Source organism: Salmo trutta, chromosome 25 (assembly GCF_901001165.1).
Source record: "Salmo trutta chromosome 25, fSalTru1.1, whole genome shotgun sequence".
Taxonomy (NCBI): domain Eukaryota; kingdom Metazoa; phylum Chordata; class Actinopteri; order Salmoniformes; family Salmonidae; genus Salmo; species Salmo trutta.
Genome location: NC_042981.1, coordinates 47,736,784 through 47,880,962, shown reverse-complemented (window position 1 = coordinate 47,880,962; position 144,179 = coordinate 47,736,784). Strand labels below are relative to the sequence as shown.

The 144,179-nt window shown below is 42.7% G+C and overlaps 1 pseudogene; it reads right to left on the bottom strand.

Moving 5' to 3' along the window:
- Window positions 1–26,592: 26,592 nt before the first annotated feature.
- On the bottom strand, window positions 26,593–138,361 carry LOC115162688 (isovaleryl-CoA dehydrogenase, mitochondrial-like; annotated as a pseudogene).
- Window positions 138,362–144,179: the final 5,818 nt, after the last annotated feature.

Sequence of the window (144,179 nt, the reverse complement as noted above, 5' to 3'; positions counted from 1 at the left end):
CTCCTGGACAGCATTCCAGGTCTCCTTTGAGCGCTGGACCCATTCCTCCACGGCAGGAGCCTCTGTCTGGCTCTGTTGCCATGGCACCAGGACCGGCTGATAACCTAACACAACCTGGAAGGGTGACAGGTTAGTAGAGGAGTGGTGCTGAGAGTTCTGGGCCATCTCGGCCCATGGCACGAACCGCGCCCACTCCCCTGGCCGGTCCTGGCAATACGACCGCAGAAACCTGCCTACATCCTGGTTAATGCGCTTTACCTGCCCATTACTCTCGGGGTGGAAACCCGAGGTCAGGCTGACCGAGACCCCCAGCCTCTCCATAAACGACCTCCACACCCTGGACGTGAACTGGGGACCCCGATCAGATACGATGTCCTCGGGCACCCCGTAGTGCCGGAAGACATGGGTGAATAGGGCCTCCGCGGTCTGTAGGGCCGTAGGAAGACCGGGGTAAGGGAGCAGACAGCAGGACTTCGAGAACCGATCCACAACAACCAGGATCGTGGTGTTCCCCTGAGATGGCGGGAGATCTGTGAGGAAATCCACCGAGAGGTGAGACCAAGGTCGTTGTGGAACGGGGAGGGACTGTAGTTTCCCTCGCGGCAGGTGCCTAGGAGCCTTGCACTGGGCGCACACCGAACAGGAAGAGACATAATGACGAACATCCTCAACCAAGGTGGGCCACCAGTACCTCCCCTTCAGGCCGCGCACTGTCCGTTCCACCCCAGGATGACCCGAGGAGGGTAAAGTGTGGGACCATCGGATCAGGCGATCGCGAACACCAAGCGGAACGTATTTCAGACCCACGGGACATTGAGGTGGAGTGGGTTCTGACTGGCCCGCCCGCTCGATGTCCGCATCCACCTCCCATACCACCGGTGCCACCAGACAGGAGGCGGGGAGTATGGGAGTAGGATCGATGGTCCGCTTCTCGGTGTCGTAGAGACGGGACAGTGCGTCAGCCTTCAGGTTCCGGGAACCTGGAATGTACGAGAGGGTAAATTGAAACCTCGTAAAGAACATGGCCCACCTGGCTTGACGAGGATTAAGTCTCTTGAGAAAAGGGTGACGTGCCCCCTCAAGCCAATGTCTCCACACCGTCAAAGCCTTGACCACGGCTAACAGCTCCCGGTCCCCCACATCATAGTTGCGCTCCGCCGGGCTCAGCTTCTTAGAAAAGAATGCACAAGGGCGGAGCTTCGGAGGAGCGCCCGAACGCTGCGACAGCACTGCTCCTACCCCAGCCTCGGACGCGTCCACCTCCACTATGAATGGCAAAGAGGGGTCCGGATGTGCCAGCACAGGAGCGTTGGTAAACAGAACCTTCAGACGATGGAAGGCTCTGTCCGCCTCTGCCGACCACCGTAGCCGCACCGGACCCCCCTTCATCAGGGAGGTAATGGGAGCTGCCACCTGGCCAAAACCCCGGATAAACCTCCGGTAATAATTGGTGAACCCCAAGAACCGCTGCACCTCCTTCACAGTGGTTGGGGTTGGCCAATTACGCACTGCCGTAACGCGGTCACATTCCATCACCACCCCCGAGGTGGAAATGCGATATCCCAGAAAAGAGATGGCTCGTTTGGAGAACTCACATTTCTCAGCCTTGACGTATAGGTTATGCTCCAGCAGCCGCCCAAGCACTTTACGCACAAGAGACACATGCTCGGCGCGTGTGGTGGAGTAGATAAGGATGTCATCGATGTACACCACCACACCCTGCCCGAGCATGTCCCTAAGGACCTCGTCCACAAAGGATTGGAAGACGGCGGGAGCATTTTTCAACCCATACGGCATGACGAGGTACTCATGATGGCCCAATGTGGTACTAAATGCGGTTTTACACTCGTCTCCATCTCAGATACGCACCAGGTTATACGCGCTCCTGAGTTCTAATTTTGTGAAGAAGCGCGCCCCGTGAAATGACTCCACTGCCGTAGCAATGAGAGGTGGCGGGTAACTGAAACCCACTGTGATAGCATTTAGACCTCTATAGTCAATGCACGGGCGCAGACCTCCCTCCTTTTTCTTCACAAAAAAGAAGCTTGAGGAGACGGGTGACTTAGATGGCCGAATGTATCCCTGTCTCAAGGACTCAGCGACGTATGTCTCCATAGCCGCTGTCTCCTCTTGAGACAGAGGATACACGTGACTCCTAGGAAGGGCCGCGTCGGCCTGGAGGTTTATCGCACAATCCCCTCGTCAATGGGGGGGTAATTGAGTCGCCTTCGTCTTAATGAAGGCGATAGCAAAATCGGCATATTGTGAGGGAATGCGCACGGTGGAGACTTGGTCTGGACTTTCCACCGTGGTTGCACCGATGGAAACTCCTATGCACCTACCTGAGCACTCCCTCGACCACCCCTTAAGAGCCCTCTGCCTCCACGAAATCTGAGGGTTGTGAGTGGCTAGCCAGGGGATTCCCAGTACCACCGGAAATGCCGGGGAGTCAATGAGGAATGAGCTGATACGTTCCTCATGGCCCCCCCACGTCAGCATAACCAGTGGCACAGTGACCTCCCCCACTTGGCCGGACCCTAGCGGTCGACTATCTAGGGCGTGCACAGGGAAGGGGTGGTCCAGCTGAACCAGGGGAATCCCTAACTTCTTAGCTAACCCACGGTCTATAAAACTCCCAGCTGCACCTGAATCGACTAGTGCCTTATTTATTTTTATTTATTTATTTCACCTTTATTTACCCAGGTAGGCAAGTTGAGAACAAGTTCTCATTTACAATTGCGACCTGGCCATTATACTGGAAGTGAGGGGAAAAATACTTATACTGGAAGTGAGGGGAAAAATCAGGAAAACAAACTGAGGTGTACATGTGGTCGACAGGGGGCTCTGGGTGTGGCTGGTGCTGACTCACCTGGGGGGTCGATGTAGTGCTCTGCCTACCCTCCGACCTCCCGGGTGGACCACTCCAGCACCGGTCCACAGTGTTTCCTCTGTGCCCACAGTGGGTGCAGGAGAGGCCCCCCCCTCCGGTCCTCCTCGACGCAGCTCCCCCTATCTCCATGGGCTATGGAGCAGGAGGGCTGGGAGGCGGAACGAACAGGCCCCGACTGGAACGTCCCCGGGCAGCCAGTAGGTTGTCCAGTCTGATGGACAAATCCACCAGCTGGTCTAGGGTGGTGGTGTTGTCCCTACAAGCCAGCTCCCGGCGGACGTCCTCACGAAGACTGCACCTATAGTGATCTATCAGGGCCCGCTCATTCCACCCCAATCCAGCGGCGAGAGTCCGGAATTCCAGGGTGAAATCCTGAGCACTCCTCGTCTCCTGTCTCAAGTGGAATAGCCGCTCACTCTGGGTAGTCGCCCCGAGCCGAGTCTGGGCCATCCCAGACCGCGTTGGCCCATTCCAGGGCTCGACCCGTGAGACACGAGACGAGGACGCTCACTTTCTCTTCGTCAGAGGGAGGGGGTCGGACGGTCGCCAGGTACAGTTCTATCTGGAGCAAAAACCCCTTACATCCAGCGGCCGTCCCATCGAATTCCCTGGGAGGTGTAATTTGGATACCGCCGGAGCCCGCTTCAGTGTGTGTTGGTGGGGGCGCAGGATGAGGACCCGGAGCTGGTCTGGCTGGGGAAGCACCTCTTTCCCAGCTCTCCAACCGGGCTAACACCTGGTCCATGGCCGAGCCCAGGCGGTGGAGAAGGCTGGCGTGTTGCGACACCTGCTCAGCCACGGACGGCGCTTCTGCTCCTGCTGACTCCATCGGTGGCGCGGGATTCTGTCACGATTACCAGGATCAGTAGAGAGGCAGAGTCAGGTGCAGGAGACAGAGGTCCGGAGTAATAGTGGGTTTTAATAGAAAATCCGGGAACAACACAAGAAGCCGAAAGGCACAGGGCGCACATAAATTCAACTCAGGAAAACACGTTCCCAGCCCGGTAAATATAATTAGCAACGAGCGCAGCACTCACTCACAACTGTCCAGAGTTGACATCAAACAATCCCGCACGAAATCCTGAACTGAAAAGACACACTAAATAACCTAACTAATGACAGACAAGAAACAGGTGCGGATCAGACAGACAAAACCAAAAGACACAGAAACATAGATCGGTGGCAGCTAGTAGGCCGGCGACGACGACCGCCGAGCGCCGCCCGACCGAGGAGGGGAGCCACCTTCTGTGGATACTGTGACAACAGCAGACCTCCAGGGCCAGGATTTAGCTGCCCATCAGCTATGGGATTGCCTAAATAGGTATCTCCCTTGACGTGAGCATGCCTTTAATATGGACTCCTTCTGTCGCACAGTATTACATATAAGGCATCAAGACCTTATGAAAGTTTTACAGCATACCCTTAATCTTGTAATACATCTCATCTAATAATTTTACATTTCTGCCATCCATTGTGGCATTGTGGGATGATAACCAACCTTCCAATTAATGGCAATGCATTTCTTAGCTGCTATAAATGCTAGGTTACACAGTTTCTTCTGATAACAGTCTCCAGTATCAATATTTCCAAGCAAACAAAAACAGGGAATTGGGAGGATATGTAGACATGCTGTGATAAAAGAACATACTCTTTGCCAGAATTATGCCAGCCTTCACAAGAGCATAAAATATTGAAATACTGTATGTCCCCTTTTGTGTTTTACACCTCCAGCAGAGGAATTACATTTCTGAGTGCATGATATTCAGTTTCACTGCCATATAGTACATTCTATGGATGGTCTTAAACTGCAGTAATTTATGTCTGAGATTATTATGAACATGATTGGGCATTCTAACGTACCTGTATCCATTCATCATCATCAGTAGTGTCTCCCAAGTCTTCCTCACATTTTTGTTTTACATGTTTTGTGTCATCGGGAAAAACCGCTATCAACCCTTGACACAGTTTGGAAATCAACTTGAGGTTTGTCAGACTGACTTAAAATAGTTTCAATCTTTGAAGCTTCTGGCTTGTCCAGTGTTTGCATCTGCAAAAGTTCACCTCAGTGCCGTCACAGACTGGTCTTACCTGGTTGCCTGACCCTGCTGAGACCCCTGTCATGATCTGATTATGCTCAGATGAGGCGTGACAAAGAATTACCTTGGTGTACATTTATACATTATATTATCCTAGAATAGAATCAATGGTTCAAAGATGGCGCCGACAGAGAGGGCTGCCTCGCTTCTAGTCCTTAGGAAACTTTGCAGTATTTCGTTTTTTTATGTATTATTTCTTATATTGTTAGCCCAGAAAATCTTAAGTGTTATTACATACAGCCGGGAAGAACTATTGGATATCAGAGCGACATCAACTTACCAGCACTACAACCAGGAATACGACTTTCCCGAAGCTAATCCTTTGTCCGAACCACCCAGGTCATTTGAACTGATTCCAGACGCTGACCCAAAACATTGCCGCCGGAGAAGATGTAAACCGAGCGGTCTTCTGGTCAGACTTCAGAGGCGTGCACACCACCCACCGCTTCCGAGTATATTACTCGCTAATGTCCAGTCTCTAGATAACATAGTAGACGAAATTAGGGCAAGGGTTGCTTTCCAGAGAGACATCAAGGATTGTAACATACTCTGTTTCATGGAAACATGGTTCTCTCGGGATATGCTGTCGGAGTCGATACAGCCACCTGTATTCTTTGTGCGTCACGCCGACAGAAGTAAACATCTCTCCAGGAAGAAGAAGGGCGAGGGTGTATGTTTCATGATTAACGACTTATGGTGCAATCGTAACAACATAAAGGAACCTCTAGGACCTGTGGGACGAATTCGTCCCACCTACGTAAAGCCAGTTGAATCCTGTGGCGCGATTTTCAAAACCTTTGAAATGCTATTACTTCAATTTCTCAAACATATGACTATTTTACAGCTATTTAAAGACAAGACTCTCGTTAATCTAACCACACTGTCCGATTTCAAAAAGGCTTTACAACGAAAGCAAAACATTAGATTATGTCAGCAGAGTACCCAGCCAGAAATAATCAGACACCCATTTTTCAAGCTAGCATATAATGTCACAAAAACCCAGAAGACAGCTAAATGCAGCACTAACCTTTGATGATGTTCATCAGATGACACACCTAGGACATTATGTTTGACAATGCATTCATGTTTTGTTCAATCAAGTTCATATTTATATCAAAAACCAGCTTTTTACATTAGCATGTGACGTTCAGAACTAGCATACCCCCCGCAAACTTCCGGGGAATTTACTAACAATTTACTAAATTACTCACGATAAACATTCACAAAAAGCATAACAATTATTTTAAGAATTATAGATACATTACTCCTCTATGCACTCGATATGTCCGATTTTAAAATAGGTTTTCGGATGAAGCACATTTTGCAATATTCTGAGTAGATAGCCCGGCATCACAGGGCTAGCTATTTAGACACCCGGCAAGTTTAGCCTTCACCAAACTCACATTTACTATAAGAAAAATGGTCTTACCTTTCCTGTTCTTCGTCAGAATGCACTCCCAGGACTTCTACTTCAATAACAAATGTAGGTTTGGTCCAAAATAATCCATAGTTATGTTCCAACAGCGACGTTTTGTTCGTGCGTTCTAGACACTATCCCAATGGTAAATAACGGTCATGCGCACGGCACATTTCGTGACAAAAGATTTCTAAATATTTCATTACCGTACTTCGAAGCATGTCAACCGCTGTTTAAAATAAATTTTTATGCCATTATTCTCGTAAAAAAGCAATAATATTCCGACCGGGAATCTGCAATTAGCTAAACAGCCGAAGGAAAATACTGCACGGGGTCGAATCGGGCACGCGCCTAATTCCATTGTCCTCTGATGGGCCATTTGGAAAAGGCGATAATGTGTTTCAGCCTGAGGCTGCCTCGTCATCGTTCAGGTTTTTCCCGGGCTCTGAGAGCCTATTGGAGCCGTAGGAAGTGTCACGTTACAGCTAAGATCCTGTCTCTTCAATAAACAGAAGCAAGAACAACAACACCTTGTCAGACAGGCCACTTCCTGCATGAAATCTTCTCAGGTTTTTGCCTGCCATAGGAGTTCTGTTATACTCACAGACACCATTCAAACAGTTTTAGAAACTTTAGGGTGTTTTCTATCCAAAGCCAATAATTATATGCATATTCTAGTTACTGGGCAGGAGTCGTAACCAGATTAAATCGGGTACGTTTTTTTATCTTGATGTGAAAATACTGCCCCCTAGCCCAAAGAAGTTAAGTCCTTTTGTTCCCCTGACCTAGAATTCCTCACAATGAAATGCCGGCCGTATTATCTCCAAAGAGAATTCTCCTCGGTTATTGTCACAGCCGTGTATATCCCCCCTCAAGCCGATACCATGACGGACCTCAAGGAACTTCACTGGACTTTATGCAAACTGGAAACCATATATCTTGAGGCTGCATTTATTTTAGCTGGGGATTTTAAGAAAGCACATTTGAGAACAAGGCTACCTAAATTCTATCAGCATATTGACTGTAGCACTTGCGCTGGAAAAACACTGGATCACTGCTACTCTAACTTCCGCAATACATACAAGGCCCTCCCGTGCCCTCCTTTTGGCAAATTTGACCACAACTCCATTTTGCTCCTCCCTTCCTATAGGCAGAAACTCAAACAGGATGTAACCGTGCGAAGGACTATTGAACGCTGGTCTGACCAATCGGAATCCATGCTTCAAGATTGTTTTGATCACACGGACTGGGACATGTTCCGGGTAGCCTCAGAGAATAACTATAGTTTGCCAAAACTATAGTTTGTTAACAAGAATTGTGTGGAGTGGTTGAAAAACGAGTTTGAATACTTTCGCAAGCCACTGTACATACTATTTAGTTTTTGTTGACGACCTTTGAGTTGACGAATTTACGAATTCTCAAAACCCTTTGAATACGACCGGTGTCAGTTAAGGGCAAAAAAGCGTAATAACATTTTTGCCAGCAGCACAGTTACAGTCACCAACTGGATAACATGAACACAGCTTTACCAGGTCTGCCAGGGTGAGTAAAATGGTCAGAGTGAGGGGTTCTCTCATTTGTATCTGGAAGTAGTTAGCAAGCCAGCCAACGTTAGCCAGTTAGCTTGGGTGCTTGACTGCCATTGTGAGGTTAGAACTCTCGGATCAACCAGAGCGTCCAGTGTGCGCTCTGAACGTTCCAAGAGTGAAACGCAATTTACAAACACACAGTTGGGTCGTTAGTTAGACAGCATATAGTTAATATACTGGCAAGTTTGATGTACTAGTAGTCAACTAACGTTGTGGAGCTAGCTAACATACTGGTACATACTGCTGCAATGATATGCTATGCGGTTCGTAAGGATAGCGTAGCTAACAAATTGTCAATCAACATAACGTATAACTTATTTGAAAAGTCATTACTTTATTACATCGCTCAACATTTTTTTAACATTTGTCATAATCAGTTAAAGCAATGAATTTGAATCTGGTCTCGTCGGAATATGGCTGCATATTTTCCGCCATTTTCTTCAAATCTGAAAACGTTGCCAAGCCACGCCCATTTTCTGAAGAATTGCATGACAGGCCCTAAAAGCACTGAAATAGTGTCCACTGCTTGTATACTTCCTATTTTGGCGAATGTAGTACGACATCCGGGAACTTTTGGCATACTAACTATATCCATACTATGACCAATAAGCATACTACATCCTCATGGCATGGCAATCGTATATGCAGCAGCTGTTCTAAGGGTTTGAGTACTTTTCCCATTTTGTGAGCATACAATATAGCTCAGTATCTGTATTATTTAATTTTCCTATCTTTATCAAAGGTGCCAATAATTTTGGACCCGACTGTATATTGTAAAGAAATAACAAGAAATTAAAGATTTGTTCGTGGTGTTAATATTCCATGTTTAAAACTATTATTTTAGAACGACTACATTTCCCATATTGCTTAATGACTAAACATTCCAAATTACCATCAATTATGCATCACAATAGCAAACCATGGCGTTTATGCACCACAATAGTAATTCGATTCCAGAGATGTATGGCCACACTGTCATAGGCGTCATAAGAATAGGACCAAGGTGCAGCGGGTAAAGTGCTGATCTTCATTTATTAGAAATAACACTTAAACAAAAGAAACAAATGACGAAACAGTCCCATAAGGTGCAGACTATACAGGAAATAACCACCCACAAAACACAAGTGAAACAAATCTCAACTAAATATGGCCTCCAATTAGAGGCAACGACAACCAGCTGCCTCTAATTGGAGGTCCCCGGGCTGAGGAGTGTCGCTGGAGGCCCCGGGCTGAGGAGCGTCGCTGGAGACTCCGGGCTGAGGAGCGTCGCTGGAGGCCTCCTGCGTGGAGCTGGGACCGGTCTCCCCGGACTGGGGAGACATACAGGAGATTGGGTGCGCAGAGCGGGCACGGGGCACACTGGGCCGTGGAGGCGCACCGGCGGTCTGGAACTCAGGGCTGGCACACCCCGTCCTGGCTGAGTGGTCACTGTAGCCCGGCACGGGCGGAGCGCTGGCACAGGGCGAACTGGGCTGTGCTGGAGAGTGAGGGCTGCCATGCGTAGAGCAGGCGCAGGGTAAGCTGGACCGAGGAGACGCACTGGTGGCCAGATGCGCTGCACCGGCGCACTTCTCCCTGGCTGCCGGCCAACTCTCGCCCGGCAACGCTGCGGAGACCTTACTGGCCGCACCGGACTGTGCATGCATATGGGCGACACCGTGCACATTTCTGCGTAGCTCGGTGCTCTCCTCGTCACCCGCTCCCCACGGTAAGCACGGGGAGTTGGCTCAGGACTCCACCCTGACTCTGCCCAACTCCCTGTGTACCGCCTCTCGCACTTGCCTTTGGGCCTATACAGCGCCTCATAATAGCGCCGCTCTGCCTTTGCTGCCTCCAGTTCCTCCCTCGGTCGCCGGTACTCCCCAGCCTGCCTCCAGGGTCCCTTTCCATCTAAGATCTCCTCCCATGTCCACGACTCCAAATATTTCTCCTGCTGCTCCTTCTTCCGCTGCTTGGTCCTTTTTTGGTGGGTGGTTCTGCCATAGGCGTTGTAAGGGTAGGACCAAGGCGCAGCGGGTAAAGTGCTCATCTCCTTCATTTATTAGAAATAACACTTAAACAAAAGAAACAAACGACAAAACAGTCCCATAAGGTGCACAGACTATACAGGAAATAACCACCCACAAAACACAAGTGAAACAAACCTCAACTAAATATGGCCTCCAATTAGAGACAACGACAACCAGCTGCCTCTAATTGGAGGTCCTACAAAAAACCCAACATAGAAATAGAAAACTAGATTTAAACATAGAAATAGAAAACCTAGAACCTAAACCAAAAACACCAAAACACACAAAACAAACACCCCCTGCCACGTCCTGACCAAACTACAATGACAAATAACCCCTTTTACTGGTCAGGACGTGACACACAAGGTGCCACCTGTGGATTCAAAATTAATAATTCAGTGGTCACCAACCTTTTCTGAGTCAAGATCACTTTCTGAGTCAAAATGTAAGTCGAGATCTACCACTAAGATTTTTTTTTAAATACTTAAAAAACTTAAACCTATGCAACATTAACCAATTAAAAACAGTTCTGTAGCAAGGTTTGTGCAGTTTGTGCAGTAGGCTATTGTCACGCCCTGACCTTAGAGATCCTTATTATTCTCTATGTTTGGTTCTGTAGCAAGGTTTGTTCTGGTTCTGTAGCAAGGTTTGTGCAGTAGACTATTGTCACACCCTGATCTTAGAGATCCTTATTATTCTCCATGTTTGGTTAGGTCAGGGTGTGACTCGGGTGGGAAAGTCTATGTTTTCTATTTCTTTGGTTTTGGCCGAGTGTGGTTCCCAATCAGAGGCAGCTGTCTATCGTTGTCTCTGATTGGGGATCATATATAAGTTGTCATTTTCCTTTTGGGTTTTGTGGGATGTTGTTTTCTGTTTAGTGTCTGTGCCTAACAGAACTGTGCGCGTTTGTTTTTTTGGTATTTTGTTTGAGTGTTTTGTGAATAAAAGAATCATGAACACTTTCCACGCTGCGCTTTGGTCCACTCTTCCTACCACCAACGAGAGCCGTTATAGCTATAGGCTCAATACATTATCACTGCAAACAGTATTGGCTGTGCTTGAATTGCCCTGCCAATGTTGTTCTTCTCAGACCATTTTTTTGTAAAAAATAAAACATTTATGTATATGATCACACTGTAGGTAATTTGTTGTATTACTTGCTGAGTGAGCATGATAATTTGATTTTTTTTTTTTACTGGACTGATGGCCTGCATCTGACGGTCAGTCTGAGGGAGGGAGGGAGCAGCGGTGAGGCTGTCTCTCACCCTACTCACTGTTCCTCTGATCTCCCTCCCTCCGCTAAGAAAAAGGGACACAGTCTTCCAACTGATGGCGAAACTGCATTTTTTCTGCCTCATGCACCAATGAATGTTGTTACTCCTATGAACAGAGAATGTGAAATATTCCTGAATATAAAAAGACACAAGCCGCTAATAATAACAACGCAAACTTATTGGAACACTTTCCTATACTCATTCACTGCAGCTGCAGTGCTGGTTGTAGCGTGAGTGGAAGTAGGAGGAACAGGCATTTTATGGCTTATAAAAGTGTTGAAAGTGCTGAATAACAACAAACATGAACTTACTCATAAAAACAGCAGCTTTTTGCTGTATTCGTTGAGCCTCTAGCTATGATTTTTAAAGGTTTTGCTGTGTGTTCAAGGTTTCTTTTTACAGTCTATGGTTTGAGGAAACTGTGCAGACACTGTGATCTGAGCTATCTGATTGGCCAGCGGTAGGCCAATAGGTGCACTTGATTTGCTCTCTGGGCCTTCTGGGTAGGTGGAGTGCTACCATCAGAAACATGCAATGGTTCAAAATGGGAACACTGCCTTCCCAGCACTAAATCTGCTGAATCAGATTATAAGTAACAGGGGATACAGAGGTGGCAAGGGGATAATGTTGGAACAGTCGGTTCGTGTGTGTGATATAGTGAAGCTTAACTTTCCTAAATTTTTCCTTTTCATTCTAAGGTGTCTTATCACTATGGGTGTAATATATTTCTGGCCACTGGTTGGTTTTGTGACAATGTTCCACACCCCATAGGCCACTGTAGAAAGGACACTTTCAGTCTGTCTATACTAAAACATTAGGTAACTCATGGAGCAAGGAGCGGAGTCTGTGACAGTAGGAGTTAAGTTTTTGGGTGCTGTGGAATCGGTGAGGGTAACCAGAAGTGGTCTTGCGATAACTGTTTGTGTTTCTGCTGGTCAGAAGAAGCAGCCGCTCCGTGTTAAACGAATGGGGTCAAGAGATGTGAATTGTTTTGCTCTCAAGAAAAGGGTGCCATTGAAAGGAGTGATTACTGAGGTAGCGGTAAATGTGAAAGCTGACCAAATGGAGGGTAAGATTCCCAGTGTTTGTGATGCTTGGTGTTTAGGTGACAGACAGGGTGGCGTATGTGGAGAAACAGAAGAGTCATTGTCTGTTCTTTTGAGTTTTGATGTTGACCGGCAAAGAGATGTTAGGACATATAAGCTATCCTGTATGAGCTTTTGTGCAAAATACATTACGTTGTTACAGGTGTCAAGCTTATGGGCATGTGCCAGCAGTGTAGGAGGGAGGTTCCTAGGTGTGAGAAGTGTGCAGAAGGGCATGAGACAAAGGAATGTGTAGCATTGGGGAAAGTAGTGGTATGTGTTAATTGTAGGGGTGCCCATGGGGCTGGGGATCAGAAATGTGCTGTGTGAGAGAGGCAGGTTGAGGTTTCCAAGGTTAGAGTAGTGCAGAAGTTGTCATATGCTGAGGCAGTGAAGAAAGTAGAGGAAGATGGGTCAGGGGGGAGGGATCCTGAGAGGAGTGGAGTGAGTAGTAGATCTGTACCAGTACAGAGGGATAAACCAACAAGTGATATATGTTTCAGTAAGATTGGATTTTTGGCATTTATAGCAGTGGTTATCAACTGTACTGCAGGGTTGGAACATAAGTCACAGAAAATAGAGGTTGTGGTGGCAGCTGCAGAGAGGTATTTGGGTGTGCGAGACTTGACATCAGAAGAGTTACAGGGTGTATTAAGTGGTGGTGTCCCATCCTTTCAGGCTGTTGGCCTGAAGTAGGACTAAATAGATTCAAATAGGGGAGTATGTTTATTTAAATTTTATTTGGGGATTTTTGTGAGTGTAGTGTTAGATGGTAGGGTATTAGTTGTATTTTTTGTATTTATTGTTTAAAGCAAAGTATAAGGGAGTTATACTCCAGTCTAGTAGGTGGCAGTAATGCAACATATATTTGATGCCAACCACCATTAAACCTCATCGAAAAAGAAGAAGAAGAAGGACATGGCAGGTAGCCTAGTGGTTAGAGCGTTGGGCCAGTAACTGAAAGGTTGCTAGATTGAATCCCTGAACTGACAAGGTAAGTACAAATCTGTCGTTCTGCCCCTGAACAAGGCGTTAACCCACTGTTCTTAGGCAGTCATTGTAAATAAGAATTTATTCTTAACTGGCTTGCCTAGTTAAATAAAGGTAAAAAAAAAAACGAGTGAACAACCATCACTGTAGACTCAGATTTTTGTTATTTAAAGTTAGATATTACACACCGGTCTGGCATTTCTCCATCTGGAAATTACTTCTTACAACACAACTGCAATTATTTTCTCTGTTTTATGTCCAAGATAGCTAACTTACTAGCTAGTTAGCTAACTTTAGCTGACTCTAGATCCAGTTTGCCAGCAGATCAGCACCCGCCAAAAAGACAGGTTTTGCTTTAAGAACTTTCTAGTCATCAAATATGTATGTAATGACACGTTATATAAACTCTTTATAGTGTTTTATTTACATTTCAGAGGTGATAAGTTGGACAGATCGGGTGAAAAAAGCCGTTTCCCCACACGGCTTATCTCCCCCTTTCTCTATCACGCAGCAGGTTTCACTTACTCACCCGCCATTTTTAAAAAGACCCAACGGAGCTCATTGCCTTCTTCAATCATGCAGAGATGGGCAGCATGAAGTTGTGCTTTACAATGGTATTCATATTACAGTTGACCTGGAAGTATTACATTTTTTGGGCGCTAAAATAAGGTCAATTCTATGTTACAGCGCGATGTACAAAAGTGTGTTAACTATAACGTTATTTAGCTTGGTTGTAGGCTACAGTAGGCTAGTATAGTAAAAGTTACAGTAGCTAGCTACACCTTTACTGAATGACAACAATGTAGCAGGAACACTGTCTGTCTATCTAGTTGGACTTAGAAATTGATAAATGAACATATGGAGATATCACAAATTCATGCAGCTGTGGCGGTGTCACTTGTTTAGCTATTCACTTGCTTTAAAGAGTGAAAATACTCAAGGCTTTATCCATACCAGCAGGTCTCCTCGTTTTATAAAAAAAAAACACAAGGAAGGGGTAACATTAAAGTATTAGAACATGAAGGACAAACAATACAGCATCAAGACACTATCAAACATGTATCAGTCTTTCCGCAACAGTCATCCTTATGTGTGTCTGTGCGTGTGCATAATAGCGATATAAAATATATGTCATAGTTTCCTTCTTCATGATCACAATCTTGTGAAACCCGAACCCTCCAAGATTCCCCCACAGTTCCCCAATAGCTGTCCCTCAACCATTCGAGACCCATCCCACAGTCCCCCCTCCGGAAGAAAAAAATAAAAAATACAATTAATTCCATTCCCCACCCCCAAGAACCCCCAAATGCACCAACAACCAAGAGAATGAACTAAAGAGAAAAAAGGAAACGACAGAAGAAAACAGCAAACAACAATGAAAAATGAAAATAAAAAAATCATAAATTTAAAACAAAGGACATCAAGGACAACTGAAATCATTACAGCAATGCCAACTGTATATGTTTGTGTGCATGTCTGGCACTATTACATGTATGTGTGTGTTCTTGTATGTGTTTATTTGAATGAGAGTGTGTGTATATGCATGTGTACAAACACCTGCACGGCATCAGCCTCAGGCAAACCGGCATTAGTTGTAAAAAGACTGCCACTTAGTGTCATTCAAATGTACTTTTATTATGACCATCATTCTCTCTCTCACACAGCAACTCCACTCCCACTTGTCTCCAATTCCACAAACCAACCCTCAGCTTCCCTCAGCCCATCCCATCTATCTCTGCTGGCCACCCACTTCTACGCAACACCTATCTTTCAACTATGCTATGATGTTTAATGTACAATTTCAATCTATCTAATCGAATAGAATCTACAGACTGCGTGTTGAAGATAAATACTTTTACTAAGAGTATAGTAATTGACTGACCCTGTCTCTCCAGATCTCCTAACAGTACTATTTCTACGGTCAATCGGTACATCAAAAATCTCTTCCCAACTATTTTGCAATCTGTATGGCACAGTTGTCAACATCCTGGTCCTCAAGTGAAACTGGTATACTTTCCTATTTATGCTATTTTTATTCCTCCGCCAGTTTTGATCCTTTATATTGGGCAGACAGACCAGTTCCCTACCTCCTCCCGCTGCCACCTGCCTCCTCCATTTTTGGGGCAATGCTGTAATCAATTGGTTGTACTCTTGGATTGAGCAGACCTTCCCGTACAATTCTGATAACTCCATGAAGGACATAACTCTACCATTACAATTTACAATACCCTTTAAGAACAAAATATAGTTTTCAAACATCTTTCCCATAAATACAGGTATTTTATCAACCAGTACATTTGAGTTCAGCCATAATATTTGTTGTATCTTTTCAGGGGGATGAAATTGAAATTGTATCCAGCTCTTTGAAAAAAGTGTAATTTTCAATTAATCGAAAATGAGACATGGCAATGAAAAACTTATGTTGACTTCAGTGGGACAACCAAGTAATTAAAGCTAAAATGTTCTGTGCACGCTCACTAGATAGAATCAAATCAAATGTTATTGGTCACATGGTTAGCAGATGTTAATGCAAGTGTAGCGAAATGCTTGTGCTTCTAGTTCCGACCATGCAGTAATATCTAACAAGTAATCTAACAATTTCACAACAACTACCTTTTGCATACAAGTGTAAAGGAATGAATAAGAATATGTACATATAAATATATGGATGAGCGATGGCCGAACGGCATAGGCAAGATGCAGTAGATGGTATAGAGTACAGTATATACATATGAGATGAGTAATGCAGGGTATGTAAACATTATATAAAGTGACATAGTTTAAAGGGACTAGTGATACATTTATTACATCCAATTTTTTATTATTAAAGTAGCTAGAGATTTGAGTCAGTATGTAGGCAGCAGCCACTCAATGTTAGTGATGGCTGTTTAACAGTCTGATGGCCTTGAGATAGAAGCTGTTTTTCAGTCTCTCAGTCCCAGCTTTGATGCACCTGTACTGACCTCACCTTCTGTATGATAGCAGTAAGTGGCTCTGGTGGTTGTTGTCCTAGATGATCTTTTTGGCCTTCCTGTGACATTGGGTGGTGTAGGTGTCCTGGAGGGCAGGTAATTTGCCCCCGGTGATGCGTTGTGCAGAACTCACTACCCTCTGGAGAGCCTTGCGGTTGTGGGCGGAGCAGTTGCCGTACCAGGCCCGACAGGATGCTCTTGATTGTGCATCTGTAAAAGTTTGGGAGTGTTTTTGGTGACAAGGCACATTTCTTCAGCCTCCTGAGGTTGAAGAGGCGCTGTTGCACCTTCTTCACCACGCTGTCTGTGTGGGTGGACCATTTCAGTTAGTCCGTGATATGTACGCCAAGGAACTTGAAACTTTCCACCTTCTCCACTACTGTCCCGTCGATGTGGATAGGAGGGTGCTCCCTCTGCTGTTTCCTGAAGTCCACGATCATCTCCATTGTTTTGTTGACGTTGAGTGTAATGTTATTTTCCTGACACCCCCCCCGAGGGCCCTCACATCCTCCCTGTAGGCCGTCTCGTCGTTGTTGGTAATCAAGCCTACCACTGTAGTGTCGTCTGCAAACTTGATGATTGAGTTGGAGGCGTGCATGGTCATGCAGTCATGGGTGAACAGGGAGTACAGGAGAGGGCTGAGAATGCACCCTTGTGGGGCCCCAGTGTTGAGGATCAGTGGGGTAGAGATGTTGTTCCTACCCTCACCACCTGTGGGCGGCCCGTCAGAAAGTCCAGGACCCAGTTGCACAGGGCGGTGTCGAGAGCCAGGGTCTCGAGCTTAATGACGAGTTTGAAGGGTACTATGGTGTTAAATGCTGAGCTGTAGTTGATGAACAGCATTCTTACATAGGTATTCCTCTTGTCCAGATGGGATAGGGCAGTGTGCAGTGTGTTTGCGATTGCATCGTCTGTGGACCTATTGGGGCGGTAAGCAAATTGGAGTGGATCTAGGGTGTCAGGTAGGGTGGAGGTGATATGATCCTTGACTAGTCTCTCAAAGCACTTCATGATGACGGAAGTGAGTGCTACGGGGTGATAGTCGTTTAGCTCAGTTACCTTAGCTTTCTTGGGAACAGGAACAATGGTGGCCCTCTTGAAGCATGTGGGAACAGCAGACTGGGATTGGGATTGATTGAATATGTCCGTAAACACACCAGCCAGCTGGTCTGCGCATGCTCTGAGGATGCTGCTAGGGATTCCGTCTGGGCCGGCAGCCTTGCGAGGGTTAACACGTTTAAATGTTTTACTCACATTGGCTGCTGTGAAGGAGAGTCCGCAGGTTTTGGTAGCGGGCCGTGTCGGTGGCACTGTATTGTTTTCAAAGCGAGCAAAGAAGTTGTTTAGTTTGTCTGGGAGCAAGACGTCAGGGTCCGCGACGGGGCTGGCTTTCTTTTTGTAGTCTGTGATTGACTGTAGACCCTGCCACATACCTCTCGTGTCTGAGCTGTTGAATTGCGACTCTGCTTTGTCTCTATACTGACGCTTAGCTTGTTTGATTGCCTTGCGGAGGGAATAGCTACACTGTTTGTATTTGGTCATATTTCCGGTCGCCTTGCCCTGATTAAATGTGTGTGATTCAGTGGCAGAATTTCTGAAGAAAATAGACACAGATAGTATCAGCAATTCTCAATCAGATGAGACACCCGGGCCCTGTTTCAGAAAGCAGGTTTAACAAACTCTGAGTTTAAACCTGAACTCGGGGTTGACTAACTGAGCCTGCAAACTCAGTTTTCGGTTTCAGAACAGGTGATAACAATTAGTTCAATCAACTCAGCGTTAAGTTAACCCTGAGTAAAGCACATGCATGAGGAGATAAAAAGCCCTCATCAATGTAACGCAGATAACATAATTCATAATGGCAACAGGAGAAAAAAGGGCTTAAACCTCCTACTTATCCCCAGTGGAGTTAGAAATATTAATGAATGCTTATGCAGAAAATGAGTAAATATTTAAGAAAAAAGCAATACAGTAGCAGCAGCAAAAGAACATGAGCTGGCATGGCAGAAAATTGCAGATGAGTCAATGCGTGAGTTTTAAATTTATATTTTTTAATATTTATTCAATATTTATATAATATATATATTGTGTGTGTGTGTGGGCGTGTTTAATATGTATGCAGGTGCAATCCAACAGGCACAAAACGTACTTGGCAGCAACTGAAGATGAAATATGAAAATATACTTAAAAACAGATAAAGTATATGAAGGCTATTCCATGCGAGAAATTGCCAAGAAACTGAAGATCTTGTACAATGCTGTGTAGTACTCCCTTCACAGAACAGCGCAAACTGGTTCTTATCAGAATAGAAAGAGGAGTGGGAGGCCCCGGTGCACAACTGAGCAAGAGGACAAGTACATTAGAGTGTCTAGTTTGAGAAACAGATGCCTCACAAGTCCTCAACTGGCAGTTTCATTAAATAGTACCCGCAAAACACCAGTCTCAACGTCAACAGTGAAGAGGTGACTCCGGGATGCTGGCCTTCTAGGCAGAGTTCTTCTGTCCAGTATCTGTATTCTTTTGCCCATCTTAATCTTTTATTTTTATTGGCAAGTCTGAGATATGGCTTTTCTTTGCAACTCTGCGTAGAAGGCCAGCATCCTGGAGTCGCCTCTTCACTGTTGACATTAAGACTAGTGTTTTATAAATAGGGATCTTTTTTATCACTCAATCCAGTCTCTTTACAAAGCACCAATTGCTTGTGTGTGTTAATGAATATCGTACAGATTGGTTTCCCACACCCTCGGGTTTAAAACAAGGAGACGCCTTATCACCGACTTTGTTTGCTTTGTTTATAAATTATTTGGCAAAAGCAATTAAACACTTAAATATTAGAGTAAGATATGATGATGAAATGCTAAGTATCCTTTTATATGCTGATGATATTATTTTGATGGCAGAAACTAAACAAGACCTGCAGAACATGTTATTATGTGCAGTCAATTGGTATAAAAGATGGAGACTCATGATTAACCAGACTAAAACACAGATAATGCATTTTAGAAATCCAGCTACTAAGATAAGTGTTTTGGTGAAGACATTCTGGAGTTTACTAGCATTTATAAATATCTGGGTATTTTTATTGATGAACATATTACCTTTCTATACGCAACATCTGCCCTGGCCGACTCAGCAAGTAGAGCTCTTGGGGGAGTTATAGGAAAAACAAAAACACTCAAAGATATTGGTAATGCTACGTATTCCAAACTGTATCAGACATGCGTGTGTCCTGTTCTGGACTATTAAGCAGGAGTGTAGGGTGCTAAAAGGCAATAATAATAATACTTGCATTAGCTAGGAACCCGGTGAGATAGAAGGCATGTCTGGTGAGACTTTGGAATAGATTGTTGGATATGCCAACTGCCAGAATAGCTTGTAAAGTTTTTCAATGGGATCTATCCATAGGAGCAACTGAAATGTCTGACCTTTTTCAACAGTCTGACTGTGAACATTTGTTTGAAAACCAAATTAAGGGAGACATAGATATGATTAAAAAACAACTGTTGATGCAATATGAAAGAAGATGGGTGGAGGAGATTAATCATAAACCCAAATTGAGAACCTTTTGTTTGATTAAGGGTGAATTGGTGTGTGAGAGATATATTATGTATAACCTACCTAAAAACAAGAGATCGCTGTGTGCACAGGTAAGATCAGGGATATTGCCTCTGCGTATTGAAACAAGTAAGATCAGGGATATTGCCTCTGCGTATTGAAACAAGTAAGATCAGGGATATTGCCTCTGCGTATTGTAACAAGTAAGATCAGGGATATTGCCTCTGCGTATTGAAACAAGTAAGATCAGGGATATTGCCTCTGCGTATTGAAACAAGTAAGATCAGGGATATTGCCTCTGCATATTGTAACAAGTAAGATCAGGGATATTGCCTCTGCGTATTGAAACAGGTCGGTATTGTGGTGAAACAGAAGAGGAACGACTATGTAACTATTGTGACCTTGAATAAATATAGAATTCAACACATTTTATCCTCTATTGCCCTTTCTACCACGATATACACTTGCTCTTATTCCAGAAAGCATATCAGATATACCCTGGCATTATGTGGCTGAGTGAAATTTAAAATGTTTTTTTGACCATTGTGTATTTCTGTTTGCGGAATATTTACATAAAGCCTGGAAAAAAAGAAAAAGGGCTACAAATATTAAGCTTCTATGTGGTTAATAGTGTGTGTGTGTGTGTGTGTGTGTGTGTGTGTGTGTGTGTGTAATATTGGCTTATCTGGGGCAGCAGGTAGCCTAGTGGTTAGAGTGTTGTAACTGAAAGGTTGTAAGATCAAATCCCCAAGCTGACAAGGTAAAAGTTTGTTGTTCTGCCCCTGAACAAGGCAGTTAACCCACTGTTCCTAGGCTGTCATTGAAAATAAGAATTTGTTCTTTAACTGACTTGCCTAGTTTAAATAAAGGTAAAATAAAAAATAATAAGGGATGGATTGCCAATTGACGATTTGAGACAAACAAAAAAAAGTATTCATTAATTTCATCAGTAGAAATGCCACTTTCAAGGAGTGGGACTCTAACCCGGAATCTTATAAGAAATCCTGCTAAGCACTCCGACGAACCATCAAACAGGCAAAGCATCAATACAGGGCTAATATTGAATCGTGTACACCCGAGCATGCGCTGACCAACTGGCAAGTGTCTTCACTGACATTTTCAACCTGGCCCTGACCGAGTCTGTAATACCAACATGTTTCAAGTAGACAACCATAGTCCCTGTGCCCAAGAATACTAAGGTAACCTGCCTAAATGACAATCGACCCGTAGCACTCACGTCTGTAGCCATGAAGTGCTTTAAAAGGCTGGTCATGGCTCACAGCACAACACCATTATCACAGAAACCCTAGACCCACCCAATTTGCATACCACCCCAACAGATCCACAGATGATGCCATCTCTATTGCACTCCACACTGCCCTTTCACACCTGGACAAAAGGAACACCTATGTGAGAATGCTATTCATTGACTACAGCTCAGCGTTCAACACCATAGTGCCCTCGAAGCTCATCACTGAACTAAGTACCCTGGGACTAAACACCTCCCTCTGCAACTGGATCCTGGACGGGCCGCCCCAGGTGGTAAGGGTAGGTAACAACACATCCGCCACGCTGATCCCCTCAGGGGTGCGTGCTCAGTCCCCTCGTGTACTCCCTGTTCACTCATGACTGCATGGCCAGGCACGACTCCAACACCATCATTAAGTTTGCCAATGACACAACAGTGGTAGGCCTGATCACCGACAACGACGAGACAGCCTATAGGGAGGAGGTCAGAGACCTGGCCGTGTGGTGCCAGGACAACAACCTCTCCCTCAACGTAATCAAGACAAAGGAGATGATTGTGGACTACAAGAAAAGGAGGACCGAGCACGCCCCCATTCTCATTGACAGGGCTGTAGTGGAAGCAGGTTGAGAGCTTCAAGTTCCTTGGTGTCCACATCACCAACAAACTAACATGGTCCAAGCACACCAAGACAGTCGTGAAGAGAGCACGACAAAACCTATTTCCCCTCAGGAGACTGAAAAGATTTGGCATGGGTCCTCAGATCCTCAAAGGGTTCTACAGCTGCACCATCGAGAGCATCCTGATGGGTTGTATCACTGCCTGGTATGGCAACTGCTCGGCCTCCGACCGCAAGGCACTACAGAGAGTAGTGCGAACGGCCCTATGCATCACTGGGGCCAAGCTTCCTGCCATCCAGGACCTCTATACAAGGCGGTGTCAAACAGCTTCTACCCCCAAGCCATAAGACTCCTGAACATCTAGTCAATTAGCTACCCAGATGATTTGCATGTCACACACACACAAGATTTAGGTTAGTGTATAGTAAAGGCTTTGTCATTAAAATAAAAATGTGCCTCTTTTTCAGATCTGCCAAGCACACACCACCACTGCCCTTGACAGCTTCTCCACTCAGCCCATCACGAGATGAGGTTTCCTCTTCATCTTGGACCAAGGCCAATGGACAGAGCCCATTAGAGCTGCCAGTGATGTCCTACTGGCCAAGCACCACGTGGAGGAAGAGATCCTGATCCTCTGTTTTGCTCTTAACACAAGCCCAGAGATGCTTCTAGAGACACACAGCTATGGCATTATGTTACTGCAGAGAGTGAAACGGTTAGTGTCCCAGTCACATTCCCTGCCACCTCCACATACACAGCAGAAAGCCTCACCAATTTATTTTTTGACATTTTGACATTTTAGTCATTTAGCAGACACTCTTATCCAGAGCGACTTACAGTAGTGAATGCATACATTTCATACATTTTTTTTTCTTTCGTACTGGTCCCCCGTGGGAATCGAACCCACAACCCTGGCGTTGCAAACACCATGCTCTACCAACTGAGCCACACGGGATGCCATTTGAGGATTTTGCTGCCGCTGCCTTCTTGCAATGGGAGCTGGAGGCCTCAAAGAAGAGTTAGACAGTTAGGAAGGAGTGAATTGAGGAAAGAGAAAATCCTCAAAGCGGCATCCCTCCGTCCGTCTACAGATTCTGCCACCAGCCGCTGCAACAAGGCCCCAACAGCCCTCACACACAAACAGCCCTCACTCACATACCGGCTTTCCTTGAGTGGCAGGAAAATATCTACTGCCTAGCCAAAGTGTTTTCCCTGTACCTGGCATTGGCGAGAGCTCCAACAGTCTGCATTTTATGAGACTGAAAAGTCAAGATGGATGGTGGAGAAGGGGGAGTGACTACAGACACATACACATAAATAGGAGCTGAAAATCTATTTCCATTGATGGATGTGGTTTGGACTCTTGTTTGAGTTGTATTTATTTCAGATACTGTCCATTATTTTAAATCATTGTACATACATTGTTGTATATCACATTGTTCATTGCTATTTTGTGTAAATGTTGCACAAAGACCATTTTATTCTAATCACAGTGAATATGTCTTGTATTATTAACCAATTTCTATAGTTAGTGTGTGAATAAGTTTGTTGTACAAAGGATTGTGCTCCAACGCTATCATAAATATGGCTTTGATTTCATTGAAGTAAATCTCAAAGTAATCTTCTCTGAGTTGCTTTAATGTTGTATTTATGTATAAGATGCATGCATTTCAATTGTGTTCTAACACTCATATGCCTTTGATTTCATTAACCTCAACGTAAAGCAATCTTCTGTTGGTTTTTGAAATATTGTCTTAATATGCATTAAAATGGCAAATGCAGCATCTTCCAAAGGCAGTGATTTCTGAACTTTTACCTTTTGAAATGGAATATCAAGTACATACACTTAAGTGTAGAAAATACATTTAACAAAAGTGTTTTTTAGACAACTTTTTAGGCATTCAAGGTGTTGGTCTGATGGGAATCTGATGTCATCTTGCTTGAGGAACAATAGCAAACAAAAGAGGAAAGCCCCCACTTCTGCTATTGTCATGACTTACCTGGACCACCGATTGAGATGTGCCTCGTTAAGTAAATCAAGTGTTACATGAGGTGAAAAGGAGGCGAGTGCCGTTAAGAAAATAAAAAGCAATGTACTGTATAGTGCACTCAAAGTATTCAGATCCCTTGACTTTTTCCACATTTTATTGCGTTACAGCCTTATTCTAACATTGATAAAATGTTTTTTTCCCCCTGATCAATCTACACACAATATCCCATAATGACAAAGCAAAAACAGGTTTAGACATTTTGGGAAATATATATATATATATATATATATATATAACTTTTACCTAAGTATTCAGACCCTTTACTCAGTACTTTGTTGAAGCACCTTTGGCAGCGATTACAGCCTCGAGCCTAATTGGGTATGACGCTACAAGCATTGCACACTTGTATTTGGGTAGTTTCTCCCATTCTTCTCTGCAGATACTCAAGCTCTGTCAGGTTGGATGGGGAGCGTCGCCGCACAGCTATTTTCAGGTTTCTCCAGAGATGTTCGATCGGGTGCAAGTCCGGGCTCTGGCTGGGTCACTCAAGGACATTGAGACTTATCCCGAAGCCACTCCTGCTTTCTCTTGGCTGTGCACTTTGGCTTGTTGTCCTGTTGGAAGGTGAACCTTCGCACCAGTCAGGTCCTGAGCGCTCTGGAGCAGGTTTTCATCAAGGATCTCTCTGTACTTTGCTACATCTTTCTCTCGATCCTGACTAGTCTCCCAGTTCCTGCCGCTGAAAAACATCTCCACAGCATGATGCTGCCACCACCATGCTTGGTGGCAGGTTTCCTTTAGGTCCTTTAGGAGTCCTTTAGGTGCCTTTTGGCAAACTCCAAGTGGGCTGTCATGTGCCTTTTACTGAGGAGTGGCTTCCGTCTGGCCACTCTACCATAAAAGGCCTGATTGGTGGAGTGCTGCAGAGATGGTTGTCCTTCTGGAAGGTTCTCCCACATCCACAGAGGAACTCTGGAGCTCTGTCAGTGACCATCAGGTTCTTGGTCACCTCCTTGACCAAGGCCCTTCTCCCCCGATTGCTCAGTTTGCGCTGGAGGGCTAGCTCTAGGAAGAGTCTTGGTGGTTCCAAACATCTTCCATTTAAAAATGACAGAGGCCACTGTGTTCTTGGGAACTTTCAATGCTACATAAATGTTTTGGTACCATTCCCCAGATGTGTCGACACAATCCTGTCTCGGAGCTCTATGGACAATTCTTTTGACATCATGGCTTAGTTTTTGCTCTGACATGCACTGTCAACAATGGGACCTTATATAGACAGGTGTGTGCCTTTCCAAGTCATGTCCAATCAATCGAATTTACCACAGGTGGACTACAATCAAGTTGTAGAAACCTCTCAAGGATGATCAATGGAAACAGGATGCACCTGAGCACAATTTCAAGTCTCATAGCAAGTGTCTGAATACTTATGTAAATAAAAGGTAATGCTGTTTTTTATTTGTAATAAATTTGCATACATTTCTAAAAATCTGTTTTCGTTTTGTAATTACGGGGTATTGTGTGTAGATTGATGAGGAAAATGTTTTATTTAATGAATTTTAGAATAAGGCTGTAACATAACAAAATGTGGTCAAAAATCAAGGGGTCTGAATACTTTCCAAATGCATTGTATTCACATTCACTTATCAAACTGTTTACACGAAACAGACCTAAAACAACTAAGTTTGTTTCAGGAAGAAATGTATAAATAGGTGTTGATCATGAAGCATGTAACTGCCGAGGAAGTATATTTAAAGTTGAACATTCCATTTTATGGGTTTGTCTTCAGATTTAGCTTTCATTGACTTCATCCTGTGAGATGAAAAACCCCAAACAGATGGATGCCTTGCTCTGAAGAGGCACTCAGTTAATCACAGTGAGTCCCCTCCTCTCCTGTAAAACTATTTGGTCTGAGGGAATAAACGTTATTTTAATAAAGAATTGAAGACAAAAAAATTCCATAAACTGATTGAACGTTATTAAAACTGGGGCCTCATGAGTGGCACAGTGGTCTAAGGCATTGCATCGCAGTGCTAGCTGTGCCACTAGAGATTCTGGTTTGAGTCCAGGCTCCGTCGCAGCCGGCCGCTACTAGGACACCCATGGGGCGGCGCACAATTGGCCAAGGGTCGTCCGGGTTAGGTAGGGTTTGGCCGGCAGTGATGTCCTTGTCCCATCGCACTCTAGCGACTCCTGTGGCGGGCCGGGCGCATGCATGCATGCTTACACGGTTGTATGCTGTTTCCTCCGACACATTGGTGTCGGCTTCCGGGTTAAGCGGACATTGGGTCGTGTTTCGGAGGACGCACGGCTCTCGACCTTCGCCTCTCCCGAGTCCGTACGGGAGTTGCATTGATGAGAGAAGACTAACTACCAATTGGATACTATGAAAAAGGGGTAAAATTAAAACATGTTCCAAGATGGATGATTTAGAGATTTAGAGACGTAGAAAGAATATGCTCATGGCCATGTGTTATAAACCCAAAATAATTGTCATAACTGTTGCCGTGTTGAATTGACCAAAACGCAGCAGGAATGTGGATACTCATCTTTTTAATATTTTAGCGCAAAGTATACACAGAAAACAATAAACACGAACGACTCCAGACATGCTACTTACAAAATCATAGCAGTGTTAACACAACCACCCACAAACCCAAGTGACAAACATACTCCAAAATATATGACTCCCAATCAGGAACAAAGATAACCAGCTGTCCCTGATCAGGAGCCACACAGACCAACATAGAAACACAACACCCAGAACAAACATACACAGACATCTTCTGCCACGTCCTGACCAAAATACTACACAACTACACCCTCTGCTGGTCAGGACGTGACAATAATATGTATATTTACCCAATAGGTCCTGATACGAGCACAAGTCTCTCCAGGTCCAGTCCACTCATCATTACATAGACACCCTTGTTGAGTGGGCCCAAGATATTTTCCTCTGTAATCGAAAAAAAGACATTGAATTTCAAATACTCATACGTAGACGTGCACGTCAGGCACATACATATACTCAGGCAGGCACATACTGTACATATTCACCCATCCACCGGCACACACCTGGAATCTTGCAGTCCTCAAAGATAAGTTCACAGGTGTTGTAGCCCCTCATGCCCAGTTTATCCAGCTTCTGTGCTTTGCTAAACCCTGGCGTACCCTGTGGGAGTAAAAGTGGGACACATTTTACTAATAGGCTCAGACCATGTAGACGTTGAGGATTTTGACAGAACCATGTCTATTATTATTCATAAAAAAAAGGAAGTATAAAACGAGCACAGATCCATAACTGGTGAAGCTTTTGTAAGCAAAATATGGAAAGTGTTTGGTTTGAGTTCCTATGATAAATACTTGCCTTCTCCACAATGAAGCTGAGATACCCTTTTGGTGAGCCTCTGGGTCCGTCTTAGTGTACACCAGTCCTTCTCAAATAGTGGGGCAAGCCCCCCTGGGGGGGCTCGGAGCGATGCCAGGGGGGGCGCGTGACCCCGGGGAATACGCTTTTTTTTGCCGCGTAGTAGTTTTTTTTTAACCGAACAAGAGCACACAGCAGGAGATATGAAGTGCAGATAACAAACCCTTAAGAGACACCATGGAAAAATATTTAACAGGGATGAAAAGAAAGGCGTAGAGAGACGGAGATAATGAGACAAACGTAAGTCTCCCGAAAGCTAAGACGAGGAAATATGACGAAGCGTATGTAGCGCTTGGCTTCACTGTGACTACGGTGGGAGACGAGGAAAGACCGGTATGTTTACTGTGTCTAAAAATGTTGGCAGCGGACAGCGTGAAGCCAAATAAATGAAGGCGTCACTTAAAGACATTACACCCCAATCACGCTGATAAGCCGCTTGAGTTTTTTCAGCGAAAACGTGCCGAATATTGTCAACAATCGTTCCGCTTTGTGAATGCTACTTCAGTAAACCAGCGAGCACTATTAGCATCATATAAAGTGGCGTACGACCAAACTGCTCAGTGCAAAAACCCCCACTCCATAGCAGAGGAGCTGATACTGCCTGCAGCATTAGACATGGTCTCTGTCATGCTGGATGACGCAAGTGCTGCAAAAATAAAAACTATCCCTCTGTCCAATGACACTGTCGCCAGACGTATAAATGACATTGCTAACGATATTAAAGAACAGCTGGTAGATAAACTCAAAGACAAATGTTTTGCCTTACAGTTCGATGAAGCAACTGACAGCAACAAAGACTGTTTGTTTATCGCTTATGTACGTTTTGACATGACAAACTCCCTGTGTGAGGATCTACTTTTTTGTAAATATGTCAGAGACAGAGCCACAGCTGAAGAGCTATTCAAAATGCTGGACTGCTTCCTGACTGAGAATTGGCTAAAGTGGGAGAACTGCATTGGTGTTTGCAGTGATGGTGCACAGACCATGGCAGGGATGAGAAAAGGACTTTGGGCACTCATCAAGAAGGCCTCACCTAATGCTGAGTGGACACACTGTGTTATACACAGAGAAGCACTGGCATCAAGGCACCTTTCCTCTGAATTAAGTGAGGTTATGACTGACATTGTAGGTGTAGTCAATTGTATAAAGACCAGACCACTAAAAACAAGAGTCTTCTCTGCTATATGTGAGGAGATGGGAGCTGAACATCAAGCTGTGCTGTTTCACAGTGAAGCAAGGTGGCTGTCACCAGGAAAAGTCTTGTCCCGAGTTTTTGAGCTCAGAGAGCAGATAAGAATGTTTTTGGAGCAGGAGCACAAGTATGACATCACAGAAAAATTTAGTGATGGGAACTTCCTGGCAAAACTGGCCTACCTGAGTGACATATTTGGAAAGCTAAATGAGCTAAATCTACAGCTTCAAGGGAAAGATAAACACCTCCCTCAGGTCACAGACAAGATCAGCTCTTTCACTCGAAAGCTTGCAATGTGGGGCAGGCGACTTGATGAAGGAAATACTGATTCATTCGAGAACCTGCATGAATTTGTTGACACTACTGACTATGATGCCACCTCAGTGATTCCATATATTAAGGAGCATATTTCATCACTGATGGGATTCTTTAAAAAGTACTTCCCTGAAAACAGTTCCCAATATGACTGGGTGAGAGATCCTTTCAATGCACCAGCTCCAACTGGTTTCAGCTCTGCAGAGGAGGACCAGTTCATTGATATGACGTCTGACTCCACATTCAGACTGAGGTTCACATCACAGACACTGAGTGAATTCTGGCTGAGTGTAGAGAGGCAGTATCCACTCTTAGGGCAGAGGGCCATGGGCATTCTTCTTCCTTTTGCAACATCTTATCTTTGTGAGACTGGCTTCTCTGCTGTTGCTGCACTGAAGACCAAGTACAGGTCCCAGCTAAACATTGAGCAGGAGCTGAGAGTTGCAGTATCATGCTTCAAACCCCGCTTCGAAAAGCTGTGCTCTGCAAAACGTGCTCATTGTAGCCATTAATCCTGACTTCCTCATTTTGATAAAAAAAAAATCAGCACAAATTGTTTTATTCATTTTTGTTTTATAGGTCAAAATGTTTCATATATTGTGCTCCTGAGTTAATGTTGCTGATCAATTTGAATTTATTATTATTTATTGATTATATTTTATTTTTCAGTATCAAATGGTCCAAAAATGTTTACAGTTTAAATAAGGGTTGATTTTTTTTTTTAAATTTCAGGCAAATTGATGCACTTGAAGTCTTTTCTGTTACAAACTAAAAAAAAACAATGTTAATATAGTTATTCTTTGTTGTAAGTTGATCTATATTTCTTTCTTTTTTATTTTTCTTTAATGTTAATAAGGATACAATGTTATGCAGAGGTGTACTTATAACAATTTTATAGACAAATGATACTATTTACAGTCGCGGCGGAGAGTTGGGGGGGCGCGAAATGTTTACTTCTTCCTAGGGGGGGCGTAACAGAAAATAATTGAGAAGCACTGGTGTACACAATGAGAACGTCAGCATCCGGCCCGTTGGTAATCCAGAACTTGCCGCCGTTAAGAATGTAGTGGTCACCTTCAGCAAAATACAATACAGAGGAGATGGACAGCAGTATCAGCAAATCAAATCAAATTTTATTAGTCACATGCGCCGAATACAACATGTGTAGACCTTACAGTGAAATGCTTACTTACGAGCCCCTAACCGACAGTGCAGTTTAAAAAAATACGGATAAGAATAAGAGATAAAAGTAACAAGTAATTAAAGAGCAGCAGTAAAAAAATTATATATACAGGGGAGTGCCGGTACAGAGTCAATGTGCGGGGGCACCGGTTAGTTGAGGTAGTATGCACATGTAGGTAGAGTTAATTAAAGTGACTATGCATAGATGACAACAGAAAGTGGCAATGGTGTGGAGAGGGGAGGGGGCAATGCGAATAGTCTGGGTAGCCATTTGACTAGATGTTCAGGAGTCTTATGGCTTGGGGGTAGAAGCTGTTTAGAAGCCTCTTGGACCTAGACTTGGTGCTCCGGTACCGCCTGCCGTGTAGCAGCAGGCAGAACAGTCTATGACCAGGGTGGCTGGAGTAAATTGACAATTTGTAGGGCCTTCCTCTGACACCGCCTGATATAGAGGCCCTGGATGGCAGGAAGCTTGGCCCCATTAATGTACTGGGCCGTTCGCACTACCCTTTGTCGTGCCTTAAGGTCGGAGGCCGAGCAGTTGACATACCAGGCTGTGACGCAACTGGTCAGGTTGCTCTCGATGGTGCAGCTGTAGAACCTTTTGAGGATCTGAGGACCCATGCCAAATCTTTTCAGTCTCCTGAGGGGGAATAGGTTTTGTTGTGCCCGCTTCACAACTGTCATGGTGTGCTTGGACCATGTTAGTTTGTTGGTGATGTGGACACCAAGGAACTTAAAGCTCTCAACCTGCTCCACTGCAGCCCCGTCGATGAGAACGGGGGCGTGCTCGGTCCTCTTTTTCTTGTAGTTCACAATCATTTCCTTTGTCTTGATCACGTTGAAGGAGAGGTTGTTGTCCTGGCACCACACGGCCAGGTCTCTGACCTCCTCCCTATAGGCTGTCTCATTGTTGTCGGTGATCAGGCCTACCACTGTTGTGTCATTGGCAAATGTAATGATGGTGTTGGAGTTGTGCCTGGCTGTGCAGTCATGAGTGAACAGGGAGTACAGGAGGGGGCTGAGCACGCACCCCTGAGGGGCCCCTGTGTTGAGGATCAGCGTGGCGGATGTGTTGTTACCTATCCTTACCACTTGGGGGCGGCCGTAAGGAAGTCCAGGATCCAGTTGCAGAGGGAGGTGTTTAGTCCCAGGGTCCTTAGCTTATTGATGAGCTTTGAGGGCAGTATGGTGTTGAACGCTGAGCTGTAGTCAATGAATAGCATTCTCACATAGGTTTTCCTTTTGTCCAGGTGTGAAAGGGCAGTGTAGAGTGCAATAGAGATTGCATCATCTGTGAATCTGTTGGGGCGGTATGCAAATCGGAGTGGGTCTAGTGTTTCTGGGATGATGGTGTTGATGTGAGCCATGACCAGCCTTTCAAAGCCCTTTATGGCTACAGACTTGAGTGCTACGGGTCGGTAGTCATTTAAGCAGGTTATCTTAGTGTTCTTGGGCACAGGCACTATGGTGGTCTGCTTAAAACATGTTGGTATTACAGACTTGGACAGGGAGAGGTTGAAAATGTCAGTGAAGACACTTGCTAGTTCGCAGTACACGTCCTGGTAATCTGTCTAGCCCTGCGGCCTTGTGAATGTTGACCTGTCTAAAGGTCTTACTCACATCGGCTGCAGAGAGCGTGATCACAATCTTCCGGTACAGCTGGTACTCTCATGCTTGTTTCAGTGTTATTTGCCTCGAAGCGAGCATAGAAGTAGTTTAGCTCATCCGGTAGGCTCCTGTCACTGGGCAGATCTCAGCTGTGCTTCCCTTTGTAGTCTGTAATGGTTTGCAAGCCCTGCCACATCCGACGAGCGTCAGAGCTGTGTAGTACGACTCTATCTTCGTCCTGTATTGACGCTTTGCCTGTTTGATGGTTCGTTGGAGTGCGTAGCAGGATTATTATTTATTTTATTTATTTATTTTTGGTGTATTTTACCCCACTTTTTTCTCTCCCCACTTTTGTGATATCCAATTACGATATGGTCTCATCGCTGCAACTCCCCAACAGGTTCGGGAGAAGCGAAGGTCTTATAAGCTTCTGGGTTAGAGTCCCTCTCCTTGAAAGTGGAAGCTCTAGCCTTTAGCTCAGTGCGGATGCTGCCTTGTAATCCATGGCTTCTGGTTGGGGTATGTACGTACACAGTGACGACGTCATCGATGCACGTATTGATGAAGCCAATGACAGATATAGTGTACTCCTCAATGCCATTGGAGGAATCCCTGTAATAGCAAAACAGTCCTGTAGCTTAGCATCTGCTTCATCTGACCACTTTTTTACTGATCTAGTCACTGGTGCTTCCTGCTTGAATTTTTTCTTGTAAGAGGGGAGGATGGAATTATGGTCAGATTTGCCAAATGGAGGGCGAGGGAGAGCTTTGTATGCACCTCTGTGTGTGGAGTATAGTTGATCCAGATTTCTTATCCCTCTGCTTGCACATTTAACATGCTGATAGAAATTTGGTAAAACTGATTTAAGTTTCTCTGCATTCAAGTCCCTGGCTTCTAGGAGCGCCGCTTCTGGGTGAGCGTTTTCTTGTTTTCTTATGGCGGAATACAGCTCATTCAATGCTATCTTAGTGCCAGCCTCTGACTGTGGTAGTATGTAAACAGCTACAAAGAATATAGATGAAAACTCTCTCAGTAGGTAATGTGGTCTGCAGCTTATCATGAGAAACTTTACCTCAAGTGAGCAATAGCTCGAGACTTCCTTAGATATCGTGCACCAGCTGTGGTTTTCAAAAATACATAGACCGCCACCCCTTGTCTTACCAGACACCGCTGTTCTATCCTGCCGGTACATCGTATATCCAGCCAGCTGTTGATATTCTCGTCGTTCAGCCACGACTCTGTGAAGCATAAGATGTTACAGTTTTTAATTTCCCGTTGGTAGTTTAATCTTCCCAATAACTCATCTATTTTATTGTCAAAGATTGCATGTTTGCTAGCAGAATTGAGGGGAGTGGGGCTTTATTCGATCGCCTCCAACTCCTCAGAAGGCAGCCCGCCCTCCGGCCTCTCTTTCTCCACCTCCTCTTCACGCAGATCACTGGGGTCGGGGCCTGTTCCCGAGGGAGCTGTATATCCTCCGCCTCGGGCTCGTCAGAGTCGTGAAAGAAGAAAAAGGATTCTGCTAGTCGGTGGTGAGTAATTGCAGTCCTGATGTCTAGAAGTCATTTTCGGTCATAAAAGACAGTAGCGGCAACATTATGTACAAAAATTGTTTTAAAAAAAAGTTACAAACAATGTAGATAAACAAACAAAAAAACAATCGGTTGGGGGCACGCAAAACATCTGCCTTCTGCTCCGGCGCCATTTATGCCATTTAAGTGGTAAGGAACTGGCAAGGTAGTTAGTGAGCTTGTGCAACTTGGGGAAGGGGCTTTGAGGAGAGTGCTTGAGAGGGCTCACCTTCTTTCTTGGCCTTCAGTTTCATAGACACCACATCGGATCTGGCATTGGGCTCACTCATTGCTAAAGCACCCACGTGCTCTCCTGATATGAGCTAGAAAAATAATATTAGAAAGATGCGATAACATTGGCTGTTGCACTTTGAGACTGCCTGTATATGTCAGGGACGGACAGGGTGCATGAATGTATGGGACAACAAATATGATCCACACCGTTGGCATTTACTTTTCCTTCTTCTTCGTGTTGCCATGGCGCACCATCTGATTGACACAGAGGTTTGAGTGGGCCCCGTAGCTGAGGGAGACGGCTGCTGACACTCGCGACATTTCTTCCATCACAATCACATGATCTAGGGAACCCAATCCTGAACCGCCATAATCGACTGGGGGGGGGGGGGGGGGGGGGTTTAAACATAGTTAGTGACTACTTATACATCAGATCACTATCACGGCCATTGATGAAACTAATGGAAGTCTACTGTACACCTGGAAAAACAGGATTTGAAATCATAAATTACATGTAAAGATATGGTAATACATCAATTGAAAAGAATATCCATCTCTTACGTGGGGCAGTAATACCCAGAAGTCCCATGTCGCCCATGTCCTTCCAATAGTCCTGCATGAAAAAACAACCCAAGATGTTACCAGGTGTAAACCGGTGGTCTTAAAGTTTGTTTTCAGTTGCAAAATACACACTAAAAGGTAGGCCTACATTAAGAAAATTCAAAGTTAAGCCTATATTGTAATACTGTGGTTATGCAATGTCCAGTCTTTTATGACTTAGGTCACTGTATTGTAATGTCTTGATATTCATTTTGGGATGGATCATCCTGTAAGCAGCGCAGCACACAGTAAGACACGGTAACACAATTGCGTTGAGACTCAGATTTTTCACTTAACAATTCATGCCAAACAAAAAACATTGTATTTCAAAGTTGAACAAAACATTAAACTATATGCACAAGGACTACTTTTAACAATTACACTGGAAGAACTGTACAGATAAAATAATTTCTGTAAAATCGCCCTCAGTTTGTGACCACGTTTTCCAAAAACTCTGGTCCGAATTAAGATTTCAAGATGTCTGCAGAAGCAATGGGTTGTCAGCTATGACGTGACACCTTGACCTTGAAAAAAAATCTATTTTGGTTAGTGAACTACAGTAAGTGAAGTGGATATAACAACCGGTAACAGAATTGTGGAAAAGGAATTTCATCATGGGTCCCTGATCTGCACTACGCAGAAATTCATAATTTATTGATATGAATGTCATTCTCTCCATGGCGATGTATTCTAAATAGGTACACAAAAGGTAGAAATATTCAATATCCTCCTTTGCATATTTGGGTATTATTCTACACACACAAGTTATTATTTGAATAAACTCCACCCCCAAACAAGACCAAATTGGCTTGGTCCGGACCAAATCTGAACCAATCATAGACGTCGTTGTTTGGACATTAAAGCACAGCAGAGTACTTGCTCGTTATACATCACTGTAGCATACTTCATATTGTTTTCATATTTTTTTATGCATGTGTTTTGTCCTGCAGCTGCTTGACTTTTCCCACATTGACGTTGTTGGACGTTGTGAACTCAGTCTTGCATAAGACACCAGGAAAGGCTCAGAAAAGGGTCAATGATGTAACAGTTCAACCCGGCATGGAGACCCTTGAAGCTACTCAGCCCGTACACTTCACCCTTAGCATTCCTCACACTCCCATAAAACTCCTGCAGGATAGCATTTAACCCTTCCTTTGTCGTTGACTCAGACTCAAAAGAGAAAGCTATCCCCTGTTCTTTGAGCAAGTCAGAGAAACATTTCACTGCCCAGTTAGTTTGCTTCACTGTGTTGTTCCAGGGAGTCCAGGGTGTTTTCCTGCATCTGTGCATGTTGGCTGGTTATTTTGGGATTGTCACATGTCCTGTTCCCACCACTCTTTAAAGTCCATCTCTCCCCAAAGATTAAAATTGATGTTGAACTCCTCCATATTTCGGTTTTGTTTGTAGGCTAGTAGCCGCACTGCTGGTAAAAGAATGAATCGAATTCTGAGTGTTTTGGTTAACATGGTGAATTATTAGTTTCACATTCATTCTTGGGTTAGCTAGCCTACTGGCACAGTATACTGTAGATCGTATTTGTAAAATGATTGTTTCACAGGTTGTAGAGGCAGACAGGTAGGTTTATACAACCTCCAACTGTAGCAAACCAAATGGTAGCGTGGAAAAATAGTGTAAACACTTTTTTCTTGAGGTAGTTGAAGTTGATGAATTTCCTGCCTGGACTGCGGGACCGTGGAATTGTGAAGTTAAAAAATCATGGTATTTTGCAGGAGTTGTTGTCCTACAACTCCCGCATATCAACCAATCAGCATCCAAAAAAGCTGTTTTATAAAGTACATTATAAACTGGGTGGTTCGAGCCCTGATTGCATAATTATAGTACAGTAGAGTTCAGTAGAGCAGTGGTTTCCAACCTTTTTTAACCATGGCACACCTTGATGGGATACGAAATTCTGCAGCACACCTAAAATAGTCGTATTAATGCATTTAGTGGTCATCTGATCCATATTGAAAAAAAATAAAAATAATCCATACTGCAGAAAGTATTCACACCCCCTTGACTTTTTCCACATTTTGTTGTGTTACAGCCAGAATTTAAAATTGATTAAATTGAGATTGTGTCGCTAGCCTACACACAATACCCCATGTGATGAAAGAAATAAAAGCTGAAATAAATCATTCTCTCTACTATTATTCTGACATTTCACATCCTTAAAATAAAGTGGTGTTCCAAACTGACCTAAGACAGGGAATGTTTAGGATTAAATGTCAGGAATTTTGAAAAACTGAGTTTGAATGTATTTGGCTAAGGTGTATGTAAACTTCCAACTTCAACTGTAAGTTGCATGGACTCACTCTATGTGCAATAATAGTGTTGTTTAACATGAATTCTGCATGACTACCTCATCTCTGTACCCAACGCATACAGATAATTGTAAGGTCCCACAGTCGAGTAGTGAATTTCAAACACAGATTCAACCACAAGGACCAGAGAGGTTTTCCAATGCCTTGCAAAGATGCGCATATACTGGTAGATGGGTAAAAAAAAAAACAGACATTGAATATCCCTTTGAGCATGGTGAAGTTGTTACATTTTGGATGGTGTATCAATTAGGGCTAACCCCATTTAGTCGATTGTTTGGTCGATAGGCTGTTGGTCGACCGAGATTTCTTTTGCGGAGAATTAGCAAAAAAATACATTTATAAAAATGTAAAAAATAGATGTCATTGTGTACAAGACACCTGTCTGAGTGGACTGATCCATTGTGGAGGTCGTGGGTGTGGCACCGTCCATCAGTCGAAGACATGTACTACTGACATTGTATATGGTTACATTACATAAGAACAATGGGGCAACACTAATAAAAATAATATTATTTTATTACAATTGCTCTTTCTCCCTCGTTGGATAGCGGTCGCTGTCGATTGGCACCTTTTCCTAGACCATGTTTCTATGTGCATAATAGCAAAGTTAACCAGCATATTGGTGTTGAAAACAATGCTGCGGAAACAGCATCAGAATGAGAAGATGAGAAAACAGCCCTTGCCTTACTGTCTAAGAAAAGTGAGGAGAGGAAACTGGAACATAATTAATTATATAATCAATAGCCTAACTGTTAAATGTGCCTGGCATTATAAATCAACAATATACAGTGCATTCAGAAAGTATTCAGACCCTTGACTTTTTCCACATTTTGTTACAGCCTTGTTCTAAAATGGATTAAATAGTTTTATCCCCCGTCATCGATCTACACGCAATTCCCCATAACGACAAAGCAAAAACAGGTTTTTAGACATTTTTGCAAATGTATTAAAAATAAAAAAACATATCACATTTACATAAGTATTCAGACCCTTTACTCAGTACTTTGTTGAAGCACCTTTGGCAGCGATTACAGCCTTGAGTCTTCTTGGGTATGATGCTACAAGCTTGGCACACCTGTATTTGTCTGAGTTTCTCCCATTCTTCTCTGCAGATCCTCTCAAGCTGTCGGGTTGGATGGGGAGTGTTGCAGCACAGCTATTTTCAGGTCTCTCCAGAGATGTTCAATCGGGTTCAAGTCCGGGCTCTGGCTGGGCCATTCAAGGACATTAAGACTTGTCCCAAAGCCACTCCTGCGTGGTCTTGGCTGTGTGCTTAGGGTCGTTGTCTTGTTGGAATGCGAACATTCGCCCCAGTTTGAGGTCCTGAACGCTCTGGAGCAGGTTTTCATGATCTCTGTACTTTGCTCTGCTCATCTTTGCCTAGATCCTGACTAGTCTCCCAGTCCCTGCCTCTTAAAAACATTCCCATTAAACTGCCACCACCATACTTCACTAGGGATGGTGCCAGGTTTCCTCCAGAATTGATGCTTGCCCTTCAGGCTAAATAGTTCAAGCTTGGTTTCATCAGACCAGAGAATCTTGTTTCTCATGATCTGAAAGTAATTTTAGGTGCCTGTTGGCAAACTCCAAGCAGGCTGCCTTTTACTGAGGAGTGGCTTCAGTCTGGTCACTCTACCATAAAGGCCTCATTGGTTGTGTGCTGCAGAGATGGTTGTCCTTCTGGAAGAATCTCCCATCTCCACAGAGGAACTCTGGAGCTCTGTCAGAGTTACCATCGGGTTCTTGGTCACCTCCCTGACCAAGGCCCTTCTCCCCCGATTGCTTAGTTGGCCGGGCGGCCAGCTCTAGGAAGAGTCTTGGTGGTTCCAAACTTCTTCCATTTAAGAATGATGGAGGCGACAGTGTTCTTGGGCAACTTCAATGCTGCAGAAATGTTTTAGTATCCTTCCCCAGATCTGTGCTTTGACGCAATCCTGTCTTGGAGCTCCACAGACAATTTTTGTCTATATTATGGATCCCCATTAGCTGCTGCCAAAGCAGCAGCTACTCTTCCTCTTCCACACTGTGCCCTCAGGCCCCTACTCCACCACTACCACATATCTACAGAACTAAATCCTTGTGTATGTATAGTGCGTATGTTATCGTCTGTGTGTGTGTGTGTCTGTGTGTCTGTGCCAATGTTTGTGTTGCTTCACAGTCCCTGCTGTTCCATAAGATGTTTTTTTTTAATCTGTTAGACAAGTAACTCTTTATCCACATTATAGCAGGTGGTGTAAAGCCATAACACATACGTTTTTCCAGCAACAGTCTATGAACGATAATGTCAAAAGCTACTCTGAAGTCCAACAAGACAGCCCCCACAATAATTTTATCATACATTTCTCTCAGCCAATCATCAGTCATTTGTATAAGTGCTGTGCTTGTTGAGTGTCCTTTCCTATAAGCATGCTGAAATTCTGTTGTCAATTTGCTTACTGTGAAATAGCATTGTATCTGGTCAAACACCATTTTTTCCAGAAGTTTACTAAGGGTTGGTAACAGGCTGATTGGTCGGCTATTTGAGCCAGTATTGGGGTTTTACTATTCTTGGGTAGCGGAATGACTTTAGCTTCCCTCCAGGCCTGAGGGCACACGCTCTCTAGTAGGCTTAAATTGAAGATCTGGCAAATAGGAGTGGCAATATTGTCTGCTATTATCCTCAGTAATTTTCTATCCAGATTGTCAGACCCCGGTGGCTTGTCATTGTTGATAGATAACAATCTTTTCACCTCTTCCACACTGACTTTATGGAATTCAAAAGTACAATTCTTGTCTTTCATAATTTGGCCCGATATACTTGGATGTGGTGTCACTGTTTGTTGCTGGCATGTCATCCCTAACTTTGCTTATCTTGCCAATGAAACAGTCATTTTAAAGTAGTTTGCAATATCAGTGGGCTTTGTGATGAATGATCCATCTGATTCAATGAATGAAGGAGCTAAATTGGCTTTTTTCCCCAAAATGTCATTTAAGGTACCCCAAAGCTTTTTACTATCATTCTTTACATAATTTCTTTGTTTCATAGTGTAGTTTATTTTTATTTAGTTTAGTCACATGATTTCTTAATTTGCAGTACATTTGCCAATCAGTTGGGCTGCCAGACTTAATTGCCATACCTTTTGCCTCATCCCTCTCAACCATACAATGTTTAAATTCCTCATCAATCCAAGGGGATTTAACAGTTAACAGTCATTTTATTAATGAGTGCGTGCTTATTAGTAACTGGAATAAGTAGTTTCATAAATGCGTCAAGTGCAGCATCTGGTTGCTCCTCGTTACACACCACAGATCAGCAAATATTCTTCACATCATCAACATATGAATCAGTACAAAACTTCTTGTATAACCTCTTATACACTATATTAGGCCCAGTCTTTGGAACTTTGGTTTTCCTAGATATGGCAATTATATTGTGATCACTACATCTTATGGATTTGGATAATGCTTTAAAGCAAATATCTGCAGTGTTAGTAAATATGTGATCAATACATGTTGATGATTTAATTCCTGTTTCTAACTACCCTGGTAGGTTGACTGACAACCTGACAACCTTCAACAGAATTTAACATTAGATCGTCTCTAAGCTTTACAGGAATGTGGTTCTGAATATAGAAGCCACCGGAGAGGGAGACAGAGCCGAGGATGAAGACGCATGTACCTCCAGATCCAATCTTGATTGGGAGGCCACCAAGGACGAAGGCGCCGGAACGCCCTGGATCCAGGGCGGCAAAGCTGTTTCTGGTCTGTGTCAGATCCGGGCCCAACATCTCCATGGAAATCCCCGTTGCCAGAGGACGCCTTCTTCGACTTCCACGGCGAGTGACGTACCTCCATGGCTGGTTGGTTGGGTCGAGATCAGCTCCGTTCTCCAGGGAAGGGGGAGAACCCTTCGGGGATGGAACCCTGCCGAGCACCAGCCAGTCGGCTGTGGAGAGCCGACACGGCGGCGAAACTTCCACCAGACCAGAGCGGTGTCCGGCTACTGGGGTGGAATAAAATACAAAGTAGGCTGGCGTGGATTCCCCACTAGCTTATGTAGGTTTGCTTCTTGCTTGCTAAGAATAGCTACTTCGCCCCTGTAGTCCTCCGCAAGCAAGCAGTTGCTACATTGAAAGTCAGGTTCAGGCGTTCGACAGGTTTCAACAACATACATACATACATACATACATACATACATACATACATACATACATACATACATACATACATACATACATACATACATACATACATACATACATACATACATACATACATACATACATCCTTCGACCTCATGGCTTGCTTTTTGCTCTGACGTACTGTCAACTGTGGGACATTATATAGACATATGTGTGCCTTTCCAAATCATGTCAATTGAATTTACCACAGGTGGAATCCAATCAAGTTCTAGAAACATTTCAAGCATGATCAGAAACAGGACGCACCTGAGCTCAATTTTGTCATTTCGGGGGTATTGTGTGGAGATCGATGAGGAAAATAAATAATTGTATCAATTTTAAAATAAGGCTGTAATGTAACAAAATGTGGAAAAAGTCAAGGGGTCTGAATACTTTACGAATGCACTGCATCTACAGAAATAAGACAGATCCTGCTTGTTGCCTGTTTGAGTGTTTGTTTTATAGCCTACTGATTCCGTGAGCGCCAAGCCTCAAGCAACGACATGTTGCTGCTGGATTACTGCAACTCGCTGTTGGCTGGGCTCCCTGCCTGTGCCATTAAACCCCTACAACTCATCCAGAACGCCGCAGCCCGTCTGGTGTTCAACCTTCCCAAGTTCTCTCACGTCACCCCGCTCCTCCGCTCTCTCCACTGGCTTCCAGTTGAAGCTCGCATCCGCTACAAGACCATGGTGCTTGCCTACGGAGCTGTGAGGGAACGGCACCTCCGTACCTTCAGGCTCTGATCAGGCCCTACACCCAAACAAGGGCACTGCGTTCATCCACCTCTGGCCTGCTGGCCCCCCTACCTCTGAGGAAGCACAGTTCCCGCTCAGCCCAGTCAAAACTGTTCGCTGCTCTGGCACCCCTATGGTGGAACAAGCTCCCTCACGACGCAAGGACAGTGGAGTCAATCACCACCTTCCGGAGACACCTGAAACCCCACCTCTTTAAGGAATACCTGGGATAGGATTAAGTAATCCTTCTTACCCCCCCCTACCCTCCCCCCCCCAAAAAAAGATGTAGATGTACTATTGTAAAGTGGTTGTTCCACTGTTTATCATAAGGTGAATGCACCAATTTGTAAGTCGCTCTGGATAAGAGCGTCTGCTAAATGACTTAAATGTAAATGTAAATAAACAAATTTACAAATGTGGCTGTTTTTCATCTTTGCTTTGCTGTAATAAAGGCTTTAAACTTTTTTTTTCTTCCATAAGAACAGCCTCTGGTATTATTTAGTGTTTACACTGTTCCAAATTATCAGAAAAATGTCATTTAAAATAAAAATAATGCTACTTTTTCTTGATCTCCTTACTGTTATTATTATTATTATTATAATAAGTCATGTCATTATCATTAGTAGGCTTAGTATAGCAGCCATGTATAAGAGGACATCCTGTTTAGTCTTAATACCGTAACTTACTTAGGCCTATATTTCAATACTTCTATAGGGTACTGTATCATTCATTCATTCATTCATTCATTCATTAATTCATGTCATCAAAACAGCATACGAGTCAATCATGATTTGAAATGGAATCAAGCATTTCATTTTTTTTAATAATAAATAAAGCGAGCCTTGAATAATTAGCAAATAAACCATTCCATTTCGGAAATTGCATTCACAAATGAATGCAACCATTTTTAGTCTTTGCTGTAATAAAGGCTTAACAAAAAAAAAACGTTACAACAGTCTCTCTGGTATGCTTATATTTTATTTAGTGTTGTTTACATTGTTCCAAACGCTCACAAAAATGATTTTGTAATCTTTACAGCACCTGTTTGGCACACAATATGCACGCAGCGCTCACTTCTAACCTTCTTTTTCTTGATCTAGTCACATTTCTTCCATACATCTGACTTTCCCTTTATCTCCTGAGCAACCTATAAATATTCCCCCGTTTCAATTTTATTTGTCACGTCCTCTGTATCCATTTTGTTGTCGTGTTACGGTGTTCAGAGTTTGTTATAACCAATTTATAGATGTGATTATGATATGCTATAGGCACGGCCTGCCCGCTCAATAGGTTGACGAGGGCGCATTTTCTGAGCTAAACTGACCAAAATGCACCTCCAACAACAACAACACATAAAATTCACATAATTCTGCTCAAAAACAAATGACAATCTCAACCAGTTGCATATGGGCTTTTTAGGTGAGCACCCTTTTATAAGCAGTGCCCACTATTTTGCTTATCTATTCCCAGCACGCCTCTCCAGGGTGCTGTCAGAGAGACGCATCTCTGCAGCGCTCTGGGAACGTTCAGTAAAAAAATGTATCTAACATAAATCATGTAGCAGATATAGGATATGGTAGAAAGAGTATGTGACCTTTTCTGTAGCCTACAGGCTGGAGATAAAATGTATGCCAATGTAATGACACACTTTTTACATCATGCAAGTTTCTCCCATCAAATAGCATAACCTAAATGGCACTCAATTAAATAAAAAATTACCTGTCATGTCAACAAAGCACAATATGGAATGGACAATCACAACTGTTGTCCAGGAGTTTCACTCCATTGTCATGATCAGTGGTTTCCATACATTTTTGACAAGCTGATCATAGCAAAAAAAGAAAATACTGCTGCATTTCCCGCTGTGTAAATACATTGACAATAGGCTTGCGATAACTCCTGATAAAGTTGGGTAGCTGATATTCAGAGCTTAAATAGCCAAATTGATTAGTCACAGGACTAATATAGCCAATGCAATGACCTGTTTTACAAACGGTGGGCCTACAACATGGATTGGCATTCATACATTTCCATGGTAGGCTACACCCTAGTAAGCACAAGCCGATGCCTTTTGGGCGTCTTTTTTTGGTCCTGTCTGGAAGTCGTTTTTTGTGTTTTACAAACGGTAGGCTTACCACATAGATAGGCATTCATAAAATTACATTTCAGGCAACACTGTAGGCTACACCTCAGTAAACACGGACCGACGCCTTTTGGATGTCTTTTTTTGGTGCAGTTCCGGACCGGCCTTGATTTCGGCCCGGTCCGTCTATGTTTGGTTCTGAGCCTGGCTCAATCAAATCAATTGCTGGTTGGACTCCCTCTAGTCATTTGTGTGTTTTAATTTTTTTAAATAAAATTGTGTGCTTAAAGTATCAGACAAGGTCAGTGAATATAGTTGATTTGATTATAACACATAGGATGGGTCAATATATGGAAAAATACATGTTTAAAAATTTTGACCAATCGATAGGTCAAAAGAACAGAAGACTCTTGGTCGACCAAGATTTTATTTAAGACTGGGACAGCCCTAGTATCAATACACCCACTTACTACAAAAACACAGGCGTCCTTCCTAACTCAGTTGCCGCAGAGGAAGGAAATTGCTTAGGGATTTCACCATGAGGCCTATGGTGACTTTAAAACAGTTAGAGTTTAATGGCTTTGATAACAGAAAACTGAGGATGGATCAACAACACTGTAGTTACTCCACAATACTAACCTAAATGTCAGAGTGAAAAGAAGGAAGCCTGTACAGAATAAAACTATTCCAAAACCAACATCCTAGTTGCAATAAGGCACTAAAGTAAAACTGCAAAAAATGTGGCAAAGAAATTAACTTCATGTCCTGAATACAAATTGTTATGTTTGTGGAAAATCCAACACATCACTGAGTACCACTCTTCATATTTTCAAGTATGGTGGTGGTTGCATCATGTTATGGGTATGCTTGTCATCGGCAAGCACTAGGGAGTTTGTAGGATGAAAAGAAACAGACTACAGCTAAGCACAGGCAAAATCCTAGAGGAAAACCTGGTTCAGTCTGCTTTCCAACAGTCGCTGGGAGACAAATTTATATTTCAGCAGGACAATAACCTAAAACACAAGGAGTTGATTAACAAGAGAACATTGAATGTTCCTGAGTGGCCTGGTTACACTGTTGACTTAAATTGGCTTGAAAATATATAGCAAAAAATATATAGCTGTCTAGCAATGATCAACAACCAACTTGACAGAGATTGAAGAATTTTCTAAAAGAATAATGTGCAAATATTTTACAATCCAGGTGTGCAAAGCTCTTAGAGACTTTCCCAGAAAGACTCACAACTGTAATCACTGCCAATGGTGATAATAACATGTATTGTCTAAGGGGGTTGAATACTTATATTTCTGTATTTCTATATTTCATTTTCAATACATTTGCAAAGATTTCTAAAAACATGTTATCATTTTTTCATTATGAGATATTGTGTGTAGATGGGTGAGAAAAAAAATAAATTAAATCCATTTTTAATTCAGGCTGTAACAAAATGTGGAAGAAGTCAAGGGGTATGAATACTTTCTAAAGGCACTGTATTAAGAAATAAATTACTCTGGCTAATCCTAATCAGACTTACCTGTGCTAATGGTATTCACAGACAAAGTCAAATTATACAAATATAACAACAGCCGGAGCGCACTGGACTGAAACAAATATACAGATGTAACGGCACTAGTGCTACCAAGTCATAATTCAATTGTGCATTTCACAGGTCATTTTGAAACTTTTACGGCACACCTGAGAGTTCCTGCCACGGCACACTGCAGTGGAGTACAGTACTGAACTATAATATGCTCTACTGTGTACTCTATTGAACTCTACTGTACTTGTGAAACATAGACGTCTATGATTAGTTCAAATTTGGTTCGTTCTGGTCTGGACCAAATCTGAACCAACCATTGACATCTGTTTGGGCCAAATCAAGGCCAGTCCAATTTTTTTTATTTGTGAATGTTGAAATCAAGGCCAGAGGGGACTGACCAAATTTCAACTACTTTTTAACGTCCATGGACGTCCGGTGTCGGTCGGTGCTCAGTGGGTAAGGATGCTGGTTACAGTAAATGGAAAGAGAGGGGGCTCATGGGTAGGTGTCAGTAAGAGCCGGGAGAGGTGACATTAACTGGAGAGAAAGAGAGAGAGGGTTAACCGTTTTAACACTTGCTTTGACCACCAGACGACAGAAAGAGAAAGAAAACAGTCATGAGCTGAACATAACAGTATGCCGGTGGAAGAGAGGTCTATAGCAGGTGAACCAACTAGGGTTTGTGACTACTATGATTTCCCGATTGTAGCCATTACAGATTTATTTGAAATTCTTTTTAACTTTAATCACTTAATAATTCATAAACCAAATAGATAGTAAAAAATAGTAACTAGCCTAATCGGTAGGTCTACCTTTACTTGTTACGTCTGTGAACTTTCATTATCCTTCATACTCATGAGGGAGAGAAAATATCCTTAAAATATGTGGGTTTTTGGTTAACAGAATTTCAAGGCACAGGGCAATGTTTCTTAAACTTACACAAGGCATATAATTTCTCAAACTAAAAAAAAGTGTTGATATTATTCGTCAGAGGTCTTTACTTCAACATTATTGTGTTTAGATGCATTTCTAATACCTTAAGGCTTTTTTCTGTTGGATGTTTTCTAAGACCCCTTTTCCTTCTGTTTGACCAGAAATCAAAGCCTTTGATTTTCTAAATATTAGGAATAAACAATGGTTGAAAAATGTATATATGCCTTAATAAAAAAAGATAGACTTTAAGCTATTATTTGACATCAGATTTGACATACTCCTATGAACTACACATGTTGGTGCTCATGGGTCCTTTTACATGGAAATGCCCACATGCAAGCGTATTAAAATGTGTCTGTTCAAGAAGAATACATCACGCACACGCACACGCACACACACACACACACACACACACACACACACACACACACACACACACACACACACACACACACACACACACACACACACACACACACACACACACACTTATGGTAGGGCTGTCCTAACATAATAGTATAGTATATTTCAGCATCTCACCCTCATCCCAACAAATTCATTGCTCTTGTCAATCTCATCAGCAATGGGTGCCAGCTTCTCTGCTAGGAACCTCCGGACTGTCTGTCGGAGCTGGACAACAGAGGAAATGACAACAATACCGTCAATGTAGTTCACATAAATGAATCATCATGAATTTCAAACCCAATATATTCAGATGTATACTCTTAAGATAGCTGCTTTTAGCAATGCGGAATAATAAAATACAACATCGCAAATAATTTTTTTATGTATCAATACAAGCCTGTCAACAGGACTACCTAATAAAAACTACTGGATAGTATCAACCACAGTATGTGAACAGAGCCGAGCTGGAGCGAGGAGCGGAGCTGGGGCGAGGAGCGGAGCTGGGGCGAGGAGCGGAGCTGGGGCGAGGAGCGGAGCTGGGGCGAGGAGCGGAGCTGGGGCGAGGAGCGGAGCTGGAGCGAAGGGTGCCCAATTTGACTAGAGCATGGAGCGAGATTCCCAAAGGCTGGAGCATTGGCCTTCTCACCCGCTTTCATGGAGTTCGCTAAATATTTTCATAAAAAACTGATAAAGCACACAGGTGCTAAATCAAGGTGAATCAAGGTAAATCAAAGATGAGGACCAAGAGCAAGAGAGGGAGTGCTGTGATGTAGTGTCCACTGGTATGTGTAAGGCTTGGATGCCACCTGGTGGTATGGTGCTAAACTGTTAGAGCAATGGCATCCAGTCCATAACCTATGCGTGAGATATGGCAGTTGTTACACTGGTTACATGAAACATCCACAACTAAAGTCATTATTGTAGAATCTGAAAAGGCAACTTATCCCAAATTTAGGATGGTGTACTTACAACGTGCACATGCTAAAAGAAAGGAACGAAGTGGTTAGATAACTAAGTGTGTCATTGTTTCATTCATTTTCATTCTATTATCTATACAATAGGTCATAATTGATTTTGGCCCAATAGGCCTGGCATAGTCCCACTTTCAAGGAGCTTTCCGTTTTGATTGGGTTATTTTGCTTAGAAACCTTGCCTAAAAATATCTCTGCATCTCTGCCCAGCCTGGCAAGAGTGGCCAAAAGTGTGTTTAGCATCCCCAGTGGCTCTGCAAGTGTGGAGAGGAGATTATCAGCTGCTGGCCGGCTCTCCAGGCACCATTGCATGAGCCTGAAGCCACAAACTGGCCAAACTCGTGTTTCTAAAAATGAATTCAAAGGCACTAATAAGTAATTTTCCATTTAATTTGTATTTCATTCTAAGTAAGTCACAGCCTGTAAGCGCAATTTACAGACTATAATGATTTAATACAACAAAACGTTGTTTAAACGCTGCGCGCTTTTTGTCCCTACCAGCCTACTGTGTCGCACTCGCAAATGCTTCACAATATATTTCCTTGTAGGCTATTGCCTTGAAATAATATAGCCTAAATAAATCATTTTCGTTCCTTCTTAGGCTCCGTGTCTGGCTCCTGGCCAATAGAGTGTTTAGATGCAGTTTATTATGACATGTAGCCTATTTGAAATTATGTTCGCTTCTTACATTCACCTTTTCATGTTTATTCAAATCCATATGGTTTGGTTTCAATACATAAAAAACAATTGGAAGGTCCAGGTAGTCACAAAAATAGATGGGTGTTGGTTAAATTGTGATTTTAATGAATTGAGCAAATTTGGAGCTGGAGTTATTTTTCTGTGAGGACGGAGCAGTAGGAAAGGACATGCAGGAGCAGTGAGCAGGATTTCCAACTGCTCAACTCTGCTCACCTGCTCTGTTATCAGGGTTGCCATATTTGCAGTTTTCCCGCGATTGGGCTACTTTCAAAATAATGTCATGGGTGAAAATGTATTGGTCGCGGGAGGCAGGTTTTTTGGGCTACTTCTGAATTGCACCGCGGCCGCATTGGCATTTCTCTTCAAATATATACAGTACCAGTCATAAGTTTGGACACTCCTACTCATTCCAGGGTTTTTATGTATTTTTTACTATTTTCTACATTGTAGAATAATAGTGAAGACATCAAAACTATGAAATAACACATATGGAATCATGTAGTAACCAGAAAAGTGTTAAACATTTCCAAATATATTTTATATTTGAGTCTTCAAAGTAGCCACCCTTTGCCTTGATGAAAGCTTTGCACAGTCTTGGCATTCTCTCAACAAACTTCGTGAGGTAGTCACCTGGAATGCATTTCAATTAAAAGGTGTGCCATGTTAAAAGTTCCTTCTTAATGCGTTTGAGCCAATAAGTTGTGTTGTGACAAGGTAGGGGTGGTATACAGAAGACAGTCTTTTACCAAATAGGGCTAAGTCCATATTATGTCAAGAACAGCTCAAATAAACAAAGAGAAACAACAGTACATCATTTTTTAATGTAACCTTTATTTAACTAGGCAAGTCAGTTAAGAACAAATTCTTATTTACAATGACGGCCAACACCGTCCAAACCCAGACGACGCTGGGCCAATTGTGCACCGCCCTATAGGACTCCTGATCACAGCCAGTTGTGATACAGCCTGGATTCAAACCAGGGTGTCTGTTGTGACACCTCTAGTACTGAGATGCAGTGCCTTAGTCTGCTGCGCCACTCGGGAGATTTCAATGCAGTTTAAAGTAAACTGCATTCAAATGCCGACTTTTCTTATGGATAACCGTAGCAAGCGAAGGGTTTCACTTATGCTCAGTTCTAGGGTCTGGAATGCTCTGCGAGTTGTAATTTGAAATGGAAAGGATGGATTCCCTCACGCGTGCTTCTGTTATGGGGAAAAAGTCCACAATGAAAATTGTGTGGAAAATGATATGCTACATTTGCATCTGTTGGCCATCAAGTAGGCTATTAATTTCTATGCCATTGTAGGCTACTGTAGCTTACCATTTAATACAGTACAATAAATATGTTGAAATGACGATGTCACTGGAGTCATTGCAAATCAATTTGTGCCACTTGTGTAGCTTACCTGGAGCTGGTAAACTGATTTAATAATTAGTCTGTAACTCAGTTTTTTGTTGTAGCTTTGTGTTATTATGCAATTGTTAATGGCCATGTTTAGTTAATTCAATTGGAAGTTATCAATGGTGATCATGGTCACAGCTCTATCGTGAATGTGTCATTCTCCACATGTCAGTTTAATAGTGGACTTTTCTCTGAAATTAGATTGTTGGCCTTTCAGGGGCTATAGGCTACCAGCATAGCTCAGCAAACCATGGCAAAGTTGAATTGCAATTATAAAGAAAGATTTTAGTCAGTAGCCTATGCCTACTGAAATAACAAGTAAATCTCACAAATAGGCCATTTATAAGGAGTTTGTAGTCTTAACATCTGGCATATAATGAAGGCACAATGGCCAGAAAATAGCCTAACATTCGTTTTTTGAAGTTCGTCCAAGTGTTTCTTGCACAGAGATTAAGATCCTCTGTCCAACTTTCATCACTAAAAAGCCATGGTATATCAGACTGTGTACCATGAGAATGACAACAACAAAAATCACTTTTTACTCTTCCAAAAAGTAGCTCCTCTGGGGTTTGTGTTACATGGCCAATCTACCACAGCTAAGAACTATGTTCAATGAACAGCCCTTAGCAATGGCATATTGGCCATATACCACACCTCCTAGGGCCTTTTTATTTTATGTTTACCTTTATTTAACTAGGCAAGTCAGTTAAGAACAAATTCTTATTTTCAATGACTCCTAGGAACAGTGGGTTAACTGCCTTGTTCAGGGGCAGAACAACAGATTTTTACCTTGTCAGCTCGGGGATTCGATCTTGCAAACTTTCGGTTACTGACCTAACGCTCCAACCACTAGGCTTCCTGCCTTATTGTTTAATCATAGCAGTCAAAACAAGTTAAATCAACATCCATTGATGGAAAATGATCTAGAGAGTTTAATAAGGGTGATTTATAATTTTTCTTGCGACTTATTCTTAAACTTGCAAGAATTATTATTTTGATGGAAAACCGAATTTTGCTTCTTAGCCTACATCGTTAAAAATGATGTAGATATGTCTAACTAATTTGTTCGATAACGTTATGGAAAACAGGTTTCATGGATAAATGTGGCAAAAAAAAAATTGGGCTAGTTTTCACGCGTCATTTGGCTAGACAGTTTAGCTGAACCTGGCAACACTGTCTTGTATATCGACCTAGCTATATACATTTTGATTCAGCGGGGGAATGCAGGAAGACACATTTCGGTTGAATGCATTCAGTTGTGCAAATGACTAGGTATCCACCCCTTTTCCTTTTTCTTATTGTTATGCAATATATTCTGAAAACAACAGTGGTTTCTTCCCTCTGAGGGAACAGCGCCACGAATTTTCACCCAATCAAAAACGTACCAAGAAACCCACCCCTTGTCAACACCAATCACTAATGTAGACGTTAGTTACCGCTATCCATGTAACCTTTGTATAGGAACATACCGGCACGCAGCTACAGAGGTCTGAAAGCATTGCCCCGTGCACACGTTTGCTCTGAACCGACTAGTGAGTTAACCAACTGCTGTTAGCCTATGCTGGTTGGTGAGTTAAGTAGCGTCTCGAGGTCTGGACAACACATATCGCTAGCAAGCTGCTAGCTAGCCACAAACGTTATATCATAAGTTAAACTAGTAATGTTCTCTAGCTAAATACAGTAGGCTACCAGTCAGTCATGTTGGCCTCTAACACCATTTATCTTTGACAACCTTGTTTTATTCCTTTATAAAAATCTTTGTGCTATTATAATATCAGCTGTATTTTACATTGTCAGCTAATTCAGTGAACTTTCACCTAGTTAACCTGTATCTGCTCCTCAGTAAGCCCGTTGACGGCATCATCCACTGGAAGACCAGCAGCGCATCCTCGTCTTGACACCGTAGTGATTCTTGAGCCCAGGTGCAATGCGCTTCTGACTGCAAACAGTGTTAAACTATGGTACTAGGTATGCTCCTAAACAATCAAGATCAGACCAAAAAGGTTGGATAACTACACAATTGCGGCATGTCTGATGAGACTTTAATTAATCTACGAACCATGGTTGGAAGGAAATTCCATCAGCAACAAAATAAAGTACTTCCGGGAAATGTTCTAAATAAAGTCCCCCACATAATAGTAGAAAAGTGTCAATAACCTGTATTCATGATATATAAAAGATCATTGTCTAAACATTAACAATGATTCATATTGGTTCATATTTAAGAGACATGCATTAAGTGTGGGTTTGAAAACATATTCCAAGGTCAAATAAATGCCTCTAATGAGAATAACTGTTAGAATACATGTTGGTTTAGAGTAAAAACTATTCTAAGTGCCACAGTAAAAGTATTGTAGGGAATACTCATTAGAGTCTGTAAAATGTATAGATGGTGTAATTTCATGGGGCGCTGAATAATACAGAGTGTTGCTGGCCTTTTACTCCGTCCATTCCATTGACAGCCACAATGTGAATCACTGTATATGGAATATATATTGGCTTATAGCGCAACCACTATTCTGGGTGCCGCAGTAAAGGTATTCTGGGGAATATTCAGTAGGGTCTGTAAAATGTGTATGGTGTAATTTCATGAGGCTCTGAATAATACTGAGTGTTGCTGCCCTTTACTGTGGTCAAACAGCTTAAAATGGGGTGCCTGGACACTATACGGTACAAATATAGCACTGTAGAGGAAAAAAAAAGTGGGGAGTACTTTGTAGGGTCTGTAGAATCTATATATTTACATTTACATTTACGTCATTTAGCAGACGCTCTTATCCAGAGCGACTTACAAATTGGTGCATTCACCTTAAGATATCCAGTGGAACAACCACTTTACAATAGTGCATCTAAATCTTTGGGGGGGGGGGGGGGGGGTAGCAGGATTACTTTATCCTATTATCCTATTCCTTAAAGAGGTGGGGTTTCAGGTGTCTCCGGAAGGTGGTGATTGACTCCGCTGTCCTGGCGTCGTGAGGGAGCTTGTTCCACCATTGGGGTGCCAGAGCAGCGAACAGTTTTGACTGGGCTGAGCGGGAGCTGTGCTTCCTCAGAGGTAGGGAGGCGAGCAGGCCAGAGGTGGATGAACGCAGTGCCCTTGTTTGGGTGTAGGGCCTGATCAGAGCCTGAAGGTACGGAGGTGCGGTTCCTCCCACAGCTCCGTAGGCAAGCACCATGGACTTGTAGCGGATGCGAGCTTCAACTGGAAGCCAGTGGAGAGAGCGGAGGAGCGGGGTGACGTGAGAGAACTTGGGAAGGTTGAACACCAGACGGGCTGCGGCGTTCTGGATGAGTTGTAGGGGTTTAATGGCACAGGCAGGGAGCCCAGCCAACAGCGAGTTGCAGTAATCCAGACGGGAGATGACAAGTGCCTGGACTAGGACCTGCACCGCTTCCTGTGTGAGGCAGGGTCGTACTCTGCGAATGTTGTAGAGCATGAACCTACAGGATCGGGTCACCGCCTTGATGTTAGTGGAGAACGACAGGGTGTTGTCCAGGGTCACGCCAAGGTTCTTAGCACTCTGGGAGGAGGACACAAGGGAGTTGTCAACCGTGATGGCGAGATCATGGAACGGGCAGTCCTTCCCTGGGAGGAGGAGCAGCTCCGTCTTGCCGAGGTTCAGCTTGAGGTGGTGAGCCGTCATCCACACTGATATGTCTGCCAGACATGCAGAGATGCGATTCGCCACCTGGTTATCAGAAGGGGGAAAGGAGAAGATTAATTGTGTGTCGTCTGCGTAGCAATGATAGGAGAGACCATGTGAGGATATGACTGAGCCAAGTGACTTGGTGTATAGTGAGAATAGGAGAGGGCCTAGAACAGAGCCCTGGGGGACACCAGTGGTGAGAGCACGTGGTGCGGAGACAGATTCTCGCCACGCCACCTGGTAGGAGCGACCTGTCAGGTAGGACGCAATCCAAGCGTGGGCCGCGCCGGAGATGCCCAGCTCGGAGAGGGTGGAGAGGAGGATCTGATGGTTCACGGTATCAAAGGCAGCAGATAGGTCTAGAAGGATGAGAGCAGAGGAGAGAGAGTTAGCTTTAACAGTGTGGAGAGCCTCCGTGACACAGAGAAGAGCAGTCTCAGTTGAATGCCCAGTCTTGAAACCTGACTGATTAGGATCAAGAAGGTCATTCTGAGAGAGATAGCAGGAGAGCTGGCCAAGGACGGCACGTTCAAGAGTTTTGGAGAGAAAAGAAAGAAGGGATACTGGTCTGTAGTTGTTGATATCGGAGGGATCGAGTGTAGGTTTTTTCAGAAGGGGTGCAACTCTCGCTCTCTTGAAGACGTAAGGGACGTAGCCAGCGGTCAAGGATGAGTTGATGAGTGAGGTGAGGTAGGGGAGAAGGTCTCCGGAAATGGTCTGGAGAAGAGAGGAGGGGATAGGGTCAAGTGGGCAGGTTGTTGGGCGGCCGGCCGTCACGAGACGCGAGATTTCATCTGGAGAGAGAGGGGAGAAAGAGGTCAAAGCACAGGGTAGGGCAGTGTGAGCAGGACCAGCGGTGTCGTTTGGCTTAGCAAACGAGGATCGGATGTCATCAGCCTTCTTTTCAAAATGGTTGACGAAGTCATCCGCAGAGAGAGAGGAGGGGGGAGGGGGAGGAGGATTCAGGAGGGAGGAGAAGGTAGCAAAGAGCTTCCTAGGGTTAGAGGCAGATGCTTGGAATTTAGAGTGGTAGAAAATGGCTTTAGCAGCAGAGACAGAAGAGGAAAATGTAGAGAGGAGGGCGTGAAAGGATGCCAGGTCCGCAGGGAGGCGAGTTTTCCTCCATTTCCGCTCGGCTGCCCGGAGCCCTGTTCTGTGAGCTCGCAGTGAGTCGTCGAGCCACGGCGCAGGAGTGGAGGACCGAGCCGGCCTGGAGGATAGGGGACAGAGAAAATATGGTGTTATGTCATGGGTGACTGAGTTCTATAAGCCCAGCAACACGTTCTACTCCACCCATTCCATTGGTCCCAATGCAATACACAGTTAGCCTATAAATTACGAATTGGCTTATAGAGAAATAAACTATTCTGTGCAGAAGTAAAAATGTGATTGGGAGTACTGAATAGGGTCTGTAGAATCTATATATGGTGTTATTCCATGGGGGACTCTGGTCTATATACCTAGCAACACATTCTACTCCACCCATTCTATTGGTCTCAAGGCAATACAATACATTCATCAAATCAAAATGTTTTTTTCACATGCGTCGAATACAACAGGTGTACACCTTACATTGAAATGTTTACTTACAAGCCCTTTTAACCAACAATGCAGTTAATAAAAATATGTGTTAAGTAAAACATAGATAAGTAAAAAATAAGAAATAAAAGTAACTAATAATTAAAGAGCAGCGGTAAAATAACAATAGCGAGACTATATACAGGGGGTACCGGTACAGAACAGGGGGTACCGGTACAGAGTCAATGTGTGGGCGCACCGGTTAGTCGGGGTTATTGAGGTAAGATGTACATGTAGGTAGAGTTAAGGTGACTATGCATAGATAATAAACAGAATAGCAGCAGCGTAAAATAAGGGGGGGGGTCGGAGGCCAAGCAGTTGCCATACCAGGCAGTGATGCAACCAGTCAGGATGCTCTCGATGGTGCAGCTGTAGAACTTTTTGAGGATCTGAGGACGCATGCCAAATCTTTTCAGTCTCCTGAGGGGGAATAGGCTTTGTCGTGCCCTTTTCACGACTGTCTTGGTGTGCTTGGACCATGATAGTTTGTTGGTGATGTGGACACCAAGGAACTTGCGGAGGTAAGTGTGGTACTCACAACGGTCTGTAGAATATGACGTTCTTTACATTCATTTACTTAAGCTCCAACCAATATTATTTATCTTCTATAAAGTAGTAATTCTCATGTTTAGATTTTTTTGTAAAATTAACAATATGCACTATTCAAACATGGTTTTCTCTGTCCTGAGCCAGCACGGCATCCAGGCTGAGCAGGGAGCTCAGCTGATGGTACTGAGACCAGGGTGTGGTCCTCTGGACACCGTCACACCAACACTGCGACATGGGGCCCCTGGAGAGCCCATGGAGAAAGAAATCCTGGTACTCTGGGGAGGAGAGCTTTGACAGGGCTACATTGTGACCCTTCCACTCTGAAGGGAAAACCTATGGGAGGGGGAGAAGGACATTGAATAAACACTTCAGCTTTAGTTACATCAGATGAGATGGGTTGCATTTACATAAGATAGCACTTAGCCAAATATTTAGATATAAGCAATTTGGTAATAGCTTGCCTTCAAAAGGCAAGATGGAACATTCACCACATTACATATATCATTACCTCTCTAATCCTTTCAGATCTACAGAAGAGACAAGTGGCTAGGGTTGATTAGGTCAAAGTACTTTGTTGTTGCTAACCTGCTTTACAGCTCCCTGATCTGTTGTTGCAATTTGTAGTCAGACATTTCAGATATATACATAATTTTTCACAAAGTATTTTGTATGTAGGGAACTACTTTTTCAGACTTTAACCTTTGACACGTACGATCATGTATTTTTGATCATTGTTGAGTGGTCCCTGCAGCGTACAATCTCAAATATGTGATTGAACAGTAGCAACAGAACTTATGACGCAACAAATGCGTCTAAACAGCATTGTCTGAACAGCATCTAAATATTTTTTTGTATTGATGGAAAATAGAGGTCTTGAACTTTATTCCTCAATTTTACCTTTTATTGTAAAAGATAAATGCAAACCTCATCCAAGCATCACATGGAACACAGCCAAACTCATTCCATAAACCAGTCTAAATAACAGCTTGCGCTGACAGGAAACAAAACATAAGTTAGCGACCTAACAGATAGACTAGTTTACAATGTAACACATCTCTGGTGAGCACAAGTTAAAGATGGCTGCGCTCATTGCCTGAGAAATATGAACTTAGTTTAGCCACTTTTCAGCGTATTACAAGTCGTCGATGTACTTGTTACAGTGTATACAAGAACTGGAGCACTTAACAAGTCGTTTACTGTTTTTGACAAATCACATAGCAAATAAAATGTTTTCACCTCACAGATCATCACACCAAATACAAGCCTGCCTAGCCTAACTGTAAAGTGAAAGCTAAACAGGGATGAAACCATTTTAGGGGGGTTTTCAAGTCCATGGGAGGTAGAAATGGGGGAAGGTATCACGGGGGATGTGATGCAGGAAATATTACTATGATGGAGTATTTATCAATAAATGGGGGTCAAACTGGCAACCCTGAGGTACCAAAGTTACAATCTGATGCCACGTTCAAAACAACTGGGAACTGGAAAATCTCAGACTTCAGTGCGTTCAAGACAACTGGGAACTCGGGGGAAAAAATTAGCCCCGACTGAGAAAAATCTTTTAACGGTCATTCAACTCGGAATTCCAACTCGGGAACTCGGGCCTCTGTCTACAGCTTCGACTTTCGACCTGAAGATCATTGACATCATGATTTGACCTAGTATTTTTCAGAGTTCACAGTTGTCTTGAAAGCACCATAAGTCAGTCGACGCTTGGTCTGATAGACGCTTACGTGACAACCATAATGTATTGTATGATGTCAACAAACATGTCACCACACATAGCCAGCAAATAGCTTAGCATTAGCTCATCATAAGCAGTACAACATTCAAAAAGGAACACACTGTCACGAACCGGCTCGTAGCCCGTATCAAAAAGGGACACAACGCAGAGATCAAGGAATAATACAAATATATTTATTATCTAAAGTAAACTATATACAATTAACAATGGTGTGTGTGTAGTCAGTAGTGTAAGTGAGTGGTTGCGTGCATAGATGGTGATAATGATGGGTGTTGAGAGGTACCAAAACAAACAAGCTACAAAATGCCACAACCAAAAATAACAGTGTGTCTGCGTGGAGAGAGTCTCCACGCAGTATTTATCCGGCCGTGCAAATACTGCGTACCCGATTTAATCTGGTTACTACTCCTGCCCAGTAACTAGAATATGCATATAATTATTGGCTTTGGATAGAAAACACCCTAAAGTTTCTAAAACTGTTTGAATGGTGTCTGTGAGTATAACAGAACTCATTTGGCAGGCCAAAACCTGAGAAGATTCCAAACAGGAAGCGCTCTCTCTGACTATTTCTTGGCCTTCTTGATCATCTCTAACCAAAACAGGGGATCTCTGGCATAACGTGACATTTTCTAACGCTCCCATAGGCTCTCAGAAGGCGCCAGAATGATGAATGGTGGCTTTGCAGGCCATGGCTGAAAAACATTAGCGCATTTGGATAGTGGTCGATCTGAGGACAATGAGACTGGAGGCGCGTGCACGAGCCGACACCATGTTTACTTTCTCTCTCTTTGAACGAAAACAACGACTCCCGGTCGGAATATTATCGCTTTTTTACGAGAAAAATTGCATAAAAATGGATTTTAAACAGCGTTTGACATGCTTCGAAGTACGGTAATGGAATATTTTGAATTTTTTTGTCACGAAACGCGTCGGGCGCATGACCCTTCTTTACCCTTCGGATAGTGTCTTGAACGCACGAACAAAACGGCGCTATTTGGATATAACTATGGATTATTTGGAACCAAACCAACATTTGTTATTGAAGTAGAAGTCCTGGGAGTGCATTCTGACGAAGAACATTAAAGGTAATCAAACTTTTCTAATAGTAAATTGGAGTTTGGTGAGTACCACACTTGCTGGGTGTCAAAATAGCTAGCCTGTGATGGTATTTACACGGCCGGATAAAAAACGTAACCGATTTAATCTGGTTATTACTACTGCCCAGAAACTAGAATATGCATATAATTATTGGCTTTGGATAGAAAACACCCTAAAGTTTCTAAAACTGTTTGAATGGTGTCTGTGAGTATAACAGAACTCATATGGCAGGCAAAAGCCTGAGAAGATTCCTTACAGGAAGTGGCCTGTCTGACCATTCCTTGAGCTTCTTGCCTCTGTTTATTGAAGACTGAGGATCTTTGCTGTAACGTGACACTTCCTACGGCTCCCATAGGCTCTCAGAAGGCGGGAAAAAGCTAAATGATGTCGAGGCAGCCCCAGGCTGAAACACATTTGCGCTTTTGGCAAGTGGCCGATCAGAGGACAATGGGCTTAGGCGCGTGGACGAGTCGACCCTGTGCTTTATTTTCTTTCGTCTTTTTACCTAAACGCAGATTCCCGGTCGGAATATTATCACTTTTTTACGAGAAAAATGGCATAAAAATTGATTTTAAACAGCGGTTGACATGCTTCGAAGTACGGTAATGGAATATTTAGAAATTTTTTGTCACGAAATGCGTCGTGCTCGTCACCCTTCTTTACCCTTTCGGATAGTGTCTTGAACGCACGAACAAAACGCTGCTGTTTGGATGTAACTATGGATTATTTGGGACCAAACCAACATTTGTTATTGAAGTAGAAGTCCTGGGAGTGCATTCTGACGAAGAACACCAAAGGTACTCAAACTTTTCTAATAGTAAATCGGAGTTTGGTGAAGGCTAAACTTGCTGGGTGTCTAAATAGCTAGCCCTGTGATGCCGGGCTATCTACTTAGAATATTGCAAAATGTGCTTTCACCGAAAAGCTATTTTAAAATCGGACATATCGAGTGCATAGAGGAGTTCTGTATCTATAATTCTTAAAATAATTGTTATGCTTTTTGTGAACGTTTATCGTGAGTAATTTAGTAAATTTTTTCTAAATTCACCGGAAGTTTGCGGGGGGTATGCTAGTTCTGAACGTCACATGCTAATGTAAAAAGCTGGTTTTTGATATAAATATGAACTTGATTGAACAAAACATGCATGTATTGTATAACATAATGTCCTAGGGGTGTCATCTGATGAAGATCATCAAAGGTTAGTGCTGCATTTAGCTGTCTTCTGGGTTTTTGTGACATTATATGCTAGCTTTGATTATTTCTGGCTGGGTACTCTGCTGACATAATCTAATGTTTTGCTTTCGCTGTAAAGCCTTTTTGAAATCGGACAGTGTGGTTAGATTAACGAGAGTCTTGTCTTTAAAATGGTGTAAAATAGTCATATGTTTGAGAAATTGAAGTAATAGCATTTCTAAGGTATTTGAATAACGCGCCACAGGATTCCACTGGCTGTTACGTAGGTGGGACGATTTCGTCCCGCCGACCCTAGAGAGGTTAAATTACTTGTTAGATATTACTGCATGGTCGGAACTAGAAGCACAAGCATTTCGCTACACTTGCATTAACATCTGCTAGCCATGTGTATGCGATAAATACATTTGATTTGATTTGATTTGAATTCAAACTGTTAGAAAATAAAACTTGTTAGAAAATAATTTGAAATTGACAAGTTGAAACATAGCCCATAGATAATTAGTAGGCAGCGTGCCTTGGTTTGAAGGCAGTGCGGGTAACTGTCCCGTTGGGTAACAATCACATTTTGGAACAGTGAGAGCATTCTGACATCACACACATGAAAAAAACTCACGCAGGGGAGACGGTCAGCGATATTTCGAACTCACACGTAAAAAGGTTAAGGGTAGCTTTAGTGTAGCTTAACTTCTTTCAGTGTGAAGTAATTCGTATCTTCCCCAACACTGAAGAAAAGTGATATTAAAGCATGTCTCTGGAGCCACCGGTAGTGCTGCATCAGATGACCTGGCTTCCACAATCACCCGATTTCAACCCAACTGAGATGGTGTGGGATGAGTTGGACCGCAGTGTGAAGGAAAAGCAGCCAACAAGTGCTCAGCATATGTGGGATCTCATTCAAGACTATTGGAAATGCATTCCAGGTGAAGCTGGTTGAGAGAATGCCAAGCGTGTGCAACGCTGTTATCAAGGCAAAAGGTGGCTACTTTGAAGAATCTCAAATCTCAAATATATTTTGATTTGTTTAACACTTTTTTTGGCTACTGCATGATTCCTTATGTGTTATTTCATAGTTTTGATATCTTCACTATTATTCTACAATGTAGAAAATAGTAAAAATAAATAAAAACCCTTGAATGAGTAGGTGTGTCCTAACTTTTGACTGGTACTGTATATTTGCTCGAACAGCATGTTGAGGCCACTCTCACTGAGCACTCTGGAGTTATTTGTATTAGAGCCAGGCCAGTTGGCTACAACATAATATCAATAATCATATAGTCTGCACATGGGTGTTAATACTGTGGTACCACTTTCGATTGATGAACGTGTTCTCATCCATGTGTGGGGCAGTGATTTTGATGTGGGTACAATCAATGATGCCAACAACAAAACCATAGATTTGCATGAAAGCTGCTTGTTTTTGAATAGTATGGCATTGAGTGGTGGGAATATCAATGAATCTTATTTTGTAGACCAGCTTTAAACTGCTGAAAATACAATAATTTTGGTTGAAAGAAATATCTTTCAACCAACGTTACACTAATTTGTTTATGTGAAAAAACAATGCATGGTGTAGAGAATGATTGTACCATCTAAACCGCTGCATAATAATGCAGCGGTTTAGATGGTACAATCATTCTCTACACCATGCATTGTTTTTTCACATAAACAAATTAGTGTAACGTAGACGCTGGGAGTCGAGAAGCAGGTGGTAAGTTTAATAAAACAAAGAACATGGAATGTTACAACATAGGAGTAGCGTCTGAACATTGAACACATAAACAATACTGCTTAGGATGAACCTAAGAGAGTGCCAGATATAGGGGAGGTAATGAGTGAGGTAATGGAGTCCAGTTGTGCGTAATGATGGTTGCCAGGACCGGTGGTTAGTAAACCGGCGATGTCGAACGCCGAAAAGGGGGAGCAGGAGTAGACTTGACAGTACCCCCCGACACGCGGCTCTAGCCGCAGGATGACGCCGGCCAAAAGGATGGCCCCGAGGATGAGGAGCAGGCCGGTCCGGGCTGCTAAGATGGAAATCACGGATGACTTTGGGATCCAGAATGTCCTCCACCGGAACCCAACACCGCTCCTCTGGACCGTACCCCTCCTAGTCCACCAGGTACTGGAGTCAATCCCCATGACGTCGGGAGTCCAATAGGGATCTGACGACATAGGCTGGACCTCCCTCGACATTCAGGGGGGGATGGAGGGGTGTCGTGGGGGACAGCCTCAGCAAGGGGACCAAGAACCACCGCCCTGAGAAGGGAGACACGAAAGGAAGGTGAGATGCGGTAGTCACTGGGGAGCTGTAATCTATACGTCACCTCATTGACCCTCCAGAGAATCTTGAACGGCCCCACAAACCGGGGGGCTCAGCTTCTTGCAGGGCAGGCAGAGTGGGAGGTTCCTGGTAGAGAGCCAGACACGATCATCAAAATGGAACACGGGAGTCTCACTGCTGTGTGCCCCTGGCTATCCGTCATTAAAAAAAAACAATTATGCCACCCGGCTTACTTAATATAAGGAATTTGAAATGATTCATACTTTTTCTATTACTTTTGATACTTAACTACATTTTAGCAATTCCTTTTACTTTTGATACTTAAGTATATTTAAAACCAAATACTTTTAGACTTTAACTTTCACTTGAGTCATTTTCTATTAAGGTATCTTTACTTTTACTCAAGTATGACAATTGAGTACTTTTTCCACCACTGAACCCCATTATGATGATTGGGACTGGCCATGACCTGACCGCTTCTACTTTGACATCCATCTTCACTCCTTGCAGGCTGATTTGGTAGCCTAGAAAGGAGACAGTTTCCTGATAACCACAGTGGACGGGGAAGCAGGTTCTCCGGCATTCGGGTGCCCAATCTGGTTAGCTATCTAGCATTAGAGCCTTCTACCTAGCCTGTATCTAGTGGTTCTTGCGTTGTGTAACAGAGAAATATGTAATTTGGTTGAGACTAACATTAGTTTAGAAAATATTTATTTGGTGTGTAGTTGGTTGGCTTTGCTAGTTAGCAAGCTGAGATCTCTGCTCAAGTTGGCTAATGTTAGCTAGCTTGCTAAAAATGTTTTAAGGAGAACAGGCTAGCTCCCTGTAGAATCAACACGGGGGGATGGGGAAGAAGATTAGATGTGCACATGCTTCATCTGGCTAATGCAGTGCCTACATGAGATGAGAGCTAACTGCTACAGAGATAAAATCTGAGAGATCTCACCTTTTTATCTTGATTAGCAAGCTAGATGTCAATGTAGAACCAATGCAATGATATTCATTTTATTGGCTTGCTATATGAGCTGCGTTTCCTAAAAATGTCTATCTGATATATCTAGCTAGTTGTTGTTGTTGTTCTAGTGTTCGTTAAATATTACAGCCACAACATCATGATCATGTAGTCATGCATCTGCAGACCAGCGAGGAGGTGAAAAGCCTGCTTTGGGTGAGCTAGCTAGAACAACACCAACTAGCTACATATCATATTAGGTAAACATTTTCAGGAAAAGCATGCAATGAGCTAGCTATCTGTAGTAATTGTATTATTTGAAACCACTACATGCACATCATCTGTATCTGTGTTACATTCTAAATTATGTTTTAATATATTTGTACTGTATTGCTATCTGCCTCAAGTTGTACAAATCATCAGCATGAAGAATTCTGAATTCTGTTTTATATGTCAAGTGGACTGAAATCTTCACATTTTAGTCATTTAGCAGACACTCTTATCCAGTGCAACTTACAGTAGTGAGTGCATACATTTTCATACTAGTCCCCCATGGGAATTGAACCCACAACCCTGGTGTTGCAAGCACCAACTGAGCCACAAGGGACCAAATAAGGTTTTTCCTGTCTTTCAGATCTGCTAAACATTCCTCTCCCTCTGCTAGCCATACAACCATCGCTTCAGAGTGGTTGGGTAAGCTCCTTCCTGGATGGCCTTGTCCATGCGTGACTTTGGACAGGTCCACAGTGTCTCCCAACCCCCGTCTCAGTCCCCAGTAATTGTTCTGCAATATCTTATGTGCCGGGGGGCTAGGATCAAATTGTCTTATCTGGACCTGTATTCAGAAATCGTCTTGGAGTAGGAGCACTGATCTAGGATCAGTTTTTACTGGTGGAACCTGACCCTAGACCCATACTTTTTCTCTCTGTGTCTCTACTCCCGGAGGATCTGAGCCCCTAGTCGTGCTGCAGTTCCGACTGCAGCTGTGGACTTCTGGCCTGATTTCCCCAGGCGTTCTACCTTGATTGAGTAGACCCTGCTGATTGGGGGAAAAAAATAAATTGCATTATAAATAAATGTGTCTAGTCAATTGTGTGAGTCAGGGGTTGGACCCAAGAAGCAAAAAAAGAAATACAAAATTATTGTATTCTTATTTATTTGTTGATCCAACCACAGGAGCCCACTCTCAATGTTCAAAAGCACAAGATAGCATAATTTAGCCACAGAGGATCAATAGTTTCAAAAAAATAACTGTGGATTAAATGTAATCACAAGCACATACAGGTAACTACCAAAATAAAGGAAACCCAAATATAGTGTCTTAAAAGGGTTTTTGACCACCACAAACTACCAGAACAGCTTCAATGTGCCCTGGCATAGATTCTACAAGTGAACCTAAACCATGCCAGGAAAATGCACCCCCACACCATAACATATTATTTGTATCCCTCATTTACTATTTTGGCAGATACCAGTTGCCTACAGTCGGGGAGGCCGCCATTTGGCCAGCATGCACGCCCAATATACAGCTTGATGCATTGTGGCCATAAACATATAATCCATAGAAGTGGTTTTGGAACCCTGGAAATTTGACTATTAAACTCATGGGTGCTCTAGCAATGGCTGCCAGTCCTGACTTGAATGGGAGCTGTCATTTATAGATTATATTTCTATGGTTGGTTGCTGCTGTCTGTTTGCCTTTTGCAAATTTGAAAATACAAACCCGGGAAAAATGTACAGTTTGGAAAGCAAATGCCTACTGCTGAAAAGAGAACACTAATCTGTCTGTAGAACCAATAGAATACATTTTTTCTCAACAATTGCCAGTTTTTAGCAAACAGTAACACTGTTTTTAAAGTAGATTATCTTGAGATAAGATATTGCTAAGAGGAGCGCATCGGCCTTCACCATTAGGTGAGTCTAGCCTATGCCACATCGCAAATGTTAATATGGCTTCATTATAAAGGGGCTTTATAAATAAATATACCATGGGGCCTATGATTTCTTATCCTGCCCTGATTGAGTAATATTTGTAAAACGGATTTCGAGTTTGCCAGATTATCTGTGCCGTTATGTTTAGCTACCAAGTGTGAAGTCTTCATGTCAACAATGAATCTGTTTTAGTTTTATGAAAACATTATAAATGATGCAAATCTTACTTTCTCAAATCACTAAATGCATCTCTGCTCATCGATCCAAGCACTTAGACCTTACTAGAATGTCAACAATGTTTATTGAGCCCGAACTTAATGAGTGTGTTGTGCTTTGTATAGGACTCACTGGTGGTGGAAGTCCTTCCTGACCAGTGTCTTCATGGCTAATCAAATCAAATTGTATTGCTCACATACACATAGTTAACCAATGTTATTGCGAGTGTAGCGAAATGCTAGGGGGGCGGGTTAGTGGGAGCATGCCTAAGATCAAACGTTACACCAGGGCCCGTATTCACAAAGCATCCTATGCTGCTTTTTGAATGTAACACCAGTGTTACACTAATTTAAACACCTTAATGTTATACTAAGGACATTTTTCCATAGCTAGGGCTGGCCCTGAGGACTTATGAAGAGCAGAATCAACAGCCTCTGCATAATCTAAACAGTTTCTTGTGAGAAGGTGTTAAAGTTCAGTTAGCCATTGTTATGTAAATGTCAGCTGAAAAGTACCAGTAGCCTGGCTTTGGCCCCAGGTGAGAGCAGGTCCACCGGAGCCATAGCCCAGTGAAACTCGGGTGCCAGCCCGCGTAGACGGAAACAGAAAATTCTGAACCTTTTGGGTCAAACACTGGGGTAAATCTTGATTGGAAATGTGCCACAAGAGTAGGAGTGCTGATCTAGGGTCAGGTTCCACCAGTCAATATAATTGTATTCATTATGATCTAAAAGTAAAAACTGATCCTAGATCAGCACTCCTACTCCAAGACGCTTTCGGAATACGGGTCCAGATAAGACAAGTTGATCCTAGCCCCCGGCACATAAGATATTGCAGAATTATTACTGGGTACTGAGACGGGGGTTGGGAGACACTGTGGACCTGTCTAAAGTCACCCATGGACAGGGCCAGCCAGGAAGGAGCTCTAAAGCAGTGGTTGTGTGGCTAGAAGAGGCAAAGGGGTGCTTAGCAGATCTGAGAGAGGCACAAAATTATTTGAATGAGAGTTCAGTTCACTTGAATATTCAAACAGAATTCAATGTTCTTCATGCTGATGATTTGTAAAACTTGAAACAGATAGCAATACAGTACAAATATATTAAACCATAATATGGAATGTAACACAGATACAGATGATGTGCATGTGGTGGTTTCAAATAATACAATTAATACAGATAGCTAGCTCTATCCATGCTTTTCCTGAAAATGTATACCTGCTATTATACGTACGTACCTAGTGAACATACACTTAGGTTGGAGTCATTAAAACTCGATTTTCAACCACTACACACATGTCTTGTTAACAAACTCTATTTTTGGCAAGTCGGTTAGTACATCAACTTTGTGTATGACACAAGTAATTTTTGCAACAATTGTTTACAGACAGATTATTTCACTTATAGTTCACTGTATCACAATTCCAGTGGGTCAGAAGTTTACATACACTAAGTTGACTGTGCCTTTAAACAGCTTGGAAAATTCCAGAAAAATTTGTCATGGCTTTAGAAGCTTCTAATAGGCTAATTGACATCATTTGAGTAAATTGGAGGTGTACCTGTGGATGTATTTCAAGGCCTACATTCAAACTCAGTGCCTCTTTGCTTGACATCTGTCACGTCCTGACCATAGAGAGTGTTATTTTCTATGGTAGATTAGGTCAGGGCGTGACAGGGAGTGTTTGTCTGGTTTTTGTATTTCTATGTTTTGGTTCTAGGTTTGTATTTCTATGTTGGTGTTATTTGGCATGACCTCCAATTAGAGGCAGCAGGTTGTCGTTGTCTCTAATTGGAGGTCCTATTTAAGTTTAGCTTTGTCCCACAGGTGTTTGTGGGTGATTGTTCTTTGTGAGGTTTATGTTCCTCCAGCGTCACGGTTTGTTGTTTTGTATTTACTTAAAGTGTTAATTGTTGAATTCAGTTTCACTGATTTAAATAAAACATGTGGAACTACGAAAACGCTGCATCTTGGTCCGCTCTTTCAAACAGCCATGACAACATCATGGGAAAATCAAAAAGAAATCAGCCAAGACCTCAGAAGAAAATGGTAGACCTCCACAAGTCTGGTTCATCCTTGGGAGCAATTTCCAAACGCCTGAAGGTACCATGTTCATCTGTACAAACAATAGTACGCAAGTATAAACACCATGGGCCCATGCAGCCGTCATACTGCTCAGGAAGGAGAAGCGTTCTGTCTCCTATAGATGAACGTACTTTGGTGCGAAAAGTGCAAATCAATCCCAGAACAACAGCAAAGGACCTTGTGAAGATGCTGAAAGAAACGGGTACAAAAGTATCTATATCCACAGTAAAACGAGTCCTATATTGACATAACCTGAAAGGCCGCTCAGCAAGGATGAAGCCAGTGCTCCAAAACTGCCATAAAAAAGCTAGACTATGGTTTGCAATTGCACATGGGGACAAAGATCGTACTTTTTGGAGAAATGTCCTCTGGTCTGATGAAACAAAAATAGAACTGTTTGGCCATAATGACCATTGTAATGTTTGGAGGAAAAAGGGGGAGGCTTGCAAGCCGAAGAACACCATCCCAACCGTGAAGCACGGGGGTGGCAGCATCATGTTGTGGGGGTGCTTTGCTGCAGGAGGGACTGGTGCTCTTCACAAAATAGATGGCATCATGAGGATGGAAAATGATGTGGATATATTGAAGCAACATCTCAAGACATCAGTCTGGAAGATAAAGCTTGGTCGCAAATGAGTCTTCCAAATGGACAATGACCCCAAGCATACTTCCAAAGTTGTGGCAAAATGGCTTGAGGACAACAAAGTCAAGGTATTGGAGTGGCCATCACAAAGCCCTGACCTCAATCCTATAGAAAATTTGTGGGCAGAACTGAAAAAGTGTAAGTGAGCAAGGAGGCCTACAAAACCTGACTCAGTTACACCAGCTCAGTCAGGAGGAATGGGCCAAAATTCACCCAACTTATTGTGGGAAGCTTGTGGAAGGCTACCCAAAACGTTTGACCCAAGTGAAACAATTTAAAGCCAATGCTACCAAATACTAATTGAGTGTATGTAAACTTCTGACCCACTGGGAATGTGATGAAAGAAATAAAAGCTGAAATAAATAATTCTCTCTGCTATTATTCTGACATGTCACATTCTTAAAATAAAGTGGTGATCCTAACTGACCAAAGACAATGAATTTTTACTAGGATTAACCCTTTCACGCGTGAGTTCCAAATATCTCTAACGGTCGCCTCAGCGTGAGTTTTTTTATGCACTTGATGTTCGAACGTTCTCTCCATTCCAGGATGTGATTGTTACATAAACAACAACACTGAATGGCTCAGAGTGGGAGTGAGAGGTTACCGTGATTGACTGCCTGCACGCGCCATTTGTATCAATAAATCACTATCAGAAAATGTTTTGTGTGGTATTATTGATATATTTAGTATTTTATTGACATTTTTTAATTACCCGTGATAAATCATGCATTCCGATTTTTGCATAAATTGTAATGGGCGCATAGTATGTGTGTAAAATAATGTTTTGAAGGTTGTACTGATTATGATGAGCTAAGATAATTCCAGCTATGTGTATGGAGCAATGTTTGTTGACATACAATGCGTTCTGGGTTTCACGTAATCATCCGTTTGACCAAAGATGTTATAACAAAATGAGGTGAGTAAGAGTTCACTCATTTTTTGAGGACTTCTGCAAATGAATGGTGGGATGTGAACGACAGTAGATGACACACCCCTTCAACATGCATACTGTAAACAGACCAAACTCATCTTGTCTTCTCTTATTATCTTCGGTTTCTGTGAGGAAAAAATGCATGGCTGCGCGCTGAAACTTATCGACGGATTACTTTCAATTTCTAGAAAGTGTTTTACCTAATTATTTCGATCAATGGTGAGCTCACTCGTGATGTGATTAATTATACATAGTAATTGCTATTAGCTAATTCATGGTATAGTTTACGTCAGCCGAGAGTTAGAAAATATGACCGCTTGTGTTGCGTCAATCTTTCCTCAGTTAGCGCTAGAACAAATGTAGCCTACATTTTTCCAGTTAGGATGATTATGTTATGCTATAGATACTTCTGTGAATATCTGAACATTGCATCCAAAAATAAACTGCTCACATTCTGGACATAACTTTGTAAGGACTGTTTGTGTAAATAGTTTCTGAAAAAAGTGTGGCCAGGTCAAATGCTGATTGTTGTGTCATTCGAAACTGGCCGTTCTAAATGAGCTTTCTAAATGAGTGTTCTAATCACACGGGGTGTGATCGTACGCTTCAGGGACCACTGTAGAACGATCACACCCCGTGTGATGGTACGTGTGAAAGGGTTAAATGTCAGGAATTGTGAAAAACTGAGTTTAAATGTATTTGGCTAAGGTGTATGTAAACTTCCAACTTCAACTGTAGTTATCCATATTTAGCACAGTGGAAAGCATGTTTACATCCAGGAACCCTGTGAAACGTTCACAAATGGTTGCTTGCAGAATCATTTTACAACTACAAAACTTTTGGCAGAGGTTTGTCGCTAAATTAGTGCCAAAACTGAGCGCACAGATACGACAGCGGCAAATGTTTTGATTCACAGAAGAAGATTCACCAGTCGCATGGTTAGTAAATGAGTTGCATTCATTCTCAAATTTAGTAGCATGCTTGCAAATCTTATTGACTTTATTCACATATCAACTTACATGTTTGTGAGTGTTGTTGTATTTGTTCACACATCATGTTATGTGCTTGAAAGTGTTGCATTTATTCTCAAAATGTTACATTTGCAAATATTTTGTGCAACTACAAAACTTATTATACAGGTGCAACTCATATTCTACACGCGTGTACACTTAAGTTACTATTTTACCTCCATAATGGCCCTTTTATTTTTTTATTTAACCTTTATTTAAGCAGGAAGGGCTCATTGAGATTTGAAATCTCTTTTTCAAGAGCATCCTGGCCAAGATAGGCAGCACCAAGTCATTACACAACTACAGACAGAATACATGAAAACTACAAGTAATCTAGTAAAAACCATAGAAATCACAGTAGTATAACGAAATCACAAAACAGCAAATTAAAAACATTGACAGGTCAAGGAATCAGCCTCAAAATTCTTGATGAATTATTTAAAAACACCAATTGTGACAAGTTCTACCAGTTTAAAACTATTTTGTAAGGCGTTCCAAGCCGATGGCTTCAGAGTACATGAAAGCCCTTTTACCAAATTCAGTTAGAACATTTAGAACAGTTAGCAGGATAAAGTCCTGCGAACGAAGAAAGTACCCACCACATTTCTGAAGAATAGAAATGCCCAAATAAAATGGTAGTAAACTCAAAATAGCTTTGTAAATAAAGGTCTACAAGTGACTAGAGAAGTCCAGCCAACCATGCCATATAAAGTGCAGTGGTGTATAAGGGTTTTGCAGTTTAAAATAAATCTCAATGTTCCATGATAAAGGGTGTCAATTGATCTCAAACACTGAGTGGAAGCGTTCATGTATAAAATATCACCAAGTCTAGAATAGGCATAAATGTAGCTGATACTAGCCTCCTTCTGTCTTCAAAAGAAAAACAGGCCTTATTCCTGAAATAAAATCCCAACTTCAGCTTCAATATTTTTAGAAGTCATTGAATATGCAATTTAAAAGAGAGGACATCATCAATTAAAATTCCAAGATATTTATATGAGGTTACAGTCTCAATCTCATTGCCCTGACAGGTAGTAATAGGTGAAAGGTTCAGAGGTCTATTTCTTGCTTTAGAAAACACAATTAGTTTAGTTTTGTCAGTATTGAGGATAAGCTTCAATTGACACAAGGTATGTTGAACAGTATAAAACGCAGTTTGCAAGTTCTGGAAAGCTTTTGTGAGAGATGAGGCACAACAATAAATAACAGTATCATCAGCATAACAGTGAAGTTGTGCATTTTGAACATTTTTATCTAAATTATTTATATTAATAGTGAATAAGAGGGGACCAAGTACAGAGCCCTGGGGCACACCATTACAGACAGACAATTTAACAGACATGAGCCCATCAAATTGAGTGCACTGAGTTCAGTCAGACAGATAGTTAGTTAACCATGCAAGTGCGTGCACCGAAAGACCTACGTGCAACAATCTCTGTCTCAGTATAGCATGATCAACTGTATTAAAAGCCTTAGAGAGATCAATAAAAAGTGAGACAGTGCTGTTTTTTGTCAAGGGCTTCAGTGATATCATTTAAAACTGTCACGTTCGTTGTAGTGAATGGACCAAGGTGCAGCGGGTTGAGTGCTCATCTTAACTTTTATTGTGAACACGACTAATAAACAAAAACAATACACGAACGAACAAGTCTTGTAGGCTCACACAGCAGTACAAAGAAACAACCTCCCACAATTCCCAAAACAAACCTTCAATCAGAGGCAATGATAAACAGCTGCCTCCAATTGAAGGCCCCAATCCCAAATACCTAAACAAAGAATTAAACACCCTAGAACAGACATAGAAATAAACAAACAGAACATAGACCAAAACCCGGAATACATAAATCAAACACCCCTCTACATAAACACTCACCCCAAAACCATATAAAACAAATACCCCCTGCCACGTCCTGACCAAACAATAATAACAAATAACCCCTTTACTGGTCAGGACGTGACAAAAACCTTCATGGCTGCTGTAATTGTGCCATGTCTCTTTCTGAAGCCTGATTGGTACATTGATAAAATTAGTAAAGTTAGTACTGTATATAAAAACTATTTTAGCTGTTCACTAACAAGGGCTTTAAGTATTTTCGCCAGGGGTGACAGCTTTGAGATTGGCCTATAAATGATTAAAATGGTTGGATCTCCCCCTTTTAAAAGTGGTAGGACAAGTGCTCATTTCCAGATCCTTGGAATTTCATTACCTTCCAGGGTTAGATTGAACAGATATGTAAGTGGTTTCAGTTATGAAATCAGCAGCCAGTTTTAAAAATCATGGATCAAGAAGATCAGGACCTGCAGGCTTTCTCTGATCTAAGGATTTCCTTCACTGAGAATGGCAAAAAGCTAAAGGTTTGACCAGCTCTCACCAGTTCATCCACACAGTAGTGTACAGAGCCAGAGAATACTGAATCAAACAGCCTAACAGATGATGCGAAGTGCTCATTGAAACAATTCAGCATTTCAGTTTTGTCATATACAGCAACAGAGTCCTTCAATATACATGACGGTAAATTCATTAACATTACTGTTACCAGACATAGACTTAATAGCCTTCCAAAACATTCTAGGGTCATCAGTGGTAACAGACTTAAAATATTCAGACTTGGCTTTCCTGAGAAGAGAAGAACACTTGTTTTGTAGCTGCCTAAAAAGAAGTCAATCACCATCAGAACATGATTTCCTTGCCTTAGCCCAGGCTAGATTAAGTTAATGAATAATACAAGACAGCTCAGAAGAAAACCATGGATTATCCCGCCCTTTAACTCTGAACCTGCAGAATTGGGCATGTTTGTTTACTATTTGGGAAAAAAACACAATGAAAGCATTTCCAGGCAGTTTCCACATCAGGAATAAGCTCAATCTTATTCCAGTCAAAACAAAACAAATCATGAAAGAACGCCTGCTCATTAAAACTCTTAACATTTTCTCCTACGAATAAACCATTGGTTTGTCTTAGGAACATTAGTATTTCTAACAGCAACAACAGCACAATGGTCACTTAAATCATTACAGAAAACACAAACCACAGAATATTTATGTGGAACATTTGTCAATATCAAATCAATCTGGGTAGATTTCTCTGGACATTTAAGATTTGGGCGGTGGGTGAGTTAATCAACTGGGCAAGTTTCATAGAATTAATATACATCTTAAAATCACCAGACACCGGCTTTAGCCAACACCATTTGATATCACCAATCAAGATCATTTCACTGTAAAGAAGTTTAGACATAAGGTGTATCAGAGAAGAAAATGCATCACCGAGAGCAGATGTGGGTCTACAACAGCCAATCACAGTTATAGAGAGACCCTTTGAAACCTCAAGATTCAAAGCAAGAAATTCTAACTGTTTTCAAATAGTTTGACTTTGCTACACTTACAAGGAATTTAGTATATATAGACACACCCCCACCTTTTTTAACTCGATACATTGTAACCACTTATACAAATATCCTGATGCACCTGTACAGCTTTGATGCACCTGTACTGACCTCGCGTTCTGGATGATAGTGGGGTGAACAGGCAGTGGCTCGGGTGGTTGTTGTCCTTGAGGATCTTTTTGGCCTTCCTGTGACATCGGGTGCTGTAGGTGTCCTGGAGGGCAGGTAGTTTGCCCCCGGTGATCTGTTGGGCAGATCGCACCACCCTCTGGGGAGCCCTGTGGTTGCGGGTGGGGAAGTTGCCGTACCAGGCGTTGATACAGCCCGACAGGCGCCTTCTTCACCACACTGTCTGTGTGGGTGGACCATTTCAGTTTGTCAGTGATATGTACGCCGAGGAACTTGGAACTTTCCACCTTCTTCACTGCAGTCCCGTCGATGTGGACAGAGGGGTGCTCCCTCTGCTGTTTCCTGAAGTCCACGATCAGTTCCTTTGTTTTGTTGACGTTGGGTGAGAGGTTACTTTCCTGGCACCACACTCCCAGGGCCCTCAACTCCTCCCTGTAGGCTGTCTCGTCATTATTGGTAATCAGGCCTACTACTGTTGTGTCGTCTGCAAACTTGATGATTGAGTTGGAGGTGTGTGAGGCTACGCAGTCACGGGTGAACAGGGAGCACAGGAGCACGCATCCTGAGCACGCATCCTAGTTGGGCCCCAATGTTGAGTATCAGTGAAGTGGAGGTGCTTTTTCCTACCTTCACTATCTGGGGGCAGCCTGTCCGAAAGTCCAGGACCCAGTTGCACAGGGCGGTGTTCAGACCCAGGGCCTCAAGCTTAATGATGAGCTTGGAGGGTATTATGGTGTTGAATGCTGAGCTATAGTCAATGAACAGCATTCTTACATAGGTATTCCTCTTGTACAGATGGGATAGGACAGTGTGCAGTGCGATGGCGATTGCATCGTCTGTGGATCTATTGGGGCGGTAAGCAAATTGAAGTGGGTCTAGGGTGTCAGGTAAGGTAGAGGTGATATGATCCTTGACTAGTCTCTCAATGCGCTTCATGATGATAGAAGTGAGTGCTACAAGGCGATAGTCATTTAGTTCAGTTGCCTTTGCTTTCTTGGGTACAGGAACAATGGTGGACATCTTGAAGCATGTGGGGACAGTAGACTGGGATAGGGAGAGATTGAATGTGTCTGTAAACACTCCAGCCAGCTGGTCTGCACATGCTCTGTTTCAGAAATCAAGGTAAGACCCAGGTGCAGACTGTCAAGGTAACAATGTTTATTGTCGCAACAGGGGCAGGCAAAGACTGGTCAAGGCAGGGTGGGGTCGAAGATCCCGGGTAAGGCAAAGGTTCAGGATGGCAGGCGGACTCAGAGACAGGGACAGTTCAGTAATCCAGAGGTGGAGCAATGGTACAGGACAGCAGGCAGACTCAGGGTCAGGGACAGGCAGAGAGGTCAGGCGGGTGGGTACAGGGTCAGGACAAGCAGAGGTAAAAAACCAGGAGGACGAGGAAAGAGAGGCTGGGAAACAATAGGAGCTGACAGGAAACCGCTGGTTAGCTTGACTGAACAAGACGAACTGGCAACAAACAGACAGAGAACACAGGTATAAATACACAAGGGATAATTGGGAAGAGGGGCGACACCTGGAAGGGGGTGGAGACAAGCACAAGGACAGGTGAAACAGATCAGGGTGTGACACTCTGTGGACGTGGCTAGGGATGCCGTCTGGGCCGGCAGCCTTGCAAGGGTTAACACGCTTAAATGTCTTACATCACTGTGGCACTGTGTCAAATCCTCAAAGCTGCGAAGAAGGTGTTTAGCTTGTCCGGAAGCAAGTCGTCGGTGTCCGTGACATGGCTGGTTTTCCCTTTGATTGTCTGTAGACCCTGCCACATACGTCTCGTGTCTGAGCCGTTGAATTGCGACTCCACTTTGTCTCTATACTGATGTTTTTCCTGTTTGATTGCCTTACGGAGGGAATAACTACACTGTTTGTATTCTGTCATATTCCCAGTCATCTTGCCATGGTTAAATACGATGGTTCATGCTTTCAGTTTTGCGTGAATGCTGCCATCTATCCACGGTTTCTAGTTAGGGTAGGTTTTAATAGTCACAGTGGGTACAACATTTCCTATACACTTCCTGACAAACTCAGTCACTGTATCAGTGCATGCGTCAATATTATTCTCGGAGGCTATAATATCCCAGTCCGCGTGATCAAAACAATCTTGAAGCGTAGTCCTTAGCACGGGTACTTCCTGTAAGTTTCTGCGTATAGGAAGGGAGGAGCAAAATTGTGATCAGATTTGCCGAAAGGAGGGCGGGGGATGGCCTTGTAGGGATCCCGGAAGTTGGAGTAGCAGTGGTCGAGTGTTTTAGCAGCGCGAGTACTACAGTCAATATGTTGGCTACTTCGGTAGCCTTTTCCTCAAATTTGCTTTGTTAAAATCCCGAGCTACAATAAATGCGGCCTCAGGATATGTGGTTTCCAGTTTGCATACAGTCCAAGTTCTTCGAGGTCCGTCGTGTTATCGGCTTGAGGGGGGATATACAGGGCTGTGACTATAACCGAAGAGAATTCTCTTGGGAGATAATCCGGTCGGCATTTGATTGTGAGGTATTCTAGGTCGGATGAACAAAAGGACTTGAGTTCCTGTATGTTATCACAATCACACTATGAGTCGTTAATCATGAAATATACACCCCCGCCCTTCATCTTCCCAGAGAGATATTTATTCCTGCCTGCACGATGAACTGAGAACCCAAATGGCTGGACGGACTCAGACAGTATATCCTGAGAGAACCATGTTTTTGTGAAACAGAGTATGTTACAATCCCTGATGTCTCGCTGGAAAGAAATCCTTTCCCTGAGCTCGTCAACTTTATTATCCAGAGACTGAACATTAGCGAGTAATATACTCGAAAGCGGTGGGTGGTGTGAGCGTCTCCTAAATCAGACTAGAAGATCACTCCAAGTACCTCTCCTCTGTCTGCGGTGTTTTGGGTCGGCCTCTGGAATCAGTTCAACCCTAACTCCATCAATTTTAGACAACTGGCTGCGTACATTTAAATGAAAAACAAGACCAGATCTGGATTTGAAATATTGCATATCAGGGCCAGGGTTAGGTTGCACGTTAGCTGATATCAACAAAAGAAGAATAACTAGGCACCTCTGTTTAACAACCTTTGACGGCTTCTCTTTTTAAGAGACCTACTGCAAATGAATTCTACAAGTGAGTTTCCAGACAATACAAAAGTCATTTAAAACCATTAGACTTTAGTAATGACACAAGTTCATACTGTTCACATCATGACACAAATGCATTGGCACAAAAAGAGCGGGTTCCTGCAGACACAATGTCTAATGAAGGGGAGACACATTGTCAGATGTACTCACCCAGCGACAATGTTAGTTTTCTCAGGAAAGTCTTTGCGCCAAGCAATACCACGAAAATTGTAATTTTCTCTGAGAGATGTATGAAATAGGGGCCAAGGAAAGGTAAGGGGAGAGAGGGACTGTGTGTATGTATGAGTCTGTATGTGAGTGAGCGCGTGTGAGTAGATTGCGGGTGGGGGTTGATTGAGAGAATGGGTTGGGGATTGATGAGCTGCCACTGACAGCCAGGTGGAGAGCGAAGAGGAGCAGCTTGGATGAGACTCCATAGACGGAAAAGAGGATAGAACCCAGGCCAGCCAGAGAGCGGGTTACTTTGGTAAACTTCGAGTAGAGACCTGCGATCTTTACACAAACAACTTGACATGCTGCCATCTTGGACCTGTATCTACAAATATTTTTTAAACTATTTTCTAGGTGTCTGTGTATAATTTGATTAAAAAACATAGCTGCCCCACTACATGGATTTCTATGGCTTAGCTTCGAACATTCTACTGTCAATTGCACAATATGGGCTATTTTTAAACAATAGTTGTAGGTGGTGCTTTCAAAGTTGGTTATATTATATATCATTTGAAAAGGTAATTTCATGTCCTTTCAGAACCACGTTTCAAACAAAGTTCAAAATGAACAAGATAAGGGTTTCATTAAGCAATTTATACAGGCATTTCTGATATGTACCCTAGAGATCAAAGTTCTGTTGACCTGAACATTCCGAAATTGTGTCTGATGGATAGCTGTGAATCTAAGCTTTCCAATGATATATGATTAAAAGGTATATGTGAGCAATAACTTGTTGTATACTGACATTGTTTGTCATAGGGTAAAATCCCTATGGGAAAATGACTGGGATGAAAGAAAGGGTGATAACACAGAGAAAGCTGCCATTGCTGCATTGCTATCACACATTTTCCATCTCTAGGGACATAGACCTTCAAGAAAATCACTGAGACATCGTCACCCTGATATCCCAAATGTGGGGGTCTGACCCATGGACTAATTCAAGAACTACAGCAGACAGAGTGTGACCCAGACCCTGACCTGGGTGTCCAAGGCTGTTCATACACTCTGAGCGTTCCATAGCAGAGGCCCTTAGCACTAGAGTTGCACATCCCCATCATAATATACAGTATTTTGCACAATGCATTGCTCCTCCCTGGAGTACGTCAAAGGTTAAATTAAAAATGATTCTTGATGTTTATAAAGCTGACTGTTCCTCTAATTTTTGGACTTCACTCGGACCAGAAACCATCAAATTGATATTTGAGAATCATGCCGTTATATTAAATGAAAACATATGCAAAGCTATTTGATACATTCGGAGTTGGGGTATTTTCCCCCCAGCTAATCCCTACTTCCTACTAGAAATAGCATATGTTGGCTTGATCAAATGCCTGAGTTTTGAAAAGCAGTGCCACGCTTGTGATTAAAATGACTATTAATATCTCTAGAGCTGATTCCTAAGTACTCCAAAAGTTAGAACCATATGATTTGGTGCCAGCATCTGCGTGTAATATGTCACGGTAGGAAAACGGAACACAACATATTTTCTCTCGAACACAACCCTGGTAAGAGGGGTGAAGGTCAACCTATTCTCCCCTTCAACCTACTTTGTTGTGCAATGATGTTGAACCTGCAGACCACCATCTGTAGTCCATCATCCTATATCAGCAACCATGTTCATTTCAAAGCATACACATAAGATGCATCCTTATTTGCATTGTTTTGAATGCTAAAATATATATATATGTTTTCAATACCTTTAAGACAAATATTTTGCACAGGAGGCCTATAGATTCAGAGCTTCAGAGAGTCAGGTGCAACATATCTTAACCCCAACGGGTGGCAGCAGAACACATGGTCTCAGTATTACTTGTTTCTTCCCCCCAGGGTTTTTTATAGGCTATTATAATAAAGTTGTTGATGTTGAGGGGATGTTATGCCGAGCAGTGCACCTGTTCTACAGTCAAACTAAAATCACAATGATGGGTCTCAGTAATTATGGACAACTTAATTCTGCATCAGCTATAAAATACGCATCGTGTTAATCATCATACCATACTTTATTTGAATGATGTGATACATTCTCATGACATATGCTGAGTACCGGAACTCATATTACAGCATGTCTTTTAGCATGTAGCTATGTAAAAAAAAAAAAGTTAATCAATGTATTACAGTGTGTAGGTAGGCTACCAGGTTAGAAGACTCTGTTGAGAATTAATGCTGATTTGGTGCAGCTGGGTAGCATGTGTTGGTAACCGTTACCATCCAAGTAATTAAGACATGGAATAAGAAACAACCTTGCAAGAAAATAACATGTTTATGGGGCAGTTGTTAAATTGCTCACGTCCATATCAAAAGTCTTAATTGAGAGCAGTGTGTGTTTGAAGTTTCCCTTTGAGAAATCAGGCCCAGCTCCCCTGGCAGATGGTCATGTAAAAATGAGGGAGTGCGTGTGCATATGTGTTTGGTGTGTGTAGGGGGGGTGCTGCTTTAAGATCTCCATAGTCCTCTTTGACATACAGTGAGGGAAAAAAGTATTTGATCCCCTTGCTGATTTTGTACATTTGCCCACTGACAAATAAATGATCAGTCTATAATTTTAATGGTAGGTTTATTTGAACAGTGAGAGACAGAATAACAACAAAACAATCCAGAAAAACGCATGTCAAAAATGTTATAAAATGATTTGCATTTTAATGAGGGAAATAAGTATTTGACCCCTCTGCAAAACATGACTTAGTACTTGGTGGCAAAACCCTTGTTGGCAATCACAGAGGTCAGACGTTTCTTGTAGTTGGCCACCAGGTTTGCACACATCTCAGGAGGGATTTTGTCCCACTCCTCTTTGCAGATCTTCTCCAAGTCATTAAGGTTTCGAGGCTGACGTTTGGCAACTTGAACCTTCAGCTCCCTCCACAGATTTTCTATGGGACTAAGGTCTGGAGACTGGCTAGGCCACTCCAGGACCTTAATGTGCATCTTCTTGAGCCACTCCTTTGTTGCCTTGGCCGTGTGTTTTGGGTCATTGTCATGCTGGAATACCCATCCACGACCCATTTTTCAATGCCCTGGCTGAGGGAAGGAGGTTCTCACCTAAGATTTGACGGTACATGGCCCCGTCCATCATCCCTTTGATGCGGTGAAGTTGTCCTGTCCCTTTAGCAGAAAAACACCCCCAAAGCATAATGTTTCCACCTCCATGTTTGATGGTGGGGATGGTGTTCTTGGGGTCATAGGCAGCATTCCTCCTCCTCCAAACACGGCGAGTTGAGTTGATGCCAAAGAGCTCCATTTTGGTCTCATCTGCTCACAACACTTTCACCCAGTTGTCCTCTGAATCATTCAGATGTTCATTGGCAAACTTCAGACGGGCATGTATATGTGCTTTCTTGAGCAGGGGGACCTTGCGGGCGCTGCAGGATTTCAGTCCTTCACGGTGTAGTGTGTTACCAATTGTTTTATTGGTGACTATGGTCCCAGCTGCCTTGAGATCATTGACAAGATCCTCGACAAGATCCTCCCGTTTAGTTCTGGGCTGATTCCTCACCGTTCTCATGATCATTGCAACTCCATGAGGTGAGATCTTGCATGGAGCATCAGGCCGAGGGAGATTGAAAGTTCTTTTGTTTTTCTTCCATTTGCGAATAATCGCACCAACTGTTGTCACCTTCTCACCAAACTACTTGGCGATGGTCTTGTAGCCCATTCCAGCCTTGTGTAGGTCTACAATCTTGTCCCTGACATCCTTGGAGAGCTCTTTGGTCTTGGCCATGGTGGAGAGTTTGGAATCTGATTGATTCTGTGGACAGGTGTCTTTTATACAGGTAACAAGCTGAGATTAGGAGCACTCCCTTTAAGAGTGTGCTCCTAATCTCAGCTCGTTACCTGTATAAAAGACACCTGGGAGCCAGAAATCTTTCTGATTGAGAGGGGGTCAAATACTTATTTCCCTCATTAAAATGGAAATCAATTTATAACATTTTTGACATGTGTTTTTCTGGATTTTTTTGTTCTTATTCTGTCTCTCACTGTTCAAATAAACCTACCATTAAAATTATAGACTGATCATTTCTTTGTCAGTGGGCAAACGTACAAAATCAGCAGGGGATCAAATACTTTTTTCCCTCACTGTAGGGCTTAGACTAGAAGCTGATTCATTAAAATGTTATTTAACCTTTATTTAGACCTTGTGTAGTTAGGACCTGAATTCGGACTGGTCTGAATTGCTAGTTGGGTCAAGAGGTGAGGGCATTCCGATGAGTTGGGTCTGGGGGCTGTTGTAACTGAATCTGACAGCTATAAGGCAAGCTTAAGCTCCGATCTGATAATTGTTATGATATGGTAGTAGTGGTAGATCCAACTGTTCTTATGAAATTAATATTGATTATAATCACAGGTGCACAGCTAAAAAGTTGAGTCTATTTCAGCACTGCACTGTGTACCTTTAACCATGCAGTATACCCCATGCAACCATTGTTATGCTGAAAATTAAATAAAGAACAAGAAGGCCCTCACGCTGTTAAAGCTCCCAATTCACCCCTTTATTGACTTTTCGATCCGAAACGGATCTTCGCCAGGTCAAACAAACAAACTGAGTGATCACATTCCAAAATATACACATTTCACCATACATGACGTATGCTGGGTGCAAAAAACTATATGCGGATCTCTAATAATTTGATATCAATGAGATGAGCACATCTAGTACTTACAGAAAATAATATATATTTACAAAATGACCAAGTAAGTGACCTGGAAGGCAAGACAAATCATAAGTGACATATTCATGTAAGAAATGGTCTGATATCAAACTCTTGGTTTAGACCTCAAGGAGACATGGTACAAAAACGGTGACTCCAATACTATTATTTTCTCAACAATAGATTATCAGTATCTACCCTCCTTTCCACTATACTGGTGTAACAGAGCGTACTATAGGTAGTCGTACTACGCCACCTTTTCAACAAGGTAAGGTCATCTTGTAACAATTGACAAAGAATATAAAACACAGGTTGTTATATCAAGGGTAGAGCAGGGATGAAATAAAGCAAATAAGTGCAAATAGTTTTTATTTATTTTCAACCATAAACATATGGATGTGCATACAGTTGCTTGCGAAAGTATTCACCCCCTTGCCCTTTCTCCTATTTTGTTGCCTACAACCTGGAATTGAAATAGATATTTGGGGGGTATGTATCATTTGATTTACACAACATGCCTACCACTTTGAAGATGAAACATATTTTTTGATTGTGAAAAAACAAGTAATAAAACAAAAAAACAGAACTTGAGCGTTTATAACTATTCACCCCCGTCAAAAGTCAATACTTTGTAGAGCCACCTTTGCAGTAATTACAGCTGCAAGTCTGTTGGGGTATGTCTCTATAAGCTTGGCACATCTAGCCACTGGGATTTTTGCCCATTCTTCAAGGCAAAACCGCTCCAGCTCCTTCAAGTTGGTTGGGTTCCGCTGGTGTACAGCAATCTTTAAGTCATACCACGGATTCTCAATTGGATTGAGGTCTGGGCTCTGACTAGGCCATTCCAAGACATTTAAATGTTTCCCCATAAACCACTCGAGTGTTGCTTTAGCATTATACTTAGGGTCATTGTCCTGCTGGAAGGTGAACCTCCGTCCCAGTCTCAAATCATTGGAAGACTGAAACAGGTTTCCCTCAAGAATTTCCCCGTATTTAGCGCCATCCATCATTTCTTCAATTCTGACCAGTTTCCCAGTCCCTGCTGATGGAAAAACATACCCACAGCATGATGCTGCCACCACCATGCTTCACTGTGGGGATGGTATTCTCGGGGTGATGAGAGGTGTTGTGTTTGCGCCTGACATAGCGTCTTCCTTGATGGCCAAAAAGCAAAATTTTAGAGTACCTTCTTTCATATGTTTGGGGAGTCTCCCACATTCCTTTTGGCGAACACCAAACGTGTTTGCTTATTTTTTTCTTTTAGCAATTACTTTTTTCTGGCCACTTTTCTGTAAAGCCCAGATCTGTGGAATGTACTGCTTAAAGTGGATCTATGGACAGTTATCTTTGGTCTCTTTGTTGCCTATCTGATTAATGCCCTTCTTGCCTGGTCTTTGAGTTTTGGTGGGTGGCCCTCTCTTGGCAGGTTTGTTGTGGTGCCATATTATTTAGATTTTTTAATAATGGATTTAACGGCGCTCCGTGGAATGTTCAAAGTTTCTGATATTTTTTTATAACCCAACCCTGATCTGTACTTCTCCACAACTTTGGCTCTGATTTGTTTGGAGAGCTCCTTGGTCTTCATGGTGCCGCTTGCTTGGTGGTGCCCCTTGCTTAGTGGTGTTGCCGACTCTGGGGCCTTTCAGAACAGGTGTATGTATACTGAGATCATGTGATAAATTATGTAACACTTAGATTGTACACAGGTGGACTTTAACTAATTATGTGACTTCTGAAGGTAATTGGTTGCACCAGATCTTATTTAGGGGCTTGTAACGGCTGTCTGAGGAAGAAGTGGACCAAAATGCGGCGGAGTTAGGGTTCGTCATATTTAATACACGAACACTATGCAATTCACAAAAACCAACAAAACTGACAGCCAACACAGTCCTATCAGGTGCAACCACAATGACAAGCACAATTACCCACGAAAGACAAAGGAAACGTAGGCAACTTTTGTGTGACTCCCAATCAACCACAACCCTCTACAGCTGTGCCTGATTGGAAGTCACACGGCCAAAATCAATGAAACAATAAAACACACACTCCCTTCTGCCACGTCCTGACCCAACTACACCCTCTACTGGTCAGGACGTGACAGTACCCCCCCCTCAAGGTGCAGACCCCGGGATGCACCTAAAAAAGGAAAACACAAGAAAATCCCCAATACCCCAACAAAATTAACACCTAAACAATAAGGGAGGGAAGGGAGGGTGGCTGCCGTCACCGACGGCACTGTGCTACACCCTCCATCCCCAACCCACCTATCCTGGAGGTGGCTCAGGTGCAGGACGTGGACCTCGCTCCACCTTCGGCGTCGCCCACTTTGGTGGCGCCGATAGCTGCGCCGGGCAGACGGACCACTCGGGCTGACCCTGGCAGACGGACCACTCTGGCTGGGTCGGAAGACATGCGGGCCACTCGGGCTGGGCCGGAGGGCAGGAGGGCCACTCGGACTGGGCCGGAGGACCGGAGGGCCACTCGGGCTGGGCCGGAGGGCAGGAAGGCCACTCGGGCTGGACCGGAGGGCAGGAGGGCCACTCGGGCTGGACCGGAGGGCAGGAGGGCCACTCGGGCTGGACCGGAGGGCAGGAGGGCCACTCGGGCTGGACCGGAGGGCAGGAGGACCACTCGGGCTGGGCCGGAGGGCAGGCAGGGCACCCTGGCAGATCCGGGCAGGCGGGCACCTCTGGCAGAACCGGGCAGTCTGGCCACTCTGGCAGAACCGGGCAGTCTGGCCACTCTGGCAGAACCGGGCAGTCTGGCCACTCTGGCAGCTCCGGCTCAGGATTCACCAGGCTGGGGAGACATAATGGAGGCCTGGCTCTGGGTGCAGGCCCTGGACTCACCAGTCTGGGAAGACCCGCTGGAGGCCTGGTTTGAGGAGGTGGCACAGGAGAGACCAGGGTGGAGAGACCCACTGGAGGACTGGTCCGTGGAGGAGACACGGGCTTTACCAGGATAGGGAGACCCACTGGAGACACGGGCTTGACCAGGATAGGGAGACCCAATGGAGTACTGGTCCGTGGAGGAGGCACGGGCTTGACCAGGATGGGAAGACATGCAGGAGGCTTGGTTCTGGGCGTAGGCACAGGACGTGCAGGGCTGGGAAGACATGCAGGAGGCCTGTTTCTGGGCGCAGGCACAGTCTTTACCAGACAACCAGCACGCACCTCAGGACGAGTATGGAGAGCTGCCTCAGGTGACATCATTCCCACGACACGCTCATTAGGGCGATTGCCGTACTTTATGCACCACACTAGCAGCTCTCTCATCTCTCTCTCTCCTAATTTCCCCATTAACCCCGTCACAGTCTCTGCCTCATATCCCTCGCTCACCTCCAATGTCATCCCGACTGGCTCTGGTTCCGACCTCAGCTCCACCGACTGTCCCGTGTGCCCCCCAAAAAAAATGATTGGGGCTGCCTCTCGCGCTCGTTACGCTCTCTCTCCTCGTAATAGCGCCTCTCCGCTCTTGCCGCTTCAATCTCCCACTGCGGTAGGCGATAATCCCCAGCCTGAGTCCATGGTCCCTCTCTGTCCAGGATCTGTTCCCAAGTCCATTGGTCCATCACGCTGTACTCTTGCTGCTCCTTCCTCTTCCGCCGCTTGGTCCTGGTTTGGTGGGTAATTCTGTAACGGCTGTCTGAGGAAGAAGTGGACCAAAATGCGGCGGAGTTAGGGTTCGTCATATTTAATACACGAACACTATGCAATTCACAAAAACCAACAAAACTGACAGCCAACACAGTCCTGTCAGGTGCAACCACAATGACAAGCACAATTACCCACGAAACACAAAGGAAACGTAGGCAACTTATGTGTGACTCCCAATCAACCACAACCCTCTACAGCTGTGCCAGATTGGAAGTCACAAGGCCAAAATCAATGAAACAATAAAACACACACTCCCTTCTGCCACGTCCTGACCCAACAACACCCTCTACTGGTCAGGACGTGACAGGGCTTGAATATTTTGAAACAAGTAATATTTTCCATTTCACTTCACCAATTTTGACTATTTTGTGTATGTCCATTACATGAAATCCAAATAAAAATCAATTTAAATTACAGGTTGTAATGTAACAAAATAGGAAAAACGCCAAGGGGGATGAATACTTTTGCAAGGCACTGTAGTTCAAAAGATGTTTTGAAAAGTTTGAGTCACAAAATCAATCATAAAATCTTTAGATTTTGCAATCGTACAGCTTTCACTGCAATAGGATATAATTTGTCCGGTGGCCATTTTGATTAATTGTTCAGCAGTCTTATGGCTTGGGAGTAGAAGCTGTAACCTCTTAGAGACCCCTTCGGGCTCTAATCCCGTTAACAGGATTTCTTTTGACAACAGCCAGTGGAAAATCAGAGCGCCAAATTCAAAACAGCTAAAATCTCATAATTCCATTTTCTCAAAAAATCAACTATTTTACACCATTTTAAAGATAAGACTCTCGTTAATCCAACCACATTGTCCGATTTCAAAAAGGCTTTACGGCGAAAGCATAAAATTCGATTATGTTAGGACATAAACTTCACAAGAAAAACCACACAGCCATTTTCCAAGCAACTAGATGCATCACAAAAACCAAAAGTACAGCTAAAATATTCACTAACCTTTGATGATCTTCATCAAATGACACTCATAGGACTTCTTGTTACACAATACATGCATGTTTTGCTCGATAAAGTTCAAATTTATATCCATAAACCCATTTTACATTGGCGCGTAATGTTTAGAAATGTTTTCCCTCCAAACGGTGAATGAGCACAATGAGTACACATATTACAAAAATACTCATCATAAACTTTGATAAATATAGAAGTGTTATGCACAGAATTATAGATACACTTCTCCTAAATGTAACCACTTTGACAGATTTCAAAAAAGGTTCACGGCGAAAGCACAATTTGCAATAATCTGAGTACAGTCCAGAAGACACCAACAACTAGCAAACAGAAACCCGCCATCTTGGAGTCAATAAAACTAAGAAAATACATTATAAATATTCACTTACCTTTGATTATCTTCATCAGAAGGCACTCCCAGAAACCCCAGCTCCACAATAAATGTTCGATAAAGTTCATATTTATGTCCAAATACATCAATTTTGTTCATGCGTTAGGTTCACTATCCAAATCCACAACGCGCATGCTTACTTAGTCCAGACGAAAAGTCAAAAAAGTTATACTACAGTTTATAGAAACATGTCAAACAATGTATAGAATCAATCTTTAGGTTGTTTTTAACATATATCTTCAATACAATTCCAACCGGACCTATCCGTTCTCTTTAGGAGTGAATATGAACTCAGCTTGCTCCCAAGTCCTTGCGTGTGACTGAGTCCATGCCTTATAATGGGACACCTATTCCTTGGGCTGTTATTCCCATCAAATTCACAATAGAATCCTCAAACAACGTTCTAAAGACTGTTGAAATCTAGTGGAAGCTTTAGGAAGTGCAAAATGAACCCATAGTCACTGTATACTGGAAAGGCAATCACTTGAAAAAACTACAATCTCAGGTTTTCCACTTCCTGGTTGGATTTTTCTCAGGTTTTTGCTTGCCATATGAGTTCTGTTATACTCACAGACATCACTCAAACAGTTTTAGAACCTTCAGAGTGTTTTCTATCCAATTCTACTAATACTAATCATATTCTAGTTTCTGGGCCAGAGTAGTAACCAGTTTAATTTGGGAGCGTTTTTCATCCGGCCGTGAAAACACTGCCCCCTATCCCGAAGAGGAGCCTTTTGGTCCTAGACTTGGCGCTCCGGAACCGCTTGCCGTGCGGTATGCAGGGAAAAAGTTTATGACTTGGGTGACTGGCATCTCTGACAATTTTATGGGCTTTCCTCTGACACCGCCAATTATATAGGTCCTGGATGGCAGGAAGCTTGGCCTCAGTGATGTACTAGGCCATACACATTACCCTCTGCAGCACCTTACGGTCAGATGCCGAGCAGTTGCTATACCAGGCGGTGATGCAACTGTTCAGGATGCTCTCAATGGTGCAGCTGTAGAACTTTTTGAGGATCTGAGGACCCATGCCAAATCTTTTCAGTCTCCTGAGGGGGAATAGGTTTTGTCGTGCCTTCTTCACGACTATCTTGGTGTGTTTGGTCCGTGTTAGTTCGTTGGTGATGTGGACACCAAAGAACTTGAAACTCTCAACCCGCTCCACTACAGCCCTGTCGATGTTAATGGGGGCCTGTTCAGCCCGCCTTTTCCTGTAGTCCACAATCAGCTCCTTTGTCTTGCTTACATTGAGGGAGAGGTTGTTGTCCTTGCACCACACTGCCAGTTCTCTGACCTCCTCCCTATAGGCTGTCTCATCGTTGTCAGTGAAGCCCATAGAGGGCTTCACTGTTAATGACAATTGTGCTCTCCATAGATTTCTATGAGAGAGAGATTTTTTTATGACAAACTAGGAAACCTGTACCAGTGGCAAAACATGTTATGCATGCCCGCAAAGCCACCTCACAACACTAAACAATACATTAATTGCACTATAACGATGACAAGCGGTGCCCACAAACTGTTAGGGCCCACATAAAGCTGTCTCATCAGCAGAGTCTCAAAAGCAGTCCCAACACCTTACCACTGCTACACCACAGCAGAGCCTTGTCTGGCAGCGAAAACAGTTCATTCAGCCTCATTTACTGCCTATTAAAAAAAACATAGCTGATATGGCTGACTTGCTAAAACAAATGTGATTTCTACTGACAATTGAGATGTACAAACTATGGCATAAGGGGATGACGAGCAGATAAGAGGCAATCCATAATTTTTATTGAAACATTAATGAGCAAGCTACGGAGGACGTAGTCAATATAAATATTTGTTCAGCACTTTTGAAATATACAGTGACAGAATTCAGAATATCGTCCGTTCTTACAGTATTCTCCCTGTACACCAAGTCAGAACCGTAGAATAAATAAAGGGAGCATATAAGCAGACAATAAAAGCTCTTACAATATTCAATGATGATATTTCTCCAAACCAGGCTATAGGCTACATTCGCACCACCAAGTCAGAACAGTAGGCTAAGTTATGAGGGGAAAAGGGACCATATTTATTAGGGTGAAGCACATGGGCTACTAACAGCTTACTACACAACATACACTTAGTATTACTTTCTAAGCTACAGTATACATATCTCCCTGGCATATTACATAATTTATGCAGCAACAAACAAGACATTTTTGGACTCACCTTGTTGCGCTGTGCTCACTTGAACAGGAATGTGGCGCAGCGGTCCTTCGTGGGCAAATTTTGTCATCAAACTTTGTCATCAAAGTCTGGCATTCTCTGGATTTATGGTGCTCTCAAGCCAACTGGGAACTCTGGAAAAAACAATGTTGAATCATGACATCAGTGATCTTCAGGTCAGAGCTCTAGAAAGAGGCCCAAGTTCCCGACCTGGAATTTCTAGTTGGATGACGGTTCAAAATGGATTTTCTCAGTCGGAGCTTGTTTTTTCCCAGTTGTCTTGAAAGCACCATAAATCCAGAGAATGCCAGACTTTGATGACAAAGTTTGATGACTAAATTTGCCCACGAAGGACCGCTGAAGTCTGAGATTTCCTAGTTCCGAGTTTCCAATTGTTTTGAACACAGCAGAAGTCGTGCTGAATTGACAGCATGGCCAATGTTGAATGTTTATTCTTTTAAGCTTGGAAAAAAGACCCTTAAACCCAAAGTTGAACCACACACCCACTCCATTGAATAGAAGGCTAGTGATTACTTTGAAATGCTTGCAGCTAGACACTGATTCCTTCCAAACCCCTCATTGTTGAATTTGAAATTTCCAACTTGTTGTGTCAAGTTTATGTCCAATGGCCGATGAGCACTGATACGTTTTTTTCTCTTCGTAATTTCTCTTCATATGACATGGATTGAAAAGGATTTGCCAGTAGATTGTCGACTTGATTCATAATGATGACTGCTAGTTTGCTAGCTAAGATTTTGAAAGTATGATGTTGACAGTCCAATCAAAGCTACGGTAGATATAATGTGATTTGACTTAATTTTATCTCTGGACAATGACCTTGAGCCTTCTGCGATGGGCACTTCTAATGTAACTCTATGGCAGCACCCAAGGGGCTTGAATTTTTTAGCTCTACCCGTAGATTTGAGTGACAAAACACTGAACCAATCACGGCGCACCTAGATAACATTACCAACGCTCCGTATTTTCCACTGGCTGCCCCACCACCATAGAAAGCACTCAGCTAGGCTGAAACACCTGCATTTTGGAGCTACCCTTACTCAAGAAAGCTTGTTTTTAAACTGATATTTGACACGTATTAATGCCAAAATAACATGCAAAACAGGCATGTTAGCTACCCCACCTGCCCTGAATGATGGGTCGCCACTGATCTGTACAGATGTTTGGCTTACAGTATACAAAACGTGAAGAATACCTGCACTTTCCATGACATAGACAGACCAGGTGAATCCAGGTGAAAGCTATGATCCCTTGTTGATGTCACTTGTTAAATCCATTTCAATCAGTGTAGATGAAGGGGAGGAGACAGGCTAAATAGTGGTAGGAGTTGTTGAAGTAGTGTAGTGGTAGGAGATGTTACTGTTGGGGTAGTGGTAGGACTTGTTGTTGAAGTAGTGTAGTGGTAGGAGTTGTTTTTAAAGTAGTTGTTTGTACAGTAGGTTTCGTCAAGGGGAAAGCCCCCACTTCTATGTCAAATATAATAAAACAAGAACACTATAGTAAATACTACAGTAATGTCTGCAAAAACACTACAGTAAATACTACGGTACGCTACAGTATGCAAAACACTACAGTTTTTAACTATAGTGTGACGACCCTCCCACTCTGTCTGCCGTATTCTCTCTTTGTTCTTGTTTCCTTATTAGGATGCCAGTGGGCGGAGTTGGGAGGGTCGTCAGCGACATGGGAAACACATGGGCCCGGGTGTGTCCCAGGATAAATGCACCTCTTCCCCATTCAATGGGGAGACTCTCTCCTTGCAGACACCTTCATAGATTTTGTTGTGGTATTTTTGTGGCCTTTTAGTTGTTTGCTTTGGCACCTTTCAACACCCCGCATTATCACATTTATGCATGCAAAACACTCACTTACATTACTGATTACACACACCATTGTTAATTGCATTTAGGTTACCTCAGTTAATAAATATATATTTTGTTATTCCTTGTCTCCACGTTGTCTCCCTTTTGTTACGAACTTTGAGCCGGTTCGTGACAATAGTAATACTACAGTATTTATACTGATATTTTTTCATGTGTGTTGCACCGCTCCCCGGTGCACAATGCAGTCTATCTGGAGCTGGCGTTACACAATTGATCATTTCACATCTCATCCTCACATTTTTCTCAGAACATTTAGATGCTGCTGTTATAACAAATCATTTGGAGAGGATGTTTGGCTAGCTTGTTACCTACAGTATGTGTATAATATCTTTGAACAAGGGCCACGAGGGCAGGAGAAAATATGAAATGCTCACAGATGCACTGTCACGTCCTGACCAGTAAAAGGGGTTATTTGTCATTGTAGTTTGGTCAGGGCGTGGCAGGGGGTGTTTGTTTTGTGTGTTTCGGTGTTTTTGGTTTAGGTTCTATGTTTTCTATTTCTATGTTTAAATCTATTTTTCTATTTCTATGTTGGGTTTTTGGTAGGACCTCCAATTAGATGCAGCTGGGTGTTGTTGCCTCTAATTGGAGGCCATATTTAGTTGGGGTTTGTTTCACTTGTGTTTTGTGGGTGGTTGTTTTCCTGTATAGCCTGTGTTGCCTTACGGAACTGGTTTGTCGTTTGTTTATTTAGTTTAAGCGTTTTCTTTAAATAAATTAAGAAGATGAGCACTTTACCCGCTGCGCCTTGGTCCAATCCTTACGACGCCTATGACATGCATGTTCCGAGTGACGGCAAACTTGGTTTTGAGAACCTGCAATTTCACAGGTAAACACACACACTACACACACCATATTATCTCCTAATCTGCAGCTTTCTTGGTCTATATACAGTTGAAGTCGAAAGTTTATATACAACTTAGCTAAATACATTTAAACTCAGTTTTTCAAAACTCCTGACATTTAATCCTTGTAAAAAAAATCCCTGTCTTAGGTCAGTTAATCACCACTTTATTTTAAGAATGTAAAATGTCAGAATAATATTAGAGATAATGATTTATTTCAGCTTTTATTTCTTTCATCACATTCCCAGTGGGTCAGAAGTTTACATACACTCAATTAGTATTTGGTAGCATTGCCTTTAAATTGTTTAACTTGGGTCAAACATTTTGGGTAGCCTTCCACAAGCTTCCCACAATAAGTTGGGTGAATTTTGGCCCATTCCTCCTGACAGAGCTGGTGTAACTGAGTCAGGTTTGTAGGCCTCCTTGCTCGCACATGCTTTTTCAGTTCTGCCCACACATTTTCTATGGGTTTGATCCGAAAGCTCTGACCTCACCCAAGCTAACTGGATAACATTGGCTAGCTACTTCCAGACACATAATGAGAGAACACCCCACTCTGACCATTTTACTCACCCAAGCAGGGTTGGTTAGGCTGTTTTCATGTTATCCAGAGCGTTGGTGACTAACTGTGCTGCTGGCAACAATTGAATTATGCTTTGTTGCCGAAGTTTACTGACACAGGACATATTCAACGGGTGTTGAGCGTTCAAAAATCCATTATCTGTTATTCTGCGCTCTGGCACACTAAGACGAGAGTCTTTTAAGAAATGTAGCTAGCTAGGTAAGCAATGAATCCCAACGCATGACGTAAAGTTAGTTAGCGAGCCAGCCTGCTAACGTTAGCTAGCTAGCAGTACACTTTAGCTTCAAAAACTCTGAAAATGTAGCTAGCTAGACTATCTTACCCGTGGTCTGAAATCAGAGTATATAGCCAGAGCGAATTTACCAGCTAGTATGTCTATCAACAGTTGCAGTAACATTCTATTGAAATGCATACTTGCATAGTGGAGTCTTTTGTAAAGACATGTAGCTAACTAGCTAAACAATGGACCTTAACCACAACTCATGATGTTACTACCCTGCATGAATCTGCAGGTAGCTAACCAACCAGTTCTATGACTATAACTAGTCAAGCAAATGTGTCTGATATACGAAGAATAAGATCATACACATAACGTTAGCTAGTGACCCAGCCAGCTAACGTTAGCTAGCTAACAGTATACTTGAAATGAAACCACTTTCTATCAAAATTAGAAACGTGTAATATCTGAAAATGTAGCTAGCTAGACTATCTTACCCGTATACATCATGGTTGGATGCGTCTCCTGTCTGATGCCATGCATGGTTGCCCTTAGTTTGAAGATGTAATCCAGACTGATGTTTTCTCCTTCGCTATCATACTCGAGTTCCACTGATTTCAAAACTCAGTGCTCCAGAAAGTGGAGAGCATTCCATTTACATTTTAGTCATTTAGCAGATGCTCTTATCCAGAGCGACTTACAGTAGTGAATGCATACATTTCATTATTTTATTTTTTTCTCCGAGCATACACATAACGTTAGCTAGCGAGCCAGCCAGCTAACATAAGCTAGCTAACAGTACACTTTAACTTGACATTAGGTTCATGCAGTTTTAAAATGCGATACATAAAAAAACGTGTTCGACACATTACATAGACATACCGACCAGCTCCAATAGACAGACGCGTGCTATATGGCAGACCAATCCAAACTCATCTCTCGGCATGTCCAGCCCACTCATTATCTCAGCCAATCATGACTAGTGGGTTGCTCTCTTTTTCTCTGGCTAAACAAACTAGGCTCGTAATTTAACAATTTTATTTGTATTTACAGATAGCAAACAAGTTTGATTTTAAGGCACATGAAAGTTCACATGTTCGAAAAGGCATTTTTGCCAAAGAAACGCATTTTGATAAAAACATATCAGTGTCACTGGCCTACACAAAATAACCCATAATGTCAAAGTGGAATGTTTGTCTTGAGTCAATAAGTATTCAACACCTTTTTAATGGATAGCCTAAAGAAGTATAGGAGTAAAAATGTGCTTAACAAGTCCCATAATAAATTGCAAGGACTCACTCGGTGTGCAATAATAGTGTTTAACATGATTTAACATTATCTGTAAGCTTCCTCAGTCGTATAGTCAATTTAAAATAAAGATTCAACCCCAAAGACCAGGGAGGTTTCCAATGCCTTGCAAAGGGCACCTATAGGTATATGGGTAAAAAATGTAAAAGCAGAAATTGAATATCCTTTTGAGCATGGTGAAGTTATTAATTACACTTTGGATGGTGTATCAATACACCCTGTTACTACAAAGATACAGGTGTCCTTCTGAACTCAGTTGCTGGAGAGGAGTAAACCATAAGCTGCCTCCAATGTTATATATATATATATATATATTACCCCTTTTTCTACCCATTTCGTTATCAATTGGTAGTTACTGTCTTGTCCCATCGCTGCAACTCCCATATGGACTCGGGAGAGGCAAAGGTCGAGAGACGTGCGTCCTCCAAAACACGACCCCGCCAAGCAGCACTGCTTCTTGACACAACGCTCACTTAACCCGGAAGCCAGCCACACCAACATATATAAACCAACCGGTGGGCCTTGGACCTACTACCATACCCCGTTCAAAGGCACTTAAATCTTTTGTCTTGCCCATTCACCCTCTAAATGGCACACACACATAATCCATGTCTCAAGGCTTAAAAATCCTTCTTTAACCTGTTTCCTCCCCTTCATCTACTCTGGTCGCATTGGATTTAACAAGTGACCTCAATAAGGGATCATAGCTTTCACTTGTATTCACCTGGTCAGTCTATGTGATGGAAAAAGCAGGTATTCTTAATGTTTTGTATATCTGGGGAAGGGTATAAAATAGTGTATAGAGTGTTGAAACTTTCCCAGAGCACGATGGTCTCCATCATTGGGAAATTGAAAAAAAAATATGGAACTACCCAGACTTTGCCTAGAGCTGGCCGTCCGACCAAACTGAGGAAGCGGACATGAAGATTCCCCAAGCTATTCAACTACCTTAGAAATGCTATTACTTCAATTTCTCAAACATATGACTATTTTACAGCTATTTAAAGACAAGACTCTCGTTAATCTAACCACACTGTCCGATTTCAAAAAGGCTTTACAACGAAAGCAAAACATTAGATTATGTCAGCAGAGTACCCAGCCAGAAATAATCAGACACCCATTTTTCAAGCTAGCATATAATGTCACAAAAACCAAAACCACAGCTAAATGCAGCACTAACCTTTGATCTTCATCATATGGCACTCCTAGGACATTATGTTATACAATACATGTATGTTTTGTTCAATCAAGTTCATATTTATATCAAAAAACAGCTTTTTACATTAGCATGTGACGTTCAGAACTAGCATTCCCACTGAACACTTCCGGTGAATTTACTAAATTACTCACGATAAACGTTCACAAAAAACATAATTATTTTAAGAATTATAGATACAGAACTACTTTATGCAAAACTTTATGCAATCGCTATGTCCGATTTTAAAATTGCTTTTTAAAATTGCTTTTTAAAATCAGACATAGAACTTTGAAAGTTTATTCAAGTGCAGTTGCAAAAACCAAGCGCTATGATAAAACTGGCTTATCCTCTGCAGCAGAGGTCACTCTGGGTCTTCCTTTCCTCTGGCAGTCCTCATGAGCCAGTTTTCTCATAGCGCTTGGTTTTTGCAACTGCACTTGAATAAACTTTCAAAGTTCTTGAAATTTTCAGGATTGACTGACCTTTCATGTTTTAAAGTAATGATGGACTGTTTCTCTTTGCTTATTTGAGCTGTTCTTGCCATAATATGGATTTCGTATTTGACCAAATAGGGATATCTTCTGTATACCACCACTACCTTGTCACAACACAACCTGTTGTCTCAAACGCATTAAGAAGGAAAGAAATTCCACAAATGAACTTTTTAACAAGGCACTGTTAATTGAAATGCATTTCAGGTGACTACCTCATGAAGCTGGTTGAGAGAATGCCAAGAGTGTGCAAAGCTGTCATCAAGGCAAAGGGTGGCAACTTTGAAGAATCTCAAATGTTTAACACTTTGTTTGGTTGCTACATGATTCCATGTGTTATTTCATAGTTTTGATGTCTTCACTATTATTCTACAATGTAGATACTAGTAAAAATAAAGAAAGACCATTGAATGAGTAAGTTTGTCCAAAATATTGACTGGTACTATATATATATATATATATGTATATATGTATATATGTATATATGTATATATGTATATATGTATATATATATATATATATATATGTGTGTGTGTGTATTTCCTGAGCTTTCTTTTATCCTAGATATAGGACAGACACTTCAAATCCTTTTTTGTTATTATAACTTTTTTGACGTTATTTTTTGCCATTCATGAATGTGTTATTCAATGTGTTTCTCTGGGCTATGGTAGAACATCATTTTTTTAATTTATATATATATATATATATATATACCTACCTGGATCCTAAAATTAGCTAAATGATCCATTGTATGACCATCATAAAACAAATCATATGTCAGTTTAGAACCACTTGTTATAGCTTTCAATCACCTTCCATCACATCGTTGGAGAGTTACTTATCCACTATCTTCTTGGTAAGTAGCTCCATTGTAGATTTGGCCTTGTGCTTTAGGTTATTGTCCTGCTGAAAGGTGAATTCATCTCCCAGTGTCTGGTGAAAGGCAGACTGAACCACGTTTTCCTCTAGGATTTTGCCTGTGCGTAGCTCCATTTCTTTTTCATCCTGAAACTCCCCAGTCCTTAACGATTACAAGCATACCCATAACATGATACAGCTTGAAAATATGGAGAGTGCCCCAAACTTAACACTTTGTATACAGGACAAAAATGTATGTAGCCTTTTGTTATGACTTATTTCGGCATAATGTATTGAGGCATGTATTTTGTACCCTGGGGACTTTATAATTCGAAAGCAATAGTATTCCTAGGGGCCCCTGCGCGTGTCAGGAGACGGTGGAAAAAAACAAAACAAAGAAACAGAGGCAGTGTGAATCTTTTTGACTGCTTGGCTGTATCTCTTGGTCCAGGAGAAATGAAACCACAAGTAATAGTTTTCCGTTGTAACCCGTGTTTTACTTGTTTCTGTTTAACCCTCCGGTTGAGATAGTGTTAAATACCAACAACATTAATAAGGGTTACAGACTGGTAACAGCAGTTCTTGGCTAGGCTAAATTAGCATTTTCTCTAACCAAGGCAGCATCAACAGTGATTGCATTATCCAACCAACTACGTTAGCTAGTGGTGAGTTGACATTGGAAATAAATCACCCAGACTTTGTTTCAACGCAAGAATTTAGTTGTCAAGTAGTGATCCTGAGCAGTATATTAGCCATCGTGGAGGAAGCCGACAATGATAATCTACCAGCTAACAATGACAATTAACCACAAGGTGGGGATGGCGATCAGCATGTGGAGGGACATGTGCCTCTGGATCCACGTGATAATACCACCCGGGTAATGCACTATAGAGTTGAAGTCCCTCCTAGTTTTCATGGAGATGGCAAAGAGAAGGACATTTTTTCTCTGTGGAAATCACGTTTAGAGCTAGCTGTTAAAGCATGCAATGACGCTCATGGACAGGACCTGGCCATATTATTACCAACACGGCTAAGTGGGGATGCTCTGGCCTATGAAGGGTGATGGTGGGTCCTCAGGTCCTCAAAGTTCTACAGCTGTACCATTGAGAGCATCCTGACTGGTTGCATCACCGCCTGGTATGGTAATTGCTCGGCATCCGACCGCAAGGCGCTATGGGGCGGAAGGTAGCCTAGTGGTTAGAACGTTGGGCCAGTAAACGAAAGATTGCTGGATGGAATCCCAGAGCTGGCAAGGTAAAAAGGAATTGTTTTGCCCCTGAGAACTGTTCCCCGGGCACTGATGATGTGGATGTCAATTAAGGTAGCCCCCTGCACCTCCCTGATTCAGAGGGGTTGGGTTAAATGCGGAAAACACATTTCAGTTGAAGGCATTCAGTTGTACAACTGACTAGGTATTACCCTTTCCCCTTTTCACAGAGGGTAGTGCGTACGGCACAGTACATCACTGGGGCCAAGCTTCCTGCCATCCAGGACCTTTATACCAGGTAGTGTCAGAGGAAGGACCTAAAAATTGTCGAAGACCCCAGCCACCCTAGACTGTTCTCTCTGCTACCGCACGCCAAGCAGTGCCAAGTCTAGGTCCAAAAGGCTCCTTACCAGCTTCTACCCCAAAGCCATAAGACTGCTCAACAGCTAATCAAATTGCTACCCGGACTATTTGCGTTGACCCCCCCGCCCGTTTTTTTTTTTTTTTTTATGCTGCTGCTACTCACTGTTTATTATCTATGCATAGTCACTTCACCCTACTACATGTACACATTACCTCAACTAACCTGTACCCCCACACATTGACTCGGTACCGGTACCCCCTGTATTCGGAAAGTATTCAGATCCCTTGAATTTTCCACATTTTGTTATTTTACAGCCTTATTCTAAAATGTATTACATTTGTTTTTTTCCTCATCAATCTACACACAATACCCGATAATGACAAAGCAAAAACTGATTTTTTTTATACTTTGCAAATGTATTAAAAATAAAAAAACTATCACATTTAAATAAGTATTCAGAACCTTTACTCAGTACTTTGTTGAAGCACCTTTGACACAGATTACAACCTTGAGTCTTTCTGGGTATGACACTACAAGCTTGGCACACCTGTATTTGCGGTGTTTCTCCCATTCTTCTCTCCAGCTCCTCTCACGCTATGTCAGGTTGGATGGAAAGCGTCACTGGACAGCCATTTTCATGTCTCTCCAGAGGTGTTCCATCGGGTTCAAGTCCGGGCTCTGGCTGGTCCACTCAAGGGCCTTCAGAGACTTGTCCAGAAGCCACTCCTGTGTTGACTTGTGTGCTTAGGGTCGTTGTCCTGTTGGAAGGTGAACCTTCGCCCCAGTCTGAGGTCCTGAGCGCTATGGAGCATGTTTTCATAAAGGATCTATCTGTATTCTGCTTCGTTAATGCTTCTCTCGATCCTGACTAGTGCTTCATTCTATAGCTAGAGGACTCCTGATATCTCCAGGAGTGATAAGTATACTTTTTTTTGTCTATCTGTTGTGGTCTGGTACTGTCTTTTTGCTAGCTAGGGCCATCTATTTTAAGTGCTGCCTGTTTTCCCAGTGGCCTACTTGGTGTGTGAACTGCTGACTGCTCGTAATTTGCAGATAGTTGGACCAAGGGGGAGGGCAATTTGTGACTTGTTTTGGTAATCAGTGGCTGTATTATTGGCGGGGTGGTGGTTCACCTCTCCTAGTTAGTTATTCAGTCTCCCCTGGTTTCTCAGGGGCAGCTGTAAGCTGTGGTTGTGTCAGTGGCAATTTTGTCGCAAAACTAAGACTGTCGCCGAAACAAAACCAGTTCTGCGGAGTTGTTCGAGAAGGAGACGAAGGCTTCACACCACTCTCACTTGGGGTGGCAGGTAGCCTAGTGGTTAGAGTGTTGGGCCAGTAACCGTAAATGGTTGCTAGATCAAATCCCTGAGCTGGCAAGGTAAACATTTTTTTTTTTTTTGCCTCTGAACAAGGCAGTTAACTCACTGTACCTTGGCTGTCATTGAAAATAATAATTTGTTCTTAAAACCTTGGGTATGTGGGACGCTAGTGTCCCACCTGGCCAACATTCGGTAAAATTGCAGAGCGCCAAATTCAAATTACAGGAATGCACATAATAAGCATTCATAAAATATACAAGTATTATACATACTAAAAGTACCGGTAAAGTTCATCGAAACATGTCAAACGATGTTTATAATTAATCCTCAGGTTGTTTATTGTCTTTATAATCAATAATATTTAAACCGGACAATACCGTTTTCAATAGAAAGGAAAAATAACAAACGGCGCAAACTTCCTCTGTCCTCTGACCAAAATGGCTTTTTACATGTCGTTTTTCAAAATAAGCCTGAAACCCTGTCTAAAGACTGACATCTAGTGGAAGCCATAGGAACTGCAATCTGATTCCTAACCAATTGGATTATCTATAGGCATTGAGTTGAAAAACAGCCACATGAAAATAATTCCACTTCCTGGATGGATTTTTCTCAGGTTTTCGCCTGCCAAATCAGTTCTGTTATACTCACAGACATTATTTTAACAGTTTTAGAAACTTTAGTTTTCTATGCATATCCTAGCTTCTGGGCCTGAGTAACAGGCAGTTTACTTTGGGCACGCTTTTCATCCGGAGGTGAAAATACTGCCCCCTACACAAGAGGTTAACTGACTTGCCTAGTTAAATAAAAACTTAGATTTTACCTAGTTATGTACAGATGATCTCAATTTGCTCTTTTGTAGCTTTGTCAGCTACAGTATGTGTGTGTTTTCTATACCTGTTCGCATCTAATTTAGTGTACCCTGAGTGCACAACACATGTGGAATTCTGGGTCTCTGGCAGCATTTGGAACTGCCAAAGTGCAGTCAAGAACAGAGTTCAACTCAGCCTATGCTACCCTTCAGTCCTTGACTTTTTGGCCCTGACAGAGACATGGATCACCCCAGAGAACACTGTTACTCCAGCTGCTCTTTCTTCACCTGACTGTTTTTTCTCATAATCTCGGACTATCTGGTGGCGCTGGTGGCACAGGTCTACTCATTCCTCCTAAGTGGAGATTTTCTATTTTCTCCCTCTCATCTGTCCATCTCCTCATTTGAATTCCATGCTGTCAATGTCACTTGTCCACTAAAGCTTAACATTATTGTCACGTATCGCCCACCACCTATCGTGCCATTGGAGACTTCCTCAATGAGCTTGACACCTTGATAAACTTATTTCCAGATGATGGCTCACCGCTCTTTGTACTTGGCGACTTCAACCTCCTGACATCTGTCTTCGATTAATTTATTTTCAACTGTCTCTTTCCTCTTTTGACCTCACCCTTTCCCAATCCGCTAAAACTCACCAGACAGACAATATGCTTGACCTCATCTTTACTAGTCTGCTCGTCTACTAATCTCACTTGGGGTGGCAGATACCCTAGTGGTGAGAGTGTTAGACTAGTAACCAGAAGGTTGCAAGATCAAATCCCCAAACTGACAAGGAAAAAATCTGTTGCTCTGCCCCTGAACAAGGCAGTTGACCCACTGTTCCTAGGCTGTCATTGAAAATAAGAATTTTTTCTTAACTGAGATGACCAGATGACATCCTGCGACTAGTGAGGTCTGGCTGCCTGACAACCTGCCCACTTGACCCCATCCCCTCCTCCCTTCTCCAGACCATCTCTGGAGACCTCCTCACTTCCCTCATCAACTCATCGCTGACCACTGGCTGCATCCACCCTGACTTCAAAATGGCCCAAGTTGCTCCCCTCCTCAAGAAACCAACACTCGACTCATCTGACATCAAAACCTATAGACTTATATCCCTTTCTTTTCTTTACAAAACACTTGAGCGTGTTGTCTCTGATCAACTTTCTCATTATCTCTCTCAGAACAAATCTTCTTGACCCTAACCAATCAGGCTTCAAGATGGGTCACTCAACCGAGACTGCTTTTCTCTGTGTCACGGAGGCTCTCCGCACTGCCAAAGCTGACTCTCTCTCCTCTGTTCTTATCCTCCTAGATCTATCCACTGCCTTTGACAACATGAACCATCAGATCCTCCTCTCCACCCTCTCAGGGCTGAGCGTCTAAGGCTATGCACACCTTTGGATTGCATCCTACCTGGCAGGCTGCTCCTACAAGGTGACGTGGAGAGGATCTGTGTCTGCACCACATACTCTCACTACTTGTGTCCCCAAGGGTGGGCTCGGTTCTAGGCCCTCTTCTCTCAATACACCAAGTCACTCGGCTCCGTCATATCCTCACATGGTCTCCTATCATTGCTATGCTGATGACACTCAACTGCTTTTCTCCTTCCCCCCCTTCTAACACCCTGGTGGCGACACGCATCTCTGCGTGCCGGGTAGATATGTCAAACTTGGATGTCGACCCACCACCTCAAGCTCAACCACGGCAAGATGGAACTGCTCTTCCTCCCGTGGAAGTTCTGCCCGCTCAAAGACTTCTCCATCACGGTTGACAACTCCAGAGTCACCCTCCCAGAGTGCAAAGAACCTTGGTGTGACCTTGGACAACACCCTGTCGTTCTCTGCAAACATCAAAGCAGTGACCCGCTCCTGCAGGTTCATGCTCTACAACATCCGTAGAATACAACACTTCACACAGGAAATGGCGCAAGTCCTAATCCAGGCACTTGTCTTCTCCCGTCTGGACTACAGCAACTCGCTGTTGGCTGGGCTCCCAGCTTGTGTCATCAAACCCCTGCAACTTATCCAGAATGCAGCAGTCCGCTTGGTTTTCAACCTTCCCAATTTCACTCATGTCACCCCGCTCTTCCGCACACTCCATTGGCTTCCAGTTGAAGCTCGCATCCATTACAAGACCATGGCGCTTACCTACGGAACAGCAAGAGGAACTTCCCCTCCCTACCTTCAGGCTATGCTCAAACCCTACACTCCAACCCGAGCGCTCCATTCAGCCACCTCAGGTCTTTTGGCCCTCCCACCCCTACGGGAGGGCAGCTCCCACTCAGCCCAGTCCAAGCTCATCTCTGAAACCCCAATAGTTGAACCAGCTTCCCCCTGAAGCTAGGACCGCAGAGTCCCTGCCCATCTTCAGAAAACATCTGAAACCCTACCTCTTCAAACAGTATTTTAAATAATCCTCGACCCCCAACCACCCACCAAAAATAAATAAAAAAAGCAAAAATTGTAGACTTAACCTGCACTTGACCCCCCCCCTTCTAGGTCTGACTCTACTGACATTTATTGAGGAAAAAAATGTACTTTCTATGCCTGTGATATGTGGTTGTCCCACCTAGCTATCTTTAAGATGAATGCACTAACTGTAAGTTGCTCTGGATTTCCATTGATCATCCTTAAGATGTTGATAGGAGTACACTTGTGGTAAATTCAAGTGATTGGACATGATTTGGAAAGGCACACACCTGTCTATATAAGGTTCCACAGTTGACAGTGCATGTCAGAGCAAAAACCAAGCCATGAGGTTAAAGGAATTGTCCGTAGAGCTCCGACAGGATTGTGTCGAGGCACAGACATGGGGAAGGGTACCAAAAAATGTCTGCAGCATTAAAGGTCCCCAAGAACAGAGTGGCTTCCATCATTCTTAAATGGAAGAGTTTTTGGAACCACCAAGACTCTTCCTAGAGCTGGCTGCCCGGCCAAACTGAGGAATCAGGGGAGAGGGCCTTGGTCAGGGAGGTGACCAAGAACCCAATGGTCACTCTGACAGCGCTCCAGAGTTCCTCTGTGGAGATGGGAGAACCTTCCAGAAGGACAACCATCTCTGCAGCACTCCACCAATCAGGCCTTTATGGTAGAGTGGCCAGAAAGAAGCCACTCCTCAGTAAAAGGCACATGACAGCCGGCTTGGAGTTTGCCAACAGGCACCTAAAGACTCTCAGACCATGAGAAACAAGATTTTCTGGTCTTATGTAACCAAGATTGAAGTCTTTGGCCTGAATGCCAAGCATCACGTCTGGAGGAAACCTGGCACCATCCCTACGGTGAAGCATGGCAACATCATGATGTGGGGATTTCTTTCAGTAGCAGGGACTAGGCACACAACCAAGACAACGCAGGAGTGGCTTCGGGACAAGTCTCTGAATGTCCTTGAGTGGCCCAGCCAGAGCCCGGACTTGAACCCAATCTAACATCTCTGGAGAAACCTGAAAAAGCTTGTGAGGATATGTAAAGAAGAATGGAAGAAACTCCCCAAATACAGGTGTGCCAAGCTTGTAGTGTCATACACAAGAAGACTCAAGGCTGTAATCGCTGACATAGGTGCTTCAACAAAGTACTGAGTAAAGGGTCTGAATACTTGATATTTTAGTTTTTTTTAAATAAATAAGCAAAAAATTCTTAACATGTTTTTGCTTTGCCATTATTGGGTGTTGTGTGTAGATTGATACATTTTAGAATAAGGCTGTAACAAAATTATGAAAAAGTTAAGGGGTCTGAATATTTTCCGAAGGCAAAGGTATGTTAATCTTTACCCCTTTACAGTCCAGCATTCCAATAGTGTAGCTCATTGCATCTTTGAAGACTATATATGCCGGCATGGAATTTGAGTCCATTCATACTGATCAAGGCCGACAATTACAGTTGAACCTCGTAAAACCATTATGCAAAGTACTGGTCATTGAAAAAACACTCACATCCCCATATCATCCTCAGAGCGATTGCTTGGTAACTGTTTGTAATGATTTGTCTGCTGGGTGCTGTTCTCAGATAATCTCATGGTATGCTTTCGCTGTAAAGCCTTTCTGAAATCTGACACCGTGGTTGGATTAACAAGAAGTTCATCTTTAAGCCGATGTTTAACACTTGTATGTTTTATGAATTTTTATAATGAGTATTTCTGTTTTTTAATTTGGCGCTCTGCAATTTCACAGGATGTTGGCCAGGTGGGACGGTAGCGTCCCACACCTCCTAGAGAGGCTAATTTCTAGCTCATGGCAGACAGCCTCGTCTGCCAGTGGATGTCCTGTTTAACTGTAACTCCTCTCTAGCACCAACAGCCCCAGTCACACCTGCTGCTTATGCCCAAGACCTGACCACATGACTCACACAGGCCCTCAAGGAGGTGGACTAGCACCAAAAATGTAACAGAAACATCATTACAATCGAAAGGTGGTGTTCTGCCCATACAAGGAAAGGGACTTTGTTTTCTTGGATAACCCAGCGCAGTGCATGAACAAACTTGCATAAAGATGGAAGGGTCCATACAAAGTGCTGAAGTGGATGAATAAGGATGGGAGCACAGGGGTGACATGAAATCACAGACCCCAGGAAGGTGAATGCAAGAAGATTGGTGCTTCATCACAATCGCCTTAAACCATGCAACATTGATTTGTCTGACTTCCCTGACAACCCCCCCAGTGTCACTTCAGGCCGGTGATAGGGTCAGTGCTCAAGTTGAACATAGACCCACTCCCACCTTATTGTCAGGGACTGCCTTACCGCCCACCAGCCCAGGCCCCAGACTATATCACTTTCCATGTGCTAGTCCATGCCTCAGTTGCCAGCTGGGGATAAGGCAATACCTCCACACGCCCAGGTTTCCCCTAATCCCGCACATGAAGCTGAATCAAACGGGCCACCTCCTGTAGTACAAGCCCCTGCCACAACAAGGTGTGGCCTTACAGTCGAAAATGCCTTCTAAGTTTAAAGGAATGTCATTTTGTTGAAAACAGTTTAGTTTTTTAGATCCATTATAGATCTCCGATCACATGCTTGGTCGCAATTTACAACAGGGGTGGGCAATAATTTTGGCTCGAGGGCCACATCAGGATTTTGAAATTCAGTGGAGGGCTGCACAGTTTTTTGGGATCGATTTATTTGTCAAAATCAATTTGCGGCCATAAAAAGGGCAGTTATTTCAAATGTATAGGTCATTGATCATGTCTACATACAGGTGAAGTCGGAAGTTTACATACACCTTAGCCAAATGCGTTTAAACTCAGTTTCTCACAATTCCGGACATTAAATCATTATTCTGAAATTTCACATTCTTAAAATAAAGTGGTGATCATAACTGACCTAAGACAGGGAATTTTTTAAATTTTAGGTCTTAGGTCAGTTAGGACCACCACTATATTTTAAGAATGTGAGAATAGTGATTTATTTCAGCTTTTATTTTTCATCACATTCTTAGTGGGTCAGAAGATTACAAACACTCAATTAGTATTTGGTAGCATTGCTTATAAATTACTTAACTTGGTCAAACGTTTCGGGTAGCCTTCCACAAGCTTTCCACAATAAGTTGGGTGAATTTTGTCCCATTCCTCCTGACAGAGCTGGTGTAATCGAGTCAGGTTTTTAGGCCTCCTTGCTCCCCACAACATGATGCTGCCACCCCCTGGCTTCACGGTTGGGATGGTGTTCTTCGGCTTGCAAGCTTCCCCCTTTTTCCTCCAAACATTACGCTCGTCATTATGGGCAAAAAATTATATTTTTGTTTATCAGACCAGAGGACATTTCTCCAAAAAGTACAATCTTCGTTCCCATGTGCAGATGCAAACCGTAGTCTGGCTTTTTTATGACGGTTTTGAGCAGTGGCTTCATCCTTGTTGAGCGGCCTTTCAGCTTATGTTGATATAGGACTCGTTTTTACTGTGGATATAGATATTCTTGTACCGTTTCCTCCATCATTTTCACATGGTCGTTTGCTGATGTTCTGGGATTGATTTGCACTTTTCACACCAAAGTACGTTCATCTCTAGGAGACAGAACACGTCTCCTTCTTGAGCGGTATGACAGCCGCATGGAGTTTATACTTGCGTACTATTGTTTGTACAGATGAACATGGTACCTTCAGGCATTTGGAAATTGCTCCCAAGGATGAACCAGATTTGTGGAGGTCTCCAATTTTTTTTCTGAGGTCTTGGCAGATTTTTTATATTTTTCCCATGATGTCAAGCAAAGAGGCACTGAGTTTGAAGGTAGGCCTTGAAATACATCCACAGGTACAACTCCAATTGACTCAAATGATGTCAATTAGCCTATCAGATGCTTCTAAAGCCATGACATCATTTTCTGGAATTTTCCAAGCTGTTTAAAGGCACAGTCAACTTAGTGTGTGTAAACATCTGACCCAATGGAATTGTGATACAGTGAATTATAAGGTAAATAATCTGTCTGTAAACAATTGTTGGAAAAATGACTTGTGTCATGCACAAAGTAGATGTCCTAACCGACTTGCCAAATCTATAGTTTTTTAACAAGAAACTATCTGGCTTTAGATGTTCAATGTATCCTGGTGTTTTATCCAAAATAATTCATAAGGCTAATAAGGAAGTATGTTCAATAACTTGATTGTGGGACAGGTTTAAACAAAAAGATATATTTGCATCACAAAGTGACTAAAATCCAACAGAAAGGTATTGTAGAAGTGCAGGAAATCACAGGGAAGCTTGTCAGGTAATAATTGTGTGTGTACAGAAAAGTAGATCTCCATTGCTTTCAATATTGCGGTTTTGTCACAGTCCCTTCTTACGTGTCCTGCGCGGCTTGTGAGCGTCATAGAGGCAAACAGAAGCTTTCAGGAATAGTGTCGTAATAGCTAATACCTCCTACCGTTCAAAAGCTAGAGTCAAATTGGTAGGAAGAAAACAAACCGCTCTGTTCATACCAACTGCACATAGCAAACATCAGAGGTTATTTATGTAACGGAGGCTCTATGAACTAAGCTGCACATTCAGTTGACAGATGACCTCCATTAAATTGTTTTATCAAATCTACCGCGGGCTGCATTTAATTAACTGGCGGTCTGGATCCAGCCTGCTGTATTTTGCCCAGGCTTGAATAACAACAACAGCAAAAAGAAGACAAAACACAATTAGAACAAAGACATAACAGTAAGCTCTACCCCTAAAAAGACAACTGCAGGTATCTTTCATTAAGGCCTAGATTCAATACAGACGGCGGAAGACTAGCATTATAGCGCGCTTGACATTGAAAGGTAATTTCCATTTGAGGGGATATATGCAGTGTTTATTGTGAATGAAATCTCTGCGAATGCAGGAACATTGCATTTTAAAAGGTGCATAGCTGAAAAGGGGTGATCGAATTGAATCTTGGCCCTGTATTCATTTGACTAGAGAATGGGCCTCTGTGCTACTAGTGTCCCACATGCTGTACCTGTAACATGCCCCCACACACAGAGTAGCTTTCCAGATCTACATTTTCTGTGCAAATATGCGCAGGTTACATAACTTTATTTGGTCTTTAGACGCCTACATACTTCTTCTCTTAGATCTGATACTTTGTGCATCCGACCTGCGCAGCTGACCAGCAAAGTAAATGTACGCAGTGTATCTGTATCTGGAACGCATCCACTATTTGGTAGTTCAACCACCGATGTTTACTTAGAAGCTGTGAGAAACCACCAGATTGGTATACGCACTGTGTAACAACCCAGTTTAGATGAGCATGAACACACACACATCCCCCGGGGCAACATAGTGAATACACAAATGGCTGATGACACATTTACAGCTACGTTATCGAAAACAAATCCTCATCCTTTGTGTCTGCATGTTTTACGGCATTCATATGAATGTTTGAGGCGGTCCCATTAACATTAACGGAATGACAGGTAGAGTTATGGTTTGTCTATTGCGTCAATTGTTTTCTGAATTTAAATCCAATACACAAACCAATACAAACCTGTAAATTCACACCTACTTTATTTTATTAGTCGGAGTCAATGAAAAGCGACAGTGATATCAGTTACTCGTCAGAAACAAGACAACAGTTTAACCCGAGAGAAGTCTTCTTTGAATCGAGAGGGGGATTTTTTGTCAAGCAGGAACAGGCTGCAGCTGCGAAAGCCCAAATTTTCTCAGTTCCCCCTGTTTCGTAACACCAGCACCTGAAGAGAGGTGTGTGTGTGTGTAAAGAACTTCTGGCTGGGCCTTGGGCAGGTTAGAAGCCCCAGCCTAGACCTGTAGGAACATACACAGTGGGAGGGCAGTGTCATACCTGAGGATGAATGAAGCATTGTCTCTTCTCTGAATGGCAGTGTTGTCTCCATGTGCTTGTTTTCCACTGACATCAGAATGAGACCTGTCTCTTCTCGATTCCATGGAGGATGCTTCCCATTGGACAACTCAGATTTTCCCCTGTGTTTCGTGTAACGATGTTTAGTGTCTGGTTCATGGCCAACCAAAACGCCTGTCTTTGAACACTGGCTTGTAAAGAACTGCTACACTTTCAGTAATGGTGGATTATAGCTAGGTGTGCAATAGTCAGTCAAAACAGTCCTGACCATTAAGTAAGTACCTTTTTTTTTAATTTGAGTGCTGTATGCTTGCTATAATAGTATTTTTGAATTGCATGGGTAGGCGAGAGCAATGATATGCTCATCACATGTGACCCCCCCAGAAACTGGATGCTCAGCGCCATCAAAACATGCCATTCGGTATATTGCAGTATATCGCACTCAATCCACACACACAACCCCCGTGAAACACTATTAATGGTATTATTGTTATAACACCATTAAATGTGATTGTACAAGTTATATTAAATACCAATGAAAGTCAAACATACTAAGTGGTGTAGTTCCCAAACTTCCAATCATTGCAACATCGGGAGATGTTCTGTTACTCGCCCTCTCTTTCATCCCTCCATCCCTTTTTTTGGTGAACATTCAAGAAACAAAAACATATGGAGGCACTGCTCGGTTGTTCATTACTCCCTTCTGTGGGGAAGGCAGTCATTCGATCTCCCCTCCGCTTGCTTTTAGCTCCAAAATCCAACTCCCTGTCCTCTTCAGGGGTTCCATTTTTCTGCTCTCATGTAGCCTGCTTAAAACTGAATGAACACTGCGCTCAGTGAAACAATGGTGAGTGCAATGTTCAGTCAGGTTTAACCAGGCTAGCTCTGCTGCTGCCCCTCGTCCCAATCCTGCTCTGGTGCGTCTGTTGCTTTGCCTACGGCCAAGAAGCAGTGAAAAGTGAGCAGTGGGCTGCACGGGTGTTTTGGTTTTATAGGCCTCACAGGACAACCTCAGAATTTCTTTACCTGAACTGCAAAGAGTTGTAATTTCGGAGAAGGACGGTATGAATTTGACAAGAGGGTTGTGGATGTTATATGAACATGGCAGCATTCACAGATTGACACACTGACACACACTCACTCACAAATACACACAATCACGTTGGTTTTACTATCTAAGTAGGGACCAAAACATTTATATCAAAATTCTATTTACCCTAACCCTTAACCTAACCTTTACTCCAACCCTAAAACTAAACCTAACCCTAATCGTAACCCTAAGCCTAAAATAGTATTTTTGTAACGGTCGTCGTAGTGGATGGACCAAGGCGCAGCGGGTTGAGTGCTCATTTTAACTTTATTAAGAACAATGACGAAACAAAACAAGAAAACGAACGGACGACAAACAGTAATGCAGGCTATACACAGCTATGCACAAACACATACCTATTTATAGGACCTTCAATCAGAGGCAACGATAGACGGCTGCCTCTAATTGAAGGCCCCAACCCCAATTACCTAAACACTAGACAGAACATAAAAATACACTAACATAGAACAATGACAAAAACCCCGGAATACATAAACCAAACACCCCTCTACATGCACACACACACACACCGAACTATATAAAACAAATACCCCCTGCCACGTCCTGACCAAACTATAACAACAAATAACCCCTTTACTGGTCAGGACATGACGGTGCAGACCCTGGATGCACCTAACAAAAGAAACTTACAAAAATAAACCCCTTAAACTAAAGGGAGGGAAGGGAGGGTGGCTGATTCCTCCAGTACCAGCCCCATGCACCAGGCCCGTGCTACACCCCCCCCCTCCCCAAACCTCCTACAGTGGAGGTGGCTCAGGCCTTAGTCCCCTACCTGACCATTCCGCCTGTCACTGTAGACCCTGGACTGGACTCTGGGAGCTCCGGACTGTAGGGCGACTGGGAGCTCCGGACTGTAGGCCGACTCACTCTGTTCCGGACAGTGGGCCGTCTCTCTTGGTTCCGGACAGTGGGCCGTCTCTAAGGGGCACTGTCGACGGACGCTCTGGACGAGGCACTGTCGCCGGACACTCTGGACGAGGCACTGTCGCCGGAAGTTCTGGACGAGGCACTGTTGCCGGATGTTCTGGACGAGGCACTGTTGCCGGAAGGCCTGGTGCGTGGGGCTGGCTTAGGATGCGCCAAACTAAAGACACGCACCCCAAGGCTAGTGCGAGGAGCAGGAACAGGATGTACTGGACTGGGCTGACGCACTGGAGGCCTGGTGTGTGGGGCTGGTAGTGGAGGTACCAGACTGGGGACACGGACCTCAGGGCTAGTGCGGGAGTACGAACAGGACATACTGGACTGGGCTGATGCACTGGAAGCCTAGTGCGTGGGGCTGGTAATGGAGGTATCAGACTAGGGACATGCTGTTCCCCACAATAAGCACGTTGGTTTGGCTCCGGTCTACCTGACCTAGCCAATAACCCCTTGTGCCCCCCAAAAAAATATTTCTGGGCTGCCTCTCAGGTTTAATTGCCAACCGCGTACCTATATAACTGTTCCTCTTCTCTTCGTTCCACTTTCGACGTTCCTCCCTCGCTGTCTCCACCTGTTTCCATGGCAGGGTCTTGTCCCCTGCCATTATCTCCTCCCATGTCCACGATGTTCACCACTCTCTTCTCTCCCTGGCCCAAGATCATTGCTCCTCAAAGTTCACCTGTTGCTCCTTCCTCCGCTGCTTGGTCCGGGTTTGGTGGGAGATTCTGTCACGGTCGTCATAGTGGATGGACCAAGGCGCAGCAGGTTGAGTGCTCATTTTAACTTTATTAAGAACACTGCCGAAACAAAACAAGAAAATTAACGGACGACAAACAGTAATGCAGGCTATGCACAAACACATACCTATTTATAGGACCTTCAATCAGAGGCAACGATAGACAGCTGCCTCCAATTGAAGGCCCCAACCCCAATTACCTAAACATAGAAATACACTAACATAGAACAATGAGACACAACCTGAAATACATAAACCAAACACCCCTCTACATACACACACACACACCCCGAACCATATAAAACAAATACCCCCTGCCACGTCCTGACCATACTATAATAACAAATAACCCCTTTACTGGTCAGGACGTGACATTTTTTCCTTTTTGGGACCGGCTAAATGTCCCTACTTATCAGAATTGTCCTTGTTTTTCTTTGTGAGGATAGTAAAGTTAGACCATACTCACTCACTCACACACACCTACCTACTGAAAAACACAAGCACCATGCTGGTCACCTGTTTAAAATGTTTACGTATTTGTATTTTATTGGGGATCCCCATTAGCTGCTGCCTTTCTTCCTGGGGTCCAAACTCTTTAAGACACTTATATTACACATAAAACCAAAGATAAAACAGTATATCATATACCACTGTCACACCACCACAACACAAAATATGTGATAATACTGTACAACAATATTACAATGTACGTGTAGAGTTCGTGTGCTAGCTCCCGTGTGTGTATGAGTGTGTCTGTACCTGTGTCTCTTCAGTCCCCACTGTTCCTGAAGGTGTATTTGTATCTATTTTTTTCTTCTGATTGTACTGCTTGCATCAGTTACCTGATGTGGAATAGAGTTCCATGTAGTGATGGCTCCATGTAGTACTGTGCGCCTCCCATAGTCTGCTCTGGACTTGGGGATTGTGAAGAGACCTCTGGTTGCATGTCTTGTGGGGTTTGCATGGGTGTCCGAGCTGTGTGCTAGTAGTTTAAACCGACAGTTCGGTACATTCCGCTTGTCAACACCTTTTAAAAAAAACGAGTAGTGATTAAGTCAATCTCTCCTCCGCTTTGAGCCATGACAGATTGGCATGCATATCATTAATGTTAGTCTCCGTGTACATTTAAGGGCCAGGCGCGTATTAAGTGCAACGTCTGGTTGCTCCTCATTACACACCACAGACCAACAAATAGCCTTTACATCAACAACATAGGAATCACTACAAAACTTATTGTATGACCTCTTATAGTATATTAGGCCCAGCCTTTGGAACTTTGGTTTTCCTAGATATGGCTACTATATTGTGATCACTACATCCTACGGATTTGAATACTGCTCTAAAGCAAAGTTCTGCAGCATTAGTAAAGATGTGATCAATATATGTTCATGGTTTTATTTATGTGCTGTTTGTAACTAACCTGGTAGGTTGACTGATAACCTGAACCAGGTTGCAGGCACTAGTTACAGTTTGAAGCGTTCTTTTTAGTGCGCAGCCTGATGAAAGCCAGTCAATATTTAAATATTTGATTGTTTTCATTGCTTATCCGAAGTAGCCATGCTCATGTTATTCATGTTAGTGCAGGGTGAGCTGCACACAGTGTACTTCCTACTAGGGCACACCGCCAACGGCTTACAGTATAACTCTGGTTCATAGGTACATGATTACTGGATACAATAGCTGTGGGATCAGCAGAGGCATTCAGGGCAGTAAGAGGGCCATAAATTAGGTTACTTACATTGTGTCTTCCAACGCCCCTGGGATAATGTACATTTTCTGAAGCATTATGACAACTCAGCGACAGTGGTAGGTATTAACAGGCTTTGGGTCATTGATAAGTCATTGTCTCAACACAGCCTTATAATGCTGTGAAAGGATCCAGGAACCCAAATGATTTGGGTGGATCCCATCCTCCTTATAAAACGAGCTTTGCTTCCAGAACGTATCAACATTTTCAATAAATGTTACATCCACAGAGCTGCAATAGTCTTGTAGCCAGTTGTGGAGGGCTAAAATTCTGCTGAAATGTTAAATTCCACCATTTATGGAAGGCAGAGGGCCATCTTCAGCTGTTCTGAGCTGCCCTTCATAATGTCATTGAATCCCACATTAACTATGATAGACTCAATTTCCCGATGCTGGTTTAAAATGTTTGGGAGCAGCTTACTGATGTCCTGTAACCGTGCTTCTGGATAGCACAAAGTTTTTGCTCCAGGGACTGACACATTTCTCACCATTCAACTGCCCAATACAACGGCCGGAGAAGGGGATGGAGAAATCCGCCCATTCCAACCCTTCACACAATTTGCTGAACCTTTCACAGGCCCACGAGAAGCAGGATAGCGTATGCCTGCTGCTCCCGGAGATAGGTCCAGATCTCCCACAGCAGGCAGTGCCCGTCAGATCCAGAGAGAGGGAAAGGAGCCAAACTTGACAACGAAGCCGCCGCTGGAGTCGGCATAGTTGGAGGCAGAATCGCCGTTGCTGACACAGGCAATCCCAGCAATGAAGGCACAGGTAGATCAGGCACCAGTGCAGCAAAGCTATTCCTTAGTCAATTGTGACATGGGACCAGCACTGATTGGAACAATGTGCTTGCTGTTCTCCGTCTACTTCACTACAGGATGGAGGAGGAGAAGCAGATAGAGACGACTTCCTTGGCAGACAAGTTCCAGGTAGCACAGGCCATTCGGATAGGGACAGATGACAAGGCGGCGAAACATCTCAGGCCCAGCGGCGTCCAGCCATAGGAGTTTAAGCATAGCCACCTCATTACTTTATTGGAACTCCTCATTGGAACTCCAGATTGTTAATATTGTCCCAGACAAGAGTGTAAGAAACACAGCTTCTACAGCACTGGAAAAGTTTGTTAGCTATTCCAGGCGAAGTGGGCTCCATTGCAACCTAGCTAGCTAGCTAACTGGCTAGTTGGTAGCAGGTGTTGACACAAACACTTATGAACAAAACAAAATACCGAAGCAACAGTTCAAGGCGCAGGAGGTATCCGAGTTCGTGACAGGAACTACTCCAGGAAGTGACGTCAGATGGCATGAAAACCTACCCCCTGCACAGATGCCACTGCAGCTCTCAGAGTATGGCAACACATTCAACATGTCAATAGAAACCAACTCTGGGTGAAAGAGTTTGAAATAGAACATATACAATACATAAAGAACACATTTATGATTAATGATAAGTCAGATATATAAAAAATAGCAATCTATTTCCACAGTCCCCTACCAAGCTGAGACCTTTTCATATGTTTTCAATAGCGTGTGTACATGATTAAGGGCCTGACATATTGCTGCCCATTCTGGATCCAATTCCCACCTATTTACCAAATATCAGGACCTGTAACCTGGTATCCATGACGTGGCGCTGTTAAACGTCGTCAAGATCTGCATCTGTCAAGCTGTTCACGGTTCATTAATATTCAAACCATAGATTGCTGGGCTGTAGAAACCAACCCTGACTGATTAGAGCCTAAAGCGTTTGCCAAGCGCCCAACCTGACTCCATGCAACTCTCTCTGAGGGATAGGAGGAGAAGGGGAGCAAGGAGGAGAGTAGCTATCAGTTGTTCTCACAGGTTTTTGGTGGTTAATTCTTGCATTGATTTGTATCATGCACAGGTGTATGAGTCCTGAATGTCATGGTTGTAAATCATGCTCAATTTGCATAATTAGCAAGGTCGTTAATGTGACCGCTTCTCTGGCAGCTTTATATATTAGCTTGATGATGTGAGATTGTGTGATAGTATACAACGAGTGGGTCTAATCCTGAATGCAGATTGGATAAAAGCGCATTCCAGCCGGTGTCTATTCCACAAGTTACCACCGGCTAAATCTATGACGTTAAAATGACTATTTACTATGTTCCATCTGATTGCGCAATCCACTGTCTCATCAGCCCAGGCAGGAAAGTTATCAACTTAATCGCCACTATAAAAAGCATCTAGACAATATCTCACATTTCTTTTAGACTAACATTTAGTTTTCAACAGCGGAGATTTGTATAAACCTTACTGTCTGTCTCTCCGACATTTGCAACATTGAATTTATTTGAATATTGAAACAATCTCCAACTGTCCCATAGTGATGAACGTGTAGGGGTCGGGAATTGGGATGAGAGAGAGGCATGCAGCGTTTCTCAGCCAGTCGAAATCATGAATCAGCTGGCATAATTTTTATGGATATATACAAAGAAATGTCAATTGAAAAAAGGTCAAACGAAACGAAGTGCAGCTAGTTTGCAGACTTTCCAGTTTCAGTTTGAAGTTATTGTGTTAGCTGTGTTGTTGGCTAGCTCCTCTGAAGAACAACAGTGTTCAGGTGAAATTGTGCCTCATTAGCTCATTGTTATGGATGTATCCAAGTAAATGTCACTAGAAAACAGCTTAAACAATTGCTGCTACTGTTGTTATTTTTCCTGCACTGTTTGACGTGACTAAGTTAGACGTAGTTGGCTATCTAGCAAGCAAGGTATAAGAATGTTGCCAGCCAGATGGCAATGGAACATTTAGAATGAACGACTGGGTCGCGTCCATAGATACAGAACAAAGAGACTGAACGACAGGGTCACGTCTCTGGCAACCGAACCAATAGAACGAACGAACAGCCGGCTAGGGTAGCAACCCTAGATTTTTTTCAGGACTATATATTGTGGAAGGATGGAATAGTATGAATAAATTCATCAAAATAATGTTTTTAATGAAAATATGTCAATCATTATTTTAATATGTTGGTAACCCGTGGTATAAAAGTGATAATGTCCTCGAAGACGGTGTTTATCCTCCACACCGGCTTCTTGGGCATTATCACTTAAATAAAAGACAGTTTGTGTTTGTCAGAGCAGTGTTTACTTTAGATACAACCTGATATGAGATCAACAGTTGGGAAAGGGAAACACTGAACATGTTCCAGAGCTGTTACAGCTGTTACAGCTTTTTGTTGAGTCAGTCGTTTAGTCTTTTGACTAGTGCTTGGGAAATTGTTAGTCGTTTTAATAGCTAGAACTCTTAATTGTTAAAAGCTACCACACTCATAAAGATACAGTATATCTTTCCTTAGAATGAGACAATTTTAAAACAAGCAGGGAGCATACAAGTTGAAAAAGGTGTATACTTTCAACACTTTAGTAAAACAATTTGGTTACCTCTAGACTACTGACTTTCCTGACTGTAGGCCAGGAACTAACTGGTTGGACCAGTCGAGAATGGATCCTCATTCCCCCTTTTTTCCACTAGGTGGCCTCATACTACAGCCGATTCAGTGGTCCTATCCTACATGCTGTCCACTATCAAACAAAAGTTATTAAGCAAACCGGTAGAGTTGCAACCCATGTGATGCATTGCAAAGCAATGGGGGTGTGTTTGTTTTGTTGTAATGTTGGTTGCCACAATAGGCCTAACACAAAACAATATAATACTGTCATCCAATTCAAGTTGTGTTTCATCAGAAGCCAAGAAATATACAGTATATGTATGTTTTCCATAATCTCAACTATATCCATCTGGCGCTCACGATAAGAGAAAGAAGCATGTTTCACCAAAGAAGGAAAGCTAAACCAAGAGGAGATTGTTTAAAATATGTCTGGGGTATTTTCCAGTCCCTCCAGGATTGCCGCAGCAAAATCAAGCATTTTTGCCAGCAAATATCACAAACAATTTCTGCAAAATCCTGGAAGGACTGATTTGCTTTATCACCTTCTGTTAGATGTTTATATATTTGTACAGTTTAATTAAATCCAATTTGGATGTGTCATTCTCTCTCAGCCTGGTCTCCTGTGACTCCACACATGATGAAACAATGAATGCTCGAAAATGACTTGGCAAGATATATGAGGATGAACAAAAGTTCAGAATGAGATTTGGGGTTTGCATTGTCATAGGTCAAGAGCCTATGCACTGATATCACAGAGGTAAACTCAGTAGAATAAATTACTCAAGAGTCAGAAGGACTACTTGACATTCAGGAGAAGGACATTGTTACCATGTTATTACAAAACAACATACTTATACACTAAGCAATCAGATTTCATTTGAGATGAAAAATATGTGGAGATACCGTTGCGGTTATATTCATTAAAATGTATTTTCACCTCCCGCCATCAATGCATGTAAACTGTTTCTTTTACAGTAGAACAGTGTTTTCCAAACATCCCCTCAGGGACACCCAGACATTCCACTCCCTAATTATGTGATGGTTGAAAATTGACACTCTCGGTTTACAACTAATGTCCTAAAATTGTACAGTTTGGCCAGTGTATCGGTGAGGAGTACGTCCTATCGAACAAAATCATACTTTATCTTCTCTTCCTAGATGTGTTATTTATTTAACCGCAAGTGACACAGTTAGTATAGTTTTGTGACGTGGCAAGACCATCTCACAACTTTTGGTTCAATGGATTATACAGGAATACCAGTGTTCTCTAAAACCCAGAATGGTAATGGACACTGCTGTATTCTGGGAATGTTCTTAGACTTTAAATGGTTTGCAGTGTTAACTTCTTTCAGGATTGGTGTACCTTCCACAGAACGGTTGAGCTAACGTAGGCTAATGGGATTAGCATGAGGTTGTAAGTAATAAGAACATTTCCCAGGACATGGACATATCTGATATTGGCAGAAAGCTTAAATTCTTGTTAATCTAACGGCACTGTCCAATTTACAGGACCGAGGGTAACCTTAATCCCTGTGACGGGATTGCTAGAAAGGCGGGAAATTCAAAACATCAAAAATCTAATAATTTCAATTTCTCAAACAATCAACTACTTTACACCATTTAAAAGATAAACATCTCCTTAATCTAACCACATTGTTCGATTTTCAAAGGGGCTTTATGGCGAAAGCATAAAGTTAGATTATGTTAGGACAGTACATAGCCAAAAATGTACAAACATCCATTTTCAATTCAAGGACAGGCGTCACCAAAAGCAGAAAACCAGCTAAAATTATGCACTAACCTTTGACAATCTTCATCAGATGACAGTCCTAGGACATTGTTATACAATACATGCATTTGTTGTTCCATCAAGTTAATATTTATATCCAAAAACAGCATTTTACAGTGGCGGTGAAATTCAGATTTTTTTTTTCCCTCATGCTTCCTGTGAATTAGCGTTACAATTTACAAAATTACTATTCGAAAACATTGGTAAATTATAATATTGTCATTCAAAGAATTATAGATTAACATCTCGTAAATGCTACCGCATTGCCAGATTTCAAAATAACTTTACTGGGAAATCACACTTTGCAATAAACGGGGTGCTATGCTAAGAACAATAGGCTAGGATATACAGGTTAGCACCATCTTGTAACCATCTAATATCAATAATACTATTGTAAATAATCCCTTACCTTTGATTATCTTCATCAGAAGGCACTTCCAGGAATTCCCAGGTCCACAACAAATGTGTTTTCTTTTGACAAAGTTCATAATTTATGTCCAAATAACTCTAAGTTGTTCCATGTTAGCGCGTTCAGTAGGCTCTTCAAAATGTAGGGCGGGGGGGGAAGTCACGACGAAAAGTAAAAAAAAAAATCTATTTACGTTCGTTCAAACATGTCAAACGTTGTTTAGCATCAATCTTTAGGGCCATTTTTAACGTGAAACATCAGTAATATTTCAACCCGACCTCTCCTGTGTCTTGAAAAACGTTTTGAAAAATGTCTCGCCTCACATGAACGCGCAGCTGCGCGCAATAATGAAGTGATGACATCCCAGGGACTTCAACTTCTCTTCCTTGTCATCCGGTATCTGTTCATCATAGACGCTTCAAACAACTTTATAAAGATTGTTGACATCTAGTGGAAGCTGTAGGAAGTGCGAAATTAATCCTTTGTCACTGTGTGATCTATTAGCAATGACTCGAAAATAGTACAGCCACAAAATTCTCATTTCCTGCTTGTATTTTTCTCAGGTTTTTGCCTGCCATATGAGTTTTGTTATACTTACAGACACCATTCAAACAGTTTTAGAAAATTCAGTGTTTTCTATCCAAATCTGTTAATATGCATATCCTAGCTTCTGAGTTGGTGTAGGAGGCAGTTAAAAATGGGCACATTTTTTTCAAAATTCTCAATACTGCCCCCTAGCCCCAACAGGTTACAGGAGCTAATATCATGTGAAATAATATCATGCTATTGTTTGAGGAGAGTGCACAATTTTGAACATGAAAAGTTATTAATAAACAAATTAGGCACATTTGGACTGTCCAGATACAACATTTTGAACAGAAATGCAAGGGTTCTTTGGATCAGTCTAAAACTATGTACATACACTGCTGCTATCTAGTGGTCAAAATCGAAAGTGTACCTGGTCTGGAATAATACATTATGGCCTTTCTCTTGCATTTCAAAGATGATGGTACAAAGAAATACAAAAGAACGGTTGTTTTTTTTCTTTGTATTATCTTTTACCAGATCTATTGTGTTACATTCTCCTACATTCCTTTCACATTTCCCCAAACTTCAAAGTGTCTCCTTTCAAATGGTACCAATAATATGTATATCCTTGCTTTAGGGCCTGAGCTACGGGCAGATAGATTTGGGTATGTAACTTTAGGTGAAAACTGGGGAAAAAAGGGGCTGATCCTTAAGAGCAAATCAACATATATATTTGAGATTCTTCAAAGTTGCCACCCTTTGCCTTGATGACAGCTTTGCACACTCTTGGCATTCTCTCAACCAGCTTCATGAGGAATGCTTTTCCAACAGTCTTGGAGGAGTTCCCACATATGCTGAGCACTTGTTGGCTGCTTTTCCTTCACTTTGCTGTCCAACTCATCCCAAACCATCTCAATTTTGATGAGGTCAGGTGATTGTGGAGGCTAGGTTATCTGATGCAGCACCATCACTCTCCGTCTTGGTCTAATAGCCCTTACACAGACTGGAGGTGTGTTGTGGGTCATTGTCCTGTTGAAAAACACATGATAGTCCCACTAAGCGTAAACCAAATCGGATGGCGTATCACTGCAGAATGCTGTGGTAGCCATGCTGATTAAGTGTGCTTTGAATTCTAAATAAATCACAGACAGTGTCACCTGCAAAGCACCCCTACACAATCACACCTCCTCCTCCATGCTTCACGGTGGGAACCACACATGCGGAGATCCAGCATTCACCTACTCTAAGTCTCACAAAGACACAGTGGTTGGAAATCTCAAATCAGACCAAAGGACAGATTTCCACCGGTCTAATGTCCATTGCTCGTGTTTCTTTGCCCAAGCAAGTCTCTTCTTTTTATTGGTGTCCTTTTTTTCTTGAACTGCACTGTTGGTTAACCTGTTAGGGTATAGGGGGCAGTATTTTCACGGCTGGATAAAAAAATGTACCCGATTTAATCTGGTTACTAATCCTACCCAGTAACTACAATATGCATATACTTATTATATATGGATAGAAAACACCCTAAAGTTTCAAAAACTGTTTGAATGGTGTCTGTGAGTATAACAGAACTCATTTGGCAGGCAAAACCCTGAGACAGATTCTGACAGGAAGTGGATACCTGATGTGTTGAATTGACTTTAAGCCTATACCATTGAAAAACAAAGGGGGTGAGGAATGTTTTGGCACTTCCTATTGCTTCCACAAGATGTCCCCAGCCTTTACAAAGTGTTTTGAGTCTTCTACAGTGAGATCTGACTGAAGAAGAGCGTTGGAACGGCGATGGCCCATTAGACATGTGGGACGTTAGCGTGCCACCCGTGGCGCACCCTATCAACAGCAGGTGCATTTCAAGAGCGGCAAATTTGAAACCAAATAAATGTCAAAATTCAAATTTCTCAAACATACAACTAACTTACAGCCTTTGAAAGATAAACATCTTTTTAATCTAACCACGTTGTCCGATTTCAAAAAGGTTTTATGGGGAAAGCATAAAGTTAGGTTATGTTAGGAGAGTACATTGATAATAGCTGTGTGTAGTGTATTGTCGATTCAAAGACAGGCGTCACCAAAACCATAAAATCAGCTAAAATTATGCACTAACCTTTTACAATCTCCATCAGATGACACTCCTAGGACATTATGTTAGACAATGCATGCATTTTTAGTTCTATCAAGTTCATATTTATATCTAAAAACAGCGTTTTACTATGGCGTTGATGTTCAGGAAATCGTTTCCCTCCAATACCGGCAGTCAAGTCATGACAACAAAATAATTAATTAATATTAGAAAACATTGGTAAAATATTATATTGTCATTCAAAGAATTATAGATTTACATCTCTTGAACGCAATGGACTTGCCAGATTTAAAATTAACCTTACTGGGAAATCACACTTTGCAATAATCTGAGCACTGCGCCAGAAAAATACGCATTGTGATACAGACTAACCACCATGTTGGAGAGATCTAAAATCGAAAATACTATGTAAATAATCCATTACCTTTGATTCTCTTCATCAGATGTCACTTCCAAAGAATCCCAGGTCCATAACGAATGTAGTTTTGTTCAAAAAAGCTCATCATTTATGTCCAAAAACCTCCGTGTTGTAGCACATGATCTAAGCCAGCCGGACTTCACTTCACTTCAAGAACGGAAAAAATATATTTTAGTTCGTTCAAACATGTCAAACGTTGTATCGCATAAATCATTAGGGCCTTTTTTAACCAGAACATGAATAAAATTCAAGGCGGACCATTGGGTTCTCTTAAAACGTTTCGGAATGAGAGTACCCACCATCAAATCGCACGCCAGGTGTCTAATGGGCCATCGCCGTTCCAACGCTCTTCTTCAGTCAGATCTCACTGTAGAAGACTCAAAACACTTTGTAAAGGCTGGGGACATCTTGTGGAAGCAATAGGAAGTGCCAAAACATTCCTCACCCCCTTTGTTTTTCAATGGTATAGGCTTAAAGTCAATTCAACACATCAGGTATCCACTTCCTGTCAGAATCTGTCTCAGGGTTTTGCCTGCCAAATGAGTTCTGTTATACTCACAGACACCATTCAAACAGTTTTTGAAACTTTAGGGTGTTTTCTATCCATATATAATAACTATATGCATATTGTAGTTACTGGGTAGGATTAGTAACCAGATTAAATCGGGTACATTTTTTTATCCAGCCGTGAAAATACTGCCCCCTATACCCTAACAGGTTAATTGAAATGCATTCCAGGTGACTACCTCATGAAGCTGGTTGAGAGAATATCAAGAGTGCAAAGCTGTCATCAAGGCAAAGGGTGGCAACTTTGAAGAATCTCAAATATAAAATATATGTTGATTTGCTCTTAAGGATCAGCCCCTTTTTTTCAGTTTTTGCCTAAAGTTACATACCCAAATCTAACTGCCCGTAGCTCAGGCCCTGAAGCAAGGATATTTTGATTTGTTTAACACTTTTTTGGTTACTACATGATTCCATATGTGTTATTTCATAGTTTTGATGTCTTCACTATTATTCTACAATGTAGAAAATAGTAAAAATAAATAAAAACCCTTGAATTAGTAGGTGTGTCCAAACTTCGACTGGTATTGTATGTACACGATCACACTCGGGTAGACATGGAAATCAGTGGCAGATTCTACTGAGATTCGTCCAATTAAGATGCTCAAATTGTTCCCACATTGGAAATTACATGCAAATAGAATGCCTATCGGGGACAATGCTAATAACCGTTGCCCGGTGTACTAAACCCAGCGTTTTTTGAAGAGAAGGCTATAATTTCAATTCTGTTCTCGATTCTAATCTGCACAATTACAGCTGTGTACACTAGGACTAGTTCCCCTAATGAGCTAGGGTGATTGTGTTTGTTGGCCCACGCATTGATCTGTGCCTGGTTTTTTGATGGCAGTGCAAGCAGCTGTTTCCCCACTGCACTACATCAGTGACACACTAAAGTGGGAGTAAAACAATACTTTCTTAAAGGTGTGCTGTGCAGAAATCGCTCTTCCATTTCCTGCTTTCAAAAATTCTAATAGTTCATCTAATTTCAGTTTGACAAAACAAGCAAATATAGTGTAGTGAATCATTGTACCATGTTAAATATATTTTCCATAACCAAAAATATTGTTTGAAATTGTCATTTTATGTTATGAATGCATTGAGCAATGTGTGATGAAATTAAGCATTTTGAAAGACACATTTCATACATTCCCTGCCCCCAAAAAAACAGCATAGACCTCCATACATTTCAAGCCAGTCCATGCTGGTCTATAGTGGTCGGATGCTGACCAGCATGGTCTAGCTGGTCAAACTAGCCTGATCAGCGTGGTCTAGCTCAGGGGTGTCGAACTCATTATTGTGTAGCAATAAATGAATTGATGAATTAATCAATCTATGTACTGTACATGCAAAAACACAGATATTGAAACAAACAATTCTAAAAATCTAACTGCAGTAGAGCATGCTGGGAAATACGATAATGGCTCTCACGAACACGACAGTCATATTTGTCACTGATGACAAGAATATGATATCAGTCTCAGGCAATCGGGAATTATGACTTCATATCTGCCCACTCAGAATCAATTACAGGGGAATTTTGTTTGTTTTTATGAATGGCCTGCTGTGTAAGCCACGCAACTCAACAGACATTTTTCTCAGGCCAGAAGAGAGGAAATAAGAATTTCTAATCAAATGCTAATTGAGCAACAGGGTCCGATACCCATCGGCAATTGACACATACTGCCTTATCCTGATTGATCTGCTTCCTTGGAAAATGGAAGCTGTGCATGTTACCTGATGGTTTTCCCTTTTCCCTCTCCTCAACCAGATTGGTTGTTTTTGGTCATTACCCAAGAAACAGGCTGCGACTGATAAGGCCTCCCCCACCGACATCTTGTTTATTTCCTCACAAAACTTCTCCTTAGGGGTTGGAGGTTTGTGCGTGTGTGCGTATTTGTAAATTGGAGGGGAACTAGGCCAAGCTCACACCAGAAAAGCAAATATAGGGCAACGTGGCCATAGACATACTTTAGGGTGAGTGGCTATTATTCTTCCCATTTAACCAAGCAGCAAATCGCTCTGGAGCTACTGCTGCTAACGACAGCTATTGGGGGGGGGGGGGCATATCTAGCCAGATAATCAGTGTGTCTGGAAGCCGAGGGCATTTCTGTTTCACGACCGATTTGGATGGGGGTGATTGGGTGACTTGCAGCAGTGATTGTGGAGAATGGGAGAATGCTGTATCTCTATAGCAAGCTGCCCTTTTGGCTATGGTGCCAGACATGTAATAGCTGTTGGATTTGATCCAGAAACCTGTGACAGATGAAATATGATTGGGATTCCAAATTCGTGCACATACTAAGTAGCTAAGGTAATGAATAGTTGTGTTTTTGTACCACACACACACCCCTTGTAGAAGCAAACTACTATTTACATTGTGCGTCTCCAAGAAATCACTCCGACTGCTACCCCACTTGGCAAAACAGGTTGAATCAATGTTTTTTCCACGTTATTTCAACCTCAAAAGTGTATGTAATGAGGTTGAATCAACGTGGTAAACAAATTAGGTTTGCAAAAAGTAATCAACGTAAGGCCATTATTTTTTTCACCCAACTTTTAACCTATATCCAATGGGATGGTGAAGTGTTTTGTTTAATTCATGTTAATTGACTATTCAACCAAATGTAAATCAAACTACACGTTGAACTGAAGTCTGTGCCCAGTGGCACCTTACTGTACAGTATGTCAAGTCATAACTGCGCAACAGTGCTGCTATAAATAATCCTAAGGGCTCTATTCAATCTGTATCGCAGAAATTCCGCGTTACAGCGTGATTGAAATTTAAAGGCAATGTTCCCACGTTAGCGGAGACTGCATTCACGGTAAATGCTGTCAAATGCTGCATATGTCAGCTCAATTGGAAAATACCTTAACATTTATAGTGCACAATCTACAATGCTTCAGCGATACTGTAGCTGGGTGCGTAATTGGCGGCAGAGAAGTCGGGCACAGGAGAGCAGAACTGGGTAATAACCGGAGATTTATTTAGCAAAACCAACGGCATCCAGAACAACAAGATAAATGGGCATAAAAATAACCCGTTGTGCGCTCACGGGGAACGTGCACTACAATAAACAATCCCACACAAAGACATGGGGGGAACAGAGGGTTAAGTACACAACAAGTAATTGAGGGAATTGAAACCAGGTGTGAGGAAAAACAAGACAAAACACATGGAAAATAAAAAGTGGATCGATGATGGCTAGAAGACCGGCGACGCCGAGCGCCGCCTGAACAAGGAGAGGACCCGACTTCGGTGGAGGTCGTGACAGATACAGATTGAATAGAGCCATAAGTCTGCATTTTAAAGCCTATGTTAAAACAACTGAAGTCACATTTTATTTTATGTAACCTTTATTTAACTAGGCAAGTCAGTTAAGAACAAATTGTTATTTACAATGACTGCCAAACCCATACCCGGACGACGCTGGGCCAATTGTGCGCCGCCCTATGGGACTCCCAATCACCGCCAGTTGTGATACAGCCTGGAATTGAACCAGGGTCTGTAGTGATCTCTGAGCACTGAGATGCAGTGCCTTAGACCACTGAGCCACTTGGGAACCCCAAGAGAATTGTGATAAAATACAGAATGCTGCAGCGCGGGTACTTACCAAGACCAGACAAAGAGCACACATTACACCGGTTTTAAGGTCTTTTTACTGGCTGCCTGTGAGTTTTAGAATTAACTTAAAGATTATTTGTCTGACATGCACCCCAATACATGTCAGACATGCTTTTAAGTTATGTGCCCAGTAGGTCCCTCAGGTCCTACTGGGTCCTAACTATCCCAAAGCCTAGGAGAGGCAGCCTTTAGTTACTATGACCCCTGCCTCTGGAATAGCCTGCCAGAGAACCTGAGGGGGGCCAAAACTGTGTACAAACACATCTTTTTAGCTTTTCTTTTCTCAGGTTCTCGAATTGAACGGTTGATTGACCCAGAACTCACACAGGCTGCTGTCTGTCCGCAGTGGTGTAAAGTACTTAAGTAAAACTACTTTAAAGTACTACTTAAGTCTTTTTGGGGGGTATCTGCTTTACTATTTATATTTGAATGTAAGTCGTTGTTCTCAAAATTATCACAAAATTGATCATTTCATGCATCTTTGAAAACAGATTTGCAGCTTACTGCCTGCCATGCCTTTTAGCTAGCTACGTGCTTTAGTAGGACTAGAAATTATAACTGTTCAAACAGTAATGTTAGCTACAGGGTTACATGCTGTTGAGCAACAACTTCAGATTTAATGTTAACTAGTGAGCTAGTTTCATTGCACATAACATCAAATCACATGTTTTATTGGTCACATACACATGGTTAGCAGATGTTAATGAGAGTGTAGCGAAATGCTTAGGCTTCTAGTTCTGACAATGCAGTAATATCTAACAAGTAGTCTAACAAATTCACAACTCCCTTATACACACAAATGTAAGGGATGAATAAGAATATGTACATATAAATATATGGATGAGCGATGGCCGTGGGGCATAGAGCAGTATATACCTATGAGATGAGTAATCTAGGATATGTAAACATTATTAAAGTGGCATTATTTAAGGTGACTAGTGATACCTTTATTATGTCCATTTATTAAAGTGGCCAGAGGCTTGAGTCTGTATGTTGACAGCAGCCTCTCTATGTTAGTGATGGCTGTTTATTAACAGTCTGATGGCCTTGAGAAAGAAGCTGTATTTCAGTCTCTCTGTCCCAGTTTTGATGCACCTGTACTGACCTCGGCTTCTGGATCATAGCGGGGTGAACAGGCAGTGGCTTGGGTGGTTGATGCTGACTAGACCAGGCACGTGCGTACGTCCGTGTGCACTATTGCGCGCATGTTGATTTTGTCCAACCGCACCAGACGCGATCAGGTTGAAATATCAAAACGAACTCTGATCCAACTATATTAATTTGGGGACAGGTAGAAACACATGAAACATTCAAGGACATTTAGCTAGCTAGCTTAATTTGTCCCGGGATATAAACATTGGGTTGTTATTTTACCTGAAGTGCACAAGGTCCTTTTTTCTGCATCTTTGTTTAATTTTGACCCATTTTGAGTCACAGAAAAACATGTGTTCACTACTCCGACAATTACTCAACAAATAAAAGGGGAAAACTTGTTTGTTTCCAGTAATCTCTCCTTCAGTCTTCTTCTGTGGACTTTATATGGTGGTTGGCAAGCAACTTTAAAGTGCATTACCACCACCAATGACTGGAGTGTGTACCTCAGTTCATCTTTCAAACACCCACGTGGGTATATGCTCCTAAAAACCAAAGAGGAGATGGGAGAGGTGGGACTTTCAACGTGTCAAAAATTAAACCAAGTTCTATTGTAGTGCCTGGCTACGCAGACGCTCATTAAAACGCACAAGCAGTTTGGATGAAATGACTGAATGACATGATTGTGTATATTTATTTTGCAACGCACGCAATGCTCGAGCAAGCAAACGTGAGCGTTGTGGTCATGTAATCTGGGGTGTAATCATTACTCCAAACATAAACAAAATGTTCCATTTTTCAAAGAAAACGGGTGTTTTCTATTGGACAGATTCAGGTAAGTCTCTCCCTGTTTAATGAACCTGTCTAATAGAAACGCTCATTTTTGTTACAAAACTGAAAACTTTGCAACTGTTTGGAGTAATGATTATACCCCTCTTATGGTGAAAGTAAGGGTAAGCTGCACTCGTTACTGTTCATCTTGGCACTCCAAGCATGGTGAAGTTATGAATTATACTTTTTTATTTATTTTTATTTCACCTTTATTTAACCAGGTAGGCTAGTTGAGAACAAATTCTCATTTACAACTGCGACCTGGCCAAGATAAAGCAAAGCAGTTCGACACATACAACAACACAGAGTTACACATGGAATAAACAAACTTACAGTTAATAATACAGTAGAAAAAGTATATTTACAGTGTGTGCAAATGAGGTAGGAAAGGGAGGTAAGACAATAAATAGGCCATGGTGGCAAAGTAATTACAATATAGCAATTAAACACTGGAATGGAAGATGTGCAGAAGATGAATGTGCAAGTAGAGATACTGGGGTGCAAAGGAGCAAGATAAATAAATAAATAAATACAGTATGGGGATGAGGTAGTTGGATGGGCTATTTACAGATGTGCTATGTACAGGTGCAATGATCTGTGAGCTGCTCTGACAGCTGGTGCTTAAAGCTAGTGAGGGAGATATGAGTCTCCAGCTTCAGTGATTTTTGCAGTTCGTTCCAGTCATTGGCAGCAGAGAACTTGAAGGAAAGGCGGCCAAAGGAAGAATTGGCTATGGGTGGGTGCTGCTATGGTGACCAGTGAGCTGAGAAAAGGCGTGGCTTTACCTAGCAGAGACTTGTAGATGACCTGGAGCCAGTGGGTTTGGCGGTGAGTATGAAGTGAGGGCCAGCAAACGAGAGCATACAGGTCGCAGTGGTGGGTAGTATATGGGGCTTTGGTGACAAAACGGATAGCACTGTGATAGACTGCATCCAATTTGTTGAGTAGAGTGTTGAAGGCTATTTTGTAAATGACATCGCCAAAGTCGAGGATCGGTAGGATGGTCAGTTTTATGAGGGTATGTTTGGCAGCATGAGTGAAGGATGCTTTGTTGTGAAATAGGAAGCCGATTCTAGATTTAATTTTTGGTTGGAGATGCTTGATGTGAGTCGAAGGAGAGTTTAGTCTAACCAGACACCTAGGTATTTGTATTGTCCACATATTCTAAGTCAGAACCATCCAGAGTAGTGATGCTGGACGGGCGGGCAGGTGCGGGCAGCGATCGGTTGAATAGCATGCATTTAGTATACAGAATGGTGTTGTCTGCGTAGAGGTGGATCAGAGAAACACCAGCAGCAAGAGCAACATCATTGATGTGTACAGAGAAGAGAGTCGGCCCAGAATTGAACCCTGTGGCACCCCCATAGAGACTGCCAGAGGCCTGGACAACAGGCCCGCCGATTTGACACACTGAACTCTATTAGAGAAGTAGTTGGTGAACCAGGCGAGGCAATCATTTGAGAAACCAAGGCTGAGTCTGCCGATAAGAATGTGGTGATTGACAGAGTCGAAAGCCTTGGCCAGGTCGATGAACAGTGATGTCTCTTATCGATGGCGGTTATATCGTTTAGGACCTTGAGCGTGGCTGAGGTGCACCCATGACCAGCTCTGAAACCAGATTGCCTAGCGGAGAAGGTATGGTGGGATTCAAAATAGTCGGTAATCCATTAACTTGGCTTTCGAAGACCTTAGAAAGGCAGGGTAGGATAGATATAGGTCTGTAGCAGTTTGGATCTAGAGTGTCTCCCCCTTTGAATAGTGGGATGACCGCGGCAGCTTTCCAATCTTTGGGAATCTCAGACGATATGAAAGAGGTTGAACAGGCTAGTAATAGGGGTTGCAACAATTTCAGCAGCTCACTTTTGAAAGAGAGGGTCCAGATTGTCTTGCCCGGCTGATTTGTATGGGTCCAGATTTTGCAGCTCTTTCAGAACATCAGCTATCTGGATTTGGGTGAAGGAGAAATGGGGGAGGCTTGGGCGAGTTGCTGTGGGGGGTGCAGGGCTGTTGATCAGGGTAGGGGTAGCCAGGTGGAAAGCATGGCCAACTGTAGAAAAATTCTTATTGAAATTCTCTATTATAGTGGATTTATCGGTGGTGACAGTGTTTCCTAGCCTCAGTACAGTGGGCAGCTGGGAGGAGGTGCTCTTATTCTCCATGGACTTTAGTGTCCCAGAACTTTTGGAGTTTGTGCTACAGGATGACAATTTCTCCTTGAAAAATCTAGCCTTAGCTTTCCTAACTGCCTGTGTATATTGGTTCCCAACTTCCCAGAAAGGTTGCATATCACGGGGGCTATTCGATGCTAATGCAGAACGCCACAGCATGTTCTTATGCTGGTCAAGGGCAGTCAGGTCTGGAGAGAACCAAGGGCAATATCTGTTCCTGGTTCTACATTTTTTTTAATGGGGCATGCTTATTTAAGATGGTGAGGAAGGCACTTTTAAAGATTAACCAGGCATCCTCTACTGGCGGGATGAGGTCAATATCCTTCCAGGAAACCCGGGCCAGGTCAATTAGAAAGCCCTGCTCACTAAAGTGTTTTAGCGAGCGTTTGACACAGATGGGGGTGGTCGTTTGACTGCAGACCCATTACGGATGCAGGCAATGAGGCAGTGATCGCTGAGATCTTGGTTGAAAACAGCAGAGGTGTATTTGGAGGGTCAAGTTGGTTAGGATGATTTCTATGAGGGTGCCCGTGTTTACGGATTTGGGGTTGTACCTGGTGGGTTCATTGATAATTTGTGTGAGATTGAGGGCATCAAGCTTAGAATGGCCGGGGTGTTAAGCATATCCCAGTTTAGGTCACCTAGCAGCATGACCTCTGAAGATAGATGGGGGGCAATCAGTTCACATATGGTGTCCAGGGCACAGCTGGGGGCAGAGGGTGGTCTATAGCAAGCAGCAACGGTTAGAGACTTGTTTCTGGAAAGGTGGATTTAAAATAATATAAGCTCGAATTGTTTGGGTACAGACCTGGATAGTAAGACAGAACTCTGCAGGCTATCTCTGCAACACCGCCCCTTTGGCAGTTCTATCTTGTCGGAAGATGTTGTAGTTAGGGATGGAAATTTCAGGGTTTTTGATGGTTTTCCTAAACCAGGATTCAGACACGGCTAGGACCTCCGGGTTGGCAGAGTGTGCTAAAGCAGTGAACATGCATGAAACTAAGGCTTTTACGGATACACAAGTCAACAAATGAGAGCACTTGGGGAGTAGGAGTGGAGCTAGGCACTGCAGGGCCTGGATTAACCTCTACATCACCAGAGGAACAGAGGAGGAGTAGGATAAGGGTACGGCTAAAGGCTAAAAGAACTGGCCGTCTAGTACGTTCGGAACAGAGAGTAAAAGGAGCAGGTTTCTGGGCGCGATAGAATAGGTTCAAGGCATAATGTACAGCCAAAGGTATGGTAGGATGTGAGTACATTGGAGGTAAACCTAGGCATTGAGTAATGATGAGAGAGATATTGTGTCTAGAGACGTTTAAACCAGGTGATGTCACCACATATGTGGGAGGTGGAACTAAATGGTTGGTTAAGGCATATTGAGCAAGGCTAGAGGCTCTACAGTGAAATAAGACAATCACTAACCAGGACAGTAATGGACAAGGCATTTTGATATTAGGGAGAGGCATGCGTTGCCGAGTGATCATAGGGGTCCAGTGAGTGGTTGGGCTGGCTGGAGACACGTTGATTCAGACAGCTATCAGGCCGGGGCTAGCAAGCTAGCAGATGGGCCTTAGAAGGACGTCGCGACGGAGGAAAGTCTGTTTTAGCCTCGGTGACGTCGATAGACCAGACGTGATGGATTAGTAGGGTTCCGAGTAGCAGAAAGGTCCAAGTCCAATTGGCAAAATAGTTATAGTAGCCCAAGAAATTGGCCGATGGATCTATTCAGCTAACAGTCCAATATGCTCTAGACAGCTAGCGGGCGGCGGCTAGCAGGCTAGCAGATGGGCATTCAGGGGACGTCGCGGCGTAGGGGCCAGTTGAGTACCCCCTCGAGCAGGTTACGTCGGTAGTCCAGTCGTGAAGGATCGGTGGGGTTCCATGCCCCACTGACAATAGAAGGTGTCTGGGTATTGTAGCCCAGGAGTGGCTGATGGGCTTCAGCTAGCCGGGAGAATGGGCTAGATCCAGGCTAATTGGTGCTTGCTTCGGGACAGACGTTAGCCAGGAGTAGTCACTCGGGTTGCAGCTAGCTAGCTAGCTGCGATGATCCGGTGAAAAGGTTCAGAGCTTGCGGTAGGAATCTGGGGATATGGAGAGAAAATAGGTCCGGTATGCTCTGGTGTGAGTCACGTTGTACAAACTGGCGAGAGCTTTCCGAGCTAAAGGTTAGCTGATGACCGCTAGCAGTGGTTAGCTGACTACTAGCTGGTAGCTAGTGAGCTGGCTAGCTTCTTTTGGGGGATTCCGGTTCTGAGGTAAATAAAGACTTTAGAAAAAACAGATCCACACCACATTGGGTGAGGCAGGTTGCAGGAGAGTATTTTGAAGTTGAGGTTTAGAAAAATATAAAAAGATATGTACATGGGACACGACAAGACGAAGGACAAAGATGTCTGACTACTACGCCATCTTGGACAACTGAGATCTTGGAGGGTGTACTTTGGAGGGTGTATCAATACACCCAGTCACTACAAATATACAGGCGTACTTCCCAACTCAGTTGTTGGAGAGGAAGGAAACCGCTCAGGGATTTCACAACAGTTACAGAGTTTAATGGTTGTGACAGGAGAAAACTGAGGATTGATCAACAACATTGTAGTTACTCCACAATACTAACCTAATTGACAGAGTGAAAAGAAGGAAGCCTGTACAGAACACAAATATTCCAAAACATGCATCCTGTTTGCAACAAGGCACTAAAGTAATATTGCAAAAAAATGTGGCAATTCACTTTTTGTCCTGAATACGAAGTGTTGTGTTTGAGGCATATCTAGAGCAACACATTACTGAGTACCATTATTCAAATGTTCAAGCATAGTAGTGGCTGCATCATGTTATAGGTATACTTGTAATTGTCAATGACTGGGGAGTTTTTCAGGATAGAAATTAAATAGAATGTTGTTAAGCACTGGCAAAATCCTTGAGGAAAACCTGGTTCAATCTGCTTTCTACACTGGGAGATGAATTGACCTTTCAGCAGGACAATGACTTAAAACACAATGCCAAATCTACACTGGAGTTGCTTACTAAGAAGACAATGAAAATTCCTGAGTGGCTGAATTACAGTTTTGACTTAAATCGACTTGAAAATCTATATCAAGACCTGAAAATTGTTATCTAACAATGATCAACAACCAATTTGACAGAGCTTGAATAATATTTTTTTGAATAATGGGCACATTTTCACAATTCCAGTGTGGAAAGCTCTTAGAGACTTACCCAGAGACTCACAGCTGCTGTAATCGCTGCCATAAGTATTCACAGGGGTGTGAACACTTATGGGAATTAGATACTTCTGTATCTCATTTTTAAGAAAAATTTGCTAAAATTTGTTAAAACATGTTTACACTTTCTCATAATAGGGTATTGTGTGTAGATGGGTGAGAAAAATAACATATTTTATCCATTTTGAATTCAGGCTGTAACACAACCAAATGTGGAAAAAGTCTAGGGGTATGAATACTTTCTGAAGGCACTGTATGTGGCAGTCGAGCTATAGAACGTTCACATTAATCTACTTTGATCATGTTTTGGTTATGTTGTACTTCATCTTATGTTTTTTCAGGATCTATGTGGAGGAGTTTGAGATGAAGGAGCCTATGGTACACTCAGGTATACTCCAAATACATCATTCCAAATGCTAGCTACTTACAGTTGAAGTCGGAAGTTTACATACACTTATGTTGGAGTCATTAACTTGTTTTCAACCACTCCACAAATTTCTTGTTAACAAACAATAGTTTTGGCAAGTCGGTTAGGACATCTACTTTGTCTATGACACAAGTCATTTTTCAAACAATTGTTTACAGACAGATTATTTCACTTATTATTCACTGTATCACAATTCCAGTGGGTCAGAAGTTTACATCCACTAAGTTGACTGTGCATTTAAACAGCTTGGAAAATTCCAGAAAATGATGTCATGGCTTTAGAAACTTCTGATAGGCTTATTGACATCATTTGAATCAATTGGAGGTGTACCTGTGGATCTATTTCAAGGCCTACCTTCACACTCAGTGCCTCTTTGCTTGACATCATGGGAAAATAAAAATAAATCAGCCAAGACCTCAGAATAAAATGGTGGACCTCCACAAGTCTGGTTCATCCTTGGGAGCAACTTCCAAACGCCTGAAGGTACCACGTTCATCTGTACAAACAATAGTAAGCAAGTATAAACACAATGGGTCCACACAGCCGTCATCATGCTCAGGAAGGAGACGCGTTCTGTCTCCTAGAGATGAACGTACTTTGGTGCGAAAAGTGCAAATCAATCCCAGAACAACAGCAAAGAACCTTGTGAAGATGCTGGAGGAAACAGGTGCTAAGTTTCTATATCCACAGTAAAACGAGTCCTATATCGACATAACCTGAAGCCACTGCTCCAAAACCGGCATGAAAAAGCCAGACTACGGTTTGCAACTGCACATGGAAGCAAAGATTGTACTTTTTGGAGAAATGTCCTCTGGTCTGATGAAACAAAAATAGAACTCTTTGGCCATAATGACCATCGTTATGTTTGGAGGAAAATGGTGGAGGCTTGCAAGCCGAAGAACACCATCCCAACCGTGAAGCACGGGGGTGGCAGCATCATGTTGTGGGGGTGCTTTGCTGCAGGAGGGTCTGGTGCACTTCACAAAATAGATGGCATCATGAGCTAGGAAAATTGTGGATATATTGAAGCAACATCTCAAGACATCAGTCAGGAAGTGTTTCAAGCTTGGTCGCAAATTGGTCTTCCAAATGGACAATGACCCCAAGCATACTTCCAAAGTTGTGGCAAAATGGCAGTGGTGTGGAGGCTGTGCTTTGGCAAAGTGGGTGGGGTTATATCCTACCTGTTTGGCCCTGTCCGGGGGTTTCATCGGATGGGGCCACAGTGTCTCCTGACCCCTCCTGTCTCAGCCTCCAGTATTTATGCTGCAGTAGTTTGTGTCGGGGGGCTAGGGTCAGTCTGTCACATCTGGAGTATTTCTCTTGTCTTTTCCGGTGTCCTGTGTGAATTTAAATATGCTCCCTCTAATTCTCTCTTTCTTTCTCTCTCTCGGAGGACCTGAGCCCTAGGACCATGCCTCAGGATTACCTGGCTTGATGACTCCTTGCTGTCCCCAGTTCACCTGGCCGTGCTGCTGCTCCAGTTCCAACTGTTCTGCCTGCAGCTATGGAACCCTGACCTGTTCACCGGACGTGCTACCTGTCCCAGACCTGCTGTTTTCAACTCTCTAGAGACAGCAGGAGCGGTAGAGATACTCTCAAAGATCGGCTATGAAAAAGCCAACTGACACTTACTCTTGTGTTACTGACTTGTTGCACCCTCGACAACTACTATGATTATTATTGTTTGACAATGCTGGTCATTTATGAACATTTGAACATCTAGGCCATGTGCTGTTATAATCTCCACCCGGCACAGCCAGAAGAGGACTGGCCACCCCTCATAGCCTGGTTCCTCTCTAGGTTTCTTCCTAGGTTTTGGCCTTTCTAGGGAGTTTTTCCTAGTCACCGTGCTTCTACACCTGCATTGCTTGCTGTTTGGGGTTTTAGGCTGGGTTTCTGTACAGCACTTTGAGATATCAGCTGATGTAAGAAGGGCTATATAAATACATTTGATTTGATTAAGGACAACAAAGTCAAGGTATTGGAGTGGTCATCACAAAGCCCTGACCTCAATCCTATAGAAAATCTGTGGGCAGAACTGAAAAAGCATGTGCGAGCAAGGAGGCCTACAAACCTAACTCAGTTACACCAGCTCTGTCAGGAGGAATGGGCCAAAATTCACCCAACTTATTGTGGGAAGCTTGTGGAAGGCTACCCGAAACGTTTGACCCAAGTTAAACAATTTAAAGGCAATGCTAGCAAATACTAATTGAGTGTATGTAAACTTCTGACCCACTGGGAATGTGATGAAAGAAAAAAAAGCTGAAATAAATCATTCTCTCTACTATTATTCTGACATTTCACATTCTTAAAATAAAGTGGTGATCCAAACTGACCTAAGACAGGGCATTTTTACTAGGATTAAATGTCAGGAATTGTGAAAAACTGAGTTTAATTGTATTTGGCTAAGGTGTATGTAAACTTCTGACTTCATCTGTATGTTTGTGAACAGACATTTTCAGTGATGAACTATAACAACTGTACCTAACGTTATCCCAAAACAACAACACAAACGGTCACAAGGTGTGGCTACAGACAAACTTTTCTGGTTCATATATAGACAGGTTGGTTGTTTAGCAACAAAACCGACGAGTCCGCAACTATGGGGCAAAACAGATGGGGTTGACTTAGATTGTTAACAACATGTAAACTATATTTTGTCTCCATTGTTCATTGAAAACATAAATACATTTGCACAATGAGCACTTGTTGTCTCTAAAACACATTGTTACAGTTGTTGGTTATCTAGCTAGCGAATTTTGGCCATACTAGCATAGACGTTAAACACATGATGCAATTATTTACATAATCTTATGTCAACATGATTTGATATAATAGAATACATAATGTTATTATCAACAATCATTATTGTTACATTGAATTTACCTTGATCTTTGTTTCATAATTTAATTTCATATCTTCTTCTGGTTCAAACATGCATAATGCATAATGGGCATCATCAACATGGAAAACATAATTTGCCAAAAAACTTGTGCTCTGTTCCTTGCCTCAGGCTGCACATGCTGTTCTCTCATCAAGTGATGATATTTTCACCCAACAGACTATTCTCAATTTAATCTTGTCTTTACTAATTTGTAAAATTAGTTTCAATTTAGAAACCCCCATTATAAAATGGGCAGGAAAAATACGTCTTCCATATGCACTTGAATAGCGAATGGAGGCTACTTCCCACTGGTTCGTTTTTCACTCATCTAGGGTAGGCTAATCCGGTTATTTCGCTGTGTGCGACAGGTGATATTCCGCCCAAACTCTGTATGGGGAACCAAGTGAAATCTGTTCGGGAACATTGATAGTAACATCTTTTCACAACAAAACATCTTTCATTAAACTGTTGACAGCCCCTCTCTCTGTCGAAAGGAGAGAAGGGAGGAGATGGAAACGCATGGTGGTGAGATATTCTGCGGCTAAAGGTAATGTATATGAGCCTATTAATTAGGAAAATTTTAAAAAATGCCCTATTACTAGGCCATTCAAAATAAAATACAAGTTCATTATAATTGTAGGCTCTCTGAATTTGTTAAATTTAAGCTAAACCAATTTTATGTGTAATATGCGATAGGCTATGTATTGTATAATGGCGCAATTATTATTTTAATTCTGTTTTTTGGGGGGGCTTGGGCTCATATACAGGCCTATGCATAATATGTTTTGAATTAATCATCACCTTAGAAACCGCTGTCCATTTCGTTGTGTTAGGCATCCACAACCACCATGTTTTCCATTCAGTTTCAACCTGTTGTTGAACTTCATTCTTCAAATTGATCAATCACAGTGAGGTGAGTTTTCAAAGCACATATTGTTTTGATGATCGGTGTGATGTGATTCGGTCTCCGCAAAGAAGAAGGGTGTTTTTGTGGTGTTGTTGAATTGTGCGCATGAACCACATTTTATAATTCCCATTTGTGATGTGTGTCAATAGTGTCTGAGTGTGCTCAGGGGGCAGAGCTGATCTCACTATGTTGCGGCCTCTCTTGTAGACCACCAAGGAGGTTCCTGGAAAAGGTGTGCAATTGTTTTTCTGATTGCAGAATACACTAGTGCTTTTTCAGGATAGCTTTTAATTTTCTCTGAGAACTTGGTGTACTTTTTGCAAAAGACTGTTGCTTTGTTTTCATTTTTTGACTTAGTCTTGAGCAGTTCCTTTCTTGATTTTTGGGGATATTTTCACCATTGTATCAGTAGGAGTTTTGTCCTTCCTGACACTAATTTGGAATTCATCGATCATTTTCATAGCATTGGTGTACAATATCAGACTGTTGGCCACAGTTGCATTCAACCGTACACAACTGGCTATACGATTAACCATTCTTGAGTGGGAGGGGATGCATACTGTCAGTGTGCAGCAGGGTGTTTGCAGTCAGTGGGCTTTGTGTATAAGTCACTGTGCAATGCGTCATTCTCTTTAATGATCCATATCTCATCAGTCTGCATGGTGAATTTTCAATATTTCATTTAGCAGTGTGGAATTAATTTAGCTCCTACTGACTTCCTCGCCAGAGGACAAAAGACGTCATCTATGTATCTTTTCCATAGCAGGATTTTTGACAGGAGTGGATGTGTCTCTGTTTTGTAAATGAACTCTTCCTCAAATTGTCCCACATATAGATTAGCATAGTTGGGGGCAATGGGGGAGCCCCATGGCCACACCCTAAATCTGGAGAAAAAAAAGTCTGACTCAAAAATGAAGTAGTTGTTGGATAATACCAGTTCAATGAGTTGCAGGATGCATTCATTGGATGAAGCAAAGGTAGGGTCTCTCTGTTAGAGGAAGCGTTGTAGAGCTTGTAGACCTCCAGTGTTGGTGTGCAAGCTCTCCACATCAAAGTGGCAAATATGGTGCCCAGGCCCTCCACCAATGAGATCATGTGGAGATTCTCAACCATTGGTTTGATGTGATGATCCACACACTTTTAAATGTTAGATGCCACTGAGTCAGTTGCTGCCACAATAGGTCTACCTGGGCACTTGGTTGTGATATTTAGGGACTGTGTAAAAACTAGTTATCTTCACACATAGAAATTTCACACATAGAAAGTCACATTCTTTTTTTGTGATTTTTCCTGATTCCAAACAACTCTCCACAGTGGATGTGATGTTTTGCTGGAATTCTAGGCTATGGTCATTGTTCAGTTTGCAATGGAAGTCCCCTTTAGACTGTTGATGGTGACATTCATTTATATAGTCACATTTGTTTTGTAAAAACAGATTCCTCCTCCATTGTCACATTTTTTATGATGATCGAGGGATCTGATTGTAAGTCCTTAAGAGCCAATTTCTCGTCTCTACTCAGGTAAGATTTGTGTTTTGGTTTGTCTTTCAGTAGGTCACCTACATCACTTTCAACAAGCCTGCAGAAAGTTTCTATGGAAGCATTGCGTTTGGGGGAGGTATGAATGAACTTTTTGCTCTGAATATGGTTCTCAGGTAGCTCAGCCTGGCTAATACCGCCATCTATTGGTTGACTCACGGCATGGCAGGTAAGGCTATTGACTGATGTGGTAGACCTATGTACATTTCTCACTGAGGATGACATTTCAAGTGGAGTCATGTGATTTTCACTCTTATCAAAGACCTCTCATAATCTCAGACTACGGAAGAACTTAAATAGGTTTATCTGGACGCCAATGACATTGATGTCTGTGGTGGGTACAAAGGATAATCCCTTATTTAGAACACCGAGGTGAGTCAATGTCAGGGTCTTATTTGATAAGTTAAAAACCTTCAGCTCCTGTTGTTGGGCTGAGGGTCCGTCATAGGTCTCAGTTGGTAGGTGTCGCAGGGTGGTGGTGGATTTCTTCTTCGCCCGGTGTGTGCGTCGAAGCCTCGTCCATGCTGGGTGAAGAGTCCTCGACGTTGTCCCCGGTGTTCCCACCCTCCTTTGTTAAAGAAAAAATCCTCACTGCTGGTAGAGGAGCCAGAGGCACTGCTGTCAGTGGGTAGTTGATCTGACAGAGGTTCTTTACGTCTGACATCAGCTTGTCTTTTCCTGGTGTGGTTCTTGTAATCAGGATCTCACCAGAAGTATGTTAGTCCCTTGTTCTTTTCTTCCACATTGCGTTTGTACCTCTTGATTTTCCTTCTGTTCTCTAGATCAGCGTTGCTCTTAATGAGCTTGTGTCGTAGAGCTTGCTGTGACTGGTCGAGGGAGGTTTGGATCTCAGTACTGTCCTCTTTAGTTGGTCTAAGAGTCATCAGGTCCAATGAACATTCATTTAGAATAGCACACCATCGTTCACAAAACTCATCACTGTGGGATAACTCAATTTCGGACATTATCACTTAAAATTGAATATTCTCATTCTAAGATTTATAGATGAATATCTCTTGAAAGCACCTGTAATGCCAGATTTAAAAATAACTTTACTGGGTAATCACACTTTGCGATAAAAGGGGATGCGATACTCAGAAAATGACCTAGTAAATATAGGTCTGCGCCATCTTGGAACAATCGCATATCACATCTAGTCTTGTATACTATTGTCAATAATCCCTTACCTTTGGTTGTCTTCATCAGAAAGCACTTCCAGAAATACCAGGTCCACAACAAATGTATTTTCGTTCGAAAAAATTACTCCTTTATGTTCCAAGAGCTTGTTCTTGTTAGCGCGTCTGAAGGCTGATCCAAATGCTCCGTCGGCCGCGGGACAGCTATTTCGAGAAAATGCATTTTTTTCCCATTTAGGTTCGTTCAAACATGTCAAACATTGTATAACATAAATCTTCAGGGCCTTTTTCAACAAGAGAGCCAATAAGATTCGAGGGGGACGATTGCGTTGTGTTTCAAAACGTTTCGAAAGGGGAGGGAAGCCAGGGCCGCCGGCGTCAAAAATGGTGATGGCCCTCCTCATGTGACCAATTTCAACAGCGTCTCATTCATTCAGTTTTAACAGTAGGAGACTCAATCCACTTTGTAAAGACTGGGGACATCTAGTGGAAGCAATAGGAAGTGCTCAATGAACCATTGCTCACTGTGTGAATTACAGGCAAAGATGTGAAGTTGAGTCCACAATTCAGAATTCCACATCCTGTTACAATCGGTCTCGGTGTTTTGACTGCCATATGAGTTCTGTTATACTCACAGACACCATTCAAACAGTTTTAGAAACGTTAGGGTGTTTCTATCCACAAGTATTAATTATATGCATATCCTAGCTTCTGAGTTTGAGTAGGAGGCCGTTTAAAATGGGCACAATTTTTTTTTTTAAATCGCTGTAGCGCCCCCTATCCTAGGGGAACGCCAAGAGGTTAACTATATTCTTACGGGGGCCAGATTTGAAAAAGGTTATTTACAGGGGGGCCAGACATTTTCTACATGGGATTACTCTTCCTAAGGCCGGTATAAAAACAATGCAGAAACACAATTCTAATCTTATGAAGCACTTTTAAAAAATGTATGTTGCTAAAAGTTCATGTTAAGTGTTAAGTGCTTAAAGATGAGCATAATTCAGTGCCTCAAATTGTTTAAATAATGGAACACATTGTACTTATAACATAGTTGACCTGCATCACATTAATACATTCCTTCTTCCCTGTCTGTTTTTATATACCTAGCTTCATCTTTGTTTACACATAGGAAACCTTTTAAGCACGCCATTATTTAACCAGGCAAGTCAGTTAAGAACAAATTCTTACTTACAATGACAGTCTAGGAACAGTGTTCCATTAGTGTTCCATTATTTAAACAACTGCCTTGTTTAGAACAACAGATTTTTACCTTGTCAGCTCGGGGATTCGATCAAGCAACCTTTCGGTTACTGCCCCAACGCTTTATCCACTAGGCTACCTGCTGCCCCCATAGCTCAGTTGACCAGCATCACATTCTGTTACTATGTTCTATTTCTTCGTTATTTCATTATTTTATCAGTCTTTTGTTTGTTTTTTTACACATAGGTAACAAACATTTTATGCATGGCATACAGTGCCTTCAAAAAGTATTTATACCCCTTGACTTATTCCACATTTTGTTGTGTTACAGCCTAGTTCCAAAATGGATTACATATTTTTTTAAATGCTCACCCATCTATACACAATTACCCTGTAATGACAAAGTGAAAACATTTTTCTTTAAATGTTTTCAAACATATTGAAAATTAAATACAGAAGTATCTAATTTACATAAGCATTCACACCCCTGAGTCAATACATGTTAGAAACACCTTTGCAGTGATTACAGATGAGTCTTTCTTGGTAAGTCTTTAAGAGCTTTGCACACCTGGATTGTACAATATTTGCACATTATTCTTTTTACAATTCTTCAAGCTCTGTCAGGTTGCTAGACAGCCATTTTGATAGACATTGCTAGTCAGCCATTTTCAAGTCTTGCCATAGCAAGGCCACTCAGGAACATTCAATGTCATCTTGGTAAGCAACTCCAGTGTATATTTGGCCTTGTGTTTTAAGTTATTTTTCTGCTGAAAGGTGAATCTGTCTACCAGTGTCTGTTGGACAGCAGACTGAACCAGGTTATCCTCTAGGATTTTGCCTATGCTTAACTCTATTCTCTTTCTTTTTATCCTAAAAAACTCACTATTCCTTGCCTATGAGAAGCATACCCATAACATGATGCAGCCACCAGTTATGTGTTGTTGGATTTGCCCCAAACGTAACACTTTGTATTTAAGACATAAAGAACATTTCTTTGCCACATTTTTTGCAGTTTTACTTTAGTGCCTTATTGCAAACAGGATGCATGTTTTGGGTGCAAGACACACTATTTGCCAGTGAGAACCAAGAGGGGCCTAGCTTTGTTCCTGCCTACAGAAGGCTACTGAGTGAGAAGGGCTGCATTCTGTTCTACAAGACCCTCTGCACGACCAACCATTCCCCTGAAGTACTACCACAATATTCTACCCCCGATTCAGTAGTGGCCTTCAGTGAGGTGCACGGCTGCAAGTGTTGTGCTCCATGACTAGAAACGGCCCAGAAGATCCTACATGCACCTGGTTTGCTTCCCAATATTGTGTTCATTGTTTTTACAGCCCTTTAAGTATATTTAAATAGATGGCTCAATTGGTAAAAGTAATACAAATACTTACAATTCATTCGGCAAGTATTCAGACCCCTTGAGTTTGTCTACTTTTTGTTACGTTACAGCCTTATTCTAAAATTGATTAAATAGTTTTTTTCCTCATCAATCTACGCACAATACCCCATAACGACAGAGCAAAAAAACGTTTTTTTAAATGTTTGAAAACGTATAAAAAAAAGGCCGGAAATATCACATTTACATAAGTATTCAAACGCTTTACTCAGTACATTGTTGAAGCACCTTTGGCAGTGATTACAGACTCGAGTCTTCTTGGGTATGACGGTACAAGCTTGGCACACATGTATTTGGGGCGTTTCTCCCATTTTTCTCTGCAGATCCTCTCAAGATCTGTCAGGTTACAGCGTCGTTGTCCTGTTGGAAGGGTGAACCTTTGCCCCAGTCTGAGAGTCCTGAGCGCTCTGGAGCATGTTTTCATCAAGAATCTCTCTGTACTTTGCTCTGTTCATCTTTCCCTCAATCCCGACTAGTCTCTCAGTCCCTGCCGCTGAAAAACATCCCCACAGCATGATGCTGCCACCACCACCATGGTTCACCGTAGGGATTGTGGCAGGTTTTCTCCAGATGTGATGCTTGGCATTCAGGCCAAAGAGTTGGTTGCTTTCGTCAGACCAGAGGTTTCGTCTTGGTTTCGTCAGACCAGAGAATCTTGTTTTTCATGGTCTGAGAGTCCTTTGGGTGCCTTTTGGTTAGGTGTCATGTGCCTTTTGCTGAGGAGTGGCTTCCGTCTCGCCACTCTACCATAAAGGCCTGGTTGGTAGAGTGCTGCAGAGATGGTTGTCCTTCTGGAAGGTTCTCCCATCTCCACAGAGGAACACTGGAGCTCCTTTTAAGAATGGTTGAGTCCACTGTGTTCTTGGGGACCTTCAATGCTGCAGACATTTTTTTGTAAAAACTGTGTTAAAACGTTTCATTTGGAGTTATATGATGGGGTAAGACAGTTGTACTAAGGACAGTCAACCAATAAAACAAATCATAAATAGGGGTACAAACAGTTTCAATAAATTAGTCACAATTCAAGCTTATCTAAAAAAGTTTTTTGATATTCACTACATGACTTATCATCAGCATGCGGCAGAATTTCAGTTGGCTGGGATTGAAATATGTATACAGTTAATAACCACATAACCACATATTGAAAGTTTACCAGGAGTACCATCCTGTCCTGGGGGACCATGGGGGCCAAACAAGTCAGTACCCACTACCCAATAACAGCAGGAACTGGGGGCATGAGTGTCTAGACAGCCCCTCAGTAAAGTAATAAGTGGCCTTTCATGAGCCTTAGCTTGTGCGAGCTGGAACGTCATGTCCTAAATGTATGCACGCAGAGACTACTATGCAGAGACACATTGGGTCCGATTCTTAGTCTTTGATTAACTCAGACGGGGATCAAACATCCAACCTTCCAATCTCAGGACGGACACTAGCCAAAAGGCCACTAAGTTGGTCACAGACAGCAAATACCCCCTCAAAAAAACTTGAGGACAAATGTATTATTTTAACCTTTAATTTGGCCCATTCGACCCCTTGCATTTTGTCATTGTGCTGCTATAACTCAAAACTAAGGTTGTTTGAGGAAAATTGCTTAGCGAAACTGTCTTAATGCTTTCCGAGTTGTTTACATTAGTTGGCCAGACAGATAATTTGTTTTATAAGGCACCCATTAATGTTAATGTTAAATTTCACTGCTATGCGGACGACACACAGCTGTACATTTCAATGAAACATGGTGAAGACCCAAAATTGCCCTCGCTAGAAGCCTGTGTTTCAGACATAAGGAAGTGGATGGCTGCAAACTTTCTACTTTTAAACTCGGACAAAACAGAGATGCTTGTTCTAGGTCCCAAGAAACAAAGAGATCTTCTGTTGAATCTGGCAATTAATCTGGATGGTTGTACAGTCGTCTCAAATAAAACTGTGAAGGACCTCGGCGTTACTCTGGACCCTGATCTCTCTTTTGAAGAACATATCAAGACTGTTTCAAGGACAGCTTTTTTCCATCTACGTAACATTGCAAAAATCAGAAACTTTCTGTCCAAAAATGACGCAGAAAAATTAATCCATGCTTTTGTTACTTCTAGGCTGGACTACTGCAATGCTCTACTTTCCGGCTACCCGGATAAAGCACTAAACAAACTTCAGTTAGTGCTAAATACGGCTGCTAGAATCCTGACTAGAACCAAAAAATTTGATCATATTACTCCAGTGCTAGCCTCCCTACACTGGCTTCCTGTTAAGGCAAGGGCTGATTTCAAGGTTTTACTGCTAACCTACAAAGCATTACATGGGCTTGCTCCTACCTATCTTTCCGATTTGGTCCTGCCGTACATACCTACACGTACGCTACGGTCACAAGACGCAGGCCTCCTAATTGTCCCTAGAATTTCTAAGCAAACGGCTGGAGGTAGGGCTTTCTCCTATAGAGCTCCATTTTTATGGAATGGTCTGCCTACCCTTGTGAGAGACGCAGACTCAGTCTCAACCTTTAAGTCTTTACTGAAGACTTATCTCTTCAGTAGGTCCTATGATTAAGTATAGTCTGGCCCAGGAGTGTGAAGGTGAACGGAAAGGCTGGAGCAACGAACCACCCTTGCTGTCTCTGCCTTGCCGGTTCCCCTCTTTCCACTGGGATTCTCTGCCTCTAACCTTATTACAGGGGCTGAGTCACTGACTTACTGTTTTTCTTCCATGCCGTCCATGGGAGGGGTGCGTCACTTGAGTGGGTTGAGTCACTGACGTGGTCTTCCTGTCTGGGTTGCCCCCCCCCCTTGGGTTGTGCCATGGCGGAGATCTTTGTGGGCTATACTCGGCCTTGTCTTCGGACGGTAAGTTGGTGGTTGTAGACATCCCTCTAGTGGTGTGGGGGCTGTGCTTTGGCAAAGTGGGTGGGGTTATATCCTGCCTGTTTGGCCCTGTCCGAGGGTATCATCGGATGGGGCCACAGTGTCTTCTGATCCCTCCTGT